Raw genomic sequence first — 144,179 nt, forward strand, 5'->3', positions numbered from 1 at the left:
CCTCCTACAAATTTGCCTCTAGCTCCAGCAAGTGATTGTTCTAATCTTTGGATCAGAATATCTCCACCAGGAGAGCTTATTAAAGGGGTAGTGAGGGGTAGTGTCTCTGCTGGTTTCCCTGGTAACTAATGAGCCAACCTGATTTCAATTCCTCCTGTAAAACTAGTGACCTCCCCTTCCCTCCTCCGATCTTGGAGTGAAGACCATCCCCATGTCCTGCCTGCTGCCCGCTGCAACCCAGGACCTTGCTTCTGACATGTAAGATTCTCCCCAGCCATTAAACTGCTGATATCTCTGGCGCTGACTCCAGGCTCTTGTTTAGGTCAAGGCTTGGTATGGACAAGACTTGTAGGCCTGTGGGGTGCAACCCCAAACTAGCTCTTGTTAAAAGATGCCCCGTACAGCGTTTTTAATCGCAAGTACTTAAACCTGTTGAGTTGTTGTTTAGTCGCTAGGACGTGTCTGACTCTTTGCGACCCCATGGACTGTAGCCCACCAGGTCCATGGGATTCTCCAGGTAAGAATACTGGAGTGGGTTGCCATTTCTTCCTCCGGGGGATCTTCCCAACCCAGGGATTGAACCTGCGTCTCCTGCATTGCAGGTGGATTCTTTACCACTAAGTCACCAGGAAGCCTAGAAAAATATTAGAAGATCCAAATGTCTTTTCAAGGAAACTCACACCAAAGTTACTGTGTGTGAAGATTCTTTCTAATTATTAACATCAATAATTCATGTGGAAATGTTACCAAATCCTCATTTATGTGCCCCAGGCATGATGAGGCCAAAAAACACTGGGGTTTGGAGCAGAGAAGGTTTTATTGCAGGGCCAAGCCAGGAGAATAGGCGGCTCATGTTCAAAACCCCCAAAGTCCCTGATGGTTTTCAGGGAGAAGTTTTTATAGGCAAAATTTGGAGTGGGGGGCTGCAAGCTGTGTGACTTTTTGCTGGTTGGTTGGTGGTGAGGTGACAGGGCTTTGCTTCCTGAAGTCTGGTGGTCTCCCTAAAGTTCCCATCCTCTGCCTTGCTGAAGGCCTTAGTTCCTAAAGAAGAATCAAAGACAATGTTATGCATATTGCTTGGGGGGTTGGGAACTGGGCCTCTGCACTATTGCTTCTTGACTCTTCCTCCCATGTTTCTGCATTCCCTCATTCCCTGATTAGCTATTGTTTGAATCTGCCCTTTGGAACTCAGGTTAAGATCCAGGAGGCTAAATGAAACCTATTTCCTACAAACAAACAAGAAACTGGGGACAGGGAAAGGATTTGTACCCAGGAGGACCGCCCCCCCCTCCCCCCCCCAGAATTCAGAAACATGTCTTTCATGGCATAATGAGGTGTTTTGTTTATGTTTGGAAGATGAGGAGACCAACATCTTAAATTACAAGGAAAAAGCCAAATATCTTCTTCAACATTAATTTTTAAAATGGCTTATGTGCTTAAAATTCATGTGAAGTTTTACCTTAAATTGCCTGGCTAAGTGCTCAAGATACAGTCTAGAAATTCAAGCGGAAAATCCAAGTTCTGGAAAAGTAAATACCAATTTAGAGCTAATGGATATTGAAAAGACCTTGTTTAGCATAAAGCAAAAGTATTTTTTTTAAGAATGAAAAATAGGTCAGAATAGTGTTAATAAAATCTAACTTCGCGTTCTTTTACTAATTGTAAGACAGTTGGGTTGAACTAGATAAAATCGAGTATTCAACCATTTTTGACCTACCAAAAAAGGCAATTCATCTGGTTTAACCTAGTGCAAACTTAAATATGTGCATAGTATAAACATAGCAGGAACATTTTCAACATTTAAAATGTATCGATATAAAATATCATGAATCTTTAATATGTGATAAATTTGCAAGTAGAGCGGTATTCCTCCTGGCATATTATACTTCTAATGAAATATACATTTATATTCAAATGGAGATTATCTAAATTCATCTCCTTTTCAAACTCTGAAAGAGGCTGCTCTATTATCTACTGAATTTCAGAGAACTTCTTCTCAGTGAATTTGTGTTTCCTGGAATTTTTGCCTTAGGCTAATATCATACCTGGCTGAACATCTGCTAGGGAAAAGGGTGCACTCTGTGGATGGGGGTGGGGAGGAAAGCTGTTTGACCTTTCCTGTCTGAGGGCTCAGAACTTCATTAAAGCATCTCTTGGGATTGTGGGATAACCATGAGAAAGATATCATTTGTAATTAAGTCCTTCCCACTGGCTATATTCCTGTTGAACTCCATGATTAAGATACAAATTCAATATTTTAAATGGTCACAAAGCATTTGATAAAAGGTTATTTGGCTCTTAATTCAATGGGTGGGATGACTTTCCAAGGGCCCACTTTTTGTACTCTCACTCTCAAAAAGTGTCCTGCGGAGAGACTCTTCAAAAGGGCAGATGAAATAATTAGGCAATAAATTGTTCAAATGTTAAGAGCGGAGCTGTTCCAGAAGCTAGTGAGGCCACATGAATATCATACCAAGTGATAAATATCCTCTGCTCCGGAGAAGTTAAGTGCCTACGTGTTCTGCTGCTTGCCCGGTGGGTTGGTTTTGGCTTAACATCATATTTCTTATAATCTATTGTTCCTTCAGCGTGTTTCTCTTGTCCTGAACACAGAAACTCTTTCATTAGTTTTTCAATACTTTGATGTCTAGTTGGTTATTAACTAGGTTCTATTCATTTTGCAGTAGGGCCCAGATTTAGTCTCATGTCCTTTGTTCTGTGTTGACTGTTAAGAAACTTCCCTCACCCACCCTCACAGTCCCGTATTACTCTTTAGAGCACTCACTGGCCTATTTTATACTGTCTTGCATTTTACTTATATTTTCATGTATTTAGTTGTTTTGTTTTTTTTTTTAAATCAGGTGTACTGTAAATTCTCTGAGGGATGATATTATATCTTTGCACCTTCAGTTGCTAGCACACAGCCTTGCTGATCAAAAAATATTGCTGTTGTCGAAGATGACAATGTCATCTTTTATATTCAAGAGGGAAAAAGAAAAACAAATGAGGAAAGCTAGTTTTTGAACAAGCTAGTTCAGAGTATTTTGCATCTAATAGCCAGTGGCATAAATAGTAAATCATCAGAGGTTGATTAATAATTTGTATCATTGTTACTGATCTCATAGAATTAAAGGAAACATAATATATATTTTTCTTCCATGTTTGGTTGATGAGTGATTGTATAAAAGATAACAAAGGTAAAATATTTTACTCTTAAGAAACTAGGTTGATGTTAGTGGCAAAATAAGGTTATTGTCTTAGAATTACAGTATCAGTCACGTGAATATTGATTGTTTTGCTTATTTTTATAGTTACTTTAAATTTAGTCCAATTATAACTATCAATAAATCTAGTCTTTATTGTATTTTCTTCTTGCTCCTTTTAACCTTTAGAGAAAAGGATGTTAAAGTCTAATTGGGCTGGACTGATTTATATACAGTTCTTCTTAGGATAAAATGGGTGAATTAGCTAATGCATCAAGGTTGGCATAGGGCAAGACTACTTCGGAGAGACTAAAGTGTAGGGCGTTGATTATTGGGAAGTGAAGGAAAATAGTCTAGCTTTGTTGGAAAAACAGAGAAAGACAGTGATATATTGTATCAGAAATCTATGGAGAAGAATTTCAAAAGCAAATAATTGATGAAGTGCCAAGCTTAGAGACAGTACTAAGACTAGAAGAGAATATTAACCTAAGTACTTAGAACAGCATGCCTCTTAGTAAATTTTGACTTAAGTGTTTTGGAATAAACATTTGGATGTTTTTAAAATTGTCTGTACTGGTCTATGCTAAACTTGATAGATAAAATCTATTTCTTTCATAGTATCACCAGAAATACAGAATTCTTTATTTACATCCAACTTTTAGGCAGGTACTAGGCAATATTTAAACTAACTAATATATCTAGCAATATCTATGTTTACATGCATCTATCATATGTATATCCTTTTTTTTTTTTCATTAAAGTCATTGGAAAGCTCACTTATAGTTTATTTTAAGCAGCAAGGAAGTAAAAGAATTTTGGAGGGAGCCTTTGAACCACACATGTGGAAATAGCCTTACGTATATTTATCTTAAACTTCCTTTCACAGACTAGCTCAGCCGATTGATTCTACTGTAAATAGGAAATCTGCACTTCTTCCTCAACATATGGCTAAATTAAGGCATGAAAGGTAAATTGGAAGGAAGATGCTTATGAGTAAACAAAGAAAAGAAAAAGAGGAAATATTTCTCCGCTTTGTGTCTAACTGACACTTCCACTAGACTTGTTGCTGAAAGCACCACAATCCCTCAGTAATTCTGCCCTGATGTCAACGCAAGAATATTCTCCTGCTGGTCAAATGCCTGGGATTGAATCTCTTTAGAGCTTAAAGGCCGGTAACCTTGGGATATGAAAAATTCTGAAAATTTGCAAAGTTGAGGAGATTGTAATTTCAGTTTGTACCTGGAAAAAATGTCAATAGCTTTAGTATCTGGTGATCCCCAGGAATTTTTTCTCTGTTAATGTTCTCTATTCCAAACTCTCCTGCCCCTTCCAAAAACACTTAAATAGAAAGTATTTAGAGTGAATAGTAAGCGGAAATGATTTAATTCAGTCCTTTACTTTCTGAAACCAGGACTTCTGAGATGCACGAGTTGTCCCCATCGTTACCTCTTACCCTGAGATAAGTCTGTGAATTGTCACAGCTACCATTTCTGCAAATCAGAGTAGTACTTAGGATGCAGTTATGATTAATGTACTTCTCCTAGAGCATAGCTAAGAATTAATTATTTTTTCCTCTCCATTTATTACCTTATATCTCTTATGGAACTTTGCACAGTTCAACTCATTAGTTAGGTATATATCTATCTCATTATACTGTGAGCACATTGCTTGTTCATGTCTAATTCATTCTTAAATCTTCCAGTGTCGCCTCCCACCCTACCTCCAGCTCAGAGCCTTGTACATGGAAGCATAGAGAAACGCTTGCTGAATTGAACCACAATCAAAACCACAGAGAAAGCGTGTTAGCAGGGAGAAATCCGAAAGTGATTTCTAGCCCAACTTTTCAGGTTTATCTTTCATTAAAAAAAAAAAAAAAAAAGCAACACATTTTGGTTTAAAACCCGACTGGACTCATTTTTATGCCCTTTATTTCTTAGTTTCTGTCTTCAGCGTCTTAGTTCCTCGCCACACAAATGCTTGATCTTTTCTGCTAGCTGGAAATTACCATGTCAGGAGTCTGACTCTGGAGGAAGTCTGAAATGTTTCTCACACCTGTAACCTCTTTTTCATTTTAAGTGTCCCTATCTTATTTGATCTTTACTCTTGTAGTAGCATCCTGGTGGCTTCTTTGACCCTGCTCTCCTTTGCTGGCTACCATTCCTCCATGCCTATAATACTACTTTCTTCTGTCAGAGCTGTGAACATAGCATTTCTTTTGTCAAAAACTTTTTGATGAGGCTTGCTGGATAGCTGAGCTCTAAAAAACCTAAGATGTGTATTTAGTTTTGTGACCTATACGTTAAAATCTAGACTGCTTCACTCTGCTTGGCCTGAGAGTGGCATTCTTAACTCTGAATTAATTGCTTTGTTTGGAGGCTCTAGAAACTACCATGGGTCAAGCTGAGTAAATATAGCTGTTCATCAGATGCTGGCAACTCCTAAAATATAATTTTTTATTGCTAAATTACCATGCATGAATGTTTCTTAAATAGACGTCTGCTGAATCGGATTTTGGACTCCAATTTCATAGACAGTCACTATGCTCCATTTCTGTAAATCTAGGCTCATAAAATAATAGACAAATATTTGTAGAACAAAAAATTTACTTGATAATTTTGTATTATGATTTAATCACTTTGTGGATTTTTCTTGTGGATAAAAGGCTTTGTGTTATTTGAGTACTACTTATTATGTGAGTACTACTATTAGAATTGTGTGCAAAGAGTTTAGAAGCCCTCTCCCTCAACTGGAATATTTATAAAAAATGAATAAGCTAAAAACCATGTGCATTGCCCTCTTGAGACTATTTCTCTTAAAAAGATAATTTTTTAGAGCAGTTTTAGATTGAAAGCAAAATTGAGAGGAAGGTATAGAGATTTTCCAGATACCCCTCCTCTCACATCTATGGCCTCCTCCACTGTCCACACCTCCCTATCAGAGTGGGATATTTATTATGTGATGAACCTACATTGACACATTCTTATCAACCAAAGTCCATAGCTTATATTAGGGATCACCCTTGGTGTTGTATATTTTATGGATTTGGACAAATATATAATGACATATCTGCCATTTCAGTAGAATAGAATATTTTCACTGCCCTAAAAATCCTCTGTGTTCCACTTATTCATACCTCCTTCCATCTAACCCCTGGCAACCGCTGACTGAGTTTCCATTTTTAATGCCTCTAGATAATTTAAGAAGCTAACAGTGAACTTCTGTGGGATCCTATACGGAGTGAAAATTTACAGTCCTACAAGCCACTTAAAAAACACAAATTAGGGAGCTTTAAATACATGTTACTTATTTCAAAATATGTCCTAATACTGTCTAATTATGGAAGGGGAGAAATAAAAGTTTTGAAGTAAAATAATTCAGTGCATCAGGAATATATTCCTGGCTCTTCAATGAGAGTGAAGCTTCATTTCTGCCTAGTAGAATGTCATGCAGGCTGCCTTACTACTAACTCTCTTTCGATCTTTATGAATGGTAATATTTTCTATTTGTAATTTTGCTATTAAAAGTCATGAATTATGTTTTAATCAACTGTACAACTTAAAGGGAAGTTAAGGTTCATAGCATTGTTTTCATTTCAATGTAAAATGCGTGTCATTTGTGACTATCCTTTTAAAAGTGAACTCTGAAAATGACTTCTTTCTACCACCATTTTTTTGAGTAATTAAGCTTGAAGCATGTTTTGTCTCACTGATTCTTCAAAGTTCTGGCTGTCAAAAGTTATATCATTTCCTTAGAGTTTAGAAGAAAAAAGCACTCTTAAATAATAAAATACTTAATTTTAACGCCTGAAATCCTTCTGTATGCTGATATCTCAAAGAATAAGAAAATTATCCTCATGGTTGTAACATCCATTCTTTGCTTGACCTCTAGGAACGGAGTACTTTGAAGCAATTCATTTTGTTGCTTTGATGGCATGGCTACTTTAGTTAAAGTTTTGTTGTGTTTATTCCAAAGTGAAATAGATTTTAGTCCAAACCATGGAATAGGAATAGTTAATTGATCAACGAAACAAAATACCTATAGGACTTCCTTAGTGTCCAGGGGTTAGGACTGTGTGCTTCTACTACAGGGGGGCAAAGGTTTGATCCCTGGTCTGGGAGCTAGATCCCACATGCCATGGCCAAAAAAATTAATAACAATAATTGTTCTTAATGCTTTAAACCTTCTAGTTTGCATTATATCAAAATATTCATCATGAATTGTTCGGGCTATTTTCATTTTTTTCAGTCATCATGTAGACAATGGAAGTAGTCATTAATAGAATAAAAGCTTATTTACATGTATGCTTTTATTCTGTGGTGGGAACTAGAGAAGGGTTCATTACAGTAACTCTGTATAGTTTTGAGGTCACATGCTTAACTTGGACTTGTGCTTTATATATTGGCAAAATGATTGTCCATAAAGGTCTTTGCATTCTCCTGTCTAATTTAACACCTGTTCTGTCAGGGAAAGGTGTATAATTATGAATATTTGGTTGGAAAAATTCTAATTGGGCAGTTAATTTTGGCAATCCTAATTGCCCTGCCAGATAAATTTTTGCTTTTTTCTCAAAGACGTATTATGATTCTCTTCCTGAAAAGTGTTTACCAGCACACTTGATAAAACCGGCTATAATCACTTCTGGTTTTTATTGGTACCTAAGGAATAGACCTTGGGAAAAGTAACCCATTTGATCTGCAAAATACTGAAAGACTTCTACTGAAGCTGTCTCGAAATTACAATCTCTATAAAATGATATTTTAAACTGGATTAAGCTGTTATTATAATAGATAAAATTGCTGCCTACCAAGATCTAACCATTTTTAGAAACTGAGTATGCTTATATATGAACAAGAAGTAGAAAAGGGTCAGAATTAAGTTCTCTTTTCCTCCCATTATTTTCTAAAGGTATTTTTTCATAGGCGAAATTATAAACTATGAAGAATGCAGTAGATTTGGAAGTAATTGACATCTAAAGTTTTCCTCTTAAAAAAATTTCAGCTTTAGCTTCTCTGTCATCTACACTTTACCTCATATTTTTATGACTTGTTTGATATATGTCTTTCTTGGTAGTGTTTAAACTACCTGAGGGCAGAAAACTAAATCCATTTTATTCTCTGCTTTATCTTTAATGACTTACATGTGGTAAGTTATTGACAAATATTTAACAAGTATTTTAAAAATAAAGTTTATTTTAAAAGTAATAAAAATAGAAAAGAGCAAAACCTCTTTAACTAAAATTAGGTTTCATGTCCAGGGTGTCTTTAATTGAAGCTTTGAAGGACATTGACACTTGAGTGAAAAATGTTTCCCTACCCTAATTTATATATTCTCACAAATCTTTCAGATCTATTAATAAAAAATAGTATTAAATTCCTTTGAGCTGGGATGGTCCTACTTATAAACAGAGTAGGAGGCAATGTCAGTGGTATAATTTGAGGGACAGTAAGGGGTTAGGTCTCTTCAAAAATAGCTCCCACCTGGTAGCCACAGTATTTGGAACTCTATCATTGGAGTTTTTTTTTTGTAGCTGTTAAAGGGTCTCTGGGAGGACCGTTTCAAATTTATTTATTCTGGTTGTGAAAACAAGATGATATGCTACCTCCTTTCTGGGGCAGGACTTGTAATTAGGAATTATTGTATGAAAGGTAACAAACTTTTGATCAGTAAAATGAACATAGAGTATGCTATCATTTTGTTGAATAGGCAGAGATTTTTCCACCTGAAAATTTGAGAGAGAAAAAAAAATATCTCTGAAAATATTGTTAAGTTAAACTTCAGGTGAAGATTAGAAGCTTCTCCTCTAAGGAAGGTAAGCAGAGATTAAATACTATCAGATACAAGATTATTTGTACAAAATTTAGGGAAAGAAAGAAAAATGACATATTCCTGGAGCATGGAAGAACCTGTGGAATATGAGTTCATCCAATGTATTGTTTATGTATTTGGATCATGGATTGAATAGGATGGTAGGACCAGAGTTTGAGGGGCAGTTATTATTAGAACACATATAGGGATGAGGGAAGGAAGTTGCTTAGCAACTCAAAAGCAAATAGACCTTGTCAGAAAAGATGCCCTGGTTTATGGAACCACCATTTGCACATTCACTTAAGCCAGGAAACAAAGGTGGGAGATTTTACTTGTTTTACTGAAGGTTGACTATGATATTGGGATTTATAATAGGGTAAAAATAGTTACAATATGATTCTGCAATCCTGCTCCTGGGTATATATCCAGAGAAAACTAATTCAAAAAGACACATGCAACCAACATTCATTGCAGCATTATTTACAATAGCCAAGACGTGGGAGCACCCTAAATGTCCATTGACAGATGAATGGATAAAGAAGCTGTGGTATATATATACAATGAAATATTTATTGTTGCTTAGTCTCCTAGTCATGTCCAACTCTTTGTGACCCCATGAGCTGTAGCATGCCAGGCTCTTCTGTCTACGGGATTTCCAGATAAGAATACTGGAGTGGGTTGGTATTTCCTTCTCCAGGGGATCTTCCCAACTCAGGGACTGAACCTGTGTCTCCTACATTGGCAGGTGGATTCTCTACTGCTGAGCCACCAGGGAAACCCCATAACATCGTATACTGATGCTACAGAAGCTAATCAAATTTTCTATAAAATTTAATACAAGAGAATTAGTTCAAATTTTCAAAATCACTCATTCATATACTTACATTCTTCCAAGATTATACCCTAATTTGAAAAACATATTTGTGTAATGTGCCAGCAGATTAATTTTATTTTCTTATTTCTATATCATTAATGCCTTATTGCCCAGCTAGACCATACATTCTCTCATTCTAAAGCATACTCCAAATCCCATTGAGATGTGATTAGACATATGGAGAAGTTATTTGTAAATTTTACCTGATAACAACTATCACTCAGGCATAAAAAATGAAATAATGCCATTTGCAGCAATATGGATAGACCTAGAGATGATCAAAATAAGTGAAGTAAGCCAGACAGAAAGACAAATATCATATGATGTCATCTATATGTGGAATCTTAAAAAAACAAAAACAAAACTTATTTCCCAAACAGAGACTCAGACACAGAAAACAAAGAAGGTTTGTTAAAGAAAGGGTTAAAGAAGGGGAAAGGTGGGGAGGGATAAATGAGGAGGTTGGAATTAACATATACATACTACTGTATATAAAAGAGGGAACCAACAAGAATCTACTGTACAGAGAACTATACTCAAAGTTTTGTAATAACCTATAAGGGAAAAGAATCTTAAAAAGAATATATTCAATGTGAATCACTTTGCTGAACCCTTGACGCTGTACGGCAGTGTAACACGGCATTGTAAATCAACTGTACTTCAACTTAAAAAAAACAAATGTGTATATAACTGGTTTATAGAATTAAAATATTGCTATCATATATTCATTAAACAATATACCTTTGTATAAACAATATAAAACAATATACCTATACCATTAAACAATATACCTGGCTCCTAAAACCCTTGGAATTCCTCTTATCCTCAGGTGATAAGAGAAAACAAGCTGTTTTTTGTTATGTTAATGCGGTGACTTTTGGACCTTAGGGATGGAGGCTGGTTGTCAGTGGAATCAGTCCTGGGATTAGAGGGTTTTGACTTTCAGTCCCATCCTCTGAACTCCTGGAAAGGGAGAGAGGGCTGGAGATTGAATGAGTTGCCAGTGGCCAGTGATTTATTTAGTAAACCTTGGAGTTTATTTAGTTAATCATTTATTCAGTTTTATGGAGGTAATAAAGGTTCCATGAAATCTCCAAAGGAGAGAATTTAGAGAGCTTTCAGGTTGGTGAACACGTCAAGTTTGGGTAGAGTGGTACATTCTGAGAGGGTGTGAAGCCCCATGTTCTTCCCCTACACCTTGCCCTGTGCATCTCTTCAGCCTGGTTGTTTCTGAGCTACATCCTTTTAGAATAAACCATTAATCTACTAAGTAAAATGTTTTCTCTGAGTTTGGTGAGCTGCTCTAGCAAATTAATCAAACTCGAGGAGAGGGGGTGGATCGTGGGAACCTCTGACTTATAGTCAGAAATACAGGTAACAACCTGGACTTGTGACTGGAGTATAAAGAATGAGGAGGGGATCATGGGAACTTCTGATCTGTAGTCAGCGTGTCAGGAGCACAGATAACCGCCTGTCTTATGTGGGAGGGAAGGGGCAGTCGTTATAAAACTGACCTCTCAGCCTCTGGAATCTGATGTCCTCTCAGATAGTGCCAGAAGTGAGTTAAATTGTAGGGACCCCTGCTAGTGTCCTGAGCTTCGCTTGGTGATGTGGGGGAAAACCTTCCACCTCCACAATCACCACTGAACTGAGGGCTGTTCGCTGGTGTGGGGAAAGATGTCCACACGTTCGCTGACTGGAAGTGTTCTGTGTCGCTGTGTCAGGAGGGCGAGAGGAAAAAAGAAATACAGGGGATGGACTGGGTTTCCCCTTCACAGGTAGACTGATTGCCATTTTTCCTATTTATTGACTTTCTTGTTTGGCATTTATGTTTTTCTATTTCCGGCTTTCTCTTTGGTAAAGATGATACTGTGTTCTGTGGTGGGTAGAAGGCAAACTCAGGAAAAAGGGAAGGAAAGTAACTCATCACTTATTCTTATAGTAAATAGGCTCCTGAATCATTGAGAATATGAGTCACTTCCTACTTGTTTTCCTCACCCAATGTTTCCTCCACTGAAAGAATCAATGGGATACAAGTAGAAGAGAAGCCAAAGGATGAAGCCACCACTGCGTTCATGTTGTGACTATTTATAGTCAAATCTGGGCTTTCTTCCTCCCCAGCATCCTCGGGCAGGTGATCTAACCTTTGTAAATTGAAATTTTATCTGCTATAAAATGAAGGTCTTCATGGCGGCTGATTGCAGGGCTATGTGAGGGTTAAATGAGCGCGAAGAGATCATAACCTGAGCTGTGTTCACAAACTGCTCAGTAAATGTCAGCTGTTATTCCTCACAGGACAGAACCCCCCAAGCCTGCTCAGGCTGGAATGATCTCCAAGTTGAAGATGACCCAGAAATTCTTGATGTATTTGGAGATTCCAGTTTGGACATCTTTCTAACCAAATGGTGGGAAATTATACAAACCCCCCTGAGGGCTCCAAATCACACCAGGAAGTAACTGCCTCTGTCACAAACATGGGGAAAAGGAAACCTTTGATCTGTAACAGAAGTGATATTTCATTGAGCCAGTTTTCTCCCTATAAGATCTGAATCACAGTTGGTTGATGTTTCACAGGAAGTTAATGCTAACTCATAAGTAACTTAATAGATACATGCTATGAACTGTAATCACAGAGAATTTAAAATACTCCATGCTGGATAATTTACTTGAGAAAAAATTCATGCCAGGCAGACTAAATAGTCAACCTTTTGAACTTCCCTCTCGCACATTATAGCAGACCTACTGCTTTTTCTTTTTTGGGTCTAAACTGTATCAGTGTTTTGAAATGTTACTGGAGAAGCTTCTGACAACGTCTACTTTCCCTCACTTTTGATGCCTGACCAACTGTATGTCTGGCTGCTGCCTCATCCACTTTACTGCTCTCCTAAGAGCGTCCAGTGTCAGCTTTAAAACCAATGGATACTACTCGGTCCTCATAAGCTACTCATACTATTGCCCACATTACATGCTTTTCATATCATTTGTTCTTTTCACTTTGATTTTCTCTCCTTGTCACCACAAATCTCTAACCACTGCTTTGTTTTGCTGGAGTCTTCTCTTCTGTCATCCCTGTAGTGTTTTCAAGGTTGAATCCTTGGTCTGTTACTCTTTTCTGTTTTACTTATCCTTCTTAGATAATTTCATTTATCTACCATCAATGTGTCAATCACTCCTAAATCTGAATCTCCAGAGTTTAGACTCTAATTTTCAGACATATGTCTGACTACATATCCAAAGTGAACATCTGCACCTGAACCAGCCCATCAGAAATACATTCCTTCTCTTTATTTCTTATCTTGGCTTATGGACTCACCATCTCCCCATTCAACTGCAGCAGAAAGCCTAGGAATCCTTTGCTACTCTCCTGTCTTCATCCATATCAAAGTCCAGTCAGATTTACTTCCTAGCGTTTTTTTCCTTTCGATCTAAATGCCTGAGTGTTTACTGACACAGGCCTGTGTCTTTATTATTTCAATAATCTTCTAAATGTTTTCCATTCTTAGCTTTTAAATAATAACAAACCCTGAAATATCAGTTACTACATTCCAATCTCTGTTCTGAGTGCTTTATTTATATTAACTCATTTAATTCCTAAGATAAGCCCCCAAAGCAAGTATTCTTATTATTGGCTTTTTACAGATAAGATCACTGAGGTGCAGAGAGGTTAAATAACTTGATCACAGAGCTGGTGGAGGCAAGATATTAATCCAGGCAGTCAGGCTCCAGAGTCTATCCTCCTCTCTGCTATCAGAATAATCTATGCACACGGAAGTTTATGTTGTTTGCCTGCCACCCATAGCCCGGAGCACAAAGCTTAATCTCTTCAATGGGGCATAAAAGCTCTGTCTACCTGTTTTTACAGCTTCACTTGTCACTTCCCTTTTCACAGTATGTTCTAGCCACACTCACCTCATGCTACACTCTGGCATCAATCTCAGTAGCAACAATGGATTCTCTGTCTTCGCATAGCCACCACGCAGCTTGGCATTCATTTTCTCTGTTCTCAAACTGACATATTTCTTAAACACACAGTTACGGATGCTGTAACAGTTCAGCCAATTTGTAAAAAGGGTATTGTGCCAGATAGAATTCCAAGATGCCTCCTGTTTCCCCCAGTTCCTGACCCTTGGTGTCCATGTACCTTCTCTGTTATTCAAATAAACACTAATCTAGGTATTACTATGAAGGGATTTTTTTGCAGATGTAACAGAAGTACCAAATCAGTTGACTTTGTAATAAGGAGATTGCCTTAGTGGGCTTAACTTAATCACATGAGCCCTTCAAAAGCAGATTTTTTTTTCCCCCTCAGCAGGAGGAAGTCAAGAGATTCAAAGCATGAGAAAGATTTGATGTGCTATCACTGGTTTGAAGATGGAGGAGGCCCCAGCAAGGACTGAGGAAAGCGTCTAGGAGGTGAAACTAGCCCCTAACTGAAAGTCAGCATGGAAACAGGAACCTCAGTCCTCTAAAGACAAGGAATTGCATTGTGCCACCAAGAATGAGCCTGGACTGTTTTTTAAATGCGAGATCACGTCATCTGTGAGTAAAAACTGCTTTATTTTTAACTTTTTTAATCGGAGTGAATTTTATGTCTTTTTCTGCCTGATTTCCCTATCTAGAACTTCTAGTACAATGTCTAGTAGAAGAGGCAAAAGTGGAATTCTTTTGCAGAGAAACTTGTATCTAGTCTTTCCCCACTAGGTATGATGTTAGCTTTGCGTTTTTGGTAGACGTCCTTTTTCAGTGGAGGAAGTTCCCTTTTCTTCCTCGTATGCCTGTGTTGTTTTGTTTTACTATGAAAGGATGTTGGATTTTGTGAAATGATTTTTCTTCATTGATTGAGGTCATCATGTGTTTTTCTTGTTTCTTGATACAACAGTAATTGATTTTGTGATGTTAAGGCTATTTCATTCCTGGGATATGTCTCACTTGGTCATAGGGTCTAACCTTTTTATATGTTGTGGATTCAGTTTGCTGGTTCTATATTGAGGATTTTTGTGATTCATAAGGAGCATTGGTTTGTAGTTTTTATGTCTTTGCCTGGTTTTGGTATGATGATAGAATAGACCAAACAGAATTACATCAGAAATCAATAAAAGAATGAAATTTAGAAAATTCATAAATGTGTGGGAATTAAAACAGTTGTAAATAATCAATGGGTCAAAGATGAAATCACAATGAAATTTCATTAAAGATGAATGAAAACAAAAACACAACATGCTAATACATATGTGATGCAGCTAAAACAGTGCTTTGAGGGAAATCAATGCTTTAAACACATGTGAGAAATGAAAAAGAATCTCAGATCAGTAACCTAAACTTTTAAACTTTTAAACAAAAGAACTAGACTAAACAAACCCAAACTAAACAGAAGAAAGGAAGTAATAGTGAATGAAAGTAACAGAATACGAAAAATAAATAGAAAAAGGAAATCAATAAAACCAAAAATCGGTTGTTTGAAAAGATCAGCAGAATCTATAAACCTTTATTTATAGACTAACGATTTTGAAAAGGGTTCAAATTACTGGAATCAGCCTGAATAAGAGAACATCACTATCTGAGCCCTAATTTCCTCATCTGTAAAGTAAAAATTATAATATATGCCTCATCAAGTTGTTATAGACATTAAATGAAAATTACTGACCATTGTGCTTGGAATGTAATAAGCATAATGGGCAAATATAATATGAAACATGGTTTCTGCCTTCCTCTTTTGTACTTCTAGTTTATTTTGTACCATTTTATTCTTTCCAAAGTCTAGTTTAAAAATCAGAGGTAATTATTCATACTTGTTTAAATCTACTTCACTGCTTATCTTCAGTGCCTTCCATACTCTAATCCCAAATGACCTTCCCATTTATAGTCCTCCCTACACCCTGGCATTGATGCTTAGCTTTGGCTAAACTGTTTCATTCACTTTTCCTTGAGTTGTAAATGATGCAGGGATTTGTTTTCAGGTATTTATCTGTTTATTTTCCAGCTCTGGCTTTTCCTTTATTTTTGCTCTCTCACTGGTTCTCCGCAGATTGTTTTCCCCTCTAGCCCAAACCAGAGCAGAATGAATGAGTCAAGGCAATTCTTTTGTGAGTGAAAGGCAGAAGCCTTTGGCTTCTGCTAGAAGATCTGTTTTCTTACATAAACAGCTTTCAAACCTGTCTCTGTCCCCATACAACAAACATGTACACAAAGGTGTATATACCTTTCGGGCCCTCAAATCCTGCATCCTCCTCCAAATTTTCTTTCATGTCCAGTTTGAAGCTCAGTCCATTTCTGCATATGACTGCAATTAATTTATTCAATTATTTTGTCTTTTGATTTGTTTAATTGCTTCATGACCAAAGTCTTGTGTATACCAGCATATCACTACAGTATTACCTTGGATTTAATTACAAACACCAAAAGAAAATGTTCAAAAATTTGAAAGGTGTGAGTATGAAAGTAAACAATATTTCAGACAATATTTCAAACAATATTTCAGGGGTTAATAAAAGGAGTTTTTATGCAGTTTGTTCCTGCATCATTTTCTCTACAGCTTCTAAAATAAAAGTGAGTCATCTTTTAACAATGCCGTTCAGAAAACAGTAACTTAAGACAGCATCTGCAGAATACCCGCTGTAAAAGATTAGGCAATCAATGCACACACACATTTTCCCACTTCCTATCAAACAACTTTGTCCTGTTTTTTGTCAGGCATATTGGTATTTACATTTTTGAGGTTTATAGTGTTGACCTAAAAATAGACAGCCAGTTATTTCCCCAGCAAAAATGCGTGTATTCAAGATTTTTAAAATTGCATTTCGGAGTCTGCAACTATAGTGAGCCATGTGTAAGTCCCCAGACAACAAGGAGAGAGAACTCTTTTAAAGAGGGGAAAAGGAAGTTGGGAGGTTTGTAGTAGACAAAGGGTCTATTGTTGGAATTGAGAGTCCTAGGTACAGTGGCTTTTCATTGGCAGCACTGTGAGTGTCTCTCATCCGCTGAGCTCTTACCAGGCAAGAAGAGGAAGTCTTTCTTCTTCCGGTTGGCCTCGGCTATCACTATAGGGTATGAGAGCCCCTCCTTCTAGCCTCCTGACTTTATTTTAATTGAGGTTTCTGTTTAATTTTCACAAAAGTATATACCTTCTTAAACTGGCCTTTTAAAACCAAGCAACAAAATGTCTGCATCCCTTTGAGATGGAGGAGCCTGATAGGCTACAGTCCATGAGGTCGCAAAGAGTCAGACACGACTGAGCGACTTCATTTCACTTTGAGATGATAAATATATTTTTCAGCATTTGTTCAATGGATGCATAGTATGATCTGTTGTATGGCTGTACCATAATTTATATAACCTGTGTGCTATTATAAAACTTGTATGATATTTTCCATTTTTCTTACATAAGCAGTATTCTGATCAGTTTTACAGCCAAATTATTGCTCAAATACTTAATTTTTTCCATCCTTTCTTTCCTAAGTTTATGAAGATAAAACAAAGACAAATTTAAAAATTTTAAGTCTGGGTAGTCATTGGCTATCATATTGACCAAGCACATGGGAATTTCAATTAATGTATACTAATAATGTAGCTCACCTGTAACATTAAAATGTGATGTCTTTTCCCTCAGGCTTTTGAAAATTGCATTTAGATAACATCTGAAAAAGATACTCTATCAAACAGTGCTGTATATTACTAATTTCATTGTTGAGGCAGTTTTATGAAATCACTGCCCCCACAACACGGTTTTTATGCTTTATTACCTTTTGACATAAATGACTACTTACAACAACTGAAAACGCTATGAAAATGTCAGAACAGTCCTGGTTTCTACACATGCCTGGCTTTATAGACTCTAGCAGATTATGAGGTTTCAAAGTGCGCTATCATTAAGAATTCCTAACACATATCTTTTTGAAAAAATACATAATAATGACTTTTCCAAATATTTCATTTATTGACTATCGTACTCAAAATTACAAGTCTGAACTTTTAATGTGCAGATTATTGTTCCCACAATTGCAGTATAATCCCACCCATTTTAGTGATGACATTTTGTATGCTTAAAGAAAACATGATTGGAAGGCTCTGCATCTGTGTTGTAAATACAGAGATTAGAAGAATCACTATTAGCTAGTTAATACCTTTCATAGTATTTCCAAATAATAATGACTTCACAAAATGGGCTGAGGTTGGAATTTATTTTTAAGAGTCTACCTGAATATGTGCTTAGGTTAAGAGAGGCAGTGTGCATTAATATTTCAAAATGCTACCTTTCATACTTGTCTAATTAAAAAAAGCTCTTCACTGAATCTATCAAGTGGAGTGAAGTGTCTGTTTGCTACTACTGTCTCCACATCATTGGCTTTCCTCTTCTATTTGGAAGAATTTAACAGAGAAGCAAATGCTATTATAAATATGCCATGGTTTGGCAAGGGATAGACAGTTAAATAAACATTCATTGAGATCCTACTTTGTAGCGGGTGCTATCTAGGTACTAGAGGTTCCAAGATCAATGTTTTTTGGTTTCTGTCCTTGAGTTTACAATTTAGAGGGAGAAATAGTCACACAAACAGGTCATCTCAATATGATAGTTTAAAAATAATATTCAGGCAGAAGAAGTCAGAGTATTTGGGGAAACAAAGTATTGATCCTCTCTGGCAAGATAAGAAATGCAATGCTTGATCTGAGTCTTCCCAGTCAAAAGCTAGCTACATAGATGGACAGGAGCATTTTCCACCTGGTTTTATTTAGTGCCATCTTGGCCAGTGGGCTGAGTGCAGTTGTTCAGACTGTGTCTTTATGTTCAGCCCATGCTGCTCTGACTTGCATTCTTATACCATTTTGCAATTCGTCTGCCTAGCGGAGGCACTTTTATGTAATTTCTCCATCCATAAAGGTGTCTTTTTTTTAATGTTTGTTCAATCAGAAGAGCTGCTTTTCTTGTGATTTTACAAAGATGTTATATTTTAGCTTTGTACTGTTGGTCAGAGAGCAAGGCTTGCTCTTCATACCATCTTTAACTCATAAGTTTGCTAAGCATCTAACAGTCCCTTGTCTTCTCTTCTGAAAGCTTCCAGGCATCCTGAGTTTGCTCCCTGTGGGCTATCAACAGCTAGTGAACTGGAGAAGCGAATGGAGAGGCTGGTCTGCACCCCGGGCTGTCTCTCTGGTCTAGATCAAAGTCAATACAAACAAAGAGAAAGGTGGACAACTGGCTGACCACTGAGGGAGTGGATCTCAAAAGGAAACAACTGCACACTGAGTTAGTTTCCAGAAAAGTGAGCTCCCAGAGGCTCGAGTTTTCTCTGCTCTCTTCTCCTTTCTGCCTGGTGCCTCCCTGTCTTTTTATTCCTTCCTTCCATCTGGTTGCTTCTATAGACTCTGCTAGTGGAAAACTTACACCGCCATAGGCTCCGAATCTCTTTCTCCAGCTTTGTTCTCAGGGTTTGTTTAGCTTTCTGCAGTAGGTGATTTATGTCTGTCTATCCCTGTGCAGACCTGAGAGAAGGAAGGAACCCTCTGGCTGGGGGATGGAAGAATCCACTAAGTTCAGAGAAGGTGTAGATGGAGGGAAAAAACAGGCTAAAATCTAGAAATACATATGCTATCACATGTGTATATGCGGGAAATCACTAAAGAACTTTTAGGGAACACCCAGGGTAGTGGCCAGTATATATAGCCTTGTTATATGACTCCTTTGTTCAGGTAAAATCAATCTTTGAGAACTAGGTTGAGTCCTGGTACTGATCGGTGTCCCAGTACAATATCAGAACTCCAATAAGCAGGGAGATGCACTTGGGCAGCTCTTGACTATCTTTGAAGTCACTGAGCAAATATTAACTCTGTAGATAGTAAAAGGTGATGGTAAATAGTTTAAATTCCTTTTCTTTTCTTTGGGGGAGAGATAAGGAGCCCTTTAAGTGTATTCAAAAGCCTTTAAAATTCTTATTCAGTATTTCTGAGGCTCTCTGAGGAAAGATTGCAACCTGGGAAGCATGACTTTGAACAGAAGTTGTGTGATCTTAGGGGAAGTCCCAACCCAGCAAAGTCCTGCTTTACATAGAGGTTAGACACGAAAATCTGATCCCTAGCCAAGAACACCAGCAGTGATTGTTCAGCGGCAATCAATTGACAAAATACATTTTGGAGAGGAAAAGTGCTGGGGATAGAATTATCTGGACAAGCTGGGCATTGAGTTAATTTGATCAAGTCTCCAGGAAGAGGTGGGTATTGACATATAACCATGACCTAGAGAGATTGCACCCACCTACTCTAAGGAGCAGCATCTGTTCAAAGTAATATTTGGTAAGGTGATCAAAAGCCCACAGACACTCTGCCATTACCCTGTACACAACCTTATGGCAATGTTTCATAAATGTAGGCTGAGGACCGCTGGGATCAGGGACTCCTGGGGTACTGTAAAATGTCCAGTTCCCGGATGCTACCCTGACTTGACGGCATCAATATCTTAGAGAGTCAAGAAACTGGCTATTTTTTAATGACCCTGAGTAAATCCTAGGTCTATCATTTAAGAATCATTGACTTACAGAATACTGTGTGTTGTACGTAATACTAACAGGCAAAATTGTGGGAGTCTGTCTACACAGAGAAGCTACAGAAGTAAGCTTGAAGATGTAAAATTCCATGATATGCATGTACCTCTTCTGTCAAGATACATTGCTACTTAGAAGTTAGAGTGCTCCTACCAAGCCAATCTGCTTCTCATTTAGGTTTTTCCTCCTTTAAAAATAATTAGAGAAATTTTTAATGGATGAACTGGGAGTGGATAGGTGAGGAGGGAAGGGGAAAAAAGTCTGATATTCACAGAGTAGCCTGTTGATAATTAAAGTGATAAATGTGGGTAAGTAAGTTGTACTGAATATTATGATGGTGTGCTGTAAAGTGTTGAAGCACTAGCTCTTCGGGGAAAAAGTCCTGATTTAGAAGTTGCTTATTTTTGTGTTATAAATACTTCCAGATTCATCCATTTCAACCTACCAATGCTTTAACAGCCAGTTAGCAAAGTTCCTAAAATTTTAATATCAGTTTTTATGAACAATCCCTGGTGGCTCAGTGGTATAGAATCTGCCTGCCAATGCAAGAAATGTGGGTCTGATCCCTGGGTGGAGAAGATCCTCTGGAGAAGTGAATGACCACCTACTCCAGGATTCTTGCCTGGAGAATTCCATGGACAGAGGAGCCTGGTAGCTACAATCCATGTGGTAGCAAAGAGTCAGACATAACTGAGCGACTAACACTTTCATTTCACACCAGCCTACCAGCCAGCTCCACTGATTTTATATGTAAACCAGCATATTTATATATATATATTTTCAAAGTGTATTTTGTAACTTATTTATTATATTGAATAGTACATAGATTCTTCAAGTTTTAGTCAACATTTGTGAGTGAATGCACTTTTTCCCTTTTGATGTTCTTTTTGCGTCATCATGACTTTGATATGTTAACATGGGTTTCCCTGGTGGCTTAGATGGTAAAGAATCCACCTGCCATGTGGGAGACCTGTGTTCGATCCCTGGGTTGGGAAGATCCCCTGGAGGAGGACATGGCAACCGACTCTAGTCGGCCTGGAAAAGCCTGTGGACAGAGGAGCCTGGCCAGCTACACTCCATGAGGTCGAAAGAGTCAGACATGACTGAGTGACTAAGCACAATAGCACATGTTAACATGGCCAGTGTACTTTTCTTTCAATTTGGTTTTCTAGAATTACACATTGCTCATGTACTTTGAAAAGGAACTTTTATCATAGCAGTAGGAAATGAACTACAACTACTAGATGAAGTAAAAGTTATTTTTTTGGAGGTATTTATAAAACTAAATGGCACCAATATATCAGATACCAGTCTGAGTTTTTAAAAAATTTTCCCCTTTGTAAAATGATTTGTTTATAGACTTGGAAGATAAAGAGGTATCTGGTTCAACTGTTGGAAAACTCTGGCTGTGAGTGGGTCTGTCAGAGAAATATTTGTTGTATAATCTTCTGAAAGGAAAATAAAGGTATGAGAGAAATCTAGGAATATCTTTTACTGGTACCTACAGATACCCACATATAACTTTTCATAATGGGAGAGATTATTGAGAAAGAAAGGTATATTTTGAGAAAACTTCCCATGATAATTATAATTTAATTGTTGTGTGACTATGGTCTGACACAACGGTCCCTGCCTTTGACCATCTCGTTTTCCAGAAATACTTTAAAAAGTGAAAGAGTTAGTCTCTCAGTCATGTCTGACTCTTTGCGACCCCATCGACTATAGCCCACTAGGCTCTTCTGTCCATGGAATTCTCTAGGCAAAAATATTGAAGTGGGTTGCCTTTCCAGTCTCCAGGGGATCTTCCCAACCCAGGGACTGAACCTAGGTCTCCTGCATTGCAGGCAGATTCTTTACTATCTGCGCCACCAGGGAAGCCCCACTTTAGTAGGATATAAGACTTCCCTAGTGGCTCAGATGGTAAAGAATCTGCCTGCAGTGCAAGAGACCCGGATTCGATCCCTGGGTTGGGAAGATGCCCTGGAGAAGGGAATGGCTACCTGCTCCAGTATTCTTGGGTTTCCCAGGTGGTACTGGTGGTAAAGAACTCGCTTGTTCTTTACTGAAGCACGAAAGGTAAGAGACACAAGTTCAATCCCTGGGTGGGAAAGATCTCCTGGAGGAGGATATGACAACCCACTCCAGTATTCTTGCCTGGGAAATACCATAGACAGAGGAGCCTGCCAGGCCACAGTCCATAGGGTCGGGCAGTTCAGTGCAGTTCAGTTGCTCAGTCGTGTCCGACTCTTTGTGACCCCATGAACCACAGCACGCCAGGCCTCCCTGTCCATCACCAACTCCCAGAGTCTACCCAAACCCATATCCATTGAGTCAGTGATGCCATCCAACCGTCTCATCCTCTGTCGTCCCCTTCTTCTCCTGCCCTCAGTCTTCCCCAGCATCAGGGTCTTTTCAAATGAGTCAGCTCTTTGCATCAGGTAGCCAAAGTATTGGAGTTTCAGCTTCAGCATCAGTCCTTCCAATGAACACCCAGGACTGATCTCCTTTAGGATGGACTGGTTGGATCTCCTTGCAGTCCAAGGGACTCTCAACAGTCTTCTCCAACACCACAGTTCAAAAGCACCAATTCTTCTGCATTCAGTTTTCTTTATAATCCAACTCTCACATCCATACATGACCACTGGAAAAACCATAGCCTTGACTAGTCAGACCTTTGTTGGCAAAGTAATGTCTCTGCTTTTTAATATGCTGTCTAGGTTGGTCATAACTTTCCTTCCAAGGAGTAAGCATCTTTTAATTTCATGGCTGCAATCACCATCTGCAGTGATTTTGGAGCCCCCCCAAAATAAAGTCAGCCACTGTTTCCACTGTTTCCCCATCTATTTGCCATGAAGTGATGGGACTGGATGCCGTGATCTTAGATTTTTGAATGTTCAGCTTTAAGCCAACTTTTTCACTCTCCTCATTCACTTTCATCAAGAGGATCTTTAGTTCTTCTTCACTTTCTGCCACAAGGGTGGTGTCATCTGCATATCTGAGGTTATTGATATTTCTCCCAGCAATCTTGATTCCAGCTTGTGCTCCTTCCAGCCCAGCGTTTCTCATGATGTGCTCTGCATATAAGTTAAATAAGCAGGGCGACAATATACAGCCTTGACGTACTCCTTTTCCTATTTGGAACCAGTCTGTTGTTCCATGTCCGGTTCTAATTGTTGCTTCCTGACCTGCATACAGATTTCTCAGGAGGCAGGTCAGGTGGTCTGGTATTCCCATCTCTTTCAGAATTTTCCATAGTTTATTGTGATCCACACAGTCAAAGGCTTTGGCACAGTCAATAAAGCAGAAATAGATGTTTTTCTGGAACTCTCTTGCTTTTTCAATGATCCAGCAGATGTTGGCAATTTGATCTCTGGTTCCTCTGCCTTTTCTAAAACCAGCTTGAACATCTGGAAGTTCATGGTTCACATATTGCTGAAGCCTGGCTTGGAGAATTTTGAGCATTACTTTACTAGCGTGTGAGATGAGTGCAATTGTGCGATAGTTTGAGCATTCTTTGGCATTGCTTTTTTTCGGGTTTGGAATGAAAACTGACCTTTTCCAGTCCTGTGGCCATTGCTGAGTTTTCCAAATTTGCTGGCATATTGAGTGCAGCACTTTCACAGCATCGTCTTTTAGGATTTGAAATAACTCAACTGGTATTCCATCACCTCCACTAGCTTTGTTCATAGTGATGCTTCCTAAGGTCCACTTGACTTCACATTCCAGGATGTCTGGCTGTAGGTGAGTGATCACATCATCATGGTTATCTGAATCATTAAGATCTTTTTAGTATAGTTCCTCTGTGTATTCTTGCCACCTCTTCTTAATTATCTTCTGCTTCTGTTAGGTCCCTACCATTTCTCTCCTTTATTGAGCCCATCTTTCAGAGTTGGACACACCTGAAGTGACTTAGTGTGCACGCAAGCAAATACTGGGTTAGAGTTAGGATTATAGTAGCTTTGTTCTACCCGACACTGCTGTGTTTAGAAGAAATTAGGAATTTAATATTTCAGAGTGGTGGTCCAGTGGTTAGGACTCGGCGCCTTCACTGCTGTGGCCTGAGGTTCAGTCCCTATTTGGAGAAATGAGATCCTGCAAGCTGCATGGTGGGATCAATCAATCAAATAATTGAAAGAAAGAGTCGTTTTACGGAGTGGTACAGCTAAAGTAACTAGAAGGGAGGATATTTTGTGGGGACATTGATTAAAAATGCTAAACATCTGGATTGTATGTTATGAACTGAATTGTCAACCCATTTTCATATGTTGAAGCCCCATCTCTCCAGCGACTGTATGTCTTCCTGCTTGATGATACATGTAGCTGAACACACAAGAATGTCATTACTTGAACAACAGTAACATTTTTAAGCATCCAGCATTACCAGGTGGGACAAGGTAATGATCAGATCGAGTAAAATCTGTTTTCAGTGAGTTTTCCATCATAGTTAGCGAGAAAATTCTAACACACCTTGGAGAAATATAATTTCTTTAATATAAAGAAAATGTAGTTCAAGATTGGGATGGAGATAATTTAAGGTAGGACTCTATTGTTCAATAATATGTATTTTATTTTTTATTTATTTTTTGTATTTTATTTTAAATATAAATTTTGCTCTTGCCAAAACAACTTAAGGTGGATTTTAAAACAAACTTGCATGTAACTGTGGTAAGTTCTCATGTCTATGGCTATCTGTGGGAGCATTAAGGATAAAAAGTGAAGTCAGGAATCATGCTAAAGGAAAAGCAGTTCTGCTCACAGGGGATAACATGTTCTGCAGGAGTACAATTAAACTGGCTCTGGGAGCCTTGGTATTTCAAGGGAGGAATAATCTAATAGCTTGCACAGATCTTCTTGTTGGTATTATTCGCTTTATCACTTTGCGGTACATTTCATTGTCCAAACTCTGCTTAACATTCTGCTGTAGAACAAAAATAGCTATTTTCGAAGGCTGAATAATGATGGATCTGTAGGGTTTCATCAGTTCACTACGGGGCAGTTTTTCCTAGTGGCTCTTCACTTTCCCCTGCAGCTGGGTGGTGGCAGTATCCCACACATTCTAGCTTCATGAACAGGAAGAAGGGCTTGCTACTGCCCTCTTTTTTTTTTTTTCCTTCCGTATCTATATCTAATATGTGTGTATATTTCCTGGCTAAGACAAAGGGTGACAGAGATCCTTCCTGTTTTTCCTGTCTTTGGGTTCTTCCTGCCTTCTTCCCTCTGGTTCCTCTGCTTATTCAGATTCCCTGTTGTCCATTTTTTTGACCTCCCATCTTGCACCCTCTGCAGTAGTTTTGTCCTCCTCGCTGGTTATGTAAGATCTTTCCTATCTTTGAAAACTCTTCTTCTTTTTTTTCCATAGATAAACTACTCAGAGGTTAATTTTGGGTTCCTGTAACTAGAATTCAACTTAATAAAGTCACAAGTTCAAAACTTAGTATATCCTTAAGAACAAGTTATTGTTTTTAGCTTACAAATCTTACTACTGTAATTTCTAAGTCCAGCAAGCTATTGACTACCATTTTTATACTGTTTCAAACTTAGTTAACTAATGTGCTAAGTCGCTTCAGTCTTGACCAAGTCTTTGTGACCCCATGGACTGTAGCCCACCAGGCTCCTCTGTCATGGGATTCTCCAGGCAAGAATACTGGAGTGGGTTGCCGTGCCCTTCTCCAAGTTAACTAATAAACACCTTTAAATATATTGAGCTGAATTTATAAACTAAATATGTTTAGCATTCTTCTTAAATACTCAGTTATCTGAAAGATATGTCCAAAGTGATTATTTTTCTGCATAATGAGTGTTTCCAGTTAATGTGACAAACGTAAGTTCTTTCGATTTTATTAAGATTTATATGACAGTTTTCACTTGAATTGAACTCGATCCTGTGACACCTCATTCTCAGACTGAAAATTTCTGCTTGATTCTACCCTGCTGTCATGAGCTATTGAGAATTTTCTTTAGAGGAAAAGCTGCCTAAATATGCATGGCTCTCAGTGTAGCACTCGCTTCTTTGGTTTCTGCCTGTTTTTGGTTCCTCTCCATTGCTTTCAAATAGTCGTTTTTCATAATTCGTCCAAAATTTTCGTTGTTCTCTGTGGCAGTGTTAGTCTGATATTAACTATTTTGTCATTACCTAGACTGGACCTTTTAAAGCAGAGGCTCTTGCTTTGTTAACCTGTCACTGAACATTAGGTGAAGACTGGGGAAATAAAGATACAGCAGATAGTTGCCCAACAAAAAATGTCTTTTATAGGCAAAGCTGGAAAATTAAATGCAGAATTCATACATGGCTTGTGTCATACCAAAAAGGTAAAATGTCTGAAATTCTATTCTGCTGCCAGCAAAGCTATCTAGGCCTACTAACTAGCAAGACTAAAGAGAAGCTATCTTTTCATTAGTGTGACCAGACCTGCTCTGCACTCGGCAGTAGCTCACAGCTGGTCTTGCAGAACTGTGCCCTAGACCAATGTGGTATATGTTCTTCCTCAAGTGGCTCAGATATCTGACAGCGGCAGGTTTCTGGCATTTTAGCTTGGGAAAAAATGATGGATATCCCTTTAGCATATTGAGACACTTATGCAGACTTCAATAACTGTAAATTCTGTGAGTCTAAACCCATAAGAGAATTTGTCATCACTCCATTTGAAACTTACATGCTATTAAAATGCTTCATTAAATGGTATAGATAAAAAAAATAGCTTGGAACAAGTACAGAGAACGATAGTGGAGGAGAGGATAATTTTCAACAAAACATTACACATAAAATGTATCAGAGAAAAAGGAAAAAAAGAAAAGTTAGGGAGATGGGATAAGCCAACTTAAAAGAGTAGCCCCTTCTGTGAACTAACCTAAACCAATTTGGTGGCCAGCAACATCGCCTCCAATAAATAGGAATATGTGAAGGCTACGTATTCCCACCTTTGTGTTAGGCTGACTTTACGATAAATGCAAGTCTGAACCTCTACCCTAATTCTGCCTAATGTTAGCATACAGGAGCAAATAGAATCATATAATCCTTTCTTGTCACTTCTGGAATATCTACCTTTCTGTCCTCAACCCCTCTGACAGGCATCTAACAGATTCAACCAGAGGCTGGTTCAGCCAAAACTTCCTGGGGTCAAATGACAAACCTGTCCTTGAAACAGTGGCCCAAGGCTGTTAGACCCTTAAATTTCCAGTGATGCCCAATTTAGATCTGTTGAACATTAATGCTTCCTTTATGTAGTCTCATATACTCTCTAGCCAATCATGTGTTTCAGAAACCATTCATTTCAGCACCAAAACCTTTTTTTAAAAGGTAATACACATTTACAGTTATATTTTTCAATGTGGCTAGAAGTTACAGGAAGGATATTGGATAGGCGTTCTACCAGAAGCAAATTACTTTCTTCAATTTCAAGTTTAAGAGTTATTTATTACATTTGCTACCTGTCCCAAATTAAAGCTGAAAACAACTCCCCCGTAAGAGATATTTCAAGCTTTTTTTGCAGATGATTTATTACATTAATCAATGTCTGTTCATTCTTTCTTTGAATTAATTTTATTGGAATATAGCTGATTTACAATGTTGTGTTAGTTTCAAGTGTATAGCAAAGTGAATCAGTTATACATACACCCACTCTTTTTTTAGTTTCTATTCCTGTATAGGTCATTAAGTAGAGTTTCTTGTCGGCAATGAAAATTTACTAAGACTTCTTTGTGATTAGTAAGATTTCATGTAAAGGTTTTGATAAAATATCTGAAGGGCTTAAGTGCACTTCCAGTGTGTGGATTCCTCTTTAATCTACTTCAAATGGCAGCTGAATGCCCCATGTTGAGGAATAGAGTTAATCTATACCTGTATACATTACACTGCTTGCTGCTAGATTTTAAAAGTAATTTATTACACAGATAATAAAACACTCTCAATGACAATCAGATTTGTCTAGAACCCATTAGCCCAAATGAATAGATTTGAATCACCACCCATGCACTGTGAGTAGACACTGCTAATAAATAATCAACTGCTTTTTTTTCTAGGATACATTTTCTAAATGCAGATTCACAATCTTTGGGAGCAAAGGCGGCCACTCTCAGTCAGAATTTTCAGTCAAGATATAACTTGTCGTCTTAGCCTTAGTCTTTCTTCAACTTAATATCAAACATTTATCTTATTTAAACATCAAAGTAATAATCACCATTCCCCATTTCACATATTGTATGGCAGCAGCTTCAACAATACACATTTGATATTTTCAGTCATTAAGCTCTCTTTTTTTTTTTTTTTCCCCTAATGGAGACAAATAAAGTGGGAAGCAGTTCAGTCCCGAGCATCACAGTTTTAAGAGAACTCAATATTGCAGATGATTGCTTGGAAGCTGTAGCAGTAACAGACCACCTATGAGGAAAATGGAGATAATTACAAACAACAGTCACAGCTGTTAACGGCAGCACTCATAACACATCCTCAGCATGAAAAGATTGCAACTAATGCATCAGATGTTCAGCCACACTCAGTCACTGTGATGGACCCGGAGTGAAGACGATGTATAGACAAAGCCAACAACAACAGCAGGAGAGGTCAGAGTTAAAGTCCAGAGTTTTCCTTGCATGAGAAATTTTTAATCATTTCAGAATTAAGGCTTAACTTATTTTGCATAAGAAATATATTACTTAAAGGTTATTTATCAATCAAAGCTGCAAGGTTTCTTACCATATTTTAACACTTCCTATAGATGGCACTTGAATCATTGTTCTTATTTTTCCCTGCTGTACAAAGAACCTCCCTTCATACAGATATTGTGCTCTATATTCTTTAGTTCCAACGCCATTTAGGAAACACTTCATAGCTCCCAGACAGGGACATATAACTTTCACTAGCCAAGGACTAAATTATCTTGGGTTTTTCTGCAGAAAAATAATTAGGATTTACTTAAGAATATTCATTTTTGGAAAAACTTACTGATTTCATTTCCTATAAAACATATTTAATGTTAGAGGATAAAAGACACTAAATAATTCTAATGTCTTTTGCTTAATATCTTACCAAGCCCATGAAATAAGCAACAACCATGACAAGTAATGCCAAAAAAAAAAAAACCCCGCATAAAAATACTCATAGTCTAAGTCCCATAGATTAACTCAAATTGTGATAATCACATATAATTTAAAGAAATATGGTTGATACTACTTTGAGATAAACCAGCATAATCAGAATATATTAAGACTTATAAATGAGAATAAGATGATATTACCATCATCTCTTTGGGTCCAAATCATATCCTGTTAATGTGAATTATATGCATTTGAAATGTTTATTGTCACATACAAGAAGGATGTTTTGCTTTTGGCAAAATGTTAGTATATAATGTGTTTGCTTAAGGGACACTGAAATGTAGAAAAGTACTGATGAATTTAAGTTTTGTTTGAAATGAATGAGTGTTAGCTGGTCTGTAGTGAGATTTAGTTGGAGGGGCTTCCCTAGTGGCTCAGACAGTAAAAAATCCACCTGCAATGCGGGAGATCTCGGTTTGATTTTTGGGATTGGGAAGATCTCCTGGAGAAGGGAATGGCAACCCACTCCAGTATTCTTGCCTGGAGAGTCGCAAAGAGTCAGACACGACTGAGTGACTATACATTCATACACACGCACACCCTATTTGAGAGACAGAATCATGCAAATTAGTTGTAACCTCAGCTAGAAAAGGGCTTCTACAGGGAATGTATAGAGGACCATCTACTATCCTAAGTACAGAGGAAGGCAAATAATGACATGTATAGGGTTAGATAGCTTAGAGAAGAGGGATATTAAGATAATTCCTGTCTTACCTCTCTTCTGAAAGAAAATAGAAGATAAGTTCAGTTTAAAAGATGAATGTGATCATTAGAAGTCTAGAAAGTAGCTCCATTTCTTTTTCAAGCCTTGGTTCCCCAAATCTGTTTTCCCTCCTGCTAATGGTGCTTTTGGGGGGACCTTAGAAAAACTTACTTTTCCCATACCCTGAATTCATATCAGTATGGAGATACAACAGTGAGAAAACTGATGTCTTACATTCCTTAGAGATCTTCTGTGTTAATAAATCAGTAAATTAAGCGACTTTTGAGTATATTTGAATGTATTCTCCATATAAAGTAAAAGTTTTCAAAGCATTATCGCATTTAGTATTTCACTTGAACTGAACAACAGTCCTAAAAGTAGAAAGTGAACACATTTTTGTTATTAATATGACATTAATGGCATCTCATATTTATAGGTCATCTTATAATATGCAAAGTGATTTTATATAACTTTCTCATTCCAGCTTCAAACAAATTATCAGAGTACCAGAAGAATTTGCAATAGAATAAATACGAGTAGTTAATATTCATAAAAGTTGTTCAAGGTCACTTAAGAGCAAAGAAATAAAAATTAAAATTACCAAAAAACATTTTTACTTGTCAAATAATTGAGGGAATGACATGCTTAATTTTGTCAAGGGCATGTGTTGGCAAAACAGGTACTGTTATGTGTGGCTAGTAAAGCTGTAATTTGTTACACCTTTTCTGAATGACATTTGGCACTAGGAATTTATTCTGAGGAAAAATGGGAGATATAAACATAAATTTACTTGTAAATGAATTCACTACAGAGTTATTTATAACACAGAATACCAGAAACCACATTTTTCTGGGTAATTGTAATTTGAGGCAGTCATCTCGGAACACGAGATCTTGGGAAGGTAGACCCTGTAATGTGAAACAATAATTGGAAGAAGGCTGGGATCATAGCTCCCCTATCTGAACTGACATCCCTGGAGTTTATTTTTATTTTTTAATTTTTTTCCCCTGGAGTTTAATATGAGAAAAATAAAATGCTTATGTAGGGCACTATTCCTTTTTTGTTGTTGTTTTTCTTTTTTATTTTTTAAATTACTAAAATACATTAACACATTTACAAGAGACTTGGAAAATACAGAACAAAGTTACATGTAGTTCCATTATATTTTACAATTTTTTTTTAAGTAGATCAATTAAGATTTTTAGTCAGAGTTTCAATATCAAACTCTCAAAAATTAATAGGATGAATATACAGGAAGATAGAAGGATGTAGTGGACCAGAAAAGCACTATTAACCAATTCAATTGCTATGGACCAAAGTGTATTAAGATTTACACAATTTTCACACAACAGTAGGATACAAATATTATTCAAGTTCCCCTAGACTATAAACTAGAAGACACTGGAACATATCCAGGGACATAGAACAAGGTACAAAAATTTCATGGTATAAAGGATTGAAATCAGTAGGGCACTATTCTTTGGGGATTCATTGATTATAATCCAACCTAATTTTAACTGGCATAGGTATACTCGCTTGCTTGCTTGTGTATATATGAATGCATTTATTTAATCCATAAAATATATCTTAGGTAAACTTTCAATCTCTTTGTTACAAGCATAGTCTGTATTACTAAGGAAACTGTAGGAGTGAGCCTACATGGTAATAACTTTGCCCATTGCAAAGCCAGTAGATATTGGAAACCTAAAGTTATTTTAAAAACTATTGAAATGTATGTCTCTGATTAAACTGGCTTAGGTAATATCCTTTATTCTGATTCTAGGACTTGATGATCCTGAGATTTCTTTTAGCTTTATGAGTCTATGGCTGATTTAGCAGCCACATTTATTATTTAAAGAAAGCGAGAAAGATGGTGTTAAATGTTCCTCAAAGTGGAATTGAGGTTTTAATTATTACAGGACATATGGGTGAGAGAGACACTGAACAGCTCAATTCCGAGCCTGACCATTTTTCTGTGAATATTTAAAAATACTACAGTGTGGCTATCTAATTAAAAAGCTCTTGGTTGGTGTTTGTTTGCTTTCAGTAGGCACCAGTCATTCAAGTCATTACAGCACTTCCAAATTAATGAAGAGAAATCTTTTTGTAAAGTAGTGATTAAAACTCCCTTAATTTTCACTCAAACAAAATCAGTGCTACAAAAACTATGCAACACTTTTGGCTATAGCTGCTTATTTTGTGATGTAAATTAAAGGCCACCCTAACAATGAAATCTGCAAAGCTGAATTCAGTGTATGGAGCTGTAGGAAATTCTCCGATTTCTTCTCTTTCTGAATTATTATAGTAAAGATGGCAGATGTTTTAACTATTAAAACAACTTTACTTAAAGAAGGCAGTCTCTTTTCTGCAGATGGCCTCTCAGAAGTCTTTTTTTTTTTTTTTTGATGACAACTCTCGTGTTGTTTAACTCTTCTATAGCATCTTATGTTATTTATTATTGTATCCTTTCTCCTCCTCTCCCTGCCTTCTTTCTTCTTTCTCAGTTGTTGAAATCAAAGTGTTGGTGCTACCATGGATAAGGAGAATATAAAATATCTCTTTGAATAAATGCTCCGCCCGGACACTGACATAGATGAATGTCAGGGCAGTGAACCTGTCCTCTGTGACCCCAAGTCCTGTGTCTGCAGAGGATAGCTCTGTGCTTCTGGAAACGTCCTGGGCCCCGTTTCTGTCCTGCCCCCTGTCCTGCTCTCTCTAGCTCCTGGATGAAGCTTCTTTCTTCCCTGCCGCCTCTTTTTCCTTTACTGTGTTATCCTGAGGCTCGAATAGTCTTCAAGTTCCATCTTCTTCCACACACCCACTTCTTTTGGGACCTCTTTTTATGCTTGTGGTTCCACCTATTATGAAGACAGACACCAAATCTATTTCTCCAGTTCCAGCTTCTAGACTCCTTACTGGACATCAGTACTCAAATTTGTATTTCAAGCCCGACTCCTTCTCTTTCCCTTTTACAAACCAGTCCGTTGATGTCACATTTTTACGACTCTATCGGCGCTTTTCCAGTCACCCAGACACTGAAATTCTGATATCCTTTCCTCTAATCAGGCATTCCTTTGCCATATCTCCTGCACCCATCCTTTCCTTTCCATTCCCTCTGATACCAGGCTGGCTCCATTTGCTGTGAGATCAATTGCACTGGAATCTGAAAGGACTACACAAAGATTAGTTTATGCTCTCTGTTTTCAGTCTCTCCCTCATCATCTCCTTTGTCTTTAGGCAAATCTCGTTTGCCTTTGGGATTAAATCCCTTTATGTTGCATATAAGGGTTCACACAGTTTACTTTCTAAATACCTTTGGAGCTAATCTACTTCCCTCACACAAACCTTCCATTTCAATCCAACTTAACTAATTACTATTCATTTAATATTATTCCTCTTTGTTCACTCTGTTCTTCCTACCCAAACGGGCTGAGTATGTTTCTCCAGCAAAAGCCCACCCTTTCTCTAAGGTCCAATTTAAACTTTAACCCCCTTTCATGAGCTTCTGTTAACATGAAGTTACATATGCTGCCTTTTAAGCTCAATGATGAGCTTTAATCACATTTCTTCTTATTTATCAATTTTTTATAACACTTTGTTGCTTGGTATATTTTAATACACTTTATCTCTAGTTTTAGATTATAAACTACTTGAGGGCAAGGAGTTTATTTGTATTTTCCACAGTTAATAGAATGTTCAGCATATCAGATTGCTGCCTGGAGGTTGTGTCATATATTGTAAAAAACTATTTACCGCCTTTCTTTCCATGAATGATGAATGATTCTGAAATTATTCAAAATAGCTACCTACATAATAGGAACTGAATTTGTCTTGAAGACATTTGTACTTAGTTTTATTACCACTTGTATACCCATGTGGGTTTTAGTCTATTATAATTTTATTCTGCCCTTGGGGGATTCTCAAGGTCTTTAGAGCTCTAGGGCTTTATTTATCCCTGGTAAATAATACCATCATGCACAAAAGGAAATCAGCAAAACAAATTTCCTCATTGTATAACTACACACAAAACTGCCAGATTTAAACTATTTGAGAACAGGAACTACCCCACAAGATTTGTCTGTTAAAATCCAAAAAGCTTTGAAGATACTTCCAAGGCTAAAAGTAACACACAGTCAAATCAGGAGTCACACAAAAAAAAACCCAAAACACTAAGGAAAACATTTTCCCCAGAAAGATAGTGTAGTTATTGTTGTCTGGGGCAAGATCCTTTTCTGCGCCCCACAAAATAGTGTGTGTTGACAATTAAGCTAAGAGTAGATTCCTTTTTAGCCTTTGAAAGCAAGAGTTGGTAACTGACAGTAAGAAAACTAGTATAATGCCAGCAACTTCCTAATATAAAAAGCCACTTAAATTTCAGCATGAAATCAAAAGTTTTAAATAAATGGAATTCATGTTCTGAAAGGCAGTTCACATAATTTGCAGTACTTACACTATTCTTTCACAAAGAAGTGTAGGAGAGCATGACCAGAAAATGATTCAGTTGCTGACAGAGAAAGTCCTTTGTTCTCAAATGTGAAGTAATTTTGATTTTTTAAAAATATATTGAAAATAGCATTGAGTTATCGCCACCCTGGAGTTGTAAAGATCTAGAGAGTCCTCTCTTTAAAATAATTCTTATTGTTTCATCTATAAGTAGAAATATTAGAATTCAGTTTTCCATAAACTGCATTCATCAAGTATTCATTAAAATATTCCAAGCATATTTCCCATAACCTCTTTTTTGCATTCTCTTTTCCAGGCAAACTAAATTAGTAAGTGCTCACATGGTATAATTCCCCGCCTCTGAATCTCTGCTCATATTGTCTTTCCCGCAGAAATCTCAGGAGATTGCAGTACATAGGCAACCCAGTCTTAAGTCATTTAAGACATAACTAACCACACCCTTTCTTATGGCGGGCAAATATGGTTTCAAACTCAACCTTAAATTATATCAAAGTTATCTAGCACATACTCAATTCCAGCTACTGGATAAATATCATCTTATATCTAGCAAAGAGAGGACCTGTAAAGAGTTAAAATAGTGGGTATAAAAACCACGTTGGCAGTTCAAAATGGTGACCTTAGAAAAATATCATGGTCTGTAATTTTTGGATCTTAAGATACTTGCTGAAAGAGCAAGAGCATAGAGTTTTTTAACATCTAGATTTCATTTTCAGGACTCCATAGAGCATTTTTATAACACACCAAGTCTGCAGTCATTTCAATGGCTGTTTATGGCCTCTGTCTCAGCCAGTTCAAGTGGAGGTGAAAGTTGACTGCTTCAATGGTGCTCCCTATTTTGAAGTGGACCAATTTTCTGCTCTTTGGTAGTTTGTGACTTTTTAGCACTTCAGTGTATTGCTTGTGATCTGTATTTTGATTGCTAAGGCTTGAAGACTTTGTTTTGGTAGTAAGGACTTTTGATTATTCTTTGAAAGTTCTAGCGTTAGCTGATTATCTTTAGCATATGCTTAGAGGTTAAAGAAGCAGCATCTGATTAGATGTTTGAGAGATTGAGAGAAAAAGGCAAAAATCTAACTTTTAAGTCAGGAGGTGAAATGCCTGTATTGAATTGACCTATCTATGTAAGGGAGCTTCTTAAAATATAATTGCTGAGAATCATTGTGTCAAGTCATTTGCTGAAGTTATTGCACGTATTTGTCTTGGTGACTCTGTACAATAGGGATGACTAGGCCATGTTGTGGACGTCTGCTGCTTTTTGAACTGCTTTAATCTTTTCCTTTATGAAACTATCCCTCCATGCAATTCACATGGTGCAAGAAAGTAATTATTCCTTCACCTCCGTGTGCTGTAGATCAAATCTGCCAACCTGTACTAATCTCAGTAGCTTAAGTACCTAAAGTCCTAAGAGAAAGAACAGAGCTCAAGCCATCCAGAATCCATGTTGGAGAGTCATGTGGCTCTTGGAGCCACATGTGACCTTGACATTTTGTCTGATGTTTTTAATATTGAGGATATGTATACTTGGTACTTGGAATGGCAAGGACCCATCTTTGCTACTTCTTGGGGAGAATCTTCCTACAAATGAAGGCAACCTAGAGGGAAAGCAGAGCCAAAAAACTATGTTAACCAATACTTTTTTGTTGTTTGTTTTTTGCTTAAGCCATTTTTAGTAGAGTTACTGACATTTACTGTCAAAAGAATGCTAACTAATATTCTCTTCCAATTTTGTTACATGAAAAAGGGTACCTAACTTCGCCTTATATTCACAGCTAGTAGGTGGCCAGCCCAGGATTTGAATACAAGTCTCTCTGAGTCTAGAAGCACAGTCACATAATGACTCTGAGAGTAGTTTGGGGAATCTGGGTACTAGTTAGCTACTCAAAACATCAAGATGGCTTTGGACTCTGATTTCAAATTAGGCAAACCATTTTCTTCCCAAGTGGTTTTTGTGTACCCCCCAAATGATAAGGGAACAGTTTCTGAAGGGCAAATGTAATCCTGCAGATTCTTGCATATATTATCTGTTTTTATTAAGACAATCTTGGAGAATGTTTGCTTATCTTAAGCTTGGCAAGTGAGAATGTTTTCTAGAAATCACCTCTTTACCTCTATCAGTGTTGGCTTGCATTGATTAAAAATTCTGATGTTTACTGTTGTACAAATAGTCAATATAAGTTAGGACCAAATGATGGGAGTTGCTACAGAAATTCATGGATTTAGATCAGCAACCTCTCCTGAGATGAACTTTCCTAATAGGTACTTTCATAAGCCAAGCAGGGCTTTCTTGGCTTTCTCCTCTCTGGCTCTCCACTATGTTTGGATGACCTAGTTAGAAAGAGGTCCCTGCTTGGATGGCATGGAGAACTGTAAGATGAGGAAGCTGTTCTCTGATGTCTGTGACAGTTAGTGACGTCTTATACTCGTAAAAATTCATGGACCACTAGGTATATCCTTTTAGGTTGAGATAAAAACAGATGTAGGAATTCTTTTCTAACAGAAAGATTTCAAAACCTGTTCTGGAATTTCCTCAATATGCTGGAAAAGAAGTTACACTGTTAAGGGAGATGGTGGTTAGCTGTAAGGAGAATTGCCATTGTTTGTTTCTTCATTTAAAGAAATTTAAATCTCTTAATAATTTATGGGGATAGAGTTGCAGGTATTCAATTAAGTGTGTCAGACTTAGTGTATACAATGACAACTTGTGAATGGTAGGTTTTTCAGGTGTCATAGATATTCAGGTTTTTGTTTTATCTTTTGGACTCTTGTTTACTCTAAAGCATGAAGAAAACTTTCAGTACACTGATTTCAGAGGCTTAGATTCAAATAGGCAATATTTATCAGAGTGCACATTTTAAACTTAGTTCCCCCAATTTTTAGGACAGAACCTGACTTAAATATACTATCAAAATTACTTTAAAGTAGATTTGTATTGCTTGCTATCCATTTATATTTAGTTGAAAAAAGACTCCAAATTTATTGTTAGCAAACCTGGTGTTTGGGGATTACAATAAATAAGCAGACATGGCTAACTTGATCTGTTTTTAAAGTCTATAAAAGTATACTATAAAATGAAAATTGGAAAGTTAAATACAGTGAGTTACATTAGCTTCTGTTCCCTCCTGAAACTGCAGTAAAATGACAGTAAAGATATCTTTTAAGGTCGTAAATAAACAAGGACAATGGGAACGGAAAAGACAATGTCAATAATGAAATGTTGGAAGCTAAAGAACAGATGGAGGGGTTATAACTGACTTAGCAGATCCCAGAAAGCTGAGTCCCAATCACACAGTAGAAAAAGCAAAGAGCAAACTGATTTACACCATGAGACCTCCAAAAGACTCCAGAATTACTGATGTTGGCTAGTGCTGGAAGTGGGAGATGCAAGTGGGTGGAAGAGAAGGGTTTGGGTTAAAAGTCTCTTAAGAAAGTTAGTCCCCCAGCTGTTTTTCCTTCTCTGTGCAGCTCATCACTGCTCCTCCCCAGCGTGGCAGGTTTGCTCTCTAGAGAAGGTCTCTGTCCTGTTTTGTTCTAAGGCACATAGAGAACATGATGCCCCACTGTAAACAGGGAATGAGGTGAAGATTTATGTACCCTGTTAACTCACCAAGCTTGGCTGTTAGACTTCTATCCTCAAGCAAGTACTGAAGAAGCTGTCTCTGAGGAATCTGATTAGTCCCCCAAGTAGAGCTGCTGACTATCCCCAGTGAGTTGATTTAGGCAGACAACAATAAAAAGAATCAACATTCAATACCCATTTGCCTCCACCACATGTAGACCTTCTAATCATCAGTTGATGACTCAGTCACAAATTTGAACAGTCAAGGATCACCAAGTATTTGAAAAAGACTCCAGTGTAATTTTGAAGGCCTCCGATTTCAAAATAAAGAAATAAACAAAGACATTAGCTTGAAAGAGAGGCCATGAAACAAGGAAAAAACAATGACCCAAACCCAGTTATCTTCAAAATAGTCAAAGAAATAAGAACATATATTGTGTTCATGAAATACTTGGTAGAAGAGTTAGAAAGGTTGAAAAATTCTCTCAGAAAACATAGCAAAAAGAAAAAAAGATGCAAAAAAAAAAAAAGAATAAAAGATAAAATCAGAGGATCAGTGTAAATAGGAAGTTCAACATCTGAGGAATTTAGGAAGAAAAAAGTAACATCATAGAAGAAGTAATTCAGTGACATTATCAGCATTGCAAGTTATGAGTTTCTAGATTTAAAAAAATATGTCTGATATAAGGAATGAAGGAAAAAGACCTCATACTAGACATACTATTTTGAAATTTCACAACATCAAAGAGAATAAGCTAAAAATCACTTAAATCTGATGGAAAAATGGCTTCTAATCTAGAAATCTGTGTCCTGCCAAACTATCACTCAAAGTTGGGAATAGATTGAAGACATTTTCAGAAATGCAAGACACCCTAGATTTTAGCACCCATGTTTTTTTCCCTGGGATATTAGTAAAGTATGTGCCTAAAGTAAAGAAATAAACGAAGATCCAGAAAACATAGGATCCAGGAAAGACATCCAGCATGACAGAGGCAAAACGAATTTCCAGGAAAAAGTTCAAAAGAATAATCAGAGTACGAGATGCAGAATATGCAAGTTTGTATGTATGTATGCATGTAGAGGTTTGGTAAAGAAACTGGGCTGTGTAGCCTAGTTCAGTGCTGCTATATTCATTAGATTAACTTGTCCCTTTGTTAGGCTTAATTAATATTGTGCAACACTATTGTTAACAATTTCCATTTTGCCATATGCGTATATATGGTAGTCAAAGCAATAATTTGATGAATTATTAATTCTGTTCACTAATTTATCCAGCATGGCATCTTCAGAGGCATGTTCTGAAGCGTTTAAGATTTTAATTTCTGTAGAAATTCCAGTGAAAGGTTATGATGAATCTTTATGGAAAAATTAGATTAAACCAGAATCTGCTCAATAGGAAAAGGGACATGACTGCAGGAAGTGGAAGACACTGGGGGCAAATGTACTGTTTACTGGTTTAATGTAGCAATAAAATTGTCCAGCACAACCCATTGATTCAAGAATTGTCATTGCACATCCTGTAACTGAGCAATGAAGTATGGCAAGAGAGCTTTTAGAAAAACCTATGTGAGGTTTAGATTATAAATAGAAATATTGACTTATCAACTTGTTTGAGGGGCAGTCGCCTCACTAAGAAATGATTCTTGTGACTACCTCATTCAGATTCACTGTCAATTCATGTTTTCACACTGAAAATACCTTGTCCTTTCTTGGTCTAAATATGTGTCTCTTCATTTATACTCAGTGTTGAGCAGAATGACAGTTCTAGCAATAAACATGATAATTTTCCTTAAAAAAATTTTTATTCTTGGGGGAAAAGTTGCATTTTTATGTTGGATTCCTTTGTAATTAATAGCTTAATGTTGAGCTCCTTTTACTTCTGCACAAATGGGTATCTGATTGCTTATGTATTCAGCATACATATTCCTAATTTAAAATACAGAACCTAATCATCCTATTTCCCTTGCTTTGGGAGCCTTGTTCTCTCAGTTAACCATTCATCATTGGCCTTTAAATTGCTGTAGGCAAGCAGAAAAGTATTTCCTTCTTTATATTTTCTTAGCATATTTTCACAGAAAAGAAAATTAATAGAAGTATAAAAGACTCCCTGAGAACATTTGTGGCCACTGTGATTTAGAAATATTATTGGTTAAAAAAAAAAAAAAGTATGAAATAAAAGAATTAAAAAGAGGTGAAGGAAACTTGCAGTTTTGATTTTTAAAATATTTCTGAGATGAACAAGAAACAAAACTAAGTTTCAGGCTGCCAACCATAGAGTTTCCAAACCTGTAGCCGCGCTGGAACTATCACGTTCTCACACACCCTTTCATGTAACACTAGATGATGGTGGCAAATACAGACACAGCCACTCCCATTCTTAATGCAAGACAAGTAAATTGCAACTGTAATGAAATACTGTTTACAGCTGTCAGATTGGCAAAGATAAAAAGACTTGCTAATATGCTTTGAGGGTAAGGGTGTGGAAAAGATAGCTTTTTATCCTCACACACTACTGCTGGGAATGTAAAGTGGAATGACCTCCAATGAGGGCAACTTGATAATATTTACCCAATTCCCTGCTTATACTCTTGGCCTAGAATGCTACTTCTGAAAACTTATTCTCCAGAAAATATATCCACATGTATGAGGATATTCATTGTGATTATTCTTTTGGCAAATAAAATAATGAACCAACGAATACTTTGAATGTCCATCAATAGACTGCTGGTTAAGTAAATTATGGTAAATTTATGATAGGGAATATCTATGCCATATGCAAGAGATGTTATTAAGTGCAGAACAGTGTGTAAAGGTGAAACACTACCATTTGTAGAGGTTTTTTCCTTTGATTTTTTAATTATTATTTATAAGAATTTATAGAAGGCTTCAGAAAAGCTACATAAACTGGTGACAGAATTTGCCTTGTAGGGAAGGGAGGAGGACTAGGGTGGTCTGTTTCCATGTATTTTTTTGTATTGTGGGGGAAAAAATGATGCCAACACAACATTTTTCTGTCCAGTTAAAATTTCAAAACAGAATGGCAAGCCCAGTTCCGTGGGCTCATATTCCTACTGACCACTGCAACTCTAACCTGTCGTAAATACCCCTAAATGTCCAGAGGGAGGCCCTGGAGGTGAAGGGAAAGTGGAGAACAGTTGGATGGAGGAAATATCACGAAATGAGTAATGTTAGGGACCATGATGTTACTTTACAGTTTTTGGGTGCTTAGAACATGCTTGGTGCTGGTCAGTTTTCCATGTATTAACCTATTTAATCCTCACATCTGTCCCGAAAAGTCTGTATAATCATTGTTTTCATTTTACAGATGAGGTAGACCTGAGAGATGGGGAGGTCGAAGAACCTGCCCCAAATCACATAATTATTAAATGACCTCCCACAATGCCAGTGACTCTAAGCACTGCACTCAGCAAAGCAAAGAGGTCCCTGCGTTCCCACCAGCACTCTTCTGCCCTTTTATGAAAATGACCAACTGTTCTCCAGTCCAATAAAAAGGTATTTTTCTCTCAAAAAAGGAGACCTGTTTTCATTCATTATTTGGATTTGCAAATATTTACAGAGACTGTGTGGGCAGTATGAAGACTAGTTAGTTTCTTGGAAATTGGAAGGCTAAGCAAACGAAGGAATGAGTGAAAGGTATGCCAGACAAATGCCAAGAGAAGGACAGTGGGTTGTCAATATTAATATCAGAGAACACCATCAAAAGTCATAATATAGGAGGAAAATTTTTTAAAATATTGACAAAATACTTAATTTCCACAGTGAAAATGTCACAGCCATGAATGTTGAATTGTTAAATATGTACAACCAAAGATATTAAAAATTCAAGAGGAATGAACAAAACCACAGTCATTGTGGTACATTTTGACACTTATCCCCTTCTGTCTCTGTCATGTCAAATAGAAGAATAGTGATGGTGATATCAATAACAAGGAATAAAAGTAAAAGGGAATTAAAACATATTTACTGCCTCAAAATGATTTATAAATCTGTCTCATAAAATTTGAATTTGCATTTATTAGAATGTTTAGTGGCCTAGGGATTTTGATGCTAACCTAACTGAGTGAGATTCCTTCCCTTATGCATTTTCTTATACATGATAGAATGTGTGTGTGTTAGTCACTCAGTCATGTCCAACTCTTGAGACCCTTTGGACTGTAGCCTACCAGGCTCCTTTTTCCATGGGATTCTCCAGGCAAGAATGTTGGAGTGGGTTGCCCTTTCCTTCTCCAGGGGATCTTCCCGACCCAGGGATCAAACCCGGGTCTCCTGCATTGCAGGCAGATTCTTTACCATCTGAGATACTAGGGAAGCCCAATGATAGAATAGACCATTTTAAAGGCAGAAAAAAATATGAGTATACCATAGGAATTGTGCTCAGATGCAGACAACAGAATTTTTAGGAAGGTGGGGAAAAGAGAGTCTCTAATAAAGTATCTGGAGTCATACTGTAAGATACTGTTAATTTTAGAGTAGAAAAATGTACTTTCCTTGTAGCTCTTCCACCCCAATCCTGGACCAGGAAAAGTAGAATTTCTTTAACATCTTCTTCCCACAAGCAGGGTCTAATGGACTGAAAACCTAGGCCAGTGTACATGCTGGGAAAAAAGCAGGAAGATACCGATGGGAGATCAGGATGGGTAAGGGACCATGGAGGGAAGGATCATATTTTGATGGTGACTGAGCACCATAATTTCCTCTGTGAATTGTCTAATCCTAGTCTTTACCCATTTTAAAATCAGGTGATTTATCTTTCATTATTGATTTACAGAAGCTCTTTATATATTATTTAAATTAACTATTTTATATCTGGGCTTCCCTGGTGTCTCAGTGGTAAAGAATCTGCCTGCAATGCAGGAGATGTGGGTTCTATCCCTGGGTCAGGAAGATCCCCTGAAGAAGGAAACAGCAACTCACTCCACTATGGCTGGGAAATCCCATGGACAGAGGAACCTGGCAGGCTACAGTCCAGGGTAGCAAGGATCAGACATGACCTAGCTACTAAACCACCACTACCAGTTTATATTCAAATTAGATCTATTATGTCCAAATATTTAAATATTATATCCAAATGTACTTACTATATTAAATATTAACATTATTGTATATCCAAGTTTATCTAGCATATTCACATAGTTCTAGTGCATTTGGGGGCTTATTTTTGTGTGAATGTTTTGTCTACAAATGTTTACACTTGATACAGTGAAATGTGTTCATTGCCTTTTTTATGTCTTCTGGGTCCTTATTTTGTTAAGCAAAATTTAACAACTTCTAAATGTAATATTTTTGTACCAAATTGGAATTTCTAAACTTCATTCAGTAGTTCACCTTACTTCTCTTTTAGGCATTTGAAATTATTATATGGATTCCCTTTAACCTCCTGCAACTATTCCTTACATAAGTTTGGAGTTAACCCCTCACCCAGGGCTCAGTTTGGAGAATTCCCTTGGTGGCTCTGGTCTCCTTTGGTCCACTTCATTTTCATTCTCTCGTAGCCCTCTGTGTTTTGCAGTCTGCGCTCTGTTTGGATGTTCACTTCCTAAAACCTGCCAACAGAGAAGAAATAACTATAACTGCCTTGATCCATTAAGAGATACAGAATATCTTCATTTCTGTGTCAGATTTTATTTTTCCCTATTGCAACTTATAATTTCAAAATGTTCACTTCCTAAGCAATACATCAGTAAGCATACAGCCATATTAACATACCCTTGATTAGTCTCTTTCTGTGCGATATCCCCCCCACCACTTCTCCTCACTGATTCATGGCCCTCAGCTGATGTCTTTAAGTAGTATCTGTCACCCCAATGGGGTGGTGGGTGCTGTTTCTTCTCTGCAACGCATGTTGAACCCCATGACTCTTTTGGAACTGCTTTGCAGGGACTCTGTTCTCTCACTGTTCTATCAGGCAAGTATTTCTCTGCTGGTGACCACTTTGAATCTTCATGGTGCTGGACCTTTGAGAGACTCTGGAAGAGTGGGTGAAGGGTCTATTTTCCTTTGTATTATACTCTTTTAGTGGAGTTCAAAAGCTGAGTTATTTGGAACCAATGATATACTGAGTTCAACGCATACCTTAGTTTGAGTTCTTCAAAAGCCAGCTCCAGGGTTAGGACTTGGGAGCATGTGGGTTATTTGTAGAGTATTCCAGTAAGCACTGGATTTGATCCCTGGGTTGGGAAAATCCCCCGGAGGAGGGCATGGCAACCCACTCCAGGGTTCTTGCCTGGAGAATCCCCATGGACAGACGAGCCTGGCGGGCTACAGTCCATGGGGTCGCAAAGAATCAGACATGATTGAGTGACTAAGTGCACACTCACAAGTGAAGGAGTGGGGAAAGAGAATGAAGAATCACTGATTGAGGTTATGATAAGCTGGTTATAAGGAGGAGCAAGGATGCCATCTGACTAGGGGCAGTCTGAGATATTGGGTGGAATACACAACAGAATTGTCCACTAGAGCACGCAGGAAGCTTGAGTATTTATCTGCTGATTTCTATCTCTCAGTTGTTGAGGGGTGCTCCTGGGGCTGTAAAATCTCAACGTTTCCGAACTACAGTCGGCAAACTCCCAGGGCTTTGGAGAAAGCCCTAAGACTGAGAAATATTGACCTGGTTGCCTATACAGGAATGTACACCACAGCTGCTGGTGAATAGAGTGGACATGGACAGAACCTGCCACTGAGAAACTGCACCTTCGTTTTATACTTAAAATTCCCCCGTACCATCACTGCAGATGCATGCTCCAGTGTGTTTTCTCTGAGCCAAGTTCACCATGAATACTATCATTTTTTGTGGAACTCACCTGCTGTTATGTGGAACACCCCCCACATACACTGTCAGTCCCTCTAGTTTTCCAGGCAGACCTAAGATGTCCAAACCCCACAAATGAATACAAGTTCAGTTATTTCCTAGCAATCCCATGAGACTTCCATGCAAATAGATTTCCCCATAGTTCACAAGTTGCAGCCCATCACATGTTTGAACTCTCAGCAGTGAACACAGCCACGGTCAAACTGATCATCACATCATACCATCTTAAAATAAAATTTAATCTTTTATGTCTTTTTCTTTCCTGAACTCTGCCAACTGGTACTTGACTTATTCTATATAATGTAACATTGATTTACTTACAAACAGTTCTTGCCAGGTTTCCCTAGATACTCATAGCAACTGGCTTCTTAAAACTTGCCTTTTGTGCAGACTTAAAGTGACAGCATTCCTTTTAAAAGCACAGAAAATTAATCAGTTCTTTCATGTATAGAGTGACACATAATTGTTGCCTCTTGCTTGTTGTATACAGACAGCATCTTCCATTTATTTCCTTGACAATGATTTTGGAAGACATGACATTAGGTCAGGACATTCCAAGGACAGGAAAGAATGACTGAGGCGCAGGTGATTATTGAAGTCCTCTTTCTTCCAATGATTTATGGTAAAGCTCCAGGCAAGCAGGCTGGCTCCTCTGCATTGCAGTTCCCTCGCTTTTAATATGGAAATACTTATGTGCTAAAGAACTCCAGGGAAGGAAAACCAGGGGGCAAGATCAGCTGCCCCTGGCAGAGTGGGAAGCAGAAGGACTTGACAGAGAAACAGCATGTCAGAGTTCGCAGGCTCTTGTTAGCAATTGACATTAGGTGAGATTAACTTGTGTGGGGGACACCTTCCCAATTAGCCATGCATCTGAAGTAGCCCTTGTTAGGGTTGAAGTATTTGTTGTTTGAGTTGTTTGCATTCTAATATTGTTTCCATATGGGTTGCAATCTGACTGGTGTCTCTCTAGAGGACTTAGATTAGTGCTTTATCCATGATTTACTTAATAAATGCCAAGTGATGTATTGCTATATATTGAGGCTGTATAAAATAGCCCTATTTAATATTTTTCTCTGTATTCAGAGAGGAGTGTGATAAATTCACAAAGAAGTAGAGAATTTTTCTTCCCCTCTCAGTCTAGAACTGAGGAAAAGCAAGGCAGTCTATCTCTGTGTTCATTTCTCTCCAGTTCCCGCCTCTGTCTGCCCTTGTCTGCTTCACATACAGGCACATTCGCAGACACACACATACTATGTAGATTCTCTTTTCCCGTCCAAGGACATTCCCCACACTTAAAGTTAGCCTTGACCTGTCTTACCCCTTTGAAACCCATGGGAGAGGCAGTGTGGAATAGTGTAAAGAGCTGAGGTTTTGACAATAAACACAGTTTTGAATCCTGGCTTTACCACTCAGCTATATGACCTGCAAGATACACAAACTTTCCTCAACCTTCTTTCTCTGAAGGTCCAGATATTTGCTACCTCTTACAGTGAGAGAATAACACATCCCTTCCCATGACACATGGCTTGCGGTACTGTCTCCCTGAGGGAGGATTAGGCTTCCAGCCATTATGTTACCCTTGTCTGTGTGTCTTGCTTTAGCCAGTGGGTGAACAGAAATCTCAAGAGCCGTGCTGTGGTTTGACTCTTGGTCTTTGCTGCTGTCACAGGTGACTATGTCTTAGGAGGGGGTTGTTAACTTCAGTTTGGGTCTGTAAGAACAGGCAACATGCAGCACAGACACAGTGGATCCACCATGGAGACCTAAAACGTGAGCAGGAAACAAACCCTTATTGCTATAAACCACTAAGACCACACAGCACTTTAGCCTTATATTTCCTTATCTGTAAGATGGGGATAATAATATCCACTCTGCAAAGCTACTGTAAGAGTGAGATAATTCTATAAAAGCTCAGCAATTGGTAGTCAACGAACAGCTTGGAGATGGCAGTTTAAAGGTTTTTAACTAAAACAGCTAGAAAGGAGGGATTCTGGAGCCCCTACCTCATTATTTTTGAAGATGCTTTCTAATCAAAGGAAGGCGATTCTTTCTAAAATGATCTCCTCCTTCCTTTTTAGGAAAATGTCAGCATATAATTCAAGTCACAGTTCTAATTTCATATCTTTAATAAAGTTTCACCCAACCCTCTGCCCCTGTGTGAAATCAATTGCCTCTCTATAGCCATAACAACACTGTATTATAAATGTTTACATGCTGAATTTCCCACAGGACTGTGCAGGCCTTTAGGGTATAAACTGATTTTCGTATTCAAACATCTAACAAGCAATGGAATAGGTAGAACTGATAGTGGAGCCTCATCCTAGAAACAGTTTTAATTTATGCTGAGAAACACAACAAAGTTAATGATTCTATTATCTTGCACAATGACAAGCACATCTAATAAAGTGCACTCAAACGATTGTGTAACAGAATGCAGTAAGGATGCCTTAGAATTTTTCACCCTACTGTTCATCACTGGGACTAGAAGGAGAATGGCTTGAGTATGTGCATACTTTCCTTTTCTCTTTCTTAAGCCTACTCTAGTGGGTCTCACATTATGCTCTGTATAAGAATGTCTGTGTATAATATATTTGTGTTTATTGTAATTTAAGGGCAAGTAACTGGGTTTTTAAAGAAAACATTTTAATAACTTTATGGAGGTAAAACAGACATGCAATAAACTGCACAGAGTTAAAAGGTACAGTTGAAAAGTCGTCATATGTTTATACTGGTAAGACCATCACCACAATCAAGGTAATGAATAAACCTATTCCATTAGAAGTTTTCTTGTGTTCCTTGTAATCTCACCTCCATTTCTCCTCCTTGGCCTTTCCATCCCTAAGTGACAGCTGACCTGCTTTCTGTAATATAAATTAGTTTGCTTTTCCTGAGCTTTATATAAATGGAATCATACAGTGTGTACTCTTTGTTGGGCTTCTTTCACTCACTAGAATTATTTTGAGATGAACATTTGGGTTATGCCCCATTTGGAGCTATAGCAAATAAAGCTTCTTTGAACATTCACGTACATGACTTTGGTAGGCATATGTTTTTATTTATCTTGGGTAAATACCTAGTAGTGGAATGGCTAGATCATATTATAAGTTTATATTTAACTTTATAAGAGCCTGCCAAACTGTTTTCCAAAGTGGTTGACCATTATGCATCCCCTAGCAGTGCATATGAATGCCAGCTTTTCTATATGCTGTCAACACTTGGTGTGGCCAGTCTTTTTAAGTGTAGCCATTCCATGGGGTATACATCTCATTATGGTTTCAATTTGCATTTCTCTAATAGCTCACAATATTTAGATTCTTTCCATATGCTAATTTGTTACACATATATTTTGTTTGGGGAAGTGTTTGTTCAAAACATTTTCCCCCGTATTTTATGGTGTTATTTGTTTTTTTTTACAATTGCATTTTGAGAGTTCTTTATATTTTTTCAATACAAGTTTTTTTTTTTTTTTTTTTCAGAAATATGCTTTGAAAATATTTTTCCCATCTGTGGCTTGTCTTTTCATACTCAAGAAAGTTATTTGGAGAGTAATCTAAGTTTGGTAAAGTCTACGTTATCATCTTTTCTTCCTCTTATGTATATGCTTGTAGTGTCTAAAGAATTGGTTTTTAACCCCAGTCATACAGATTTTCTATTCAATTTTCTTCTAAAAATTTTATAGTTTTTTAGGCTTTACATTTAGTGCTGTGATCCATCTTGAGTTAATTTTTGTTATAGTGTGAGTAGAGATCAAAGTTCATGCTTTTGCATATGGATTTTCATTGCTTCTGTCACTATTTGTTGAAAAGATTGTCCTTTTTCCATCTTTGCAACTTTGTTAAAAATCAATTGTCCATACCTTGGCAATTTTGAATACTGTTGCAGTGAACATGGAAGTGCAAATATCTCTTAGAGATAATGATTTTGTTTCCTTTGGGAATACACTCAGTAGTAGGATTTCTGAATCCTGTGGTAGGTTTTTTTTCCCCCCATTTCTTCCCCTCAAGCAATCTGCATTCTGCTTTCTGAAGTGGCTGTACCAGTCTATATCTCTACCGAGAGTGTTCCTTTTCCTGGACATTTTTGCCAGCTTTTGTTGTCTCTTGTTTTTTTTGATAATAATCCTAGGAAGGTTTAAGCAATGTCTCATTGTGGTTTTGATTTGCATTTCCCTGATGATTAGTGATGCTTAGTACCTTTTCATATCCTATTGGCTTTTTTGTAAGCCTTCTAGGAAAATTGCATATTCAGGTTCTTTGCCCATATCTTGATTGGGTTATTTGTCAGTTTTGCTATTGAGTTGTTATGAGTCTCTTGTATATGAGTCTCTTGAATATCTTCTCATAGTCATTATTAGGTTGCTTTTTCATTACAATGATGGTTTCGTTTGCTGTGCGAAAGCTTTTCATTTGTAGTTCCACTTGTTTATTTTTGCTTTAGTTGCCATTGCTTTTGCTGTCAATTTTTAAAAAATCATTGCCAAGACCAATGTCCAAAGGGGCTTACTCTCATAAAGAAAATGGTATGTATACACAGTGGGTCAGTTCAGTTGCTCAGTCATGTCTGACTCCTTGCAACCCCATGGACTGCAGCACGCCAGGCTTCCCTGACTGCAGAACCCCTGGAGCTTGCTCAAACTCATGTCCATCAAGTCGGTGATGCCATCCAACCGTCTCAGCCTCTGTTGTCCCCTTCTCCTTCTGCTTTCAATCTTCCCCAGCATCAGAGTCTTTTCCAATGAGTCAGTTCTTTGCATCAAGTGGCCAAAGTATTGGAGCTTCAGCATCAGTCCTTCCAATGAATATTCAGGACTGATTTCCTTTAGGATTGACTGGTTTGATCCCCTTGCAGTCCAAGGGACTCTCAGGAGTCTTCTCCAACACCACAGTGCAAAAGCATCAATTCTTTGAGACTCTGCTTTTTTTATGGTCCAACTCTACATCCATACATGACTACTGGAAAAAACATAGCTTTGACAAGACAGGCCTTTGTCAGCAAAGTAATGTCTCTGCTTTTTAATATACTGTCTAGGTTTGTCATAGCTTTTTTCCCAAGGAGCAAGTGTATACACAATGGAATATTATTCAACTTTAAACAAGAAGGAAATCTTGCCATTTGCAACAGCATGGATGAACATGGAAGGCTTGAATATTCAGTATAATGTTGAACAGAAGTGGTGAGGGTGAACATCTTTGTCTTGATCCTGTTCTTAGGAGGAAAACATCTAGTCTTTTACCATTAGGTAATGTTCAGTTCAGTTCAGTCACTCAGTCATGTCTGACTCTTTGCAACCCCATGAATTGCAGCATGCCAGGCCTCCTTGTCCATCACCAACTCCCAAAGTCTACCCAAACCCATGTCCATTGAGTTGGTGATGTCATCCAACCATCTCATCCTCTGTCATCCCCTTCTCCTCCTGCCCTCAATCTTTCCCAGCATCAGGGTCTTTTTAAAATGTTAGCTGTAGTTATTTCATAGACATCCTTTATCAGGTTCGGAAAATTCCCTTATATCCCTCTTTTGCAAAGAGCTTTTATCAGAATGAATGTCAGATTTTATCAAATACTTTTTCTGCATTAATTTGGATGTCACCTGATTTTGACATGTATGTGAACAATTAGGGTGTACCTTGATTGACTTTTGGCTGTTTTTAATCAATTTTATATTCATAGGATAAGTTCTACTTCATTATGACACTTTTCATTTTTTAATGTATTGCTGGATTTGATTTCCTAAGATTTTGTTTAAACATTTGCATTTATAGTCATGAGTCATAGCCAGCTCTAGTTTTGCTTGTTTTTGTTTTTGGAATGCCTTTGGGTTTGGTTAAAAAGTAATACTAGCCTCCATAAAAAGATTTAGGAAGTAGAGAATTCTCTTTAATTTTCTCAGAGTTAAAGTCAAATTGGGATGAATTCTTCCCTACTTGTTTGGTAGAATTCACCAGAGAAGACTTGGGCCTGGAGTTTTCTGTATATGAAGGTTTTTTTATTTACAAATTCAATTTCCTAACTAGGTATGGGATTATTTCTCTTATCTCTTTTCTTCTTGAGTGAAAGTAGGTGGCTTATATCTTCCACAAATTTGTTTATTTCATCAATGTTGTCATATTTATTTGCATGAAGCTGTTAGTAACATTGTCTTATTTTTAAGTATATATAGAATCTTTGGTGATGTTATCTTTCTAATTCCTTATATTGATACTTTTGTCTTCTTTTTCTCCAGACCAATATACCTGGGTGTTTATTGCTTTTATGGATTCTATCAAAGACTCTGATATCATTTCATTGGTGTCTAGTCTGGCAGATGGGCACAGGTGCTATTCCGTGTCTTGCCTGAGTTTTAGGAACTGTTCTCTCTCACCTTACAGGTGGTTCTGTCCCTGTCTGTGGGCAGCTTCTTCACATGCACTCACTGATCTAAACTCTAAGGAATATCAAGAGTGACCTTCTGCAGATCTCCAGTGTTCTTTTTCTGTGCAGTTCATTTCTTTTCAGTACTCTGTCTTGAAACTATACCCTCTTGGTCTCTTCAGACCCTCAGCTTCATCTTTTCACCTCAGGGAGCCCACCAAACTCCTCCTGGATTCCTCCCTCCCTGTAAACTATCTGGAAACTCTTTTGAGGCAATAATCCGAGCAATTATGAGGATCACTTCATTTATTTTCCACCCTCAGGGATCACTGTTCTTCTTTACCTGGTGTCCAGGGCCCTTAAATTCATTGCTTCAAATACATTGTCTGGTTTTGGGACTTTTTTTTTCAGTTAGGAGAGTAAATCCAATTCATCTTCTAAAAGTCTTTCTTCCAAGATGGCAGAAGTCCCTCAAAGCTAATTTCGATCCTGTGATTTTTCACCTCAGTAAATTAAATCTGTGAAAGTTAATTGATTTGACTAAAGGTTTTACTGCTAGTAAATAAAGCCTAGCTAGGAACAGTTAGACCTAGAACTCACAACCCAGTCTTTATTTCACTTAGCAGTCAATCTTCAACAAACTTTCATTTAAAAAATTTGCATGTAGTCAAATGTCTGTTTGGGAACATATGCACAACTATATCAATTTTTGGTGCTTGATAACTTAATTTTAAGTAATTCACACATATGCTAGTAAAAAATAGTGTGATAAAATGATTTTTGCAAAGAGCTGCTCCTGTCTGCATGCCTACTGTTACTTTGGTGTAAATTTACCATTACCTACAATTGCAGTGTTAGCTGATCTACTTTTACAGAGTTTTTCCAACACGAATCATACAAAACTGTCAGCTGTCAGCTGTGAGCTATGTTTATTTTGTATCAAGTATATCCTAGAAAGTGAGAACTTACATCCTTATACTGTGGTTTTTATACAGAAATAATGCTTAAATTAACACATAGGGATATTTAATTTCATTTACATATTTTAGAATTATGAGAAATTATATCTGCCAGACTTGGTGAAAGCGATGTTGTAGATTATTCTAAAAGTAGAGTTGGCTTATTTTTTTTGTCTGTTATTGGCAAATATGTAATATTAATTTCTTCCATCTTGGAAAAGCTGTCGTGCTGATTGAAGTGTATTATAGAAGAGTTCTGGTGACTGAGATTTACATATATATGTGTATATATACGTATACACACACACACTCAAAATATGTTTATTGAATGGATAAATGAATACTTACATGTTTCTTCAAGTTCCTGACCCAAATTTTTATTCTTTAATTTTTAATTGTACTAATATTCACTAAGTATTTAAGTACCAGGCACTGTAGAATACCCAAAGATGAATAAATTTTAATTGCTACACTTAAGGTGTTGATGGCCTAGTATATTGCATTAATTAGGAGGCACGCACTATAGAGGACAAGGTGGTGTGAGTGAGGTTAATGCCATAAAAGAGTACAAAGAAAGTTCTGTAGGGACTGGGCATCTCAAAACTCAGAGAGCAGTCACCTCCACTTGGGAGAAATTGGGAAAGTAGACAAGGCATTTAAGATGAATTTGGAAATATGGGTAATGTTTTGATAGGTAGAAATAGACATCCAGGAAATTCCAAGCAGGAGAATCACATGTACTGAGATGTTCCATTTATCTGGTGAACAGAGAACCTGTAGAAAGAGCTGAGGGATGAAACTGGAGCAATGGGAAGGATGACGTGGCAATAATATTGTTAGCAGCCACAGAATGAGCAGGAGAGTCTGTAATTAATGTCATTAGAAATTGGAAGCCTTCACATATTTTAGTAGGAATTTAGTAGGATCAGAGCTGTGTGTGAATTTAAACTGACACCTGAACATAGGAAGGAAGAGGGCAGTGATGAGGGGCATGGAAACTTGGTTAGGCCACAAGAAAAATAATATTCAGAAGAAACAATTGAAGTACAAGTTGGGAAGATTATAAAGATGTTTCAGAGGTAAAAATCTAAATAATTTGACAACTGATTAAGTATAGTCATTAAAGTAAAAGAGAAGGAAGAGATTTACTTAGCTGCAAAGAATTTTATAAATGTACTCAATTTGTTTGTAGCTAACGTTTCCAAATTAGAAACCACAGAATACTGAACTCAGAGATGAAGTATGTGTGAGAACATAGTAATCTGAATGTAAACTGTCTTTAATGTCTGTACACAGAAATCGAGGCCAGACCAGTTAAGCCAACACAACAGGGTAAATAAAGTTTGAAAAGTGCTCACATTAGTAGTTCTTTTTACTTTCTCTCTTTCTTTAAACATGAATGACCTTGAAGTGTTCTGAGTTTGCGTGGCTGGAGGCATAGTCCTACTGGTAATGGAATCTGGAAATCCAAAGAGTAGGCTAATAAACTGATTATTACCAGTCATGTGTTCTTTGACTCTGAACACATTTGGACCACCAAAGCAAACAAAAACAAAATCTTTCTCCAAGAATAAAATTGTATTCAAACTATGAGGTCAAAGACATGAGAGGGAGTTGCAGATGCTTACAGCAAATCTAATACAAGAGAGTTTAAAGAACTGATAATATTTGAAGCCATGTTTAAATGTATTCATTGCAAGGACCACATAAAATTATGCAAACCCCTAGACCTTTCCTGAATTAGCATTGAGCTCACAGACACCTGATACCAATGCTCAAATATTTTTTAATTTCAATAATCACTATTGTCTCTTATTCATTTTGAAGATTGCATAGACACAATACTTTTCTCATACTACGTGTGAACACTTTTTGTCTTTCAGAATTATTCCTGATTTTGAATATTTCACTTTCTACCTAACTATCACCATTTATCACAACTTTCAATGATTTTATGATCTTTATTTTTATTTTTAGTAAGATATAACTCTTCTTTCCGGCACCTTTACTATTTCCACTCAGTTTTTATGTATCAGATATGATAGTATTTATGTTCATGAAGCACGACAACGGGAAACACACCCTGTACCAGTAAGTACTGTGAGAGACAACCCTAAAATGAATGTACCCAGCTGCTAAAGTCCTCTCTTGTTTGGGTGCAGAAATGAAACAACATTTGCTTTGCTTATGAAAGTTAACAGGTTGAGAAGTTCATGAGTACAGGGGATGTGTGTTTATGCTGTGGCCTCAGGCCTTCCATCTCCTGAGAACATACTGGAAGTGAGTCAGTCTTTTCCTGCAGGTCAGCCATGATGGTGCAACACAAGAAATTCAAGCCTTTTCTGTCTCTGCTAAGCCAAGAGGCAGGCTGTGTATGATAAATATTTCATTAATGTTTGGGCAGCGTCTGAATTCCCCTATATAAGAAAATCACAAGAAACATTTATGAAAGGATTCTTAAGAGGTAACTTCTCATTGAGAAAATGCACCCAGTCCTCAGTTCACCAGCCTCTCTCAGGACTTGGGGCTTTAGCCAGGCTCAGGGGGTACCACATGAGGGTGGGGTGTGGGGACTTTCTTCTCATCTTATGGAGGCTGTGCTGGGACAAAGTCTTGCTCATCACAACAGTTTTCCTACCCAGGGAATGAAGACAATATTGTACTATTCTGCTTGATTTATATTCCTTTTTGTAAATTTCTTTCATTCATTCCCTCCACTACTTAAGGGCTACATTAGGTTGCACTGATACAGAATGTGCAAAGAAGGGGAGGGTTTAGAGAGAACCTCGGGATCGTAAATAGCATCAGTTATAAACCTCACGTCATGAGGCTGGAAATTGAACTAAAATATGTCGAACAGTTTCTTGCAATATCGCGGTGATTAATTGTCATTTGTTCTAGAAAGCACATTTTAGAAAGTTACTTTAGTATTTGGAACAATGTAAATTACATTTTCCAAGTCCAGTACTACTGATGGTTTCAGAGGATTGAGTGAGACTCAATATTTAATCAGATTTCATTTTCTTGGTAAGGTTAAGTGGAAAGTTGAGAAGAATATCTCTTTTATAAATATTCACGTTTATTAATGCACACACAAAGAATAGGGAAACTCATGAAAAATAAAAATCCATCAAGATAAATAGGACCCCATTACTTATCAAATATATTGGGGAAATTTTAGGCAATAAATTGCCTATTGATAATGGCTAATATCTTCAAGCCAAAAAGAATTATGTGTGCTTATGACATTGTTTTGTGTTAATACTTGAGTTTTTTTTTTTTTAAGGGTTAAATTAATTACCACATGTTCAGGATTTTGCAGAACTGTCTTGATTTAAAACAGGGATTCTCAGTACATGGTGTTTTGCCCTCCCCGGCCCTCTGCAGGGGACAATGTCTGGGAGCATTTTAACGGATACAACTTGGGAATGGGGAAGTTGGTGCTACTGGTATCTTGTGGGTGGAGGCAGGAGATGCTGCTGAATGTGCTTCAATACACAGGATAGTCCCTTACAACCAGGAATTACCCAGGTGCAAATGTTAGTGATACTCTGGCTGAGACACTTGACTTAAAATATTCTATCGTGTCATCTTTCTGTATGCTCATCAGCTCATGTAGTCTGATATTCCTAATTTGGAGTTCAGAAAATATGATCCAGTCATTTTATTCCACAGTAGGCTCAATATAGACCAGGTTTTACAGCAAAATACTTAAAAACTATTCATTTTTGCTTGTAAAATTGTTGCCTAGTATAACACATGAATATAAATATATATATATATATATATATATATATTTCTTTTAGTTCAAGTCTTTGCTAACATTTTGATACAGTTTGTGCAAGCTTATTAGGCCAGTTATCCATGGAAAACATTTTCTAAACTGACAACAGAATGCTTCTGCAAACAAAGACTGGAATATCAAGCTAATAATTTTCACACAAGGAAAGCTCAAAAATTAAATCGAGTATGCTAAGCTCTACGTTTCTTTTTTCCAGCAACATTTCATTTGCGCTGGCTTTCACAACTGTATGGAATAGTTACTGACATTCTTCAACATGGACCAAAGGTGAACTTTTTACCCAGTGGTTGCAGAATGACTGAACGTACTGTTCCTGCCTTCCAGGCCCTGCTGCTTGACAAAGAGGCCGTTTTGGGCGGACACGTACCTGGTGGTGGGCGTGCAGCTGGGACCTCTGAGTGGGTGTGAATAATCTTTCTGTGGGTTGAGTTGTACCCAAGGACAAAGTAAGACCTGAGCCTCAGAATGCAGCCTCTGTACTCTCTTTTAAAGAGTTTTGTTTATCTTTAGGTTAAATAACATTCTAGAATATGTGAGCAAAGTCCCCGAGGTACATGGTGTAGTAGAACAGATTGCACAATGGTGAAGCTTGTGTTAGGCATACTGTATGCACGGTGCTCAGTGGACATTCCAGAATCATATGCATTATCAAAAAAAAAAAAAAAAAAAGAGGTTCCAGCAGTAAGCTAATTTTTTGAGAGGTCACAAGTGTTATGCATCTGGAAGTATACATGTAAATTCACATCAAACACAACTGGTCTGTTAAAAGGTCAGGAGAGTTATTACCCATCTTCCTGCCTCTGCCACCTCCTTGGCCTTATGATCAAAGCTCACTGTGTATTGACATTTTAAAAATGAATGTGAGAAAAATGATTTTGTTACTATCCTCCCAAGTTCCCATTCTTTAGGGAATACTAGTTGTCCAGGGTTGGTATCTTTTGGTTCATCATAATGCATTCAAGCTGCAGTTGTGTGTTATCTTTTTCCTATTTAGTAAAAAAAGAAAAAAAAAAGGAAATATATCACCTCAGAGATATCAGATTCACTACAAAATGCACTCAATCAAGGTTAAATTATTTTATTGTCACTGGGGAGAAATAAGGTGCAAACTACCAAATTTCAAGATATATGAATAAAACTGAAAATATAACACAGGTATTGCCCTTCAGTTCTAGATCACATTATTTTTAGAAACCATTTAAGATATTTTAAGAAAACCAAGCCTGACTTATTTACCAGGACAAGCACAGAGGAAGTCTCATTTATGATGAGTTTTCTTATTGGCCTCCTTCAAACAGGAGTTTTAAAATCAAGGTCATTGTTTCTACTGGGTGAGAGAAAGAACTGCGAGAAGAGAAGATTCAGGGTATGAGGGAGTATGTTGGGGGCAGAGTTTAAGACTCTTGTGGCCCAATACTTGTCCGTTTCTTATTGTCAATTCTTTTTATGGGTCTCCTTCCTTTTTGGTTTGTTTTCTTTTGGGTTTACAACTTTCTTTCTGGTGTGACAAATTAACAAATACATAACTGAAATAAGCTTGTCTGTGCTTATTTCTCCCTTACTTCCGTGCAAGTGTTTAAATATTCAGTGCCAGACGATATAAGGCCTGGTGGGGATAGAAGATATGTGGGCCATGGTACTTGTTCCAAAGAGAGCTCTGCATATCTGCGAAATTGGCTGCCTAGCTGTTAGAGAGATGCGGACAATAGATTCCCTTCAAATCCTGCCTTCGCCTGTGTGCTGCCCTCCCTTTTTAGCTTGACTTCAGATTTCTGCCTAGAGAATCGCTATTATTCAGCGTTGCAAATTTACCTAAGCCAATTTAGCTGTTTAGCAAATGTCAGGTTTTTTTTGGTAAATGTCAAAGTTAAGGGTAGGTACTGATTTTCTGCCAGCATCTCTATAAACTAATAGCCAGATGGTTCGTTACAATGAAAGCAAATTTGAGACCAAAGTCTGCCAAAGTTACCTGCATTTATTACTGAGCTGTCACACAAACTGTCAGAGACTCTGTTCTCGTAGTATGGGGAAACATCTATCCTTAAACCTTCTGACTGGCACCATGCATGAAAAGTTTACTTTGAGGAGGATGCAATGTTATGTTTTTCTTATTTTTTATGACTATTAAGATATAATTAAAATACAATCATAAGCATTAGTTTATTGCATTGTAACAATTTTATATACCCATGTAACCACTGTTACAAATAAGATTTGGTATGTTTTCCTTCCCTACTCCCTTGAAAAAGCAACCTGATACTTCTTTCCAGTCAGTTTCCCTCTCACAACAACTGTCTGTTTTCCATCCCTATAAATTGGTCTGTGTGCATTTAGATTTCATACAAGCAAATGAATTCTAGATAAGTTTGTAGTTGAATCAGGACAGAATCTCTGTGGAGTGAAGGAATATACTGCCAGATGGGCTGGATTCTTACTCATCCAATCACACCACGGATGAGGGTCTGCAAAGTCTTTCTAACCAATCACGTGTCTTAAATATCACTCATTTTGCAAATGAAGAACTATCTCTTATACTCACTACGCTACTTAACAAATCCCCTGGCATGGATTTCAATAACAATACATGAATCATCTATCTTAGGGAGTAATTAAAGTTTTCACTCTTAAAGTACATAGTCAGCTTGATAGAGGAAATTGTCTTGTGATGATCTTGCTCCTGCCTTTACCTCTTTTCCTGAATAAATTCCACTCACCCTTAAATGCACGATTCAATAGTCCTTTGTCCACCGCCATCATCACCATTATTGTTTCTTCCATTTCCCATGCTTCTGTGTGAGAACCTTTATCATTGCACAATAAACAGTGAATTAACCACAAAATGTGTTCTTTCTTGGCATGTAGATTTTCTCTTCAGAAATCGTATTTTAGACATCTCTGAATTTTCCAGATAAATTACTGGAATTACATCCCCCAGAACAGAATGCTAAATTAATATTTGTTGCAATGATATATGGATGGATGGATGATAGATGGATAGTTAAAATACTCATCAGTTATCTGGGGCTGTTTCAAAGAGTAGTTTATCAAGAATTCATAACACTGTCTAGTTTTGGGAATAGAACATTTTCACTGGGGGAGTGGGGGTTGACTGCAGTTTCTCAGTGGGTGGGCCAGAATGATGTCACCTGATCAGGAAGTATATCTTCCTAAGGCACTAAAAAGAGATGGGTGATGATGAGCTCTTTAAAAATAGATTTTCTAAAAATACTAGATTTCTCTTTTTTTCCTAATTTTACCGAGGGTTTACATTGTTTCCCTGCCTTCCTTCCTCCCTTATTCTTGATATGAGGTTTATTATATTACCAGAGAATATGAGGTTAATCATGTCATGAACTAGCTAGAGTTCTTTGTAAGATTTTATCTCAGAAATACTGAGATGACTGGCTTAGAAAGAAAAAAAAAAAATTCCCAGAAAACCGCAGTTCAGATACTCATGACCATCTCCACCCTAGCCTTGACTTTTGCTCTCTGAAATGGTAAGGTCTTCCTCCAAACAGAGAAGTTTATGTACTGACATGTCTTACTGGGGGGAAAAGAAAAAAAAAGCAACTCAGCCCAGGTTTTATTTGCTTCATGATGCATCAGGAAACATTAAAATTCTCAGCGTCAGTGACAAGTTATCAATTAATTGATCCTAACTTGCTGTAATCACAATTAATTTTTTCTTAATTTTGCATTTAGGACATGTGCTCCTCTGTAACTGGAGAGGAATTTATATTGCCTAATAGATTCTTAGCACTAATTAAAGTTATACAATTATAGTTCAGTGAACTAAAAAAGAATGCTACTGAGAAAATTAGCACACTACTTAGGGTTTTAAATATGAAACAAAGAAATGCCTTTATTCAAAGAACATCGGTATTTTACCTCTCTTTTCTAAATCAGGGAACCACTCCATTTCCAGCTATATACTCCTTCTCTGCCTCGTCTTCAATTTCATGACTCTCTCCTTCTGCTCTGGTCCCCTTTGAACTATTTTCAACCCAGAAGTCAAAGTGATTCTTCAAATTGCAAATCAAATTATGTCACTCCTTTGCTGAAAACTTTGTAATGACTTTCCGTCGCAGTCATCCCTAAAGGCTATCACTGTCATTTTATCTAAGGCTGTAAGAAAGCCCAACCTCACTCTGGAACAAGAGACTCTTTCTTTCAAGTCTCCTCTCTATATAAACATCCTAGCCCAGAACAAAGGCAGTCAGTACGTCTGATCACAAGTTGTGTGGAAATGTGAGAGACCCATGGAAAGTTATTTCTTAGTAACTATGCATTTTATTTTTCCTGTTTGTTGTCTATCTCCCCCATTACATTTTGAACTCCATGAAATTAGGGGTGTTTCTCCAGCAGCTAAGAAGAGTATCTAATAATAGATACTTAACAATGTGCATATTGATCAAATGAATGAATGGCTGGTCCTCACCAGAGGTTACAAAGGAAGCTGGCTGACAGAACCTCAGTTCAGTGATGTGAATATAAGGTGAGCTTCTACCCCAGCTAATACCGATTCTGTCTACTAGTGCTTAGAACACTGTCTGGCTCTTGGTAGGCACTGTGTAATTACTTGTTGTATACTTGTTTATGATTTATCATAAGGAATTGGATCATGCGAGTACAAAGCTGAGAAGTCCAAGATGTGCAGTCAGCAAGCTAGAGACCATGAAAACTGATGATGTCAGTTCCAGGGCAGATCCAAGGGCCTACAAACCAGGAGAGCTGGCAGTTGAGTTCCAATTTGAGTCTGAGTCTGAAAGCTGGAGAAAATCTATCTCCTGGCTCAATGATTGTCAGAGAGAAAGAATTCTTTCTTACTTAGCTTTTTTACTGTATATAAGCCTTCACTGGATTGGATGAGGCCCATCCACTTTGGAAAGGGCCATGTGTATTCAAGCTGCTTAGAGGAAGAAGTGAGGGCAAAGATCAGGTAATGGGGTAATCTGTAGAATAAAAATTTTTACCAGGGTGAAGAGAGAATGGGGTGAGGTAGGGAAAATGCCTTGGGTTTCCCCCTGGGTCTGGGAGATACAGACTACTTGGCGCTCATAGAAACATCTGTGTTCTCTTCTTCTGCTAACCTAGAGAAGGCTCTGAGGAGGAGACTTCCTCTCTTAGTTTGTTCTCTGTGCTGGGAAATTTTAGATAGGAGCTTCCCTGGGGGCTCAGCAGTAGAGAATCCTGCCATGCAGGAGACGAGGGTTTGATCCCTGGGTCAGGAAGATCCCCTGAAGAAGAAAATCACAACCCACTCCAGTATTCTTGCCTGGAGAATCCCATGGATAGAGGAGCCTGGTGGGCTACAGTTCATAGGGTCGCAAGAGTTGGACCTGAGTTACTGACTAAAACACCACCACCCATCTCTCCAGCTAACTACTACTTTCTCTGTTACACCAAGGGCCTCAAACTGGAATGGGGGAGGGAGACAAGGGTCAGTCTATTGAGTGAGATTGGAAACCAGATTAATCCAAGGACTTCTCTATGATGTACTTGGTCTTAAATATATCATGAAAATGACCTAATTAGAAAAGTAATAAAGTTTTACATTTAGAAGTTAAAACTTTATTTGAAAAAAAAAAATCTCATCTCATCCAGAAGCATCCTGAAAATGTACCCAGAAATAATGTTTAACTGAATATCTAGGAATGGGGCTCAAAACTGGCACATTCTGGTAACTTGGAAGTAGAAGAAGAGAGAGACTCTCCTGGAGTATATATCCCACTGAGTTTGTAGGAAAATGGACAAAGACCCTAGAAATCAACCTGGGCCCAGCCAGGCACATAAAACTAACCATAATCATTGTTCTGGTTCTTCCAACTCTTGTTTTTTTTCATTTGCAAAGCATTTTATTATTATTATTTAATTATTCATTTTTAATTGAAGGATAATTGCTTTACAAAATTTTGTTGTTTTCTCTCAAACCTCAACATGAATCAGCCACAGGTGTACAAATTATAGTTCTTCCAACTCTCAGTGAGTACTAATAAATAAAAGTGTTCCAAGGATTTGGTGAGTTCAGACCACTGTGTTCCGGATCATCTTTACCACATGCAACACTTAGGTGATCAAAGATGACAGAGGGTTAGTCCTATTCAGCAAATCACGGCTGCGGATGGTGATATGAACAAACTCATGCTGAAGTACCTGAAAATAAGGAATTCAGAAATACATGGAAGACTAAACAATTATCTTTAAAAGGTAGGAAGGATGCCGTGAAGATAATCTTGCTGTGTTTGACTGCCCATAAAGTTGACATATTGACAGAAATAGAAGCACAGTGCACTGCAAAAACATAATGTCCTTGATTTGTTATTATTAAATATCTGAGACATTGGACAGTGCTAAGATTATGAGACCCAAAGCAGGCAAGTTCTGGTAGGTTGGAAATGAAAGAAGGGAGATTGGTTCTGGAGAAAAATGGGCAATGACAATGTGGGGACAAACCACCAGTGTGGCTAACAGTGCTCTTCAGGCATGAGCCAATGTCCTCTTTCCTCACATAAAGAGCCACAAAATCTGCTTGCTTTCTACCATCGGTCTTCTGTTTTATCATAGCAAAATGAAATTTTTAACTCTCTAGTAACACATAGAACTGCATCTCACTTTACTATCTTCCTTGGGCTCAGAGATAGAGTACTTTAAGATTCTTTTCAAATAGTTCTTTTAAAGAAAGTGCTATTCAGTATTTGATTTTTCCCCCATATGATACAGTAGAGCCAAAAAATAAGTCAGAGTGAAGCTCTAAATAAACATATTATTAGAGCTATTTACTTTTTTAAAAATTAAAGTGTTTTGCACAAAAATTACAGTTTCATATGTACCATCTATGTATTTAAAGAGTACATTGCAATCATTATCCAGATGTCCTCGAATAAAAAATCTTGAAAACAGTTTGTACTGTTGCTTTTTCATTCTGAAAGAACCAGAGTTTCACGTGTTGAAAGTACCCTAGGTTATTTTTCTCTGGGCAAAAAAAATAAATAAAATAGCTTTGACTTGTCAAAATCTCACAAGTCTTCAATTCATTCAAAGCTCTAGCTTCCTTTTTGGTAACTTATTCATGACTTCCTGAGAGTGGCCAATCTCCTAGGTAGAAATGACTAGATTTCTAGAAATGGTGCCCCAGTGAGTCATCATTTTGGCCTGAAAATCCCATTTCCAGGGGTAGAACATCAGGAATGGTGGCACACCCATTATGAGACAAACATTAGTAAGGAACTGAAACATTTGTGCATGAAAATTTTTTTCCTAAAGTGTTTGGATGTCAAACAGAAAAATTATTAAGTTATTCAGTGGCTGTGGTCAGGTACTGTTTGGTGGAACAGGATTAGGCAACTACAGACCAGCGGTGCTTCACGGATCGGTTCCTATTGGGTGACGATTTAAGCTTGGAGGTAAGACCAGAGTTCAGGACCAGCCAAAGCCGGTTACTAAGGGTCACAGTTGAAAATCCCAAGAACCAGATGGCATAGATAACAGAGTTAGAATTGTGATTGAGCAGTCATAATCAGAAACCAATAGAAACAAATAAATCAGATTGGGACTCTGGAAGTAAATATAAGTCAGTGTGATAACATTTGGCTGATAAAGACTTGCTTGTTGAGTTTACTTAAAAAAAAAAAAAAAAAAAGACTGGCTTCTGATCATCCTCATAAAACTCAAATGATAGTTGTGGGTATATATTTTAAAAACTAATGGGGGGATTAACATCTTTGCAATGTTAAGCCTTTGCATCCATGAATATTGTTTTACTTATTCAAGTCTGTTTTTATGTTCTTCTTTCAAGTGTTATTCCTCCTCAAGTCTTTCTATCTTAGATCTCTTCCCAGCTTCATGGTGTTTTTGTCATTGCTGTTCTTTTCTGTAACTGAACATTTTTTCTGTTACATTTTTAACGGATTTTTATTGGTGTGGGAACTGTAATTTTGATGTTGACTTTGTGTCCTGCACACCGAAATTTCCTGTTAGTGAAAATTCCACAATAATCTCTTAGGTAGCCAATACATGTAATTTTGTGTCTTCATTTCCAATATATTGCATTGGCTAAGACTTATAGTACAAGAGAGGGATTAACTTCACTTGTTTTTTAAATGTATTTTTTAAAAATCATAAATGTTGAATTTTATGAAATGCTTTCTTTCCGCATCTACTATTATGATGATGTGGTTTTACTCTGTCACCTGTTCATTAGTGTGATACTTGATAGTTTTCTATTACTGGACTCTTCTTGTATTCCCAAGATAAACAGAATTAGGTCATGATGTGTTATTTGATACACAACTTTATTCATTTAGATAATATATTATTTAAGTTTTTGGTATTTATATTTTTGTTGGATTGGTTCTTAAATATGATTTGGTTTTAAAATGTACTTTATAAGTGTAGATCTGTCTTTCATTCCTAATAGTATATGTGTTTTATTTATTTTGTTGATTAGTCTTATTTCTATTCTACTGTATTTGTTTTTTTTGTTTTTGGCAAATCATGTTTTGATTTCACTGATCATTTTTTTTTTATTTCACTAATACCACTTCCTAGCTTTATTATTTTCTTGCTCCAACTTTCTCCAGCTTTATTTTGTTTTACTTTTCCTAGTTTCTTGAGTTAAATGCTTAACTCATTTAACTTTTTAGAAAAATCAGATTCAAAATACTTTCCTTTTCAGGGAAATGAATTCATACATTTTTCTTTGTAGTACTTTCATGCCATTTGCTTCTAAGTGTCTTATTATTTCCATTGTAGTTTCCTCAATATTCTATGAGCCACTTAGGAGTGCATTTTAAGGTGTGTGTGTGTGTGTGTGTATTTTCAGATATGTTTACTCTATCTAATGTAGAAAAAGTCTGTATAATATCATTTGAAATTTTTTGATATGTACTCTATACTTTATTTTCTATCTTTGGCTCATGATTTTAAGATTACTTCTACCTATTCTTAGAGTCCAGAACTAGGTGTTAAGATTATTTTTTAAAGCTTCTTCCCTGAAGTTATATTGGAAGATATAGAAAAAACCAGTTCTACAGGTCTCTTGATTTAACATTTGATCCTAACTATATCTGTGTTCATTGCCTTCTTAAGTTAGCTGCTCCATGAAAACAGTAACTGGAGGAAATGATTGGGAGTAGTTTTGTGTTGTTATTTTTAAGTGTGTTTTATGGGAGAGAAATGGCTTTCCTGTCTGCTGGTTTAAGCAGTGGTCACTGACTCACCTGAACTGACTCATTGACTCACTTAGTGTTTGATTACTCTCAGGAGCTGAACTTTGGCTGTTTGTGCCTACTCCTGGACACAGGGTTCTGATGACCAGTGTTGTCATCAGAACTGGTCCCACTCAGTGTCTTGAGTTTGTTTTTTTCCCTTCTGTTTCTGACTCAAGAAAAACTCTATTTTACTTTTGATCCTACTCTCCCATTTTTGTTTTTCCTTTCTATATTTTAGTCCTATGTGTTCAGATCAGAGGGAGTTCATCAAAGCATAAACTTCCTGCATGCTATTGACTTAAATGTTTTTATGCTTAAAATATTTGGAATTACTTTTGCGTATGGCGTGAGATGGGGCTTCCCTTGTAGCTCAGACGGTAAAGCGTCTGCCTACAATGCGGGAGACCCGGGTTTGATCCCTGGGTCGGGAAGATCCACTGGAAAAGGAAATGGCAACCTGCTCCACTACTCTTGCCTGGAAAATCCCATGGACGGAGGAGCCTGGTAAGCTACAGTTCATGGGGTCGCAAAGAGTCGGACACGACTGAGTGACTTCACTTCCCTTCCCTTCTCTTAACTTCATGGCGTGAGATGAACATCTAACTCCTGTTGCTTTTTCTTTCTCTGTCTCTTCAAAATGAAATTAATATCTCCTTTATTTAGTAATAAATGATAATTCAATCTGTCCTATGAGATTTAAAGTACCACAAGTTGATGGCCTCTGGCTGAAACTGATTTGGAACTTACAGAGTTTTTCTGAACTTTTCTTGAACTTTTGGAATTAAAGTCACTTTGAAAGGGGCACAGTCTTTACAGTTAGATACAGTCCACAGCCTTCTCTCTTGTCTTACTGGCTTTAAGAGCTTCTGAGTGTGCAAATTCTTAAGTAAAACGCAGTCTTTTAAGTTTCCAAATCATGGATTCCATTATTTTTGACTCATTAGTGTGAAGGATTTTGAAAAATTTATTTCACATAATATTCCTCCCCTCAATTTTGCCTGCATATAGCTTTACTCCCTTCAGATTGCAAATGTTGTGTCTACAGAAGAAATAGTTAATGGCCAATCTCAGATTCTGCATAAGTATTGGGAGCAATAAATGATCTTTTAAAGATCACTGAACCTTGCTTGGCCTTTACTCCCTCATCAGTTAAAATGAGAGAAATGGATTATCTGACCTTTGAAATTCATGTAGCAATGTGGCTGGGTCTATATCCTATATCTGAGTAAAAATATAATAATACTAAACAGCACTTGAGAGAGCCCACCATATGGTGTGTAACTGAGTGTGATGCTCTGTCTAATCCTGTTAATTTAAAATTCTTAAAAAAATCATTAGTGAGTTGGAAGACAGGGTGAAGAACATATTAATTACGCGGGCAAATGATGCTGTTGTATGTAAGGATATGTTGCTAACGTGACGGAAAAGAGAAATGATAGGTATGGTTTATTACCTGTGCATGACCAAGAGAGAGAAGGACTTGCTGACTAAAATGCACACATTTCTGTTTGTTATTCTAGCACAAATTTTTCTTAATGAGCCAGATTCTTGAATTGTTTAAATTGTTCCCTTAATTCTTCCCGGCTGTTGGTGTACCATGCCCTTGAGTATCAAAACTGCCTTTGATGTTACCCTGTTGTCACAAATGTTATACTTCTCAAAGTGTTCTTTAGGCAGTTGAGAAGATCTGACTCAATTTAATGTTCAGTTTTAGGTATCAGGGGCTTTGGCACATTATCTTGTTTTTTCCCTGGAGAGTTACAATAATTGCATTAGGAACACCGAAGTGGTAACACGCTTAGCATTATTTATCTCTGCATTAGGCACACATAGGACCTATTTAGCTGGTGGGAGCATCGGAAGCATCATTTTCAGTTTCTAAAGAAATCGAGTTAAAAAGAAATCGAGTTTTATTCTCAGTCCTTTGTGTTTGTTAACAAACTTCTCTTTAGCCTTAATGATCCATTCACCTTCTCAGAAGAACATTAAAGTGTTAATAATAAAATATCCCAAACAAACTGTTTTGTTGATTTCTAGTTTTCCTAATTTTTTAGATTTGCTGATTATGACATAATTTTGGTTACTTAGTCTTTCATCCTTGTTGCTGCTACTGTGTTGAGCATCAAAGCAATTTCATTACTTTGACTTTTAATAAAACATTATTATTAATACATCCAGATGCCCTGAAATGTTTATTTCAGTACACATGCTCACAGTTGCTGTAGCTCAAGTTCAAGACTGATATATCATTCTGTTATCGAATATTTGCCCTGTACACTCCTTTCCCTTCCCTAGGTTTTGTTTTAATTTTGACTGAAACTGAAGCCACATCTTGGGTAACTTCCCCCCCTACCCCCGGCCCCCATGAAAAACAAGAAGACAAGTTCCTTTCATTTTTAAGTTTTACAGTTATTCACTATATAGTAGCTGAAAAGAAACATCAAAGATAGCAAACTAAACCATATTTGAGTAGACTTTAACACATTTTTACCTATTTTTCTCTTTAAGGATAGAGAACAAATGATTTACATCTCTCTTTTCTTACTTTCCTCAGTGAGTGGCCATCATCAAATATCCTTATTTCCATTTTCACAAATTAAGCCAGTATTTATTTGACAAACCATGTCTTCTCTTTTGGGGCTTCCCTGATAGCTCAGTTGGTAAAGAATCTGCCTGTAATGCAGGAGACCCCAGTTCAATGCCTGGGTCAGGAAGATTTGCTGGAGAAGGGATAGGCTACCCACTCCAGTATTCTTGGGCTTCCCTTGTGACTCAGCTGGTAAAGAATCCACCTGCTTATTTTGAACACAAGTAATGTATAGTCATTGTATACATTCCTGAATAATATGAATTCTTGAAAATACACAAAAGATTCAAATCAAAAACAATGAAATGAAATTCCACCCATATTTAGACCCCTCTGAGGTACCTACTGCACTATATCCCCTGCTAATGCACTGTCTTCTACAAATCTTTCTTCATACACAGAGGGTCACAAGGTTCTGCTCAACTTAGCTCTTGTCCTTGAAGACTGGTGCCAATTGCCCATCAAGATATGTCTACGACTCTGAACTTTAAACATTTGAGTTTCATTTAAAAATAAAACAGATCAGTTACATCATTATTTGCTAGACAAGCTCCGTCAAGGCCAGTGTCACCAGGACCAGGCTTCTGAGAACTTGAAACTGCAACAGAGAAGTGCTCTAGCCATGTTAACTTGCAGGTCGGCAGTCAGAGAGCAGAGCCCACGGGCATGAGCAACAGCTGTCTTCTCCAGCAAGGCTACACATCTGAAGGAAAACTGACCACTTGCCAGACCATAAGCATGAATGAAATAGCATTTTACTTCTTGGGCATCAAACATTAACTTACCATTAAGTATAACCCTCTAACTTATAATTCTAAAAAATCATAAAAAGTAATCAGGTTGGAAATATCTTAATTTGATTAATCTTATGATTTCTCTCGAAAATATTTCTGAATTTGGTTACTAGTATGTATCTGGTTATTTCCCAAAGATATGTCATATATGCATAGTCAAATCAGGTACAGGATTTCACAAACTGAATCTTCTTTATTTTCTGCCTCAGATCATGTTTCATGTGACTAAAACTCTCAGCCTGTCTACAGGCATTGCCCCGTGTACACAGAACTGTGAGATCAGGGGACATCAAATGGAAAACAATGGGCCAGACTTGGCTCATGTGTATCTTTTATTTAGGTGTGAATTTTTTAAAAAAATGAATCAGTTGCTAATATTTAAAAACTGATAGAGTGCACATAAGTGTATGGATTCCTTAGTTTTTCAGAGACCAGACAATAATTGGAACTATATGCAAATCTAGCAACAATAGACTTAGATCGTCTTACACATGGGGTGCTCACTCTTTTCTGCCCCCATCCCGCCACCTCCAGGCCTTCCACACCTGCTGCTTTTACTCATTCACCTCTATCTGCTTCACAGCTAGAGCTTCTTCTGTGTCACTCTGGTTCCCCTTACCACTGAAGCTCTTCAAAGGCTCAAAGTATGATCACACTTCGCAACCCATTATTTTTCTTTCTTTCAGTTCATTTGCTCAGTCGTGTCTGACTCTTTGCGACCCCACGGACCGCAGCACACCAGGCCTCCCTGACCATCACCAAATCCCAGAGTTTACTCAAACTCATGCCCATTGAGTCAGTGATATCATCCAACCATCTCATCCTCTGTCATCCCCTTCTTCTCCTGCCTCCAATCCCTCCCAGCATCAGGGTCTTTTTAAATGAGTCAGTTCTTTGCATCAAGTGGCCAAAGTACTGGAGTTTCAGCTTCAACATCAGTCCCTCCAGTGAACACCCAGGACTGACTTCCTTTAGGATGGACTGGTTGGATCTCCTTGCAGTCCAAGGGGCTCTCAAGAGTCTTCTCCAACACCACAGTCCAAAAGCATCAATTCTTCGATGCTCAGCTTTCTTTATAGTCCAACTCTCACATCCATACATGACTACTAGAAAAACCATAGCCTTGACTAGACGGAACTTTGTTGGCAAAGTAATGTCTCTGCTTTTTAATATGCTGTCTAGGTTGGTCATAACTTTCCTTCCAAGGAGTAAGCGTCTTTTAATTTCATGGCTGCAGTCACCATCTGCAGTGATTTTGGAGCCCAGAAAAATAAAGTCAGCCACTGTTTCCGCTGTTTCCCCATCTATTTGCCATGAAGTGATGGGACCATTTGCCATGATCTTTCTGTCCTTAGACTTGTTTCTACTTCTGGAATGTTCCTTTTGTTGTTGCTGTTTGTTTCCACAGGTTCTTTCCCTATTTTCACAGTCACCTCTTCTCATGCTTTTATATTCTAGATAAGCCATTGACAATATTATGAAGTTTCTTAGAGTCTTAGCCCTTACAAAATTCCTTCAGCCTGTGTTGCTTCCTCTCCTCAGAGCTCTCTTGTTCTCCTCATCTGTCCTTAGATATCGTATCATTATCCTCTGGGAATCTGTATCCAAGCTGCATTTTTCTGACAGCCTTTCCTTCTACCAGCTGGGTGAAGGGTCTCTCCCTTTGTCTGCCAGAGAAACCGTGGATACAGTTCTATTAAAACATGTAACCCATTTATAACTCTAGAGTATGTTTGTTGATTTGTTTATGTATAGCTCCTCGGTCTCTCAGCCCTGGACTCATTCCTTGAAAGCCAGGACCAGATGTGTCCAGGACCAGTACATATCTGGTCCTGGCTTGGTGTGTTCCCACTCAACAATATGCTCAGCTTCATAGTAGGAGTGGAATAAAGGAATGAGAAGGAAAGTATGTATTTAAAGATACAGCCCATTTTGAGGTTTCATTAAAAAAGAAAAAAAAAAGTGAAAGTCGCTCTGTCACGTCTGACTCTTTGCGACCCCATAGACTATACAGTCCATGGAGTTCTCCAAGCCAGAATACTGGAATGGGTAGCCTTTCCCTTCTCCAGGGGATTGGAAGTTTCATTAAATCATGCTTTATTTGATAACTTTTAACCCTGAATATTCATTGGAAGGACTGATACTGAAGCTCCAATATTTTGGCCACCTGATGTGAAGAGATGACTCATTGGAAAAGACGTGAATGCTGGGAAAACCTGAATGCAAAAGAAGGGGGTGGCAGAGAATGACATGCTTAGAAGGCATCACCGACTCACTGGGCATGGATCTGAGCAAGCTCCCGGAGATAGTGAAGCACAGGGAAGCCTGGCATGCTGCAGTTCATGGGGTCTCAAAGAGTCAGACAGAACTTAACAACTGAACAACAATAACAACACTGAACTCACAATTCTAACATTTGATGGCGTAACATTTCTCCTCTTCTCTTCTCTTCCCTTCCTTCTTTTCTTCCCTGACTTTTACAGGCTGAAAGCATACTCATGTATACACACACCACATAAACATACTGACCACTCATACACATATCACCACCATTGCCATTACTATCATATACTAGACAGGAATACTTAATAAGTATTCAATAATTTGGAATGTTTCAGTAGCACAGAAATGGAGATCTAGAATTTGCAATATAAATATAGACTTATTATGTGCTATATAGTGTCTTATATAGTTTATTAAATTTTATGTTTAGAACTTGCTCCAAAAGTAAATAATAATAATTTGAGGAAGCATTTCATGTAGAAGTAGAATAAAAGGAAATTCTGAATGCTTAGAAGATCCTGCTAATTAGTATGGATTGTGTAAATGTGGCTGCTTTCAGAAAAGAGATTTGGAACTTTTAGATAAAGCTGCAAAGCAGTTGACTACAGAAAACTTTATGATTACAGTATCACGTCTACTTGCAAACATGGGCTGTGAATACCCTCATCTGTGTGCCTACTTGGGGGCTGTTTGTCTTTATGGGACTTTACACAGCTGACAGCTAATGCAGACGTTTAAATGCAAAATCTGACACAGATATTTTCCTCCAAATGACACTTCGATTCATAAATTATATGAATGCGGGTAGCACTATTCATTTATAAAATAATGCAGCTATCACTTAGTGATGCAATTCAAAACATCTTTCACTTTATTTAGCCATTTCCAGGCCCATTACAAGTGATGACGAAGAGAATAAAAATTGATTAGACAAAGAGTGAAAGTGGGCAAAAGCATTTCCCAGCATGTTGCCCGCCTTGTGGCAAAATGATGGAGCCAGAACATTTTATTTCTTATTGAGATGTTGCTTAGGTGGCCTGTTTCTGATTAAAAGCATCTTTATAATATTGCATTCCACTTCCATAAAAAGAAAAATATGCTCTGTACCAGGAAAGAGTAGTACTAGTTGCAAAAAAGAAAGAAAAAGAGGTTAATGTGGCAAGATAGGATATCCTTGCTTCCAAAGCTTATAGGATGGCTGGTTTTGAAACCAAAGCAAATCTTGTCTGTTAACTTCTAATTTCTCTATATTGGGTCAGTGATAAAAGTGGTAGTGGCAACTATAATAATTGCTAAGATAACAATAATAGCTGTAATTTGGGGGACTTTTTTGAGTACATTATATTACAAATAAATATATTATTCATAAATGTCAAAGCAACCTGGAAATGTGGAACCATTGTCCTAATTTACAAATGTGGACTCTGAGCCCAGTTAGGTGACTTCCTTGAGATGAGAAGTGAGTGCCCAGGGCTAGACTAGGGCTGTCAACCCTTTTCCTTGTACCTACAGAACCGAGGGGCTGAGGTGGCCCTTTGTGAAAACTAGGAAGTTCTTGTTGGCTATCTTCCTGAGAGTGGTTCATGGCTCTGTGTGATGGGGGGCACTCTTTACTTGCTTCCACACACTTTTTAGACTTCTAAACAGCAAGATACTTTTTTTTTTTAAGATTTTTTTTTTTAAATATGTATTTACTTCTTTGGGGGCACCAGGTCTTAGTAGTGGCACATGGCACTTTTAGCTGCGGTATGTGGGATCTAGTTCCCTGACCAGGGATCGAACCTGGGCCTTCTGCACTAGGAGTGGGAGTCTTAGCCACTGGACTACCGGGGAAGTCCCTGTTCAGAATTTTCCTTTTGAATTTTGGGAACTGGTCTGGATGCAGATCTGCTCTATTTCAGGAGGGAGAAGACACATCCGTCTCTCCTGTGGTACTTGGGGGTGGCATCCTGGCGGGTCATCCCGTTGTGGGAGCACGCAGGACATGGCTACTGGTGTCCTCGTTCACAGGTGCTGCCTGAGGAGCAGCTTAAATCAGAGTTCAATGAAAACTAGCTTGTTATAAAACAAGGGAAGTAGTTCCCATTTACTTTTTCAATAAGTGGTATTAGGTATGGGGACCTTGCATTCTGAGCAGAAGGCTGCTAATTTCTGTGTGATCTTTATCAATAAGTACAAACCCCGTGAGCAGCGTTCTGCCAGAACACACCTCAGGTGGCTTGTGAATTACACAGCCAGATGGCCTCTGCTGCCCAAGGACTGTTCCAAAGTCATATACATTCTTTATTCATTAATTTCAAATTTTGCCTAACATTTTTACAGACATAAGGCTTTTCTGCAAGGGGGAAAAAATCCATTTTAATGAGAAGAAAAAGAGTACATTTGGACATTATTCATTTCCTAGGAAAATACAGTCCTATATTTATATACAAAAAAAGTGTAAATGCTAAGATAATATCTATGTTCAAAATATATTCACAAACTGTTTTTGCATCTCATTTTTCAAAATTGTCTTACCATTATTTCCCTCTTACTAAGATCCTCTGTCTTGTTAGTAGCATACAGAGCCCCATAGACTAAATTTTCTGTTTTAAATATTACAGGAAGCTTATTGCATAGAACTGCTTTCCTTCTCCTCTTTTGGTTTATTTCTTTTTCTTAATCCTATATGATCCTGATATTATACTTTTAGCCAATTGTACTCTTTACTAGTTCTATACAGGAAAATAAAAAAGGTATTGAGTTGGAATCTCAGGCTGAAAATTTGATAGTTGGAAGCAAAGGAGAGGATTTAAGGAAACATGGTCAACATCAGAAAAGCTTTATGTTCAATAATGGCATTGCAGGTAGATTCTTTACCAACTGAGCCACCAGGGAAGCCAAAGAATACTGGAGTGGGTTGCCTATCCCTTCTACAGAGGAGCTTCCCGACCCAGGAATTGAACCGGGGTCCCTGCATTGCAGGACGATTCTTTACCAGCTGAGCTACCAGGGAAACCCTCAATATAGGCAAAAAATCATAAAATAATGGCTGCAGAATAAATATAATAAATAAAATTTATTTTATATATATATATATATTTATTTATATATATAAATATAATAAAATAAATAAAGTATTTAATAAAAGTATATTTCTTTCTTTCAAAACCCCACCCTCAGGAATCTCTGGCGATCCAGCAGTTAGGCCTCTGTACTCTCACTGTTGAGGATCCAGGCTCAGTCCCTGGTTGATCCCTGGAACTAAAATCCCACAAGCTGTGGGGTGCACACACACAAAGTCCCAGCCCCAGCTTGGTGCTTATCACTATAGTATAATTTCTGAAGTAACTGTCATAGATTATATTATGAAAGGCAAAGGAAATTGAATCAGATCTTTTTTGCATTTATATTAATTCATTAGATCTACATGTTCTTCCCTCTGTTTTGTTTAATCTTAAAGGGGTGTTTTTGAAAATTAGTAACACAGCACAGATAGCCTGTCTCCTCAGTTCATCCAAAGGGCCTCTGCACAGTCCATGAACAGACCATGTCTATTCTACCCCCAAGAGGTTTCATTCTGTTTCTCTCTCTTGACCTGTCCCTGTTCCTGCCCTCTGGGATCTAGCACATGACTCTCTCTTAAGTCTTTCCTGGGGAGCCCAGCCTTCCGTTGCCTGAGAAAAAGTGTAGCACTTAATCACACACTGCTTAGTCCTCTGCTATGTCCCTCTGTGGAATGAGTCTCTCTCCGCAGCACCTAGACTGCGGGTCCCTTGAAGATAGAGAAACTGGCGTCTGTATCCCTCAGCACAGAGTGGAGTGTGAGCGCTCAGCAGGAACTCTTTGATTCAGAGCCTGCTTTCTGCTACTTTACTTTTATTATTTAATCGAGGGAGACTCTGTAAGGCATAAACTACGCCCTTGAAACCAAGCACCCTTGGGAGCTATATTAACTTAAGGCACCTGGGCCTTATTTATTTACTGTTTCAATATACTGAGTTAGCTGTACCATCAATCACACCATCTGACAGTCCTAAAAAATGCAATGCTTCTTCTACAGTTTTTGGCTTTGCTCCTTCTCTTATGACCTTTTGGAAGCAGTGGAGAGGGACTGGAAAGGAGGAGTGTTTCTCATGCTCTGTCAGCTTCTAGAACCTGAATCAGAAAACTCAAGGAGGACAAGAATTCCTTTTGTCATACACTTTATAAAAAGACGTATGTTCCTATAAGTATATAAAATTCTAGTATTTCTTTGACTCTTAAAATTAGAGGCATGGAATGAGCTGGTGATATTTCCCTTCAGATGGCCTTTGTCCAGTTGGGTCTGTGGCTATGTTCCTGCTTTCTTTTTTTTGTATAGAAGTCATCAGGTTACAGTTGCGTCTGCGATGACGTGGGTGAGTATTTGGGGGCTTGTTTAGGGGTGAGTTGTCAGGAACTCTCAGCCAAAGTATGTTTCCAATGAAGCATTCTAAATAGTGCTTCCCTAGCCATCAGGTTTTCAGGGAGCTCTGAGTTAGGAGGATGAATCTAGGGGCAATGAGCTCAGGTAAGAGTAAGAGGGGCAAATTAATCCCGGGACAGAACCACTACAAAAATAGCCAACCTCAAGAAGTGTACAGATTTGAGATGTATTCAGGTTAGTGTTGAAATACCCATTGTTTAGAGGGGGTCTGTGCAGAGCCAAAAAAAAAAAAAAAAAAGGTCAAACTTATTGTATGCAAGGAAGACAGAAAGCTGGGTCCAGTCCAGCAGTAAGTGTCTGCTAGGAACTTTGTGAAGAGACTAGGATAGTGGCCACTTTGCTTGAACTATGACAGACCCTGGTCCTAGCAGAAACTTGGGGTGAGAACCTAAGATTTGTTTAAAAGAGCGTTAGGTAGATCAGATACACCTGAAGGGATCTGAAGTCTTCTGCTCTTATGAGTCCTCTGAGCACCAAATGTATCCTGAAACTGGAGGCAAGGGGAGAGGGCATCAGGCAGGCGGAATTCCTGACGTTCTGTGCTGGTCTGTGGCAGCGCTCAGGCTGCTACGTGACCTGACTCTCATTCCCTCAGCGTCCTGCACTCAGCACACATTTATCCTGGCCTCGGGGCAGGGCAAGTGTTGGTGGGCATTCTTACAAAGACTCCCGAGAAATCAAGTCATTTTGATTTTCACTTGAAATGGCACGAGGGTGGCCCCAGACTCTTGGGCCCAATCTGGTTCTTGGGTCTGCCCCAGAGCGAACCCACACCCTCAGTGTCTGAATTATCCGGATGGGTCGTCTTGCTTTCAAGACCACAAGGGCCCCCTCTAGGCAAGAGCAGACTCCAGGATTAGCCTCAAGCAAAAATGTATTTCTTTGGAATCCCTCTAGGATGGAAATAGCCTCCCAGGCCGGCAGCTGTGTGGTACCGCACTGCTCAGCCCAGCACATTCTCCTTTAATGTATGACTTCAGAGGGAGGGTGGGAAACTTAGGTGGAGGCTGAGGGGAGAGGTTTCTCAGAAATGTCAGTTTCACAAAGCAGCTCTTTTTCTCAGTCGAACAACTTTGAGCCTATTGCTTTCATTTCCCTCAAATATCTATCAGGGCTTTGTAACTTATGAGCAAACAAACTGAAACAGAAAGCCATTTTCTAAGTTAATTTTATATTTGGTACAGGATTAGAAACCAGGCTCTGTTCACACACCAGCTATAGCCTGTAGCACAGAAACCATGTCTGCTCTTCCAGCCCATCGCAGGGATGTTCAGCTGGAAGGGGATTAAGGATAAGAAAAAAAAAATAAAAAAGGTCAGTTTCTATTTGTAGGTAATTCTCAATGTCCCCTCTCAGAATCTCAATGACTTCTTTCTTATTTTCTTTTCCACGTGTCTCATGGCCTTAAGACTCATTGGAAACACGAACGTCCTACATTCTCATCAACAGCCATGGATGCGCCACTCACTCACATTTTACTGCAGTGTCCTGAGCTGCCCAGTCACCTCATGCTAAATTTAGGGTTTAAGTAAATAGAGCATTTTGGTTGCAGTGCTACTAGAAAGCAGCTGGAGTAAGGATAAATGGATCTGCTGCTTTTGTATTGCTGTAATGGGAAACATAATTTTGAGTGTTACTTTTTGTTCTTTCTTTTTTATTCCAAAATATTTTATGGGAAAGTAAAATATCTTCCCACCGTAGCAAGGGTGGGGACTAGCCTCTCAGATAAATTAATTTCTTCGTTAATATTTTTAAACTAATCAAATACGTAGAGAAACTAATCCTTTTCCTGAGTGGTTCTGAATAAATTAAATGTATATCCATGACTAGTCTCCAAACCAGAAGTCCCAAGTTGAAGCAGTGGTCATCCTCTCAGCCTCTTTAAAACCCTTGGCTCTATTCTCTAATGATTCATATGGATGCATCTTGCTCCCCAACAAGTATCTTGAAGTGAAGGACTAATGTTAAACTTCCTAAGACTCTCTGATAGCACCTGCCATTGACCTTGGCACACAGTGAAGCCATCAAGAAATCTTTGTTAAAGGGATGTGCCCTTGTTGACCTAAAACAATAAAACAGCCAGTTATTTTACCAGCAAAATGGGTTTATTCAGTAATAGCAAAGGATCACAATTTGGGAAATGCCGTCTATGGTGAATCACGGGCAAGTCCAGAAACTGAAGGAGAGGAACTTTCTTTCACAGAGAATGGGGAGGTTACACCGGCTGCTATAGAGAGACAGTCCATTGGAGGAAACTGGTGTTCAAAGTGTAGTGGCTTTTCATTGGCAGAGTTGGGACAGTCTCTCATTGGCTGGGCTGTTGCTGGGCAAAGAGATATTCTTCCTAACCTTCTTATTTGTTGAAGTTGCAGTCATCTCTCTCTCTTTTTTTTTGGTCTGTAGCTGATCTCAACTAGCAGGGTGTGAAATCTTTCCTTCTGGCCCCTGATTGCCTTTTAAATGAGGTTTCTGTTTATTAATTTTCATATCCTTACTGTGAAATTGACATTTTAGGATCAAAACTTTAATTTCTATTCTACAACTTCATATGGACGGTTTAATTTGATAGTGTATAACAAAACGATTATTTTGGAGGATAAAAAATAGACTTACTTAAATACTTTTTTGAACATGTATACAGTACACAATATAAAAGCTGCTATGAAATATAAACTTAAAAGTCAAGGCTGCTTCTTAACTCTGTCTTCACCTAGTTTTCTTCTGAAAGGCAGAGTCCTCCTGTGTAACTTTCTAAAAATACTACATTCATTTACAAACACATGCATAGAGAAATGTGTATATACATTATCAAATTCTAGCAAAACACGTACACTGTCCTACAATTGACTTATTTTTTTTTACTTAACAGTATATTCTGGAGAATTTTCTGTCAACACATAGAAAGCTAATGCATTCTTTTCAAGAGCTGCATATTATATTCTATGGTTGTACATTTTCCCAAACTTTTCACTATTATCAATTACATGGCAAGAATATTTTCGTATATATGTCATTTTATAAATGGGTAAGTGTAGCTAAAGGATAAATACCTAGAAATAGAATTGTTGCATAAAGACATTGACAGTTTGCTCTCTGCCAACTTTCTCTCCAACCAAGTTACAAAGTATGCAGTGACTGTTTCTTTGACATGCCCTGTGATACCCAAGAAAGGCACATAATTAATGGCAAACACTTACATAGCATTTAGCCTGTGCCAGGAGCTGGTTTATGTGCTTTACATATATTAGCTCAAGTGAGACTCACCACAACCTTCTGAGGGAGGTACTTTCATCATCTCCAATATACAGATGAGATAAGACACTTTGCCTCAGGTCACCCAGCTAGTAAATAGTAGATGACATCTGTACCCAGGCTATCTGGCTCCAGGAGTTAGTTCTTGTAAACATGACCCTAAACTGTGCTAATCATGACAATTCTTAAAAAACATTCTATATGAGAGATACAAGGAATTTATCAAGAAATAAATGTTCAACTGTTGAATAATTATTGCATCAGGCCCTACCACTGTCCCCTCCCTGTTACTAGTCTTCCACAGCACCCTGAGTCCCTCCTCACCATTTCTTGAAGGCATTAGTTCCTGGTTCACTAGCACATTCTGGTCATAATTTGCCAGAATATCAATGCACATGTAGATGAACCTTGCATTACTCTTGTCTATTTATTCCTTAGTCTCCTCTTCCTGAATGACCTTACCCTCCACCTTTCCTCAGCTCTTGTTCCTGCTAGCATAACCAAGAATCTTGTCATCATCAATAACGGCATCTCATTTATTTATTTATTTTGGTTATTAACTATTTTTTCTAATTTTTAAAAAATTATTTTTAATTGGAAGATAATTTCTTTACAATTTTGTGTTGGTTTCTGCTGTCCAACAACATGAATCAGTTATGTGTATACATATATCTCCTCTCTCTAAAGCCTCCTTGCCACCCACGCTGCCCCATCTCAACTGTCTAGGTCATCATAGAGAACTGAGCTGAGTTCCCTGTGCTATCAGCTGCTTACCACTGTGTGTGTATCAGTCCCTCAGTCACGTCCAACTCTGTGACACATGAACTGGAGCCCAGCATGCTCCTTTGTCCCTGGACAAAGACACTCTCTCTAGACAAGAATACTGGAGTGGGTTGCCATTCCCTTCTCCAGGGGATCTTCCCAATCCAGGGATTGAACCCGGGTCTCCTGCATGGCAGGCAGATTCTTTACCCTCTGAGCCACCAGGGCTTACCACTAGCTGTCTGTTTACACATGGTGGTATATATGTCAACACTACCCTGTCAGGTCGTCCCACTCTCTCCTTCCCCAGCTGTGTCCACAGTTCCATTCTCTAAATCTGCATCTTTATTCCTGCTCTGCAAATAGGTTCATCAGTACCATTTTTTTAGATTCCATGTATATTTGTTAATACGTGATATATGTTTTTCTCTTTCTGACTTCAGTCTGTATAACAGGCTCTAGGTTTATCCTCACTCAACTGACTCAAATTTGTTTCTTTTTATGTGTGAGTAATATTCCATTGTATATATGTACCACAACTTCTTTATCCATTCGTCTGTCAATGGCCATCTAGGTCTGCATCTTGTTTATAATGCCACTTTCAAGCATCCTACATTCAGATCAGTGGTTCCAATGTTTCTAAACAGTTCTTTTGATACTTCTACTTCACTGGGGTCTACATTCTGTTGATACTGTGAACAAAGAAAGAACAAAGAACACTGCTCATCACTTAATTATATCAGAGTTAAATCATAATTTATGGCAGTTGTTCACCAACAAAGTCTCCAGAAAGGAACTCAGGATAAAAAAAGAGGATGAGGCACTCCTTGCTTTGGATAACCAGCCCCTAGATAATTAAACGTGTATCTCAGGAAGAATTTCAGTGACTCCAGATTCTTGCATTTTCCCATACATAGAAAAGCATTGGAATCATTAACTTGAGACATTGGTTGGTTGTTACTAGCAGTAATCTTCTACCAAGATGTATGCTTGACTACATGTAGTTCCTAGCCTATATGTGTGTGTGTGTGTGTATATATATATATATACTGCTCCTCCCCTCCCTCTTTGGACCAACTCCTCAGAGCTGTCTCCTGGGCTATAGTTCTCAATAAGACCCTAAAAAAAAGAACAACAATAAAAAAATCTTATAACTCTTATGTTATGTGTTTTTCTTTAAGTCAATAGTACTGTCTTTTTTTTTTTTTCATGTCGTCTGCGCATTGGTGCTCTCATTTTTCCCTTACACAATAGCTTATATTTCACAGCTCATTGCTACAATCAATTTTACCTAGATTTTTGTATAGCCTGAAAAATATATCTGTTCTTTGCCTCCTTTCTGTATATTCTTTAAACAGCAGATGACTCTGTTAAAATCTAAGTTAGGTTAAATTGCTTGTTAGTTTAAAGCTCTCCAATGTCTTTCCATTTCACTCAGGAAAAAGACAAAGTATTTTAAATGTTTTATAAGCCTGCATACAGCCTCTCTGGATGTTTCCTACCACCTCCCCTTTTCTCACTCTACTTAAGCCACGTGTTTCCACCGGAAGTCTTTGTATTTGCTTTGAGACTTTGCCTGGAATATTTTCCTTCCAGATATCCATGAAGACCCTCGTATCACTTCCATGATTCCAAGAAAAATAGTGTTGCAAGTATGATAATGTTAGTCACAAAAATCAAGTGTGGAAATGTTAGCTTTGTTCCTTTTTTAGTACTGAGCTCAACATAGTGTATTTCCCTTCATTAACTGATCTTTTAATCAAGCTTTAATTACTTGTTAAAACTTGGTGTTTAAAGTCTGTCATACTCTTCCTCACCTGCTTTTCCTCAAAGGTAATATGAATTCCTGGTTTTTGAGTGGTTTACTTAAGAGATATGATGTGAGAATGGGGATACATTTGTTTCAGAGAAATAGGTTCTGCCTGGACTAATTTTTTCCTGAAGTGTATCCTTCGTATTTGTTTGCAGCTTTCTTTGTAATAACAGAGAGCTGGAAACAGCTTCAGTATTCCTAAATGGAAGATAGTGCTTGGCACATTTTACAATGAAATGCTACATAGCCATTAAAAAGTAGTGAAAATATATCTGAAAATACTGATTTGGAAGGATCATCAAAATGAGTGAGAAATACATGTAAGTGAGAAAAAAGATACAGAACAGTGTATGCAGCGAAGTTCCTATATATTCTCTCTTGCTCAGTCGCTCAGTTGTGTCCAGCTCTTTGCAGCCCCATGGACTGCAGCACACCAGGCTTCCCTGTCCTTCACCATTTCCCAGAGCTTGTCCATTGAATCAGTGAAGCCAGAGTTATAGTTAGTATGATATAAATAAATAAAAATATTTGTTTTAGTATACATAAGTAACCACTTTTGCATACATGAGAGTCCACTTTAGGAAAAAGGGCTAAGGAGACAGTTTTCATTCAGTTTCTCTTTCATAGCCTTATCATGCACGTATTTTTAATTTCTGTGTTTAAATTTTAACATACATTAAATATTATTGAACTGAGTCATTTAACATCAATTTATTTCTTTGTTATTCAGAAGACAGAAAATTAACTCTTAAAATTTTGCTGTGAGCATAGTACCAAGCCAGGTACTAGGGAGTCCATAAAAGAAAAAGAAACAATCACCTACCTAACAAAAGATAAAATAGGGGAAATAAGATTCACAGAAACAGTAAGAGGAGAACATAAAAATCATATAATACAGACTAATATAATGTAAAAATGTAAACTGAGACAAGGAGAAGACAAATTGCCAGGGATTATCAGCTAAAAAACTAAAATCTTTTCAATTCATTGCTGAAAGAAATGTAAGGGTTAGATCAGCATTGTTTAGTTGCTAAGTTATGTACAACTCTTTGCCACCACATGGACTCTAGCCCACCAGGCTCCTCTGTCCATGGGATTTCTGAGGCAAGAATATTGAAGTGGGTTGCCGTTTCCTTCCTTAAGAGATTTTCCTGACCCAGGGATCAAATCCATGTCTCCTGCATTGGCAAGCAGATTCTTTACCACTGAGCCAGTAGGGAAGCCCAAGGATTAGATTAAGAGAAAGGAATGGAGAATATAATCCATGAAAAAGTAACATACATCAGGGAGCTGTAGGAAGGTCAAAGGGAACAAACCAGCAAGTTCAAAATGTTTTAGGACAACGTATTAGCACAGGCATGAGAATTAATAGATATGGTGAGAGACTGGGGAGGAAGTAAATTTGAAGACTAACATAGAAATCAAAGCCTGAGTCTATTTCAGTCTATAGTGGAAAAATAAAATTTGGATGCAGAGAAGAGGGTAAATCCAAAATATGCTGGGAAAGTAAAGACATTCTTATGTAGAGTCTGACTGAATGTAAGCACTGCAAGATAATTTTCAGGGAATGTTTCAGAAAAAATATTTCTATTTTTCTTACTTAGAGTACATATCCTTATATATTGATAGAATATCATGTCTATCCAATTAAGAGCTGAAGAACAGGAAAAAAATTAGTCTTATAAAATGTCTGATATAATTACTGATAAAGACAGACACAAATAACTACAAATCTATTTAATAAAACTGAATGTAAACTCAAGAGATAAAATAAAAACATAATAAATAACCTAGATACAAAATCTAGATATAACAGAAAATATTGAGAAACTAGGCAGATGGAATGAGAAAAATAAAAACACACTGCTAACTCATTTTCTCTTGAGGGACTGAAATGTTTTCGTGGAACTCTTAGTACAATGTTTCAACCTTGACTCCGAACATTAGAAAGTAGTGCTGTCTCCCTGTTACTTTCTTTGGACTGACCAAACTCTCCAGGATGGTGTGAAGAGAAGGGAATGAGATCCATGGTCTAGGCTGCTTAGATTGCCCTGAACCCCTACACAGGGCACCAGAAGACTGGGCATCTGCTTTTGCTCAGGGGACATTTCTTAATAAACAAAGATTCCTTTCAAGTAACAATGCCACAGTAACTAGATGAGGTAACTTGGATATAAAACTACAAGATTCATTACTTAACATCTATTCCAACTTGGGTCAGAAAGAGTAGCGATAAGTTTGCAACGCTCAAGTTTCTCTTGCATTTCTTTTTGCAGATATCCCATTCTTTCCCTTTATTGACATCATTCTTGGTCTCCATCAGAAACCCTTTCCAAACTCCTGCCAGATTCTTCCTCAGTGCTGTACTCTCCAGGCCACATATGCCCCTCCCGTTATTGTTTACTTCATTTGCATGGGGGTTTTCTTATTATAATTCACTTTCATAAAGTACGATCCTATTGTCAGGTCAATACAAGAAAGCTTCGATAAGGACACTTAATGCTACTTGGTCTGATTTCTAATACATTCTCACCTTCATTTCTGAGGTAGGCTGAATAAGGTCCACTCAAAAATGTCTACTCCCTAGTCCCTGAGACCTGTAAATACATTATATTGCATAGCAAAAGTTGTGTGATATGATGAAGGTAATGGAATTTGAGATGAGGAGACTATTCCTTTGAGTCTAATCACATGAGGCTTTAAGAGGAGACTTCTTTCCCAGTTCAAGTCAGAGCAAGACAGTGTAAGAAGGATTCAACCCATGCTTACTGACATTGAAGACTGAGAAAGAAAGGGAACTAGATGCCAAGGAATGCAGGTGGCATCTAGAAACAGAATAGCTCTCAACTGACATCTAGCAAGGAAGCAGAACCTTAGTCCTACAGCTGTAAGGAACTGAATTCTATCAACTGAATAAGTATGGTTGATTTTCTTCCCAGAGCTTCCAGAAGGGAGCATGGGCAGTTCCAACACCTTGATTTCAGTCTCTGAGACTCTTAGCAAACCCCAGAGCCCAGTGAACTTCTGACCCATTAGAAACTGTGAAATTTATAAATTTGTGTTGTATTTAGCTACTAAGTTACTGGTAATTTGTCATGGCAGCAGTAGAAACCTAGTATAATTTCATCATGGGGTTAAGAGGACACAGAGCATTCCAAGGGTTTTCTTGTATCTGTTTTTGTTCTTTCCTGTTCCCCTCAATATCCATCTTTGTTGTTGTTCAGTTACTAAGTCAGGTCCAACTCTCTGTGACCCAATGATCTGCAGCTTGCCAGGCCTCCCTATCTCTCACCATCTCCCAGAACACACTTAAACTCATATTCATTGCGTCAGTAATGCCATCAAACCATCTCATCCTCTCTCATCCCCTTCTCTTGCCCTCAGTCTTTCCTAGCATCAGGGTCTCTTCCAATGAGTCAGTTCTTTGCAACAGGTGGCCAAAGTATTGGAGTTTCAGCATCAGTTCTTCCAATGAATATTTAGACTGGTTTGATCTCCTAGAAGTCCAAGGGACTCTCAAGAGTCTTCTTCAGCACCACAGTTCAAAAGCATCAGTTCTTTAGTGCTCAGCCTTCTTTATGATCGAACTCTCACATCCATACATGACTACTGGAAAAACCATAACTCTGATTATATGAACCTTTGCTGGCAAAGTGATGTCTCTGCTTTTTCATATGCTGTCTAGCTTTGTCATAGCTTTTCTTCCAAGGAGAAAATGTTTTTTAATTTCATAGCTGCAGTCACTGTCCACAGTGATTTTGGAGCCCAAGAAAATAAAATCTGTCACTGTTTCCATTTTTTCCCCATTTATTTGCCATGAACTTATGGGTGGGACAGAATGTCATGATCTTAGTGTTTTGAATGCTGAGTTTTAAGCCAGCTTTTTCACTCTCCTCTTTCATCCTCATCAAGAGGTTCTTTAGTTCCTCTTCACTTTCTGCCATTAGAGTAGTATCATTGGCATATCTGAGGTTGTTGATATTTTTCCTGACAATCTTGATTCCAGCTTGTGAGTCTTCCAGCTCAGCATTTTGCATCATGTACTCTGCATATAAGCTAAATAAGCAGGGTGACAACATCCTTTGATGTAATCCTTTCCTAATTTGGAACCAGTCCCTGGTTGCATGTCCAGTTCTAACTGTTGCTTCTTGACCTTCATACAGGTTTCTCAGGAGGCAGGTAAGGTGGCCTGGTATTGCCATCTCTTTACGAATTTTCCACGGTTTGTTGTGATCCACACAGTCAAAGGCTTTAGTGTAGTCAATGAAGCAGAAGTAGATGGTTTTTTTTGAATTCCCTTGATTTTCCTATGATCCAGCAGATGTTGGCAATTTTATCTCCGGTTCCTCTGCCTTTTCCAAATCCAGCTTGTACATCTGGAAGTTCTTGGTTCATGTACTGTTGAAGCCTAGCTTAAAGGATTTTGAACATTACCTTACTAGCATGTGAAATGAGGGCAGTTATATAGCAGTTTGAACATTCTCTGGTATTGCCTTTCTTGGGAATTTTAATGAAAACTGATCTGTTCCTGTCTTGTGGCCACTGCTAAGTTTTCCAAATTTTCTGGCATATTGAGTACAGCACTTTGATAGCATCATCTTTTAGGATTTGAAATAGCTCGGCTGGAATTCTATCACCTCCACTAGCTTTCTATGTAATAATGCTTCCTAAGGCCCGCTTGACTTTGCAGTCCAGAATGTCTGGTTCTAGGTGAGTGACAATACCATTAGGATTATCTTGGTCATTAAGACTGTTTTTTGTATAGTGAAAGTGAAAGTGAAGTCGCTCAGTTGTGTCTGACTCTTTGCGATCCCATGGACCCTACATCCACAGAATTTCCAAGGCAAGAATACTGGAGTGGGCTGCCATTTCCTTCTCCAGGGGATCTTCCTGACCCAGGGATTGAACCTGGGTCTGCAGCATTGCAAGCAGGCGGTTTTACCGTCTGAGCCACCAGGGAAGCTTTCTGTATAGTGCTTCTGTGTATTCTTGCCACTTCTTAATCTTACCTGCTTCTGTTAGGTCCTTAACATTTCTCTTTATTGCGCCCATTCTTGCATGAAATGTTCCTTGGTATCTCCAATTTTGCTGAAGAGATTGCTAGTCTTTCCCATTCTATTGTTTTCCTCTATTTCTTTGCATTGTTCATGTAAGAAGACTTTCTTATCTCTCCTTGCTATTCTCTGGAACTCTGCAGTCAGTTGGGTATATCTTTCCCTTTCTCCTTTGCCTTTTACTTGTCTTCTTTTCACAGCAGTTCGTAAGGCCTTCTCAGACAACCACTTTGCCTTCTTGCATTTCTTTTTAATGGGGATGGTTTTGGTCACCACCTCCTGTACAATGCTATGAACCTCCATCCATAGTTCTTCAGGTACTGTGTCTACCAGATCTAATCCCTTGATTCTATGGAGGGATTCTACTGTGATGACCTCCACAGTAAAATCATAAGGGATTTGATTTATGTTATACCTGAATGATCTAGTGGCTTTCTCTACTTTCTTCAGTTTAAGCCTGAATTTTGCAATAAGGAGTTCATGAGCTCATGATCTGAGACTCAGTCAGCTACAGGTTTTATTTCTGCTGACTGTAGAGAGCTTCTCCATCTTCAGGTCCAAAGAATATAATCAATCTTATTTCAATATTGACCATCTGGTGATGTCCATGTGTAGGGTCATCTCTTGTGTTGTTGGAAGAGGGTGTTTGCTGTGACCAACACATTCTGGCAAAACTCTGTTAGCTTTGTCCTGCTTCATTTTGTACTGCGAGACCAAACTTGCCTGTCACTGCAGGTATCTCTTGACTTCCTACTTTGAATTCCAATCCCCTATGATGAAAACCACAGGTTTTTTGTTGTTGTTAGCAGTTCTAGAAGGTCTTGTAGGTCTTCATAGAGCCATTCAGTTTCAGCTTCTTTGGTATCAGTGGTTGGGGCATAGACTTGGATTACTGTGATGCTGAATGATTTGCCTTAGAAACAAACAGATCATTCTTTCTATTTTGAGATTGTACCCAAATACTGCATTTTGGGCTCTTGTTGACTATCAGGGCTACTCCATTCTTCTAAGGGATTCTTGCCAACAGTAGTAGATATAATTGGTCATCTGAATTAATTTTGTCCATTCCTATCCATTTTAGTTCACTGATTCTTAATAAAATAGTTTATTTCTCAAATCAATACATCCAGTCAACATACATTTAAATAATTTTAAGTGTTTAAAAAACTCATGAATGGGATTTAAAATATGACACATGTGGTCTAAAATAGCAGAAATTATGAAAACAAACAAACAAATGAGTCCATATGGCACAAATTCAAAAAATAGGAAAACATTAAGAAAGCATTATAGAAAATAGAAATTATTTAAAAAGTAAATGTAAATCAAAATAATACAATTTTACATGCAAATAGGAGATTAGACTGTAAAATAAAATCCCAAATGACATACTTAAAGAAACACAAAACAATTAAGTATTGAAGCACTTAAAGAGCATATATAATGCATTCAAGTTATAAGAGGGCCTTGGTCTCCAATCAATGTTACATGGTAGCCTGAATGGGAGGGAATTTGGGGCAGAAAGGATACATGTATATTCATGGCTGAGTCCCTTCGCTATATACCTGAAACTGTCACAACATTGTTAATTGGCTGTACTCCAATACAAAATGAAAAGCTTAAGAAAACAAACAACTTTAATCATAAGTGAAAAAGAGAAAGATGGCATTGGTTACAATAATTATATCAGCAATGAGTTAAAAGCAAAAGGCACAAAATAGAATAAAGGTCTTTTTTTTATATTTTAAATTACATAATTTATATAAAAGATTTAAGCAATATGAATCACCCCTTAAATAACATTTTATTGAATTATATAAAGGAACAATTTGTAAATGTAAGGAGAAATTGAAAGAAATAAAGAGTTAAAAATATCATGTAGTATTTGACAAAAAAAAAATGGTGTGTGCGCTCTGAATTAAAGAATAAAATTTATTTAAATATATTAAAACATATGCTGTACACTTGAAATGAAGCTTCTTTACCAGTGGCTATTAATTTGCCATGGCAACAGTGGACATGCTAATAAATTCCTGAAAAGAGATACTTTATGATTTATATTCCCTCTGCTAAATGCTTTACTTTATATCAGAAAATTGCAGCAATAAATTAACATTAAAGATCTAATCATTTAGAAAACTTAAAATAATTTGCATAGTATTTGTTGGTTCAAAGTAGAAAGACCAGTACAATATAGAATATTAGAAAATCAATAACCATAAGAAGGTATAAAGAATCTGGCCAAGGGAGTAACACAGAGGAAAATTCATAGATTAATAGCTGTACAGAGCTAACTAAAAAAAGCAGGAAAGAGTTGCACTAAAGACCATAAAATAAGAAAATGAGAAAGATGGTTAGATATGCTTTTCTAGAAAAATAGAAATTACCAGAATTAACTGAAAGAAGGTATGACTACATTGAAAAGGGTGGCACTCATTTTTACCCCAAACTTGCCTAAAAGGAACATCTCTTGATCCATTTTAAAAACCAAATGTGGGGCTTTCCTAGTGGCTCAGTGGTAAAGAATCCGCTTGCCAATGCAGGAGACACAGGTTTGGTCCCTGGTCTGGGAAGATCCCACATGACTGGGAAGAACTAACCCCACGCGCCACAACTATTGAGCCTGGGAGCCGCAACTGCTGAAGCCCGCGTGCCCTAGAGCCTGTGCTTTGCAACAAGAGAAGAAGAGCCCCCGATCTCCGTAACTGGAGAAAACACAGTAACAAAGACCCAGCACAGCCAAAAATAAAGAAGTAAAAGAAATTCTTTTTGAAAGAAGAAAAAAACTAATGTGTTCTATTATTACTCTGAGTTATAATGCCATTCTAACAAGAGGATGGCAAAGAATGTAAATATGTAGATGCAGTAGATGGTTTCTGTCCATGATTCGTTCTAGTCAATGTGGAGCAGACTGCTCTAATAGAAATGTGTCTCCAAATGATGCACAGTTCTCCAATTATAAGAGAACGTTTTGAAAGGCCAGCCACTCCTAAAAGGTATGAACCAGTAAGGCCCTTACAAGTGGGTGAATTTGTCCAGTTGCTTTGCTCCACATGACAAGAGAAGTGAGCCCAAATGGACTGTTTCATATGGTCTGGGGAATACATCTTTGAATTGGTTTTCACTCCTTTCCTATTTCTTCAGTTCCTCTGCCCTTTATTCCTTCTCCCTGAATCACTTCCCAAACAATCCCCCACACTGAGAGGATTGTAGCCTCCACTTTCAGGAGAACCCAAGTGAAAACTTGAGAGATGGTGACATGCTGAAAGGAAAGATGAGATTTGTTTTACTGGAGTCTAGCTTTTTCTGTGGATGCCAGAAATGACTGCAGAGTAAATATTTAATGACCTAAATTTATACCATGTAGACTCCTCCTACTTTGGGTAGATAGAGTGGATCATAAGAGGGAAAGAATATTCCTTACTATTTCACTTTGCTTTCACTTGTTACTATTATATAACAAAACTAATTTGAAAGTCCCTTTACATATCCATAAATAAACTTTTCCTTATGAGAAAACACTCCCCTCCAATTTTTAAGAATAAATCATGCCTGATGTTGTTAATGCACATGAGCTTTACTGGTCTTTAAATACATATAATTTTTTCAAAAGCCTTAAATTTAGAATAAAAGATTTAAAAAACAAAACTCAGGAAAGTCAGAGATACAATGACAGAATCTTTGCATGAAAACCTTTTGGCATTCTTTCAAAAATTTTTAAACTTATCATTCAACAAGAGAAAGTCTGTTTAGCACCCTCTGTGCTTTCAGAGAAATTAACACTTCAGCAGATGTCAATGATGCTTCTTTTTTTTTTTCTTTAAGTGACGGCCTTGTTCAAATTCAGGCTTTAGAGCAGTTTTTCTAAATGCACATCCATAAAACATTTATGGACTATAATGAAGATCTATTGTAGGAAATGTCTAAATTACCAGTTTGGGGAGGGGGAGGAAGAATTAATAGCAAATGGAAGAAATAGACAAATGCCTTTGATTGACATTATTGTTCACTGTTCTTTTCGCTCCTAAAATTAGAGCTTTCTTTATAGCTGGCCATAAATACCTATTTCTATTTTATAATGTATGTGCTTCCATTCCATGGGTGACCAAAAGGAGTTTTCCCTGTGACCGTGAACTGTCCATCTTGCTGACAGTGCTGGAAATGAACAGCCTTGTAGACGTGAGACAGATTATCAATCCTGGGGAGAGTAATCTGTTCAGAATTGAGGGGCCCCATTGCTCTGAGATTGGTCTGGATGTGTACAATTATGAAGTCAATCCTGAGAGAGAAGATCTAGAATCTGGGGAGGAAAAACAAGCACAAAGCTGGAGATAAACAGAAACAGTGGTAGGCTCTGACCTGGAATGATATTTTAGGTAAACTGTTTCATTCTTCCTTTCTTCAGTATGAAGAGACTTTGCAAAAAACAAAAACCAAAAAATAAAAATAAAAGGCCCTTCTTGGGGACAAAAAAAAAAGAGAGAGAGAGACTTTGCAGTTTTATGGCATAAATTTTCAAGTCTCCAATTTGGCTATGGGGAAAAGTGTAAAAATAACTGATTAGAATTTACACTCAGATTTACCCTTTTTATTTTCTCCCTTGTGGGTCAAAGTAGTTGTGTATAAACCTTAACTAATTGTTTAGGGGTTAGAGATATCATACAGGGCTTCCCTGTAGCTCAGCTGGTGAAGAATCTGCCTGCAATGCAGGAGACCCCCGTTTGATTCCTGGGTGGGGAAGATCGGCTGGTGAAGGAATAGGTTACCCACTGCAGTATTCTTGGGCTTCCCTGGTGGCTCAGCTGGTAAGGGATCCTCCTGCAATGTGGGAGACCTGGGTTCGATCCCTGAGTTGGGAAGGTCCCTGGAGAAGGGAAAGGCTACCCACTCCAGTTTTCTGGCCTGGAGAATTCCATGGGCTGTATGGTCCATGGGGCACAAAGAGTGGAACATGAATGAGCGACTTTCACTTTCAGTTTTCTTTCTTTTCTCTGGAGAAGGAAATGTCTACCCACTCCATTATTCTTGCCTGGAGAATCCCATGGGCAGAGGGGCCTGACAGGCTACAGTCCATGGGGATGCAAAGAGTTGGACATGACTGAGTGACTAACACTTTTGGCTTCCCTGGTGACTGGTGACTCAGACAGTAAAGAATCTACCTACACTGCAGGAGACCAGGGTTCAATCCCTAGGTCAGGAAGATCCTCTGGAGAAGGGAATGGCTACCCACTCCAATATTCTTGCCTGGAGAATCCCATGAACAGAGGAACCTGGCAGGCTACAGTCCATGGGGTCGCAAAGAGTGACTAACACTTTCACTTCCACTTCAGAGATATCAAAGATTAATCACCAGTGGATCCAGAAATAAAACCTGTTCTAGGATCCACACTCTATTCTAATTTTCCTTTGGTTGGAGAGAGGGCACACCAATGGTACAAATTAAAATTTTTGTTCCATTAGAGAAAACAATATCCAAGAACCAAATTGTTTTTCTTTGATCACCAAACATAGTATCTCCAGCTTCTCAAGTTCCATTATGAATTTCCCTCATAATGAAAAAGCCATGGAGGGCAAGGTGTTAAACATATCCTAAGATACAGGTGACATTATCCTTCAAGGTAGTACATGCATGCCATGTCTCTTCTAGATTGCCAGAAAGTGCTTTATAAGAAGAAACTGATGGCACTTTTAAAACTCTTTACCAACTGCAATGTATGTGACTTCCTTTTCTTACTGTTTTATATTTACAGATAAAAATATAAACAGCCTGGCAGTTTTCTAGTTAATCTGATTATTTGGGACAGCCAGATTAAATAATTCAGTTCCCAGCTGGAATATGATTGACCTGAATGACCTGGTTTGGCAGTTTGCAATTATCCAGTTGACACACACATTGCCAAATCTCCACTTCATGGCAGTTTTGCAGTGTCCGGAACCACTGCTTCAAGCATCGGTCCCATGAGACCTAAGTTGGCTCTTGCTGCTAATGAGTTTAGTTACACACACGTTGCCTGCTCACAGCCTCTTTTCTTGCCCCAAATCCAGTTACAGAACTCGACAAGAGACAGTGGGAGAATCAGAGAACCAGGGTGAGATGGCATTTTGAGGGGTTGGGCAAGGTCATGCCATTATAGTGAAGGAGGAGCAGGAATATCCCAGGAATTGAGAAGTGACACTTTTCGTTTTCTCCTCAGCCTCACTGGGGACTTGAGTTAAGCAGCCAACAGACACACATGGCATCTACAGTGACTGAGAGCAAGTTCCTTGCAGGCTTCACCCTAATTGGGTTGAGCATGTCTCAGGACTCCTATGAGGGTTTTCGCGTGCAGAGTTCTGGGGAGAGCCCCACCCTTCTGGCATGTTCTGTTTGGCAGGGCCGCCTACCTGAGTGGCCCTGAGCCCAGGCTGAGTGGCCAGAGCCACCCAGCCTGGCTGTGGAGACGGGCAGAGTCTGCAAGTCAGCAAAGCCCTGGTTCCAGACATTTTTGGTCATTGATTTAATTTCTACTTTCAAAAATATCCCTGAAGCAAGCAGTGAGCAGTGCATAAGAGATCGTGTGTCTTTTTTTCCCTCCTTCTATATTATCCATGTCTAATTAAGAGGCATTTTTTCCCCCATGAGCTTAGTTTCAAGTAGAACACTCCATAGGGAAGTACAGTTGTGACATAAAAGTGCTGCAAAAACTGAATTGGAGGAATCAAGTCACAAGATGAGCTTTTACTTCAAGAATTTTCTTCACCGCCACCCTTGGGACTGAAAACCACCCAGGTACACACCACATAAAGAGGCATATTTATAAAGATTGAATTGTCACTAACTTAAACATCAAAAATGACAGTGCAATTCGAAGAAATTTTAATCTTATAGCCAAGGTAAAAGTCATCTAATATCTTTATATAAAATACAACAGAAATAGGCATACATGTGTGTAAGTTTAAGGTGGAAAGTAATATGTGAAATGTTGAAACAAGATAAAAAGATAAATTATCTTAAATTACAGCCAAATTGACTTCCATATTAGAACCTTTCTAAATGGAACATTTTACTGAGGGAAACAGTGGTTGTCAGAGATATTTTAGATATGATTTTATTTTTATTTATTAAAAAGATTTCAGAACATCTTACTTACATGGGAGAAGAGGTAGGAACTAAACGATTTTTAGGAGCCCCTTGTAAATCTATAACTCAATAATCTCTGTTCTGATAGTCTGCCTGCCGTGTGTAGTTGGGAGACTAAAACGCAAAAATGCCTGCTGGTCCCTGACTACTCTTTAATTCACTCTTTAATATTAAGACAGGAGAAGGAGATGCCAACCCACTCCAGTCTTCTTGCCTGGAAAATCCCATGGACAGAGGAGCCTGGTGGGGTCACAAAGAGTCAGACATGACTGAGCGACTTCACTTTCACTTTTAATATTAAAAAAGTCCTTCTTGGACCCATTCAAGGGCATTCAGTTGTTATTGCTTAGTCGCTAAGTCATGTCCGACTCTTTTGTGACCCCATAGACTATAGCCTGCCAGGCTCCTCTGTCCATGGGATTTCCCAGGCAAGAATACCGGAGTGAGTTGCCATTTCCTTCTCCAGGGGATCTTCCCAACACAGGGGTCAAATCCGTGTCTCATGCATTGGCCAGCAGATTCTTTACCACTGAGCCACCAGGGAAGCCCTATACTTAAGATCAAAGCAATACCAAGAATTGGCTGTTACGGTAGCATTATAGTGGCATGCTAGGGTATACAGATCCTGGATATCACTATAATTATCTTTTCTCTTTCTCTCCATCCTCCCTCCTCCATCTGGAAGCAATTTTGCAAACTCATCATCATAAGGATAGTCATTCTTGACAGGATTTGAGTTTGGATTTCAAGTCTTGGAAGGATTCTTGGATTGTTAAACAAGGCCAAGAAGCATGTTGTTTGGTGCAGGAGGGGAGGGGATTCTAAACACCTGAATGCATTAGAAAGCCATCTGTGTCTTTAAGAAGCCCATTGTGAAAGGTCCTGGGAGTGGGAATTGCCTAGTAAATATCACTCCAGTGAAAAGCTTTGGGAAAGATGACCTAAGTGGTCCCAGAAATAATTCTCTTTCTGACTGATATATCTGTCTCATCCATCAGGTTTCCAAATAGGCCTTGTCACTGCTGTCAGATTGCTGGTTCTCTGTGGAATATCAGTAACTTAATTTTTTGAATTCTTTTTACCCATCTCTGTGTTTTCCACAGAGCTCTGGAATGTTGGTCAACATGGCATCAGTCATATACACTTGCAGAGACTCAGTACCTTCCTGAACTTTATTTGCATCTTACTCTTTCTCAATGATTTTGACAAAAGACAAAGAAAAGTTCATGGAAACAGGGAAAAACTGGGCTTGAAGGGTATTGAGGACAGAGATATTGTGAACTAACTTTAGATACAGAACAAGACACTGTTATTTAATGTTCAGTCTGAAATATGCCAGAATACAGAAACTCATTTTCATTGGATTGTTATTTTATCAAAATCAGACAAAATGAGACTGTCAGAAGCTCTGCATTATCCTAGTAATTGCATGTGCCATCTGTACTGTGATTCTTAGCGATGGGTTCTTATTATTAAGCAAAGGGTATGTTAAATGCCCAGAATGTTTCCATATTCTATGGATATTTTTTTAAAAAGCATGCTTTTCTTCTGACAAATAAATAGGAAAACAGAAATTATATAAGAACATAGCCAAAACCAAGCAAAAGTTACATTAACCCACCTGCGCTGTCATTGCTCTTCATGTTGTAAACGCTCATATTCCAGTATATTCCTGCTGTTATTTTATAATCAGATGGGCTCTCATAGGTGCAATTCCTAGGGGTGGGTACCATTGCTAATATGCCTAAGTATTCTCGGTGTGAAATGGGCCCAAAGTACAACCCTTTAAACTTACATTCTCCTGGGGATAAAGATGAGGTGCTCCCCACCAACAGTTGGAGTCTGTGTCACTGTCCTCTCCAAGTTACTCTCCTGGGCCAGCTTCAGGCAAAGATGTGAAGTAAAATGTGCCCCTGGTGTTCTAAGTCTTCTCATTTCTATTCTTTTGCATTTGTCAGCATTCACTCCCCTTAGCGTCTTAACCTTGTCAGAATTTTGCTCTCAGAAAAAGAGCTCCTTGAAATCTTTTTAAGTCTTTGTACGAAAGTCTTTGTATCACCTCTCCCAGGGTGACTTGAATGTTAGTTTCTAATGCTAATTATAGAATGAGATGCTCTTCCCCGTCTGAGTCATCCCATGCATCACCGGGCAGGTTAGGAAGACATTCTGGAGGGACACCAAAGAAAGCCTTCTCAGGACTGTGGTACATACCTTGACTTCACACACACACACACACACACACACACATACAATGAAAGAAGACCTTAGCAGCCATCACCTCTCCATCTTGTGTTAGCAGGCACAGTTACAGTCATTTGTACGTTTCTCACTAAATTCTGTACTGTGGGTAAGAAAGACTCAAGAGAGGTCAAGGGATTTTGTCAAGGTTACACAACTAGTCAATACAAGATGCAGGATAAAAAAGCTCAGCCAAAGCCCAATCTCCTTTCTCTGTATATTCTAATCATCTTTGTTGATTTGAGTGTGTACTGAAAGTGAGGCATTTTCTGGGCTTAAATGCATATAAAACTATGGGAGAAACCGAGTGAGAAAAATGTAAAATCCTCTCAGAAATCCCAGGGGGAAGCCAGATTGATTTCAATGTCTGAAGTCTTCATTCATTTTTTACCATTTCTAAAGGGACACTTCATCTATCATCTTTGTGTCTTCTCTTGCTTTGGTTAGCGAATGGTGTTTCTCTTTGATTACTGACTGATCTCTCATAACTTCTGTGCTGTGAGGCATGAAACATTTCATATCACAAAACATGGCATTCTCACTGTGGAGTAACTAAATATTTATTTCCCTGGAAATGTTCAGCAGTGTCTGGGTGGTTTGTTTGTGCATTTTCTTACTTTTCCCCTTTTGTTAATTTCATTACTGTCAACATTTTGGCATAAAATTCTTTTCTTGAAGATCACACACAAAACTAATTCAGTGTTCTTTCATCAGCGCTACTGTCTTCTCTATTCCCTATGGAAATGAGTGTTGTATCGTTAGGTGGACTTATAGGAACTCAGAACAGGTAGGAAGCCCGTGATAATGAAACTTCTCAAGGTCTGACACTCCTTTTACATTTACTGCTCCTAAACTACCTATGCCCATCCCAACAAGGAGAAGCTAGAAACACAACTTCATACTTTATTTATTGCTGTATTAAGCAAAGAGTATTTTAAGAAAATGGTTGACTTGCACTAGCAATGCAGTGAAAACAATGTTTTCATTTATTTAGCAAGTATTAATGGCCTCCTGTATTACATATGCCAGGCACTGTTCTGAGGCTAAAAGAAAATGCTGAAGAGCAAGAGATGCAGCCCTGCTCTGCTATGGACTAGTTGGGAAAGAGATATTAGTCAAATGCAAAAGAATGTATGATTATGAACAAAGATATGTGCTAGAAAGGAGGGGAGAGAGGGAGATGGAAAGGGAGGGGCTTTCTATGTAGCAAAGGAACCTGGCCTAGAACGTGAGGAGGTAAGGCGAAGCTTCTAGCATTCGTAGGAGGCAGTGGGATGAAAAAGAGCTTTTATAAACAGAATGGTAAGATCAAAGGCCTGGTGTTTACAAGGAAAGTGGAGACTTTCGAGAGAAGGCAGTTTGGCCTGAAGTGAGAGAGTGGTGATTAATGAGACCAGGGAGATAAGCAAGTAACAGGCCTAGTGGATACTGAGGCTGTGCTTTGGGTGCGGTTGTTCCGTTTACCAGCTATGGGAAGCTACTGTGGGATTTTAAGCTTGGGGCATAATGTAATTGGTTGGCTTTGCATTTGAAAAGATTCCCTTCTGCTCCTGGCAGACTTTGAGGTTGGTGAAAGGGAACTCAGTGATCAATTTTATTCTCTAGTGTCCAATTATTATTTATGATTTTATTGTTAAGGAAGAGAAAAATGAGAAACATGTTCTATAATGCTATCAGTGAATTTATTTCTTTCTTTCTCCCCTCCCTCCCTTTCCTACTGTCTCTCCCTTTTCCCACCTTCCCTTCTTCCCCCCATCTTTCCTTCCTTTCTTCCTCCTTTCTTTCTTCCTTCCTTCCCTTCCTCCCTTCTTGAATTAATACTATTAAGGCTGGGTTATTCAAATAGAAAAAAGCTCTTTGGAGAAGGCATCACTAAGCTTCACTTATAAAGATGTATAGAAAATTTTAAATTGTCATACAGTGCGTGAAGAAAGACTGATTAAATAATAATCAATGGCCAAGTACAGGTTTATAAACTAGGAGCAAATTTATTTCTCATATGAAAATCATGTACAGGGAAGACATGATATGCTTCCATATGTACAAAGATATTTTAATCATTTTTGGAGTGTTCTTCTAAGAAATGTGGCTGTTTTTAGAGAAACATGAAATCTCTTTACCCAGAGAGAAGTATGCCAAAGCACACTGGACAGATGGTTATGATATTTCTCTTAGTGGGAAAGGAAGTTTGTATTTGATTGACTGATTCATTCACTAAATAACACATTCTTATGGATGTCCACCCTGTGTCAGACACTGGTTCGAGAGATACACTAGAGAATTAGATATAGCGGCTGTTCTTATGAGGCTATTTTAGGTGGAGTAGATATTAAATGATCAAGGAAATACATGGTATGTTAAATGGTATAAACAAAAGAAAAGTGGGGAGGGGGTGGAATAAGATATCATGAAGTGTATTGTAAATATGTATACGCTACCAGTAAGTTTTTTTCTCAGTATTCATGTACATACACATATACATATGTACATATACTTGTGTATGCTTGTTTTTGTACAAATTCATATTGAGAGAAATATCTCACTGATGAGGCGGCACTTGAATCGGTCAAAGTACTGACACCCTGAATGAAAGAAAATCAGATAAATCTCTTTAAAAATTTTTGCTCCACCAATTGGTGAAAGACACACCAGTTCAGCTGCTGAGTTGTGTCCTACTCTTTGCAACCCCATGGACTACAACACGCCAGGCTTCCTTGTCCTCACTATTTCCTGGAATTTTCTCAAACTCATGTCCATTCAGTCAGTGATGCTGTCCAACTATCTCATCCTCTGTTGTCCCCTTCTTCTCCTCCCTTCAATCTTTCCCAGCACTGTGGTCTTTTGCCAATGAATCAGTTCTTCCCATCAGGTGACCAAAGTATTGGAGCTTCAGCTTCAGTATCAGTCCTTCCAAAGAATATTTAGGGTTGATTTTCTTTAGGATTGATCTAAAGGCAGTTTAGATCAACTGGGCAGTTTGATCTCCTTGCAGTTCAAGGGACTCTCAAGAGTCTTCTCCAACCCCACAGTTCAAAAGCATCAATTCTTCGGCTCTTAGCTTTCTTTATGGTCCAACTCTTACATCCATACGTGACTACTGGAAAAACCATAGCTTTGACTATACAGACCTTTGTTGGTAAAGTCTCTGCTTTTTAATATGCTGTCTAGATTTGTCATAGGTTTCTTCCAAGGAGCAAGCGTCTTTTAATTTCATGGCTGCAGTCAGAGTCTGCAGTGATTTTGGAGCCAAAGAAAATAAAATCTCTCACTGTTTCCATTGTTTCCCCATCTATTTGCCATGAAGTGATGGGACCAGATGCCATGATCTTCAGTGATCTAAATGTTGAGTTTTAAGCCAGCTTTTTCACTCCCCTCTTTCACTTTCATTAAGAGGTTCTTTCGTTCCTCTTCACTTTCTGCCATTAGGGTGGTGTCATCTGCATATCTGAGGTTATTGATATTTCTCCCTGATATCTTGATTCCAGCTTGTGCTTCATCCAGTCCAGCATTTTGCATGATGTACTCTGCATATAAGTTAAATAAGGACGGTGAAAATATACAGCCTTGATGTACTTCTTTCCCAATTTGGAACCAGTCTGTTGTTCCATGTCCAGTTCTTTTTTTTTTTTTAATTAAAAAAAATTTTTTTTTTCTTTTTTTTTCCATGTCTAGTTCTAACTGTTGCTTCTTGACCTGCATACAGGTTTCTCAGGAGGTAAGTTGGTCAGGTGTTTCCATCTCTTGAAGAATGTTCCACAGTTTGTTGTGATCCACGCAGTCAAAGACTGTAGAGTAGTCAATGAAGCAGTAATAGATGTTCTTTTGGAACTCTCTTGCTTTTTCAATGATCCAATGGATTTTGGCAATTTGATCTCTGGTTCCTCTGCCTTTTCTAAATCCAGCTTGAACATCTGGAAGTTCTTGATTCATGTACTGTTGAAGCCTAGCTTGGAGAAATTTGAGCATTACTATGCTAGTGTGTGAGATGAATGCAACTGTGCAGTAGTTTGAACATTCTTTGGCATTGCCCTTCTTTGGGATCAGAATGAAAACTGACCTTTTCCAGTCCTGTGGCCACTGCTGAGTTTTCCAAATTTGCTGGCACATTGAGTGTAGCTCTTTAACTGCATCTTCTTTTAGGATTTGAAATAGCTCAGCTGGAATTCCATCAGTTCCACTAGCTTTGTTTGTAGTGATGCTTCCTAAGGTCCACTTGACTTTGCACTCCAGGATGTCTGGGTCTAGGTGAGTGATCACACCATCGTGGTTATCTGGAGCATTAACATCTTTTTAGTATAATTCTTCTGTGTGTTCTTGCCACTTCTTAATAACTTCTGCTTCTGTTAAGTTCATACCATTTCTGTCCTTTACTGTGCCCATCTTTGCATGAAATATTGCCTTGGTATCTCTTAATTTTCATGAAGAGATCTCTAGTTTTTCCCATTCTATTGTTTTCCTCTATTTCTTTGCATTGTTCACTTAGGAAGTCTTTTTTTAATCTCTTCTTGCTGTTCTTTGGAATTCTGCATTCAGATGGTTATATCTTTCCTTTTCTACTTAGCCTTTTGCTTCTTATCTCAGTTGTTTGTAAGTCTTCTTCAGACAATTATTTTACCTTTTTGCATCTTCTTGGGGATGGTTTTGATCAGAGCCTCCTGTATAATGTTATGAAAGGCACACAGAGTCATCTTGCTTTTTTTTTTTTAAACATCAGAGTCATCTTGGTTTTTTTAAACATCATGCTGAAAAAGAATTGTTGGTGTTTGATATTAGATGATCACTGCAACCTCACCTCCACTGCCACCTTCTCTTCTGCTTTATCCTTAGTTCCTTACAGCTAATCTACTTCTGGCACAGTCTGGAGTGCTTGCTATTTGATGATTATGGATGCTATGAAGAGCATGTTTGGGAAAAGATCCACTGCATTTGCAACACAATTTAATTATAAAAGAACTTTTTAAACTAATGTTTTCTTGCTAATTCCTTTCTCAAACTTGGTCTCTCTCTTTTGTTTAGCAGATGTGTTTTCATTACACACCCATTTGGCAATTTTGAAACAAGTTCACAACAGAGCCCATTTTCTAAACAAATCTGTACAAATATGCAAACTGTGAACTTGACATTCAGCTTTACAGCTGCAACAACTGAAGGATAAATAGTTTTGTTAGGAATTACTATCATGAGATTGAAGATTAAAATTCCCTTTCAGGGCAGTATCATCAAACACGATTACTTATCTTGATATCTGGAAACAAAATACTGTATTTATTTGTGATAGAAATGACTTAAAAGTATCTAAGAATCTATTTCTTCAATTCAATAGTATGAAAATATGTCAAGTCTAAGCACATTTTAAAAATCACTTTCTTGTAAATACTTTCAAGTTGTAAGTCTGTCATTGGCCATAATATTGCATAGAATTTTTAAAAATGGATCAGATTGCTGAAAGCACACATATGGGGTTGTATTACAAGCTGTATGTTCTATGTTAATAAATGAACTCACAGATAAAAGTAATATGACTGAAATACTAACCTGAAATTTCCATGTAGGGTATCAGAAGAAGGAAGCAAAATTACAAAAAAGACTGTGGCAGGACATGCACACCTGGTATTCAAATCTTCTGATTTGGTTCAAGAGATGCTTTATCACAAGGGCCCCAATTCATCTTGCAGACCCTTAAGATTCACAAACACATGCAAATAAATTTCCCACCTCAGGCTTGCCTTTCAATAATGTTTGATATAGTAGCAAGATATTAAGGAAAATCGGTAAGTTGACATCTCACCATGGTGATGATATTTATCACCCAAAATTTAATTCTTTTATTTTAAAAAGAGCACATGGAAGGGCCTCCCTGTGATTCAGACAGTAAAGAATCTGCCTGCAATGCAGGAGAACTAGGTTCAGTCACTGGGTACAGAATCCCTTGGAAAAGGAACGGCTACCCACTCCAGTGTTCTTGCATGTAGAATTTCCTGGACAGAGGAGCCTGGCAGGTTACAGTCCATGGGTTTCAAAGAGTTGGACACAACTAGTCCATGAGTCTTAAAGAGTCACACATGACTAAGCGACTATCACTTTCTTGAAAGTTTTACATTATTTCTTGAACTAGCATAGAACTATTAGAGGGACAATTCAAGAACCTACATGAACTTACTGATATGATTTAAATGCCTTGATTCTTTCGTGGAATTCTGAATAGCATGATATAGAAAGTTTGAGTCAAGAACAGCTGTTATACCCACCAAAGTGATCACTGTATTTTTTTTCCCCAGAATAACACGCAGGAATTAAAATTGAAAAAAAAGAAAAACAGTTGTTAAATATGGTCTGATTTAGAGTTGTGACTAAAAAAAGTAAATTCTTTCAAGGATTTATGAAAGATAAATTATGAAAGATAATTCACATATAGAAAGATAATTCACACATACACATCTTCCCCCTGTCCTTCTGTAACCTAGAAATGAAAGGTGAGGTTACTGTTACCTAGAGAGTAAGGATATGAGAGGAAAGTACTGAAAATAGTTTCTGAATTATATTTAAAATTTTGTAGGTGTTTGACTCTTGGAAAGTCACTTTCCCTTCTCATTCATAGGGTCCATAATAATGAGTAGTAATTAATGATTAATTACTAGGTTTTCCAAAAATTTTGTTGCTGTTCAGTCACTCAGTCCTGTCTGATTCTTTGCAACCCCATGGACTACAGCATGCCAGGTTTCCCTGTCCTTCACTATTTCCTGGAGTTTGCTCAAAATCATATCCATCGAGTCATTGATACCATCGAACCATCTCATCCTCTGTCATCCCCTTCTCCTGTGCCTTCAATTTTTCCCAACATCAGGATCTTTTCCAGTGAGTCGGCTCTTCCCATTAGGTGACCAAAGTATTGGAGGTTCAGCTTCAGCATCAGTCCTTCCAATGAATATTCAGGGTTGATTTCCTTTAGGATTGAGGCATTTGATCTCCTTGCAGTCCAACAGACTCTCAAGAGTCTTCTCCAGTACCACAGTTCCAAAGCATCAGTTCTTCAGTGCTCAGCATTTTTTATGTCCAGCTCTTATATCCATATATGATTACTGGAAAAACCATAACTATGACTATATGAACATTTATCAGCAAAATAATGTCTCTGTTTTTTAATATGCTCTCATGGTTGGTCAGGGCTTTTCTTCTAAGGAGCAGGCATCTTTTAATTTCATGGTTGCAGTCACCATCTGCAGTGATTTGGAGTCCAGGAAAATAATGTCTGTCCCTGTTCCCACTGTTTCCCCATCTATTTGCCATGAAGTGATGGGACCAGATGCCTTGATATTCATTTTTTGAATATTGAGTTTTAAGCCTACTTTTCCACTCTCCTCTTTCACCTTCATCAAGAGACTCTTTAATTCCTCTTTGCTTTCTGCCGTTAGGGTGGTGTCATCTGCATATCTGAGGTTATTGATATTTCTCCCTGATATCTTGATTCCAGCTTGTGCTTCACACAGTCTGGCATTTCGCATGATGTACTCTGCATAGAAGTTAAATAAGCAGCGTGAAAATATACAGCCTTGATGTTCTCCTTTCCCAATTTGGAACAGGTTCATTGTTCCTTGTCCAGTTTTAACTGTTGCTTCTTGACCTGCATACAGGTTTCTCAGGAGACAGGTGAGATTGTCTGGTATTGCCATCTCCTTAAGAATTTTCCACAGTTTGTTGTGGTCCACACAGTCCAAGGCTTTAGCGTAATCAATGAAGCAGAATACATGTTTTTCTGGAATTTTCTTGCTTTTATTATGATCCAATGGATGTCGCCAATTTGATCTCAGGTTCCTTTGCCTTTTCTAAATCCAACTTGTATATCTTGAAGTTCTTGGTTCATATACTTGTACATCTGGAAGTTCTTGGTTCTAGGCTTCACATGTTGAAGCCTACATTGAAGGATTTTGAGGATTGTCTTGCTAGCATGTGAAATGGTGCAACTGTATTGTAGTTTGAACATTCTTTGTCATTGCCTTTCTTTGGGATTGGAATTAAAATTGACCTTTTTCAGTTCTGTGGCCACTGCTGAGTTTTCCAAATTTGCTGGCATACTGAGTGCAGCACTTTAACAGCATCTTCTTTTAGGATTTGAAATAGCTCAGCTGGAATTCTATCACCTCCACTAGCTTTGCTCATAGTAATGCTTCCTAAGGACCACTTGACTTTGCACTCCAGGATATCTGGGTGAGTGATCACACCATCATGGTTATCGGGATCATTAACATCTTTTTTGTATAGTTCTTCTGTGTATTCTTGCCACCTCTTCTTAATATCTTCTGCTTCTGTTAGGTCCATCCTATTTCTGTCCTTTATTGTGCCCATCTTTGCATGAAATGTTTCCTTGGTATATCCAATTTTCTTGAAGAGATCTCTAGTCTTTCTCATTCTGGTGTTTTCCTCTATTTCTTTGCATTGACTGCTGAAGAAGGCATTCTTACCTGTCCTTGCTATACTTTGGAACTCTGCATTCAGAGGGGTATGTCTTTCATTTTCTCCTTTGCCTTTCACTTCTCTTCATTTCTCAGCAATTTTAAGGCCTTTTCAGACAACCATTTTACCTTTTTGCATTTCTTTTTCTTGGGAATGGTCTTGATCCCTGCTTCCTGTACAATGTAACAAACCTCCATCCATAGTTCTTCAGGCACTCTGTCTATCAGATGTAATCCCTTGAATCTATTTGTCACTTCCTCTGTATAATCATAAGGGATTTGATTTAGGTCATACCTGAATGGCCTAGTGATTTTCCCCGCTTTCTTCAATTTAAATCTGAATTTTGCAATAAGGAGTTCATCTGAGGTACAGTCAGCTCATGGTCTTATTTTTGCTGACTGTATAGAGCTTTTCCATCTTTGGCTACAAAGAATATAATCAATCAGATTTTGGCATTGACCATCTGGTGATGGCCATGTGTAAAACCAAAGATTTTAATGGTTAGCTATGGTGGTGGTTTAGTTGCTAAGTCATGTCTGACCCTTGGGACCCCATGGACTGTAGCCTGCCAGGGTCTTTTGTCCATGGGATTCTCCAGACAAGGATACTGGAGTGGGTTGCCATTTCCTTCTCCAGGGGATCTTCTTGACCCAAGAATGGGATCTCCTGCATGCAGGCAGATTCCTTACTGACTGAGCTATGAGGGAAACCCCTATGGTTAGCTATCAGTTCAGTTCAGTCACTCAATCGTGTCCGACTCTTTGTGACCCCATGAATCGCAGCATGCCAGGCCTCCCTGTCCATCAGAAACTCCCGGAGTTCACTCAAACTCATGCCCATCGAGTTGGTGATGCCATCCAGCCATCTCATCCTCTGTCATCCCCTTCTCCTCCTGCCTCCAATCCCTCCCAGCATCAGGGTCTTTTCCAATGAGTCAACTCTTCACATGAGGTGGCCAAAGTATTGGAGTTTCAGCTTCAGCATCAGTCCCTCCAATGAACACCCAGGACTGACCTCCTTTAGGAAAGACTGGTTGGATCTCCTTGCAGTCCAAGGGACGCTCAACAGTCTTCTCCAACACCACAGTTCAAAAGCATCAATTTTTTGGTGTTCAGCTTTTTTCACAGTCCAACTCTCACATCCATACATGACCACTGGAAAAACCATAGCCTTGACCAGATGGACCTTTGTTGGCAAAGTAATGTCTCTGCTTTTCAATATGCTGTCTAGGTTGGTCATAACTTTCCTTCCAAGGAGTAAGCGTCTTTTAATTTCATGGCTGCAATCACCATCTGCAGTGATTAAAAAATCACTGCATGGAGCCCAAAAAAATAAAGTCTGACACTGTTTCCACCGTTTCCCCATCTATTTCCCATGAGGTGATGGGACCAGATGCCATGATCTTAGTTTTCTGAATGTTGAGCTTTAAGCCAACTTTTTCACTCTCCTCTTTCACTTTCATCAAGAGGTGTTTTAGTTCCTCTTCACTTTCTGCCATTAGGGTGGTGTCATCTGCATATCTGAGGTTATTGATATTTCTCCCAGCAATCTTGATTCCAGCTTGTGCTTCTTCCAGCCCAGCATTTCTCATTATGTACTCTGCATATAAGTTAAATAAGCAGGGTGACAATATACAGCCTTGATGTACTCCTTTTCCTATTTCGAACCAGTCTGTTATTCCATGTCCAGTTCTAACTATTGCTTCCTGACCTGCATACAGATTTCTCAAGAGGCAGGTCAGGTGGTCTGGTATTCCCATCTCCTTCAGAATTTTCCACAGTTTATTGTGATCCACACAGTCGAAGGCTTTGACATAGTCAATAAGGCAGAAATAGATGTTTTTCTGGAACTCTCTTGCTTTTTCAATGATCCAGCGGATATTGGCCATTTGATCTCTGGTCCCTCTGCCTTTTCTAAAACCAGCTTGAACATCTGGAAGTTCTTTGTTCACGTGTTGCTGAAGCCTGGCTTGGAGAATTTTGAGCATTACTTTACTAGCATGTGAGATGAGTGCAATTGTGCGGTAGTTTGAGCATTCTTTGGGATTGCCTTTCTTAGGGATTGGAATGAAAACAGACCTTTTCCAGTCCTGTGGCCACTGCTGAGTTTTCCAAATTTGCTGACATATTGAGTGCAGCACTTTCACAGCATCATCTTTCAGGATTTGAAATAGCTCAACTGGAAATCCATCACATCCACTAGCTTTGTTCGTAGTGATGGTTTGCTATAGGAGATAGCCAATACTAATTTAGCCCCCGGTCATAAATTTCCTTTTCAAATTACATTAAGGTTTAATTCTATCTACCTGTGTTTGATCCCTGGGTCAGGAAGATCACCTGGAGAAGGGAATGGTTACACACTCCAGTATTCTTACCTGGAAAATTCCATGGACAGAGGAGCCTGGCAGGCTGCAGTCCATGTGGTCACAGAGTCAGACATAACTGAGTGACTAACGCTTTCACTTTTTCAGTTTTAATTCTATCTAATATGAAATGAATCTTGCACTTGAGTATGATAACATGTTCATAGGATAAAAAAGTCTCAAAATGGAACATAAAGTTCATACCACAGATAATTCAGTAAAATGTGATTGAGGAAAATCTAAAGCAATAGTGTTTCAGGACACTGGTGAGTTAACCTTTTTCAATTTGATCTTGGACCTTTAAGAATACTGTGCAACAAATTATGTGTATGCATTAAACCTTAACCAACATTCATTAGCAATAGGCACACAAGTTCATGTAATCTCTTTTATAAGCTCTCTGTCCTTCTAGGGGCTCAATTTGTATAAATAATTAATCATCAGTTTGTATAAATTATAACACACACCCAGCCAAGAGCAGACTGAAGCAGGCAGCTGGACACTCATACTACATCTGCGTTGCTTTTGCCATATGTTGCTTTGGTTGAAACATACAAAGAATCTATCTTCACACAGATATATTGTTAGAAAAGAAGCATTTAATAGCCTTTCCAATTGTGGATATTCTTCTTTGATACTGTACCAATACTTGACATGTGGTGGTTTCTTTAAGATTAGTTGCTGCATAGAATTTGAAATCCTATCAATGAGCTTTTTTTATACTATGTAATATTAAAACCCATAGGTCTATCTAGCATTTTGAATACCAGTTACACATGTACGATTGATTTTGTGACATCATACGTTTGTTACTTGGAAAGTATTGGTTTATTGAGTTACATAGATTTTTCGAATGTTGATATAATTTACAAAGTAAAAAAATCACATTCATTTATATCCCACCAAACCTATCACAAATGTCTGTAAGTTTGGGGACACTTTCAAGTTCACCATGGTAAATATAGTTTTTCAAAATACATTTCCACTTGGCAATCTTATTCTATTACTTGCAACAAATATTGGGAGTTGCTATTCTGAACTGATAGATTCACATCATTCATTTTTGAAAAAAAAAAAAAAGATCCCAAATACTTGTGTGTGTAGCCATAATTTTTCTCCAGTTGTTGTTTAAAATAAAAATGGTATTCTGCCAAAAATAAAGGAAGAACCATGGGAAAGAATTTGCATAAGTGCTTTACCTAGAGATCACTGTCATACTTCTTCGTGCAGTGAAATTGCTTTATGTATATTTCATATTCAGTTATAAAGAATATTTTAAAAGATATTTACTTAAGAACAGGACCTTAATAAATAAAGTGAATTTTATTTATCAAGGATCTTAAGTAAAACTGACTTTTTAAGAACTGGAAGTACATACAACTAGAGAATACACTGACCGTTGTTAAAGTTTGGTGCTACTGCCCTGATTTGGGTCAAGATATCAGTAGATTTATTTACAATTGCTTTTGCAACATCAGTGCAAATGTCAGCACAATGAAAATAAAATAACCTTGTTGTATTATATAAATAGGTTTTATCTTTCAGATACCCTTAATGGTCTGGGGGACTAAGAGCTCCACAGAACACACTTTGAGAACTACTTACTGTTCTATACCAATGATTCTTACCTTTGTTTTGTTCTTAGAATAGAAACAAATCATATTACAATGTTGAGAAATTTATTAAAAAATTATAGTGATAATAGTAATTGCCATCTATTTAGCACATCTACTGTGGCAAGTATCTTAGATGCATCATCTTATATAATCTGTACTGGAAAACAGAGATGTATTATTGTGCCCACTTTATAAAAGAGAAAATTGATAAACTTAAAAGGTTAAGTAGTTTTCCAAGATTGCACAACTTGTAACTTGCAGGATTGAGAATAGAATGTTGGAATTTCTGATATAAACTCTAGCTACTCTTAACCATTAGGTCAATTCATTTTTCAATGGATGTACATATTTAAATATAAATTTAAGGTGATTTAGAGGCCCAAAGAAGTCAATTTATGTAAACAATTATTGTTCTGGAATCTTGATCACTTTATAAAACTTCCAAGGAAGGCTTCCTAAGGTGCTTTCCATGGAACAACATCCTTTACACTTTTTCCTACAGAAAATTTCAAGTTTTGTTTTATCCCTTCATTCCTATTTCCTCATCACTTTCCACTCTTTGAAAATTTAGTCCCCCATTCAACAGAGCTTTACTTTTAAAACCTTGGTGTAGAACATTGACCATGTCCTCTTTAAAGCTTAAGTCCTCTTTGCTTAAATTTCGGTAGTCCACACTCACTCCAGACCCTCAGATCACTCTAGATTAATCAGGCATAACTGACTTCCTTTTCCAGAAGTGTGTTATTTTTGTTCAGATGCTAAGCCTTTGGGAACAGGAACTTGTTTCATCCCTATATTGTTTCCTGTGTGACATCATTGGTGCTGCTCCTGATTAGTAAGACAGGGTGATAAGGGGGTGTCCCCTGACAGGAATTGATAACCCAGCAATGTCTGTCCATTTCCTAGTTGAGTTGATACTTCCCTCTCAGATAACAAGGTCTCGAAATCTGTGGGAACTCTTCTCCCCGAGTGGTAACCAAGAGCATAGCGAATAACTGACATCTAGGCTGAGCGAGTTTGACTGATCACTAAATGTCGCGAACGCTAGCTGTGTGAATGCTGCCTCTTCCCAGCACTTAGCCCCCATGCACTTCCTGCAGGCACAGTGTTAGAAGCTGGAAAGCAACAGTGAACAAGACAGCAGATTCCTGCCCTCAGAAGACTTGCTGTCTATGGCAGAAGTCAAATGGTCACATTAGACACATGATGTTCTCTACAAGCAAGTATTTTAGTGGAGTTCTTACCCTTGCTTGCTTATAGAGGGAAAACAAATTTCAGGAAAGAGGAAAAGCTTGCTTTTGAATCAGAATCTGATAAAACCACCTCTCTGCTTTCAAAATCAGCCTCTGTTGTGGGCGACAACTTGCTGGCATACAAAACCTCTTTCTGACCATTCCAGGCTTTCCTTTACTTGGAATGACTGTGCCCTCAGGCTCCTCTGTCTTCAGTTTTTCAGACACAGCAAACCAGCCCTTCTGTTGTTTCCTCTGGCATTGTGTAAACCAGCAAGCTTTCCGTCCAAGGAGTCAGAATTCAAGATGCTTGGGTTTGAAGGCCAGCTCTTCTCTACCTCCTGTTGTGATACTGGACTACTTTCATAAACTCTCCAAGGTTCAAGTTTCTCAAACTAGATTATAGGATAGGTTGACTGTGTACACTTGTGAAATAACCTGGCACATAGTAAATGCTCAGAGTTTATTGGCTAACGATATATTAGTGATTGCATTCATTCTTTGACAGCATTTCCTGAAGCTGTATGTGAATACTCAAAAGCCTCAATGACAGCACTGCTCTGACATCTACCATGGCTTCCCTCTCACTCAAAGTAAAGGTGAAAATCATTCGAGTGACCTATAGTAGGACTCTAAGTGGGCTTTCCTGGTGGCCCAGTGGTAAAGAATCTGTCTGCCAATACAGGAGATGTGGGTTTGATCCCTGGGTTGAGAAGATGCCCTGGTAAGGAAATGGCAACCGACTCCAGTGTTCTTGGCTGGGAAATCTCATGGACAGAGGAGCCTGGTAGGCTACAGGCCATGGGGTTGCAAAGAGTCAGACACGACTTAGCAATTAAGCAGCAACAACAGGGCTCTAGGTAATCTGTCTCCTTTCACATCTCTGTCCTCACCTCTTGTTACTTTTTCTCTCCCTCACGCTCCTCCAGCTACACAGGCTTCCACGTTGTTTTGCATTGCAGCAGTTTCTGTCTTTGATCCTTTGCACTCCTTTGCTCTCCCTGGCCTGATCTTCGCAGGGATCTTCCCATCTTTTCAGCGAAGGACCACCTGCCCCAGTCAGCTCCCATTGCTTGACTCCTCTTAATGTTAGCCCTTAGCTCATTTCCTTGCTTTATTTTTCTTTATAGCACCTACTATGGCTGTGCATCTTGGTTCTTACCTAATCCCTATATTAAAATAACCTTTTGAAGTAGACATTTATGACTTTCATTCACCACCCAAATCCTGAGCACCTATAACAATGTCTGCATCTAGCAGGTGCTCAGTAACTGTCGCTGAAAGAAAAAAGTGGTTCTCCTCCCTTTCCTTGAACCCCTTCATAGTTTCATTTGCAGGAGATATTAGCAAACACCAGTTTAATTTATGCAAATAAATTGTGGTGAATGAACTGAATGAGGGTTACCTAGTCGATTTTTACCTATAAAGATGAATATGAAAGATGCTTTCCTGTGTGAACAAGTCTTTCTACTCTATGGAACTATGAGTTTTCACTGCTCATACCGGAATCATTTTCAGAAATCCCTTATGAAAGTATTTATTATTCAATGCTTCCCCCTCCCCATAACCAGAATACTCTATAACTCAAAAGTATAAAAAATATTTATATGACATTCAAGTGTGTTTGTTTTGTTTTTTGAGCCTGGAGTCTTGAAAAATGTAGAACTTTATCTTTGCAGTTGTGAAATTTTCATTTGGACTTCTGAATAATAATTTTTCATCAAAAGGTTTAAATTGCTCATGACCAGTTTTTACTCCAAGAGGGTATCATATTTACAAGGGCTTCAGACACATAATTAATTCTAAAGCAGTATCACGTTGCAGCTAACTCTTACAGGAGTTGGCTTTACTGTCACTCCACTGTTATTACCATTCAAGAATCAAATCTATAGCCAGGTTGCTGTTTGCTTCTTTCTCAGTTGCTCAGTAGTTTGAGCAAATTATGTAACACTATTTTAAAAATATTCACTCTCAGGTGTATCCATTCAGAACATATCTTTCAGTCTTGAAGGCATCAGTTTTTTATCTTAATTTTATTATTGGGAGCCTTTGCTTCCCTTGTGGCTCAGCTGGTAAAGAATCCACCTGCAATGAGGGAGACCTGGGTTCAATCCCTGGGTTGGGAAGATGCCCTGGAGAAGGGAAAGACTACCCACTCCAGTATTCTGGCCTGGAGAATTCCAAAGACTATAGTTCATGGGGTCGAAAAAGAGTTGGATACGACTGAGTGACTTTTACTTTCACTTGCAGAATATAGATAATGTATGTATACATTGCAAAGAACTCCAGAAATAAAATACATGGCTAGAAAAGATGAACACATATTGGTGGAGTATAAGACTCTTTGATAGCAGGGGAAGTGAGTAAGTAGAATGCTTAGTGATGCTTAGACAATAGCTGCTCTTAAAAAAAAAACATATTACAACTCTCTAATACTTAATTATTAAAGAGACTACAGAGATTAATGGTAAGGGAACTTGGGAAGAAACCAAATTAATTTTCTATCATGTTTTATTATCATTATGAATTTTTGATCACTGAAGAAGAAAATACTTATTTTACTGATTTAGTGTTATAATTCCAAATGTAAAATGAGTTATTAAATATAAGTTATAAGTATGTGGGTAAAAAATTACAAAATTTAAATGACTATAATTTTGAAGGAAAAAGTGAGAAAAGCAGAAATGAGCCTCCATTTGCTCTGGGGAATTTTCAAACATGGGTGTTCTGAATCCACTCACAAATCTCTCTTCTTTGATGCTCTTTCCTTTTTCTACAGACCCTTTGGTGGCAGAAATGGCTCATGACTTTCTGAAAAAAACAGCTCTCCAGCCAAATTCTGTCTGCTGGGCCTGAAACTGAATTTTAAGGGTGATATATGAAGGCTGGCTTTCTCATCAGGGCTGAGGTTAGATCTGTGGGTTCCAACTAGTCAGGCATGTCAAGAAAGACTGCATATATCTTGTGTATGTCAGGTTTAGTTTTATCTGGTTTGTTCTATAGTTATTGTCATGATTGCTACCTAATTACACTTAAGCAGTTGTATGCAGGACTTTTTTCATGTTAGAGAACCAGAGACTATACTAGCAAGGGTGAACTTTACGTGTATATTTTATTTTTTCATCATAATTTTATCATCTATTGGAGACAAGAAAATATATTCCAGGGAAAATGGCCATCCACTTTACTAGCTATGAAACTGTATACAAATTATTCTCTCTGGGTCTCAGTTTTCTCATTTGTAAAATGGGAAATGTTAAGGTGATTGTGAAGATAAAATGATTTCATAAATGGAACACACTTAGAATTATGCCTGGCTTATAGTATACTCCTTGGAAGGAAAGCTATGACCAACCTAGACAGCTTTTAAAAAACAGAGACATTACTTTGCCAACAAGGGTCTGTCTAGTCAAGGCTATGATTTTTCCAGTAGTTGTGTATGGATGTGAGAGTTGGACTATAAAGAAAGCTGAGCTCCTTGCTGGATACAGTAATCTAGGTTGTAGGTTATTCTCTTTCATTACTTTCAGTACGTCCTGCCATTCCCTTCTGGCCTGGAGGGTTTCTATTGATAGATCAGCTGTTATCCTTATGGGAATCCCTTTGTGTGTTATTTGTTGTTTTTCCCTTGCTGCTTTTAATATTTGTTCTTTGTGTTTGATCTTTGTGAATTTGATTAATATGTGTCTTGGGGTGTTTCGCCTTGGGTTTATCCTGTTTGGGACTCTCTGGGTTTCTTGGACTTGGGTGGCTATTTCCTTCCCCATTTTAGGGAAGTTTTCAGCTATTATCTCCTCGAGTATTTTCTCATGGCCTTTCTTTTTGTCTTCTTCTTCTGGAACTCCTATGATTCGAATGTTGGGGCGTTTCACAGTGTCCCAGAGGTCCCTGAGGTTGTCCTCATTTCTTTTGATCCTTTTTTCTTTTTTCCTCTCTGCTTCATTTATTTCCACCATTTTATCTTCTACCTCACTTATCCTATCTTCTGCCTCCGTTATTCTACTCTTGGTTCCCTCCAAAGTGTTTTTGATCTCATTCATTGCATTATTCATTTTTAATTGACTCTTTTTTATTTCTTCTAGGTCTTTATTAAACAGTTCTTGAATCTTTTCAATCTTTGTTTCCAGGCTATTTATCTGTAACTCCATTTTGTTTTCAAGATTTTGGATCATTTTTATTATCATTATTCTAAATTCTTTTTCAGGTAGATTCCCTATCTCCTCCTCTTTTGTTTGACTTGGTGGGCATTTTTCATGTTCCTTTACCTGTTGGGTATTTCTTTGCCTTTTCATCTTGTTTAGATTGCTGTATCTGGAGTGGGCTTTCTGTATTCTGGAGGTCTGTGGTTCCTTTTTGTTGTGGAGGATTAACCCAGTGGGTGGGGTTAGACGATTGGCTTGTCAAGATTTCCTGGTTAGGGAAGCGTGCGTGAGTGTTCTGGTGCGTGGAACTTGATTTCTTCTCTTTGGAGAGCAATGGAATGCCCAGTGATGAGTTTTGAGATGGGTCTATGTGTTAGGTGTGACCTTGGGCAGCCTGTATGTTGACGTTCAGGGCTATGTTCCTGCGTTGCTGGAGAATTTGCATGGTATGTCTTGCTCTAAAACTTATTGGCTCTTGGGTGGTGGTTGGTTTCAGTGTAGGTATAAAGGCTTTTGGACAGTCACTTATTACTTAAAGTTCCATGTAGTCAGGAGTTTTCTGGTGTTCTAAAACTAAACAAATGGGACCTAATGAAACTTAAAAGCTTTTGCACTACAAAGGAAACTATAAGTAAGGTGAAAAGACAGCCCTCAGATTGGGAGAAAATAATAGCAAACGAAGCAACAGACAAAGGTTTAATCTCAAAAATATACAAGCAACTCCTGCAGCTCAATTCCAGAAAAATAAATGACCCAATCAAAAAATGGGCCAAAGAACTAAACAGACATTTCTCCAAAGAAGACATACAGATGGCTAACAAACACATGAAAAGATGCTCAACATCACTCATTATCAGAGAAATGCAAATCAAAACCACAATGAGGTACCATTACACGCCAGTCAGGATGGCTGCTATCCAAAAGTCTACAAGCAATAAATGCTGGAGAGGGTGTGGAGAAAAGGGAACCCTCTTACACTGTTGGTGGGAATGCAAACTAGTACAGCCGCTATGGAAAACAGTGTGGAGATTTCTTAAAAAACTGGAAATAGACCTGCCATATGACCCAGCAATCCCACTTCTGGGCATACACACTGAGGAAACCAGATCTGAAAGAGACACGTGCACCCCAATGTTCATCGCAGCACTGTTTATAATAGCCAGGACATGGAAGCAACCTAGATGCCCATCAGCAGATGAATGGATAAGGAAGCTGTGGTACATATACACCATGGAATATTACTCAGCCATTAAAAAGAATTCATTTGAACCAGTCCTAATGAGATGGATGAAGCTGGAGCCCATTATACAGAGTGAAGTAAGCCAGAAAGATAAAGAACATTACAGCATACTAACACATATATATGGAATTTAGAAAGGTGATAACGATAACCCTATATGCAAAACAGAAAAAGAGACACAGAAATACAGAACAGACTTTTGAACTCTGTGGGAGAATGTGAGGGTGGGATATTTCAAAAGAACAGCATGTATACTATCTATGGTGAAACAGATCACCAGCCCAGGTGGGATGCATGAGACAAGTGCTCCGGCCTGGTGCACTGGGAAGACCCAGAGGAATCGGGTGGAGAGGGAGGTGGGAGGGGGGATCGGGATTGGGAATACATGTAAATCTGTGGCTGATTCATATCAATGTATGACAAAACCCACTGGAAAAAAATAATAATAATAAAAAAAAAAGAAAGCTGAGCACCGATGAATTGATGCTTTTGAACTGTGATGTTAGAGAAGACTCTTGAGAGTCCCTTGGACTGCAAGGAGATCCAACCAGTCCATCCTAAGGGAGATCAGTCCTGAGTGTTCATTGGAAGGACTGATGTTGAAGCTGAAACTCCAATACTTTGGTCACCTGATTTAAAGAGCTGAGTCATTTGAAAAGACCCTGATGCTGGAAAAGATTGAAGGCAGGAGAAGAAAGGGACAACAGAGGATGAGATGGTTAGATGGCATCACTGACTCTACAGACATGAATTTGGGTAAACTTCAGGAGTTGGTGATGGACAGGGAGGCCTGGCGTGCTGCAGTCCATGGAGTCACAAAGAGTCGGACACAACTGAGCGATTGAACTGAACTATAGTGTATGCTCAATGAGCATCAGCCATTTTAGTGTTGGGGGGTTTTAATTTTTGGTTTAATGAAATTGCTCTGCAATATAACATCCCAGGTAATAGCACTGCTATTGGTCAAATGCTGCAAGTGAACATTTTTTGGAGATAAAATTATGCATGCCAACCCACCCCAGTATTCTTGCCTGGAGAATCCCCATGTGTCGACAGAGGAGTCTGGCAGGCTACAGTCCATGGGGTGGCAAAGAGTTGGACATGACTGAGCGACTAAGCACAAACATACATATTGCTTCTCTAACCAAATCCAGTTCTTTAACTTAATTTCTGGTCACTGCTGTCACATTTTAGTGAACAAATCTAGAATCTAGGGCATACTTCATTCTTCACTGGAAGAACTTCAGGCACTTCATGTAGATAAATGATTCTCAGATGTCAGCATGCATGTGGAATACTTGTTAAAACACCAATCATTGAGCCCTATTCCCAAGGTTTCTGACTCAGTCTTCTAGGGTATTGTCCAAGAATTTGCCTTCCTATCAAGTTCCCAGGTGGTACTGATACTATTGACACATGGACACACTTGGAGAATCAAAATGAAATGGTACAGTTTTTTAGGTGTCTTATAATTCCTTTTGTGTTTAGTCGCCCAGTCGTGTCTGACTCTGTGATCCCATGGACTGTAGGCCTCCCTGAACCTCACCATCTCCTGAAACTTATAATGCCATCTAGCCATCTCATCCTCTGATGCCCTCTTATTCTTCTGCCTTCAATCTTTCCCAGCATCAGGGACTTTTCCAATGAGTCAGCTGTTCGCATCAGATGACCAAAATACTGCAGCTTCAGTTCAGCATCAGTCCTTCTAGTGAGTATTGAGGGTTGACTGGTTTGATCTCCTTGCTGTCCAAGACCCTTTCAGGAGTCTTCTCCAGCACCACAGTTCGAAAGCATCAATTCTTTGGCTCTCTGCCTTCTTTATGGTCCAGCTCTCACAACTGTACGTGAACACTGGGAAGACCATAGCCTTGACTATATGGACTTTTGTCAGCAGAGTAGTGTCTCTGCTTTTCAACACACTGTCTAGGTTTGTCATAGCTTTCCTGCCAAGAAGCAATTGTCTTCAGATTTCATGGTTGCAGTCACCAGCGTGTGATTTTAGATTTGTGATTTTAGAGCATAAGAAGAGGAACTCTGTCTCTGCTTCCATCTTTTCCCTTTCTTTTTCCCATTAAGTAATGGGGCCAGATGCCACGATCTTAGTTTTTTTTAATATTTAGTTTTAAGCCAGCTCTTTCATTCTCCTTCACCCTCATAAAAAGGCTCTTTTGTTTCTCTTTGTTTTCTGCCATTAGAGTGGTATCATCTGCATATCTGAGGTTGTTCATGTTTGTCCCAACTATCTTGATTCCAGCTTGGAACTCCTCCAGCCCAGCATTTCTCATGATGTGCTCAGCGTATAGGTTAAACCACAGGGTGATAGCAGACAGTCCAGTTGTACTCCTTTTTGTATTCTTTCCTAATCTGTTTGTCTTTGCTTGTTTACATATAGACCTCTTGATTTCAGGTTTCAAATTAGAAACTGGTGGAGGCTAGGTCCTAGGACGTGTTGAAAGAGAAGCAATAACAGAAAATCACAAAAGACGACAGAAATTTTGACAAAATGGCATTCTTTACACTTTTAATATTGCATTTTAAAAATCATATTACATGTACTTTCCCTTTAATAGCTGCTTTGAAAAATCTTACAGAGATTTCCTCTTATACCCATCTTGTGGGTTACAGGACCACCATTTCTAGTCCTGTGGAGCAGCACAAGATGTAAGTAATAAGAATGATTAACTCTGAGTATTTCTTTTTGAAAAGATAACAGAATATTTTGCTTTATTAATCTCCTTTTGTTTGCTTTTCTTTTGAAAATCCACATTGCCTAGCAAATCAGGCTTGGAATGTAATGTGATGTAGTACATATTAGACCCAATATATGAGTGGCAATTCTGTTTTTTTCATAGCTATTTTCTAAGCTTTTGTGGCATATAAGAACATTATTAAGAGGAATGGCAACATCTCAGTCCTAAGAGTACTTTAAAAAAAAATCAGCCCTGGATGAGTACTTCTCAGGCTGAATATTACAATCTCAAGATGAGTCACAATGTTCTTGTTTTTTGAAAATATTAAAGAAAAAATTCCATAGATAAAATTCAATGAATGTTGGGCCATTTGAAATGAGCAATTGATGGGTGATAGAAGGATCCAATCAGCTAATCATGGCAGTATCTAGAGACTGTGTCTTTTTACAGCTTGCCGTTTTAAGAAATATCTTTTAAGAAATAGCCATTAATACAAACTACAAACAAAGTGCGTTCAAGTCCAAGGATTAGCTTTCTTATTTAACACCACAGACCTTTCCATAAAGGATGTATGAGTTTCCATCACACCTGTAACTATATTTGACCTTATATTGGAAACACTTCACCTTGTTGGGTATACACATTTTAAAAAGAAACACTCATTTTAATTTAAAATATCTAGTTTATTGTATTTAACACAACGTTAATACGTAGTGACTCAGGAGATCCTCTCCCAAACACCTCAGTCAGGAGGCCATTTGTAAGACATCCAAAGACAAGTGACCACAGGCATGAGGCCTGGGAAGGGGGTTTGAAACCGCAGCCAAAGAACACTGTATCTTGTTAAAGGGGCGTGTTACTTAGAAACAAAGCTGCCCTTTTGAAAAGTGTACTTTTGGAATGTTTCCAACATTGGGGTGACTCTAAGCAAAATAAGAGTTAAAATGGAGTCCTTCAACTTTGCTGTCTCATGATTTTGGAAGTGAGGCTTCAAGCTCTCCCCCGGAGATGCCATTTTAGGACTGGAACAGAGACGCAGCTGAAAGGAAAGCAGAGCACTTTGCTGAGACAGGATGTGCCTGTGTGCAAGCTCCCAACAGCTGTGTCCTCAAAGAGGATAAATGAGGGCATATTCACTCATTAATCAACCGAGAGGGATCACACACAGAGAAAGGCTCCAATCGAGTTGCTCGGATGTTTTGGTCTTTAAGCGCAATCACTAATTGCCTGGAAATGTGCCCACAATTCTTAGAGATGGCCCTGGGCGCCTCTCATTGTGAGTCCTGTCCAAATAGCAAGAGCCAGCTCCCCAAATTCTGTCTACATCTGGAGCCTCAGATCTCAACACACTCAGCTGCTCTCCCTGATTCTGCCAGAAAGAAAGTGGCAACCTGATTTGAAGTGGCTGGAGAGATAGGGCTGGGAATGAAGGGGTGGAGCATGCCATCTCTTTCAGAACAGTCTTAATGACTTAGTGGGTTCCTCTTGGGTTTTTATTTGTTTTACATCCCATGTAGCTTTCCTTCCTACAGGAGAGGTTGAAGATGCCACATTTAATGCTTGTCAATGAGACAGTGCGAGTCTGCTTACAGCTGAGCTCCCTATGAGCCCAAGAGAAGAGCTATTTCCAGTTTGGAGTGAGTTATAAGATGAAGCTGTGCTGTGGGATCTAGACAGCAATTCTTCACAGCAAGACTTTATTATTTAAAGAGGAACTTGGAGACACTTTGATTTGCTATGCTGTGAGGGGCCCTAGATTCAGTTTCTGATCTTGTTCTTTGTTTTCCTTAAGAGGAGAGGAGGCCAGAGAGGGGCAATCACTTACAGAGGTTACTCAGTCGTGGATCCAAGACTAGTTCCCCAGGGCTGTGGTTCTCAGCTACAGTGCTTCTGTTTGAAGTGAGTTTCCAGATCATTCATATTCAAACAGGAGAACCAAAATACATTCTGAAGTGAAAGATAAAGGTTTCTTCCCAGAACACTGGCTTGCTTTGTCTTCATTAGGAATAGTCAAGTACTAAATATTAATTATTTGCAGTGTATATTTTAAAAAGAGAAGAGGGAATGATTAAGGCAAATATATACTTATCTTGTTAGGTATAGTGAAGAAGTAACAATATTTTATAAAGACTTTTAAAAGAAATATAGAATAGATTAATTAATACCCTGAATTTTATGTCTTGGTTAGGCAAGATGTGGACAGGTGGGTTTGGTTGGGAACTGAGAAGAAGCAAGACTTTATTATTAAAATTACCTTACCTTTTTGAATTCATCCTCTTTCCTTTAGCTCTATAAACATGGCATAGGTGTTCTTTTTTTAATTTTTATTTTTTATTGAAATATAGTTGATTTATAATATTGTGTTAGTTTCAGGGCTTTCAATTTGCTTTCAATTGTTTCAAGCAAAGCAATTCATTTATATAGTATATGTACATCTATTCTTTTTTCAGATTCTTTTCCCAGATCGGTTCTTAAAAAAGTGTTCTTATATCCTCTACTCTATATGGGCAAGTGCAAGAGGTAGAGTTGAGTCTCCAAGCTTTGGTCAAGCTGGGTAAGCATCTGCTGAGGCATACGTGTTCTGCTGAGTCTTACAAAGACCCTTCCTGGGAGGAAGCTAGCCCCAAAGCTTAAATAGCAAGATAATAACAAACATGGAGTTGTTAACAAATTTCTAAAAGAAACACTGTGTATATAACAGGAAAGACAGGAGAGGTTCTGCCTTTGTAGATTCTAATGTGACAGGTAGGTTTTCCTCAATAGATTTTTGATACCATGGAGTAGAGTTTTAATGTTTATAAATGAGGCTAGCTTTGGAAGTTTCTAACATGCTTACCTTCTTAGCAATCATACTTTTTCTTCAAGAGTATAATCTTTATAATTTGAGAAGTTACTGTATATCAAACGCAGGTTTACTCTTGTCTCAAAAGAAAGACAGCAGGAACCATATAGCAAACAAACAAACAAAAAAGACTCCAAGGCTATTCTCATCAATACAGCACTGACCCAAGAAAAGAGTAAGTATATATAGGCATATACATGGAAATCTACTGTCTTAAGGGGGCCTATTCTTCTCCAAGGTTGTTCAGATTAGTTATCTCTCTCTCTCTGTTTTTTTTTTAGGTTTTTTTAAAAATTAATTTTATTTATTTTAATTGGAGGCTAATTACTTTATTTGTAGCGTTTTTTTGCCAAACATTGACATGAATCAGTCTCGGGCGCACATGTGTTCCCCATCCAGAACCCGCCTCCCATCTCCCTCCCCATCCCATCCCCAGGGTCATCCCAGTACACCAGCCCTGAGCACCCTGTCTCATGCATCGAACCTGGACCTGCGACCTGCTTCACATATGATAATATATACGTTTCAAAGCTACCCTCTCAAATCATCCCACCCTTGCCTTCTCCCACAGAGTCCAAAAGACTGTTCTTTACATCTGTGTCTCTTTTGCTGTCTCGCATATGGGGTCATTGTTATCATCTTTCTAAATTCCATATATATGCATTAGTATACTGTATTGGTGTTTTTCTTTCTGACTTACTTCACTCTGTATAATAGGCTCCAGTTTCATCCACCTCATTAGAACTGATTCAAATGCCTTCTTTTCAATGGCTGACTAATATTCCATTGTGTATATGTATCACAGCTTTCTTATCCATACGTCTGCTGATGGACATCTAGGTTGCTTCCATGTCCTGGCTATTGCATCTCTTAAACGGCTGGGGCAAGGAATTCTGGAGATCAGCCAGAGTCTGGGACCGGCTGGGAGCTGGTCATACTCAACCTTAATGTCCACTTTTTCTGCAGGTGAGAGAGTTCTTTGTTTTGCATAGAATGGTGGGGAGGACCGGAGGGGAGTTTTGACTCCAGGCTATTTTGAGCCATGTAACTTTCCTTCAGGAGGGGCTAGGGCAGAATCAGAAGGTACCACTCCACTCAGCAAGCAGGTCTTGTACCAAACTCTGGATTTGGGAAGAAAAGTGTCTTTATGAATTCTGATTTTTTATGCATCTCTGTAATAATTTAGTAGTAATAACTTATTGCCTATCCTAAAATATTTTAATATAGATACTTCTTTTGTTCAAAAATAAACTCATGTTCATTGTAAAACACTGTTACATTGTAAGCCTTCCTGCTGTTAGTCATATGAATACATTTTCAGAACCAAGCCCAGGTAGGGGCTCATGGGAGAGGCTGCCCAGGGTTCAGGCTATCAGGGATTCAGTATCTGGGGAGAATTTAAGAGTGAAAGTAAAACCTTTAGTAAATCTGCTTTTTATTAACACTATTTGGCCCAAATCCCAAAGAATGTCAGTAATAAAATATTCTTCCTCTCCAGAGAGACTCATTCCCACTGTCTTGCACTTCCTATACTACTGTTTTTCCTTCAGCAGAATTGGATCATTCTATATTTTTTCAGTGTTCAATGAACCGTGAATATTTTCTTTTATCACTAATCAATATCCTTCTAGGGCTTCCGAGGTAGCACTAGTGGTAAAAAAAAACCCTGCCTGCCAATGCAGGAGACTTTAAGAGATGAGGGTTCGATCCCTGAGTTGGGAAGATCCCTGGAAAAGGAAATGGCAATCCACTCCAGTATTCTTGCCTGGGAAATCCCATGGACAGAAGAGCCTGACGGGTTACTCCATGGGGTCACAGAGTCAGACACAGCTGAGTGACTGAACATAGCGCAGTATCCTTCTATATTACAAATTTTGTATTTGCCCATCATGTCACCATTTACTTAAACAATCCCATGTTTTTGATTAATTTTAGACTGCTTCTAATAATTCTTTTATATTTAATTACTTGTATTTTTAAAATGTAACTACTGACTCAAAATGTATGGGAAAAATTTGATTTTTTAATATTTTTTAACTTTTATTTTTACTTGGGAGATTTGTTGTGTTGGTTTCTGCCATATAACAGTGTGAATCAGCCGTAAGTATACATATATCCCCGCCCTCTTGAATGGGAATTCCACCCCTCTAGATTGTCACAGAGCACCAGGCTGCACTTGTTGTTTTATAGGGCAACCTTCCAACTAGCTCTCTCTTTTAGATATGGTAATGGATATGTTTCTTTTTTTTTTTAATTAGAGGAACATTGCTTTATAACACTGTGCTGGCTTCTGCCAAGAAACAATGGAAACTAGTTACAACTGGCAGTGTATTTGTTTCAGTGTTATTCTCAATTCGTTCCACCCACTCCCTCCCGCACTGTGTCCACAAGTCTGTTCTTTCCATTTGCACCTCTATTCCTGCCCTGCAAACAGATTCATCAGTACTATTTTTGTAGATTCCTTCCATATGTATTAATATATGACATTTGTTTTTCTCTTTCTGACTTACTTCACTCTGTGTAACAGGTTCTCAGTGCATCCACCTCAGTTCAACTGACTCAAATTTGTTCCTTTTATGGCTGAGCAATATTCCATTGAATATATGTACCACAATGTCTTCATTCATTCATCTGTCATTGGACATACAGGTCGCTTCTATGTCCTGGCTCTTGTGAACAGTGCTGCAATGAACACTGAGGTTATTGTTGTTCAGTCACTTAGTCCTGTCTGACTCTTTGTGACCCCATGGACTGAAGCACGCCAGGCTTTCCTATCCTTCACCATCTCCCGGAGCTTCCTCAAACTCATGTCCATTGAGTCGGTGGTGCCGTCCAACCATCTCATCCTCTGTCATCCTCTTCGCCTCCTGCCTTCAATCTTTCCCAGCATCAGAGTCTTTTCCAATGAGTCAATTCTTCCCATCAGGTGGCCAAAGTATTGGAGTTTCAGCTTCAGCATCAGTCCTTTCAGTGAATATTCAGGATTGATTCCCTTGAGGATTGACTGGTTTGATCTCAGTCCAAGGGACTCTCAAGAGTCTTCTCCAACACCACAGTTCAAAAGCATCAGTTCTTCAGTGCTCAGTTTTCTGTATAGTCCAACTTTCACATCCAAAAATGACTAGTGGAAAAAATGTTGCTTTGACCAGGTGGAACTTTGTTGGCAAAGTAATGTCTCTGCTTTCTAATCTGCTGTCTAGGTTGGTCATAGCTTTTCTTCTAAGGAGCAAGTGTATTTTAATTTCATGGCTGCAGTCACTATTTGCAGTGTTTGGAGCCCAGGAAAATAAAAGTCTGTCCATGTTTCCATTGTTTCCCCATCTATTTGCCATGCACTGATGGGACCAGATGCCATAATATTCATTTTTTGAATGTTGAGCTTTAAGCCAACTTTTTCACTCTCCTCTTTCACTTTCATCAAAAGGCTCTTTAGTTTCTCTTCACTTTCTGCTATTAGGGTGGTGTCATCTGCATATCTGAGCTTATTGATATTTCTCCCAGCAATTTGATTCCAGCTTGTGCTTCCTTCAGCCCACCATTTCGCATGACATACTCTGCATATAAGTTAAATAAGCAGGGTGACAATTTACAGCCTTGACATAACTTCTTTCCCATTTTGGAACCAGTCCATTGTTCCATGTCCCATTCTAACTGTCGCTTCTTGACCCACATACAGGTTTTCCAGAAGCAGGTAAGGTGGTTTGGTATTCCCATCTCTTTAAGAATTTTTCAGGTTGTTGTGATCCACACGGTCAAAGGCTTTATTCAAATCAATGAAGCAGAAGTAGATGTTTTTCTGGAATTCTCTGCTTTTTCTAGATCCAACCTTCACCATCTCCTGGAGCTTCCTCAAACTCAGGTCCATTGAGTCAGTGGTGCCTGTGTTGGCAGTTTGATCTCTGCTTCCTCTGCCTTTTCTAAATCCAGCTTGAATATCTGGAAGCTCTTGGTTCACATAGTTTTGAATCCTAGCTTAGAGAATTTTGAGCATTACTTTGCTAGAGTGTGAAATGAGTGCAGTTGTGCAATAGTTTGAACATTCTTTGGCATTTCCTTTCTTTGAGGTACATATGTCTTTTTCAAGTATAGTTTTCTCAGGGTATATGCCCAGTAGTGGGATTGCTGGGTCATATGGTAGTTTTATTCCTAATTTTTAAAGGAAACTCCATGCTGTATTCCACAGTGGCTTTATCAATTTACATTCCCACAACTAGTGCAAGAGGGTTCCCATTTCTTCACATCCCCTTCAGCATTTATTGTTTATAGATTTTTTGATGATGGCCATTCTGACTGGTGTGAGACATACCTCATTGTATTTTTGATTTGCATTTCTCTTAGTGGCAATGCTGAACACCTTTTCAAGTTGTTTATTGGCCATCTGTATGTCTTCTTTGGAGAAATGTCTGTTTAGGTCTTCTGCCCATTTTTTGACTCGATTGTTTGTTTTTCTGATATTGAACTATATGAACTGCTTATAGATTTTGGAGATTAATCCTTTGTCAGTTGCTTCATTTGCAATTATTTTTCTCCCTTTCTGAGGGCTGTATTTTCATCTTGTTTATAGTTCCTTTGCCATGCAAAAGCTTTTAAATTTAATTAGCTCCCATTTGTTTATTTTTGTTTTTATTTCCATTACTCTAGGTGGCGGGTCAAAGAGGATCTTGCTGCAATTTATGTCAAGGGGTGCTGTGCCTATACTTTCCTCCAAGAGTTTTATAGTTTCTGGCCTTACATTTAGATAAGACTTTTAATAATGAGAAAATTTCTTTAGATAGTTTTTACTATTGACAATCCCACAGCAGTGTAAGAGAATAGGCATTCCCCAATAGCTGTGCCAACACTAGAATTTGTCTCACAACAAAGCAACATAAAAACATAAATAAAGACTTGATCAGTTTGGTAAATTGGTGATTGTATTTGATTGTGTTGTAACTTATTTTACTTTAACTAGTTGTGGGGCTGGTTATTTTGGTATATTTATTATTTTTAATTCTGCTCTTACAGTCACCCTCTTAATGTCCTTAAATGATCTCGCCCCTCTTTTGAACTGTGTGTATATGTGTTCACACATTCATAAAAATATGTGTAGTTTAGGAGCATTACCGTCTATTTGTTGTATATGCTGCTGATATTTCTATAAATTTTATCATTTGTTTACTGATTTTGTGTCTGAAATTTTGGGTTAACTAAAATTTTTAAAATTTAGTATTATTGTATTCTATCTTTAATAACATCCAAAATCAGCCATGGAAAGGTCAGTGTTCATTCCAATCCCAAAGAAAGGCGATACCAAATAATGTTCAAACTACCACACAATTGCACTCATCTCACACGATAGCAAAGTAAGGCTCAAAATCCTCCAAGCCAGGCTTCAGCAATACGTGAACTGTGAACTTCCAGATGTTCAAGCTGGATTTAGGAAAGGCAGAGGAACCAGAGATCAAATTGCCAGCATCTGTTGGATCATCAAAAAAGCAAGAGAGTTCCAGAAAAATGTCTACTTTTGCTTTATTGACTATGCCAAAGCCTTTGACTGTGTAGATCACAACAAACTGGAAAATTCAAGAGATGGGAACACCAGACCAGATTACCTTCCTCCTGAGAAATCTGTATGCAGGTCAAGAAGCAACAGTTAGAACTGGACAGGGAACAATAGATGGTTCCAAATTGGGAAAGGTGTATGTCAAGGCTGTATACTGTCACCCTGCTTATTTAACTTATATACAGAGTACCTCATGTGAAATGCTGAGCTAGATGAAGCACAAGATGGAATCAAGATTGCTGGAACAAACATCAATAACCTCAGATATGCAGATGATACCACCCTAATGGCAGAAAGCGAAGAAGAACCAAAGAGCCTCTTGATGAAAGTGAAAGAGGAGAGTGAAAAAGCTGGCTTAAAACTCAAGATTTGAAAAACGAATGTTATGGCATCTGGTCCCATCAGTTCATGGCAAATAGATGGGGAAACAATGGAAACAGTGACAGACTTTATTTTTTTGGGTTCCAAAAATCACTGCAGACTGCAGTCATGAACCTAAAAGACATTTGCTCCTTGGAAGAAAAGTTATGACCCACCTAGACAGCATATTAAAAAGCAGTGACATTGCTTTGCCAATAAAGGTCCATCTAGTCAAAGCTATGGTTTTTCCAGTAGTCTTGTATGGATGTGAGAGTTGGCTTATAAAGAAAGCTGAGTGCCAAAGAATTAATGCCTTTGAACTGTGGTGTTGGAGAAAACTCTTGCGAGCCCCTTGGACTGCAAGGAGATAAAACTAGACAATCCTAAAGGAAATCAGTCCTGAATATTCATTGGAAGGACTGATACTGAAGCTGAAGCTCCAATACTTTGGCCACCTGATGCAAAGATCTGACTCCTTAGAAAAGACCCTGATGCTGGGAAAGATTGATGGCAGGAAGAGAAGGGGATGACAGAGGATGAGATGGCTGGATGGCATCACCAACTCAATGGACATGAGTTTGAGCAAGCTCTGGGAGTTGGTGATGGACAGGGAAGCCTGGAGTGCTGCAGTCCATGGGGTTGCAAAGAGTCAGACACAATTGAGTGACTCAACTGAAAATCATCAGTGGGATCATATAGCCTCAGTATTTCTTCTAGCATTTTTCTTCTTTAAATTTAATGTTATATTCTGTTGAGAATGTACTTTAGAGTATAATACATTGAATCAATTAAGATGCTTTATTGAATAATCTTCCTATTCTCTCCCCTCTGGTATAAAGTGACACTATATATGTAGTATGTGTACATACACATGCAGGTATGCAATTGCATTTGAGAACTTTGTTTTATATTCTATACATTCTGTAGTTATAACAGTATTATGCTATCTTAATAGTTGCTCTTCCATGTTAAGTATAGTAGGTTCCTCTCATTAATAGTCTTATAAAATATTTTATTGAGTTTGTCTCTCATTTATTCTTTAAGATATACTAGAAAGTCATATCAAGAAATTTGCAAAAGAATTTTTTAGACTTTGTGTTGGAATTATACTAGTTTCTAACTTCATTGCATGATTTTATGACATTGAAAGATTTCTACTTTTTTTAATTTAAGATTTCCCCTATAAATACTTAATGAATACTTAGAAGAACATGGGAGCAGTTTGGGTAGAATTATTATTGCTAGTTCTGTTTTCCAAATTCTGTATTTTTATTTCACCTACTGCTTCTTAATTTATTATTAACAGTTATTTTTGTTTGTTATTTTGATTCCTATTCATCCCTTGTGGATTGGAACACATTATCAATAATTTTTATATTTTAAAAAGCCAGAGAAAAGTGTATAAGTGTTTATATTTATAAATTTCTTACAGTTCTGACAGTTTAACTTCATTTATGTTGCTATTTTATTAAGTGACATATAAATGTAAATAATCATTGTATATTTGCTGAGAACTGTATCTCTTAGCAATATAAAATAGTGAATTTCTATCTCATTTAATATTTGTCCTTGAACTTGTTTTGTAGGCCATTTATATCACTGCTTTCTGTTTATTTGCATTTTCTTATAATCCTGTGTTCCCTCTTTTATTTTGACTCTTTTACCTAATTTTATCTTAGATGCTTCTCATATGAGAAGTGTTTTTATATTAGAGTAAAATTGTTAATTTAAAATCCAAATAGACTAAAACAGCATCTGTCTTTAGGAACTAAGGGAGAATATGGGAACAGGTGAAGGACTAATTCATATTCAGGGAGAAAAGCAAAATCTCTGACTCCCTTGCATTTACATAGGCTTATAGAACAGTCAAAATGAATAGTGAAATTTCAAAGCCTATTCTTCTGGATTGCTAAAAGGTGAGACCTAGAGTAAAAGAGCTATTTGAATAGTGATATTAATAAAGTTTGGAAAAGCAAAGGCAGGAAAGACTATGTGTGGTTCAAAAGCTAGATAGATCACCCTGTTTAATGTAGGGAGGATAGCTGAGTTTTCTGTAAGTAAAACAGTGAGGAGTTCTTGGAAATCTGAGGGACCTTGTGATATGCAAGGCGTCTTGAGAACAAAAGAATATGCAATGAACAGATGTGTTCGGGCCCTGCCATGGTCTCAAAGCTTCAGTGATGTCTACAACCCACACCATTGCTTATCTAGGGAGCTGGACATGGGGAAAACCCAGGAGGTAGGCAGGAGTAAAAGCTGGAGAGATAGGAGGTTAGATGCAAGTGAGATTTAGAGTTTAGAAAGTTAAAGACCTTGACTCCAGCAAAAGCTACAAGAACATACCAACTCAGAACATTGATCTTCCTGTAAATTGTGAAGTAATACAATGAGTATCTGTTTTAATCTCATAGAGCATATGATCTCACCTGACATCTGGGTTACACATGTTTAAAATTTTTGTTTAACCTAGACTGGCCATCTTTGCCTTTTAATAGGAAGCATAATCTATTTATATTAGTCATCTTATCTGATATATTTGTGTTTATTACCATCACATTTATATATATCAGGTCTATTTTTTAACTTAAAATATGAAATAGTTTTCAGAATGGATACATGGACAGATGCATACTTTTTAAGCACTTAACTAAAGATGTCTTTAAAACTTTTTCACATGAAGAGAGTCAAGAATGGAAAAATAAACCTTGGGCTAAATTTTTTATTATTGTTGTTTACTTTTCAGAACTCAATAAACATTGCTTGATTACCTTCTAGAGTTAGTGTTGGGAAGGAGATATCTAAATTCAATTTGAATTTTGTTCTTTTGACCTTCCCTGGTAACTCAGTTGGTAAAGAATCTGCCTGCAATGCAGGAGACCCCAGTTTAATTCCTGGGTTGGGAAGATCTGCTAGAGAAGGGATAGGCTACCTACTCCAGTATTCATGGGCTTCACTGGTGGCTCAGCTGGTGAAGCCAGCTACAATCCACCTACAATGCAGGAGATCTGGATTTGATCCCTGGGTTGGAAAGATCCCCTGGAGAAGGGAAGTATTCTGGCCTGGAGAATTCCATGGACTGTGTAGTCTATGGGGTTGCAAAGCGTCGGACAGGACTGAGTGACTTTCACTTTTGTAGATTATCTGCTTTCCTCTATGGTAGTTGAATGTCTTCTACCCCTTGATTTTGTGAAATGTAAGTCATAACTAGGATATATTACCATATTAACTCTTTTCATTATTTATTTTTGTCCAGTCCTTTAGATAAAGACTTTGTCTTTCTTCAGCTTAAACATTTTTTAAAAATTTCATCTGTTACTAATCTTGTAATTAAGTTTTTTTAAATTCTGAGATGTCTCATATAGATTGGATTCTCTGACTCTTTCCTTCATACCTAACATATTTCATGACACTGCTTTTATCTTTTTATCTTTCTTTTCTGAATTCAGGGTTGATTTCTTAAGCTCATCTCCTACCACACTAAAATAAATATGCAAAACCCAATGTACTGTTTTCTCTCATTGTCAAGGCTCAGAATGCAGGTAAGTAGGAGGCATATTTTCTGTAGAGACTTTACAAACAATAATAAAATCAAGTTAAATCACTTGTTTATCATTATGTGGTAGGAACTGTAATAATGCTTACCTAGGGTACAGATTATGTCTCTAATCCTGGTAGGACTACATATTTATGCACTAAAATAATTCATTATAAGAATTAACACACAGATCATTAATTATGTTAATTCAGCTTTTCTACATGGCCAATTGAGTTTTGTTTTGTTTAGAATTTAAATCAATAAACTGCTGGTATATTTTTAATTGGTAAGTGAAAATTTTAGCTTATAAGTAAAACATTTTATTGTACTTAAATAGTAATAAATATATAAATTCTAAAATAAAATGCTATTCTTTTAAATGATAATTAAAAATAGTGACAATGATTATTACTTATTACTACATGATTGTGGTTTTTGTCATATAGAGGAAGATTTTAACACATGATCTGATTTTGTCATCAAATATGCTAGTCATGTCACTGCCAACCTGGTGATATCAGCTTTTTTCAGCAGCTCACTCTATGAGGAAATTTGATCAATTAGGTTTTCTCTCTAAAACCCTATTAACATTGACAATCTGCTTGCTGTGGCCATCTGGTCTACCCAGTCTCCTTTCTCTCCCTGCACTCTGATGCTGTGTAAGTGAAACTATGTAGGATCTTTTTAAAGTCTCCTACCCTTGTTTCCTAGAAAAGCTGCATTTTTGCAGGTCTCTATGCCTATGCCTCTTTTAGTACAGTCCTATCTCCACTTCCTCTTGAAGAAATTCATCAAAGCTTTCAAGTCTTTAAAAAAAATTATTAATTTTTGACTGTGCTTGGGTTTGCTGCTGTGTGCAGTATTTCTCTAGTTGCAGCAAGTAGAGGCTACTCTCTAGTTGTGGTGTGCAGGCTGCTCATTGCAGTGGCTTCTCCCTTTGTGGTACATTGGCTCTAGCATGCAGGCTTCAGTAATTGTGGTACACGGGCTTGGTTGCTCCCTGGCATGTGGGATCTTCCCAGACCAGGGTCAAACCAACGTCCCTTGCATAGCAGGGCAAATTCTTAACCACTGGACCACCAGGGAAGTCCCCAACCTTGGATGGAACCCTTTCTACTTTCCAGATGGGTAGAAATTTTTCTGTATTTTGCTTTCTATTTCCATATACACAGAAAATATGAGGAAAATGTGAGAATGGTGGGGGCCATCTATGCTCCTGTCATTATCCTTCCCTCAGTTTTCTGCTTCTTATTGATTTAAATACCCCCTACTCTTACTCTCATTAAATGCATTTCTGGAAGAGGTGTTAATAAGCAGGCATTGTGTGTGTGTACAGGCAAGTATGTGTGATGGTGTGCATGTATGTGTATATGGATTAATTTTAAAGACTTACAGCTGTTAGAAGAAAGCTCTTGAGTAATCCTGTAATTACAGTGCACTGCATAGTTTAATGAAACCATAGTTTTTTTTCTTTCTTTTAAAGGAGTTAATATAAGAATCTGAATAAGTGTACTGTTATAACAATTTCTCAATAGAAATTTTAAAGTTTATACGTGCTTGCATTCATAAAAGAGGAGACCCAGAAAATCACTTTGACTAGTTCAAGAAATATAAACTTTATTTTCTCAAAGAGAACACCCACAATAGCTTGTAGAGGTAGTAGATCAGCTTAAGAATTACTGTTTTGAAGCTGAAATTTCAGCATCAGTTTAGGGAATTGTGGTATCCCTAAGACTTTAGACTCTTTGCTTCTATCCCATATATTTCAGAGCTGGTGTTTTTCTACTCTTAGATTTATCCAATATAATGTACTTTTGATGAAACAGATTCTACAGAATGTGACCAAATCACTGGCTTCTGAGTGAAGGCTAACAAGTCCCTAATATTGGCAAGGGTACAGCAAGGGTATAAAACTCCTAGAAAACATCAGTGGAATTTAAACAATTCAGGACTAGGCTAGAAATCTAGGACTAATAGGTAGAACCCTGTTATTGAGATATTATTATTTGCAAAGATTAATAGTTAATTAGTGAAAAATTAGTATCTATGATGTTTAAGAGTTAAGTCCATATAGAAGGAAGACAGAAGGTTATTTCATGATGGCAAATTTTTAAATGAGCATAGTACCCTGGGGCAAAAGCAAGGCATCTATCTATGGTGTAGGGTTGGGGAGGAGGAGACATATCAAATTTTGACTCCTTCTGGGGTCTTTCTGGTTTACCTTCTGAGTATAAGCCTCATTCCCATGCCACCACCTCATATATATGTCTGTTTTCTTGGGCTCCAAAATCACTAAAGACAGTGACTGCAGCCATGAAATTAAAAGATGCTTGTGAAAGTTTGCTGCTGTGAGCCGAGCCGTGAATGATGTGATTCCTGGCCTCTGGTGGAGAGGAATTCAATCCAGGGCCAGACACAAGGCTTGATCACTCAGAGCTTTTGTGTAATATTAAGTTTTATTAAAGTATAAAAGAGATAGAGAAAGCTTCTGACATAGACATCAGAAGGGGACAGAAAGAATGCCATCTTGCTAGTTTTTAGCATGAAGTTTATATTTTTATACATTTTTATATTATATACTTCATACATTTTTATATTATATAAAATATAATAATATTTTTTATTAACAAGCTACTAATTAGAGAAAGGAAATGCCTCAAACTTGAGAGTTTCACCAGGTCTCTCACCCACAACATGCATTTTGAGATAGCATTGGCACCAGGTGAGTCATCCTTGGCCATAAAACAATTGACATGAATATTGAAGAAAGGCAGTTTTCTAAGCAAATACATAGTTCATTAACATAGCTTAAGAAAACATTTCCATATGGAAAAACACAGTGGTTAGCTCAGGGTTTTAGATAAAGTTCAGGTGGAACCAGGTGTCGCCATGACAACACAGGATTAGAAGAGAAAAGAAAAAAAAAAATTGAAAAACGCCTGCCACTTGCTGTTTATTTCTTCCTGCCACTTGGGGACCTCTGACCTCCCTACTGAGGCTATTAACACTCTCACTTGCTCCTTGGAAGAAAAGCTATGACAAACCTACAACATATTAAAAACTAGAGATATCACTTTGCCGACAAAGGTCCATATAGTCGAGCTATGATTTTTCCAGTAGTCATGTATAGTTGTGAGAGTTGGACCGTAAAAAAGGCTGAGCTCTGAAGAACTGATGCTTTCAAACTGTGGTGCTGGAAAAGACTCTTGAGTCCCTTGGACTGCAAGCAGATTAAACCAGTCAACCCTAAAGGAAATCAACCCAGAATATTCATTGGAAGGACTGATGCTAAAGCTCCAATAATTTGGCCACCTGATGCGGAGAGCTGACTCATTGGAAAAGATCCTGATGCTGGGAAAGATTGAGGTCAGGAGGAGCAGGGGATGACTGTGGATGAGATGGTTGGATGGCATCATTGACTCGATGGACATGGGTTTGAGCAAACTCTAGGAGATGGTGAAGGACAGGGAGGCCTGGTGTGCTGCAGTCCATGGGGTCACAAAGAGTTGGACATGACTGAGAAACTGAACAACAATGTCCTATTTTTGATAAACTGTGGATCATTTCCTAAACACATGTTTCATTTCATAGCACTCTTCCTTTGTATATGTTAATCCCTCTCTTGGAATGCTTTTCCTATTTTTGCTTGCCTGAATAACCCTCCTCATGTACTAGGGCCCACTTCATATGTCCACTGTTCCATGAAGCTTTCTCATCAACTATAAGTAAACAGTATAAGTTGCTAGGATTCCTGTGCCCAGTCCATCACATTCACCAATCCCAGCATTTTGTTTCCACCAGCACTTACCACATTGTTCATAATGTTTGTTTTTTTCATGTGTCTTCCTACTAGACTGCATGGTCCTTGAGGACTGAACAGGGTCATGCTGCTTTGCATTTTCATTATCTTACATAGGGCTTGCTCTTCTTTAGTAGAAGCTCATCTATGTTAAATGCATGAAGGAGTGAAGGAAGCAATCCTATAATGTTAGATTTACCTCCATAACATAGACTTAATTTTTCTAAGAATAGTGAACATAGAATTGTATTTGTATTATTCAGAAAAAAAGAAACTTCAAGTACTATGCTGCTTCCTTTGGGATATGGGATTTCTAGAACAATGGAAAATTAGAGATACTGATATTGTTCAAGGGTACCTGGGTACTAGGGCTTCCCTGGTGGCTCAGTGGTGAGAAAAAAAAAATCCTCCTGCCGATGCAAGAGATGGGAATTCTATCCCTGGGTCAAGAAGATCCCCTAGAGAAGGAAATGGTAACCACTCCAGTATTCTTGCCTGGGAAATCCCATGGACAGAGGAACTTGGTTATAGTCCATGGGGTCACAAAACAGTCATACATGACTTAGTGACTAAACATTAGCAAGCTGAGTACTGACAATGCTTTCTCCTTCTAGACGAGAAGCTCCCTGTTTTATGCTGTTTGTATCTGGAACAGGATATTTGTGACTAGTCCCTTCTAAAGAAGAATATAGATCATTGGTAAAAGTTTTTCTGGATTGGGGATGAAAAAGAGACTAAGTGTAAAAAGGGCACTGGCATAACACTTTTTGCTTCATCCTTAACACTTACAGGTGTCTAAAAGGCTAATGTGGAAGCTCCAGAAGAGGGACAGAAAAACCACACTAAGTACTGTTTCTGCAGCATCTTCTATAATGCCACGTACAAATGCTTCCTAACTTAAAAATTCATAGCAGGTGTACATGTAAGATCTTTCCCTGCCATCTGTGGTCCACCTGCAGTGCTGCAAATTATTTACAGTGGATTGTGTTGATCATTCTCATTAGTACTACACTTATCAAAGGTTGTCTATACAAAGAGGAATATCCTTGATTTCATAGAAAAACACCTTGGGTCCCCAGTTAAGTTTTAATGGAAGTGAACTTAGAATGAGTGTTAGTCACTCAGTCATGTCTGATTCTTTGCGAACCCATGGACTGTGGCCCACCAGGCTCCTCTGTCCATGGAATTCTCCAGGCAAGAATACTGGAGTGGGTAGCCTTCCCCTTCTCCAGGTGATCTTCCTGATCCACGGATCGAACCCAGGTCTCCTGCATTATAGGCAGATTCTTTACCATCTGAGCACCAGGGAAGCCCAGAATGAACTTACTTTGCACTTAATGTCTATCTGTGTAAGTCAGCATCTACTTTTTGGGTATTCACAAACATGCTTGTGGCTTAATTAAGATGACATCCTGAGTCAAAATAACACAGCTACCCATGACCTAATTGATTTATCTACACATGAACTCATCTCCTTGATGCTTTCATGCATCCTTTGTATGCTAGTTCCTGTTTCTAAAATTGGTTGCAGTTTAAATGGAATGTTTCAAAATCTGACTCTGCCTTGAACAATTCTATCTATAGTAGCTAGTTATAGAGAATTATGTCAGCACTTCTTAACTGTTGCCCTAAGAAACACGTGTGTCTACAATTCCATGATATTATGCTGAGATACTGATTTATTTAATCCCAAGCATAGCCAGAAAAAAAAAAAAAAACATGGAATGGTACCTCTGGCCACAAGCAATCCTAAACTTTGATTCCAATCTGCTGGTCTAATGTCATCTTTTTTCTTGTCTGTGCCATCATGTGAAAAATGAAGAGGCACTGAATTGTAGCATGTTGATATAAAAACAATCCACAAGGTGTATCTGCAAGAGAACTATAAAGATGCTGAGAGGTCATAGAATAATGGTTGGGAGCTTGTACTTGATGTGCTACATGAGTTTGAATCCCTAGTCTCTTCTTTACTAGTTGTGTGGAATTAGACAGATTACTTAGCTTCTCTGTGCTTCACTTTTCTTATCTGTAAAATGGAGATAATAATAGAACTTAGCCTATCGGGTGAGAAGAAAAATTAATATAGCCAGAGTGCTTAGAACGTGCCTGATATACAGTCAAGGTGATGATTTTACTGTTATGATTTATTTTCTTGTTGAGGAATAAGTTCAATTATCATGTAATTGGAAGGAAAATTTGTCTCTTGCACTTAGGATACCATCATTAAGATGCATTCATCTCCAATACACCATAAACAAGTATAATATGTTTATAGTTATTCATGTAAAATCCAGAGTATTAAGGGCTTCCCTTAATATTCTCATACTCATTGACATTACTTTGCAAGCAGAAATTGCTTATTCTAGATGAGTCTTATAAAAATTCAAAAATTTTTTTCTTGGGCCATACAAATGACTTATTAATTAGATATATGGCAGGGATGAAAAATATGCTGATGAATAGCAATAGTTTGTTGGCCAGATAATTAGGCTCACCAGAGTGTTTTACTAGGAAAAATTGGTGGAGTATACAGGACACCAGAAGCCCCATCATTCCTACAAGGGCAGTCAGGTTGATGGATTAGCACATCTGCTTGGTAGAAGAACATAGACTTCTGTTTGATAGATTAGCACAAAATAGAGCTAAATTTGTGATTTAATTGACTCAAACTATAAAGCTTCATACATAAAATTAGGCCAAATGTGATGGTTGTAAGATTCCTTTTAAAATTGTAGGTGGTGCATGCATAATTTTTTAAATTTGTAATTAAAATAGATTTAATATTTCAACAGCACCTTCATTTGTGGTACCCAAAGAATTGCAGTATATGTTGATACAGTTCAGGAATCTTTTTATGTATGCTACTGCGTGCGTGCTAAGTCACTCCAGCCGTGTCTGAATCTATGCAACCCTGTGGACTGCAGCCTGCCAGGTGCCTCTGTCCATGGGATTCTCCAGGCAAGAATACGGGAGTGGGTTGCTGTGCCCTCCTCCAGGGGATCTTCGCAACCCAGGGATCGAATCCGCGTCTTTTACATCTTCTGCTTTGACAGGCAGGTTCTTTACCCCTAGCACCACCTGGGAAGCCCATCTATGCTATTATGTTTGAGGAATACCAACAAAGATATTTTTTCATTTCATACTATCAACTCAATGCTTCTGTTCATTTCCATCCAACACACATCTGATAACTGCTTCCTCCCTGAAAATTAAGTCTACCCGTTAACTAACATTGCAATCAAACCATAAATTAATCATGTAGTTTATTCACCCCTCTGCTGCCATCATCCCCCAATAGCAACTTAGATGCCTCTGAGAGTATGTTGACTATGGAAGTGCACAAAATGGCATCTTAATGACCTGAAAGAGCTAATACCCTTCTGTAAGTGCCTTGCTAAATATCACAGAGTGACTTGGACGCTGGGGAAAGCTTGGCTCATTATTCCACTCTGCTGAGCTAAATCATTTGGGTTCCCTTTATTTGCTGTTGGCCTTTCTCTTTGCCTCTCTCTGCTCATGCATAAAGGATATTGATTTAAATAAAAGATACTGTAAACATGTACTTTGTTAGGGAAATCTGACTATGCAAGTATAATTTCAAAGGTCAGAGTTCTAACAATGCTTGATTTACATTAATTTGTGCTTGAGGAAAATGCCTACTTGACTAAAAAAAGAAAAGAAAAAGAATTTAATTCACATATTGCTCTGTGTTTTTCTATCATTTTCTTCCAGAGCTGATCAAAGAGGAAAATCATATTTACTGGAAAAATCCCACACTTGGGATCACTCAATGTAGCACAACAGATTAAACCTCTGAGAAAACATATTTGGGACCTCCATTCTAAAATGATTGCCATAGTGAAATAAACAATTTGTATTTTTAAAGATTATTTTACAGCTTTTTCTAGGACAACATAATTGTTTAATTCTGTAAAGGTATTTTCTATAAAGGTGTACCTTTATTGACATCGAAAACTGAGAAAAAATTTTTAAAAAGATGATTATATGCTCCGTGAATTGCAAAAATGGCAAAGAATTTAACTACTTTTCATACTCTAGTAGCAAATCTGGCTTTCAATGCCCTTAGTTTTGTATATAAATTCACTTTTTAGTGCTGATTTGCTTGTATTAAAATGTACTTCTATTAATATTGTTAATAAGTAGTTTTTAGAGTTCTGTTCCTTTTAAAGTATTTTCAGAATTTTTAATTTATGATTTTATGACTTTATTCTGTGTAGTTTTTGAATATGTATTTATGGCTGTCCTGAATCTTCACTGCTATGCAGGCTTTCTCTAGTTGCAATGGGCAGGGGCTACTCTCTAGTTGGAGTGTGTGGTCCCTCATCGTGGGGGCTTCCCTCTTGTTGCAGAGCACAGGCTCAAGGCACTTGGGCCTCAGCTGTTGCAGCGCATGGGCTCAGTAATTGGCGGTGTGCTGGTTCTAGAGTTCACGTGCAATAGATGTGGTGCACAGGCTTAGTTGCTCCACAGAAAACGGGATCCTCCTGGACCAGGGATCGAACCTACATTGCAAGGTGAATTCTTAACCACTGGACCATCAGGGAAGTTCCTATTCTGTGTAGTTAAAAGATAAACACGAATTAAAACTTTGTAAGTTAATGATAGGCACAATATCATAAAGAAATAAATAAATGCACAATAATGTCAGAAGCATAAAATCCCCCTATGTAATATCATGTATTTTTCTTTTTTTAAACTTAGGGTTTGTTTGTTGTTATTGCTGGAGGTTTTTTTTTTTTTTATGCCAGATTTGGGTCCAATTTGCATATTTACCTCTTACTAGATAAATTGTGAAAGGGAGGTGACAACTACCACCTTATACATTGTTGAGGAACTTGCTGATAATAAAGTGATCGTTTAGTGATCATTTTATTGTGTTCACTCTCCCTGCAAAGTATTGAAGACAGTACTGTTCCTTTTTATCCTTATAACAAACCTTTAAGGTAGATAGCAAGATTGTTATATTTACTGATGAAAAATGAGAAGTTAAGAGAAGTTAGGTAATATTCAATATCATATACCTAACAAATTGCAGAAACAGGATTGGAATCTTGGAATCTGACTTACACACACACACAAAAGCTTAACAACTGAATTATATTGTTCCTAACTGTAAGGATATAGAAAATCATCTGGAATCTGATAGAGTAATAATTGATTACTATGTTTAAATATTTGCTATTGCTTTGATATTCAATAAAAGATGGTTGAATGATCAGAATTCAAAATTATAATACTGGAGTTAATGAGTTTTTACTTGTCTTGGTAGTTGAAATTTTAGATCTACAATCGACTTAACTTATTGTTACATTAATTATCTTTGGTGGCATTTGTTTTTCTCTGCTTGAATTCTGACTTTAAGACCAGTACTTCCCTTCACTGTCAGATCCTCTGAAATTGTATATACTTTTGACAGATTTATAATCCTTCAATTGTCAGATGCTAATTGTAGTATAGACAGTCCATTTTGTTTCTATTTGAGGTATGCAAGTCATTTATCTTTCCATGCTCATAAGATTTCCTTAGGCTTCCTGACCTAGTTCATGAAGCCTTTCATTCATAAGTGGTATTTGCGCACAGATATGGAATCATAATGGAGTTTTGTAAACTTGACATGTGCTTGGTGTTTTCAAACAAGTGAAAGCTATTTTGTCTTAGGGATATTCCTGAGTATCCTTGTAAGACTGAAATGAATGGTCATTGCTAGTTCTAATGCTTCTTAAATTACTGTACCTTGAATTTTTTTCTGGAATACAGAGCTGGGAACAAAGGTCAAAAGACTATTTGTTTAATCTCTGTAATGACATTATTCAAGTCCATTATGTTACACACCATTACACATCAAAAGTTCATTCATTAAAATACACATGCCTGAGAAACATAATTGGAACAAAATTTATTATATGCATAGATATATATCTCTTTGGTGTTGTAAATACTTGTGTATACATAAACACGGGTTTCCCAGGTGGCACGGTGGTAAGAATCTGCTTGCCAATATAGGAGATTCAAGCGACTTAGGTTCGATCCCTGGATTGAAAAGATTCCCTGGAGTAGGGAATGGCAATCCACTTGCATATTCTTGCCTGGAAAATCCCTTAGACCGAGGAGTCTGGCAGGCTACAGTCAATGGGTTTGCTAGGAGTTGGACATGATTTAGCATACACACACACATACATAAACATATGTATGTATTTTTCACATATATGTATATATATGCAATCATATAACTTCTACAGGAATTATATTACTGTGTATATTACACTAGAAAATATATATAATTCAGTTGAATAGCTCCTTTCATCAAAAAGAACTAGATAATTAACTATTTTTTTATTTGGCTTCAGTTATGTGGCTAATGGAGAAGGAAATGGCAACCCACTCCAGTATTCTTGCCTAGAGAATCCTGTGGATGGAGGAGCCTGGTGGGCTGCTGTCCATAGGGTTGCACAGAGTCAGACACGACCGAAGCAACTTACCATGCATGCATGCATGTGGCTAATAGCTCTAGTTTTCCATTTCCCTCTGTGCATTTCTGTATGTGTGCATCTGTGGAGTCAATTTATTTAATGCAATAAAACCTAATTAAAAAGAGTTTTTCTAGATCATCTTTTCAATTATATCAATGCAACAGAATATATTTTGAGCACTCATTATGATACTGGGTAGTTCTCTCTCCTTTGAAGAGTGAGGACCTGAAAAATAGATCCATGTCCTTCAACATCACATGTTTCTTAACTACTTATATTAAGCATTTGGGTTTAACTGTGTCACTGTCCCCATAGTTTAAAAATTATAACAAAGGCCCAGTCAAATAGTCACTAAACTTTAGAGTTGTAGTGAACTCTATGGGTTGTTTAACCCAGATTCTTTATTTTATGTATTTTAAAAGGAGCTGTGTGTGTGTGTGTGTGTGTGTGTGTGTATGTATTATAAAATATAAAATTTAAAAAATTAGAACAAAATGTTTGCTATTAAAGGATTGAAATTTTTAACTTTCAGAATTTTCTGTGACATTTTAATGAGAAAGGAAAAATTATCCTTTACTTAATTTTAAAGTTTCTCTTTGCACTTTTATAACAGCACCCCTCCTTGGGAAAGAATCTTCTAAAATGGTCTGGAGTAGCCTCTATGGGGTAATGGTTTATAAATACATTTTAGTTAGTTCAGTGGTAATTAGTGACACATGAGTGAAGAACCATATTTTAAGTTCATGGATACTGAGCTTAGTGATTGATGTTTTGCTTTATAAGAGTCTGTTGGGGGCTGTTATGAATAATAATGAGGAAAGAACATATATTTGCATCTATAGTGAACGCCCCCTGGCAGCAAGGCCTTGAGAATCCTCAGTGTCCCTGTACGGCTGCCTGAGTGACATTCCAGACTACCCTCCCCAGCACAGCAAAGCTGCAGTCAGCGTATTGCTGCAAGGATCATTACCTTTTTGACACCACTTTCATTGCTTCTTTCATTCTAAATTTCTCTGAGAATGAGTTTTATTCATTCTATAACTATAATACATCTAGTTTTGACACTTTTTATCAGTAATTATAAAAGAAGCAGTCGACTGGAATTTGGAGCAATTCAGATATTGTCTAACTCAAGTGTAACTCTTGCTTTTGGAGAGTTCCCTGTCTGAAATAGGACCAGCGCACTTTCCTACTTTGTACACTAAGGCCTAGAGAGAGTATCTGCTCCAAATCCCCTCATTAAGGCAGCTTTTGGACCTCATTAAGGCAACCATTTCTAAACCAACACCTTTCCCATCCTTCTCTGTGTTCTTTCCCTGTTTATGTTCTTTCTAGCACACATCACTCCCTGACACACTATTTAATTATTAATTCTCTCAATCATTTTACAGTGGAAAGTAAGCTTCATAAAAACAGAATTTTGCCTATTTTACTCACCTTTGTATCTTTAGTTCTAGAACACTGGCTGACACATCATTGTTGGATGAATGAAAAATGATGAATTATAAGAACTTTGAAGCTGGTTATATATATCTCCTTACGGTTCACAATTCCAAAATAGATTTCAGCATTTATTCCTACACTGATTGAATTCTGACTATGTGCTAGGCATTATGACAAGTGAAGATGAATACGATAGAATTCTTGCCCACATAGGACTTACTGACTCATGTGCTGTGCTTAGTCGCTCAGTCATGTCCAACTCTTTGTGACCCCTTGATCTGTAGCCCTCCAGGCTCCTCTGTCCATGAGGTTTCTCCAGGCAAGAATATTGGAGTGGGTTTCCATGCCCTCCTCCAGGGGATCTTCTCAACCCAGGGATTGAACCTAGGTCTCCTACATTGCAGGTGGATATTCTTTACCATCTGAGCCACCAGGAAAGTCCAAGAATACAGGAGAGGGTAGCCTATCCCTTCTCCAGGGCATCTTTCTGACCCAGGAATGGAACTGGGGTCTCCTGCAATGCAGCCAGATTCTTTACCAGCTGAGCCACCAGGGAAGCCCTGATGACTCATAGGATGTTCTATTAATCTGATTTTCTGAGGATGGGTTTTAAGACTGCATAACTGGAAGTTTCCTTTACCTATAAAGTAAAGGGCTCGATTTGAATGTCCTGAAAGATGCTTACTACTAATCCCAGAATAGAGTTATTTTTATGAGTGAAGCCATTGTTTATGTCAAGTAGTGCTGAATGCAAACATATTAGCAAGGGGTGGTAACTTATTAATGCAGTGACATTTAAGTCATACATTTCCATTAAAATTTTTTATTTAACTAACTTCTGTACCAGGTGAGCCTGTATCTATAATCACAAAATACTTAGAAGTGGCACCGGAGAAGATTAGGTTTGTGGAAGGCACAGGCTAAGGACTGAGAGAAGTCTAGGTGGAGCACAGTTCTGTCAGGAGTCTCAGTCTTACTACGGATGAGGACCTGGGCTAAGCAGGGAAAAACATGAGGCCGGAGTACCTGGCAGGCAGGTGTTACAGGGAAGGGAAATTTATGCATTATCATCAAACTCTATGGTAAATTCAGATATTAGAAGTCATCCAGGTCAAACCTGCATCTTTAAAAAAAAATTATCTGTTTTAATTGAATGAAAGATTCTTTATAGTGCTTTACAATTTTCAAAAGTTTCACACACACAATTTCATATAATCCCATAATAACCCTTTTTAATCCTCTACCCCTATATTACTCCCCCATCCCTTTCCCCCACTGAGAACCTGTATTTTGTTCACTATATCCATGAGTCTTCTTTGAAAAAAAAATTTTTATTGACTAATTTGTTGTATTTCTTTTTAGATTCTATATATAAGTGCTATTATACGGTATTTGTCTTTCTCTGTCTGATTTATTTCAATTAATTTCACTAGCATGATGCACTCCAAATCATCCATGTTGCTGCAAATGGCAAAATTTCATTCTTCTTTTATGGCTGAGTCATATTCCATTGTGTACGTGTGTGTGTGTGTATACATACACACACACATATATATATATATACACACTCTACCTCTTTTTTATCCATTCATGTTGATGGCCACTTTCATTGCTTCCTTTCCTTGGCAATTATAAATAATGCTACTATGAACATTAGGGTGCATGCATCTTTTCCAATTAGTGTATCTGTTTTTGTCAGATATATATCCAGGAATGGAATTGCTGGGTCATATGATTGCTTCCCTGGTGGCTCAGATGGTAAAGAATCTGCCCGCAATGCAGGAGGTCTAGCTTCAATCCCTGGGTTGGTAAGATCCCTGGAGAAGGAAATGGGAATGCACTCCAGTATTCTTACCTGGAGAATTCCATGGACAGTGGAGCCTGGCAGGCTACAGTCCATGGGGTCACAAAGAGTCAGACACGACTGAATGACTAACAACTTTCACTTTCTTCCCTAATAGTTCTATTTTTAGCTTTTTAAGAAACCTCTATACTGTTTTCCATAGTGACTGTACCAATTTACATTTCCACCAACAGTGTAGGAGGGTTGCCTTTTCCCCACACCCTCACCAATATTTGTTATTTATTTCCTTTATGGTGACAGCCGTTCTGAAAGATGTGATATCTCATTGTGGTTTTGATTTGCATTTAGTTGGTGATTAGCAGTGTTGAGCATCTTTTCATGTGCCTGTTGGACATCTTTGGATGTTTCCTCTTTGGAAAAAATGTCTATTCATTTTTTTTGGTCCATTTTGTAATTGAGTTGTTTGTTTCATGATGTTGAGTTCTATTAATTGTTCATATATGTTGGATATTAACTCCTTATCAGTCGTATCATTTGAAAATATCTTCTCTCATTCAGTAGGTTGTCTTAATTTTGGTTTTGGTTTCCTTTGCTGTGAAAAAGTTTGTAAGTTTAATTTGATCTTGTCTGTTTTTTTGCTTTCGTTTCCATTTTCTCTATGAGATGGATCAAAAATTCTTTTGCTGCAATTTATGCCAATGAGTGTTCTGCCTGTTTTCCTCTAGGAATCTTATAGTATCTGGTCATAAATGTATGTCTTTATTCCATTTTGAGTTTATTTTTGTATATAGTGTTAGAGAATGTTCTGGTTTCATTTTTCACAAGTAACTGTCAAGTTTTCCCAGCACCATTTGTTGAAGACACTGTCTTTTCTCCATTGTTTATTTCTGCCTTTTTTGAC

The 144,179-nt window shown here is 37.9% G+C and overlaps 1 long non-coding RNA gene across 1 annotated transcript; it reads right to left on the minus strand.

Moving 5' to 3' along the window:
* Positions 1 to 28,526: 28,526 nt before the first annotated feature.
* Positions 28,527 to 95,522, minus strand: LOC122700578. Its single transcript, XR_006342812.1, has 3 exons — positions 95,287 to 95,522; positions 43,670 to 43,794; positions 28,527 to 28,791 (listed from the first exon to the last, which is right to left on the minus strand). It is a non-coding gene; the product is annotated as an uncharacterized LOC122700578 (long non-coding RNA).
* Positions 95,523 to 144,179: the final 48,657 nt, after the last annotated feature.

This window comes from Cervus elaphus, chromosome 9 (genome assembly GCF_910594005.1).
Source record: "Cervus elaphus chromosome 9, mCerEla1.1, whole genome shotgun sequence".
Taxonomy (NCBI): domain Eukaryota; kingdom Metazoa; phylum Chordata; class Mammalia; order Artiodactyla; family Cervidae; genus Cervus; species Cervus elaphus.